The sequence below is a fragment of the Rhamphochromis sp. 'chilingali' genome, assembly GCF_963969265.1.
Source record: "Rhamphochromis sp. 'chilingali' genome assembly, chromosome: 10".
NCBI classification, from domain to species: Eukaryota; Metazoa; Chordata; class Actinopteri; order Cichliformes; family Cichlidae; genus Rhamphochromis; species Rhamphochromis sp. 'chilingali'.
The window spans coordinates 24,988,544-25,131,048 of NC_137937.1; the positions used below are offsets into that span (position 1 = coordinate 24,988,544).

Consider the following 142,505-nt stretch of genomic DNA (forward strand, 5'->3'; position numbering starts at 1 on the left):
GACATACGAGTCAGCAGCACCAGAGTTTGTGCATTAAAACAAATCCTTTTGTTATTTTTGTTTTGAAGACAAAGGGTCCTTCTTGCTTGTGTGTCTGAGTGCATGTGCTGGATCAGCGCAGCAGAGCATGTGCCTGCACCGCGACCACAGGGGGCTGATTTCTGTCTGAGCTCAAGCATTAGTTACACAAGGCACGATTAGACTTACACATCCCCAAATCCAGACATGAGAACTGCCCTCTGCTGGTGCCAATTTCTTCCCATGTCCCTTTGATACATCCTCTGTTGGCTTTTTCAATTAACTTCCTGCCACCTTTAGGAGAGCAATGAGAGTTTATCCTGTATAATCACATTAGGCGAGAGAGCAAAAATACAATGAGGCACTGTATGGCCCCGCTCCCCACACCCAACTCAGTAGTAGAAGGTCACGACTGTCTAATATGCTCTAAATTTTAACTGCTGTTTGAAATGTGTCTTTTTTTTTCTTGTTGAGAGCTCACAACTGGTTATTGAATAATCCCTCAAAAGTAGCTCAGCCTTTTATTGTAGCCGTTCAATCAGCTGAGATGAGCAGACACTGCGGCTTTTGTTGAAATAGCCAGTCGCTTTTATTCTCTTTGTAGGCTGATCTGCCTAGACTCTATTAGTCAGTCTAGGCAGTCTTTTTGTACAATTTGTCAAGCTAATATCCAGTTGATTTAGTCATTTGATTTTGGTCACTGATTGCTGCTTTAAGATCGCTGTTCAACCCCTTTTGAAGTAAGATGAGCTCTCGCACGGAGGAATAAACTGATTTTTTTTTAAAAAGAAGTAGAAGAAGAAACCTGGCTTCTCAGTGCTGAGCAGCAAGCAGCTGTCTCCCCACTCACTGACTAAAACATAAGCTGAAACAAGGCAGTGGCTCCTCCAAGTGGTGCTCTGATTGTTAGTTATGACAGTAAAAGCAGAAAAGATGAGGCTGAACTTGTAAGGAAACAGCGATGCCGACGCCTTTATTTGCCTGACCTTGTCTTGTCCTATATACTAAGGGCAGCCATTTACTGCCATTCATTACATACGTCAGCTAACCAAACCACTGAAGGGCACACACACACAAACAAACACTCACTTATACTCAAAGGCATGCCACTGTAGATTTGCAAACACGCGCCCTTGGAACACAACACACAAATTATAGATGTGTGCTGTCACTTCAGGAGGGATTGTGACAGTCCTTATTCTCTACTTCAAAAATATACACTTTATCTTATGCAAAGCTCCAATTCACTGTCAAGCACGGACGAATGGAAAGCGTCTGTAATAAAGCCATATCTGGCAGAACAGCACAAATTTCCTCTATTCATTATTGCAGCGCTCTGTTGACAGTGATGAAGTCTTTGCGGCAGCTCGAAACAATTCCACAGCAAGTCGACCGTGAAAATACAACAACATTTTACCTGAAATGTAAATTGGCTACCACCCCTCAAGCCTCCTTAAAAATAATTGTCTTATATTCCACCTATTGTCTGACAGACCCAGGCGTGACTCAGACACTACACTGTTTTCTTGTTGTGTAGTGAAATTGAGGTCGTCACACGTGGGAGTATTTCGAAAACAATTCGATATTCAGCTGCGCCGTGACAACAAAGTGCCATCTGATTGAATTTCCTTCAATTTTAGGCAATTCAGACACACGTATTGGATCGCTCACCGCTAAAAAAAAAAAAAAATTGATTGGTGTTATATTTTTAAAAATCGTTGAACGCTTAAAAAAAGACAATACATTTCCGAGATCATCTGAAGACCAACTTTAGAGTCACTGAGATCTTTCCTAAAGCACTAAAATACAACCTGGTTTTATAGCAAAGCATGAAATAGTCATGAAAAAATAATAAATATGTTTTGTTTTTGCACAACTTTGAAATGAATGTAGTTTAATAGCAGGTATACAGGCAGACCCATAATTTAATGGACAGACACACACATACATGTCGCACTGGCTATGAAAAAAGTGACAACTGTTGTGTTTTATCTCAAACGATCACTTTTTCTCACCCTAACCAATTCCTAAACTCTAAACAATGGCTAAACCTTTCCATTACTGATGCAATCACCACCACCACCACGCCCTCCAGATTTCAAATGTGGATGGAAAACCTTGAAAATTAAAGGTGGAAGATTTGTGTCCAGTAAACCGATAAAAAAAGAGTCCATTGATTAGAGCAAACGCAGTGAAAGGATTTAAAAAGTGTGAAGAAGTGCATAGATTTTGAACTTAGAACTACATGTTCATGATTTTTTACAGGTTCTTTCTATTGATACAGACCTCCCCCACTGCTATTCATACTACACCAAATAGTTACTTAATAAAAAAGTAACTATTTGGGCAAGATACTGAACCCTGAGTTACCCCTGATGCACCCATGTGAGTGCAGGAATGCTTGGGTAAAAGTCTCTAGAAGTGCATAAGAAAGTGCTTGGTTTGTAGTAAGAAAGCTCTTTCTATTAAAACAGTAGAAAAGCATTATAAGCATTAGTAGTCCATTTATTTCACAAACTGCCTAAAAGACTTTTATAAACCATGAGTTGGAATATACAGTGTGGAAGGTTATGTGCTGTAAATTTATATAACTTTACAGTTTTAACTGCTGCAGCTGCTGTCAATCTTCCATTTTCACCAAAGACCACCTCTTCAGTTTAAGAAGTCCTTGAATTCATGACAGTTTTCAAACCCTTTGACCTTTCATATCTAACCTATCGCTTCTGGCAACTTCTCCAATTTATCATAGTTAATACAGCACTAATTGTCTCATTAAACCACTCTAATCAGAGGGCTGATCCCCCTCCTCCCCTCATACAGGATTTTGCTCATTAGGTTCAGTTTATCCACTGCACTGCAATTCTTGTGAAAAGAGCAGAAAATGTTCTGGGTCTCAGAGGGGAGCTTTCTAAAGCCTGAGACCATTACCAGGTAAGTGGTGTCTATTGGAAGATAATGCTGAGTAAAACTGCAGAGCTACAGTCAAACAATTTTGGAGACTGTTGGGAACTAATAGGATAGCTTAGAGTCTATTGGCTTGACTTATTTTTTTACGTGTTCCCTATTGCAGGTCCATTAGCTTAATGTAAGCACAATACAAAGCCAGTGGTGTACCCCATTAGTATATCATGTATATGACTTAATAATTGTTTAAAGAAAATTTCCCATTGCTCTCAGCAATTACAGATAATGGTTTAATGGTCTTTTATCAAAACTTGTGAGTGAATGTTCTGATAAATGCACCAGTCACTGAACGGTGCACTTTTGTGCACTTTCACTGCTTGGTTCAGTTTTCATCAGCCTCGCATACAGCCTCAGAGGGCAGCTGTTGTCAGGAATAATGCACAGAGAAAGCCCTTGTGTGCTACTGCCACATGACAGTATTATCTTCCTGTACTGTATTTACAAAATGTTGTATTGTGTTTGCAGGCTGTAAACTTGGATCAAATAAAATGTATCTCATCCTATTTGAGACAAATGTAGCTGGAGATTACAGTATAATACAGTAGAACTCGTTTTTTCTCTCTTTACAAGGTATTGATGATCTCAGGACTGCTGTATTAAAAAGTGAATTGGAGATGCTTTCCTATGCTTTCATCTCCTTGGTTTTTAGTTTTGAGGCCTCCACCTACATAATCAAACTCCTCCACCCCTATTCTCCAAGCCAGGTTCTCAGGGTCTCAGATCAGGGCCTTCTTCTGATTCTCTGTACCCAACTTAAAAGCTCCTTAGCTAAAAAAAAACAACCTTTGGAACAACTGACCACTCCCACTTTGCACCTGTGGCTCATTTGGTCAGTCAGGCATTTGAGCAGTCTTTGTGTTTTGTTTTGTGTTGTTTTGGTTTTCATTGGTGCATCTATAAAACACTTTCTGCTGATAAGCAGCTTTGCTGTTCCATTGCTGCCCCCTTGTCTTCATTTGTTAGTTGCAGTTTACCAGAAACTTCATGATGTATACTTTAAGTGCTGATGTTGTGTTTGTGGCTTGCTTTGCTGACCCCTGGTGGCCAAAATATATACATATGAAATTATGCTGGGCTGATAATGATTTAGTGTCATTAACAGCATAGTATAATATTACATTTATGCAAAAAAAATCATTGCAGATTCTGCATATAAATGTGTATATATTTCTATCTATTTTATTGTCGGATACGTCCTATACTGCAGATGCATGGAAGAAGTGTTTTGCTTTAAACTTCCAGCAGAGGCTCCCAGAGAACCAAGATTTATTTCTTGCCTTCTACTCTGTATAAATTTTAAAATGACAAAACTTAATGATATTATAAGACATGCTGCAAAACAATATGCTTTTGAATACGAAGCAGCGATATATATTCACTATATGCTGCTTCTAGAACAGGTTTTTCTTCTATTTCCGCTAATATCAAATTGCAGAGTTGTAAATATTTGTGGTTTTTCCCTGAGCTGTGATACCCAAAGACAAAGTCTGCTATCCAATGTCCCCCCTAAACACATGGTACTAGCCCTGTTGACATCATCGACCCCAGGCATTAGAAGGCCCTGCAGAGCTGGTGATGAGTCACTCCTGTCGGTCCAGGCCAGTAAAAAGCAGCAGACACACAGTGGTGGGGCTCTATTGCAACTTGCATCTCTTTCATCAGATGTGATTCGATATGCACGCTGATGACCAGCAGGACAAAGAAATGAAGCAAGGTCACGAACCCGCGTCTGCTGGTTTCTTTCCATGTAATGACCCGGCTAGCCTGACAACTCCATGCTTTCACAAGAGCTCGTGGGTAAAATTCTGCAAGCTAAATATGAGAAAGATTTTGGAAGTAGCCTTTCATAATCACATACAGTTGATTTTAAACTTGAACTGCAAGTTGTTGTACTTTAATGTAATTATTTTATTAAGTCATACAATTAACTAGAAGAACCTTTAAATGGATTGTCGGTTATTGTAAACATCACAGTCGACAGTCTTCTTATCAGACGTGTGATACACAAACTGTTCCACACACACATACGCACGAATACACACTTCAGGGGGAAAACAAATGTGTCAAAGCACATTAAAGCATTTCCACCTGAGGCTTTTCATGGTATTTCTCTTGGCTCAGTAGCTTTATCTCGTGCGAATTTCTGCAGTGTTAGTGTTGCACCTTTTCTGCCCCACAATATTTTAACAGGCAATTTTTATTCCAACTGAATGAACACAGCTCTGCCGAGTGCCTAGGCTTGTGGGGGTTTTTTTTTCTATCTGTAGTACAAATGAAAAACTTTTTAAAATATAAAATATTACATTTAGTTGGTAATTTCTTGATTTGATCCTTAATTTAAGCAGTGTTAGTGCTGGTCTTCTGCACACTCCAACGCTTCAGGTCAAAATTGCCATAAAGCAAGCAAACAAGATACAAGTAAACAAAAGTGGCAGACTTTAGAGCATTAGAGTAATATCAGAAATAATGGTGATTGGGCCCCTACAGGCAGACATTTTCACTCAGCTGGGAATGAAATCAGCGTGTGTGGCTGCACTGATGAAAAGGGGTGGTGATAGGGAGCGGAAACTTCTACAATAGAGAGGCCTATTTCATATATCATCTGCAAACAGTGTATTCTGAAGGATTCAATGATGAACTGTTATTGTCCATGTCTGTAGTTCTTATTAAAGATCCTACCACCTGTATAGAGACTGACTATTGTAGTTCCATGTAATGGTTTGGAGATAATCATTGATTTTCAGATGTATACTTGAGCTTATTCAGACAGAATATTTCATTTAGGATTTTTTTTTTCTGTTATGGGTTTTCTAATGTGGGGTGGGGATGGTACATTTTAATACCTTGATAGAAAAACACACAATGGAACAGTGTTAGTCATGGTTTGGTTTCCCCAGAGTCTAGACCTCAACATTATTGACACAGTGTGGATCATCCTGACAGAGCACACAACAAAAAGCACATTCAAGCTTGTTAGAGTTGTAAAAACTCTATTTTTGCCTTATATACTGCAGTTATATACTGAGTTAGCATATGTTTCCATAAGCTGATATACTAAAAGCCTGTATAGATACACTACCTACAATTTTTACACATAATTGTGAGCATTTAAAATTCAAACTATAGTTTTTACCTCGAGTTTGGTGATATGTGTTTCATCATTTGTGTCTGCAGGGAGAAGCCTTGCTCTTCATGTGGTTTACAACAGCTTAGCTTTGAAGGGGAAAGTGCTTTTGTTAGCTAACTAGCTAGCGAGCAAACATTCAGGAATATTTGGAGTTAACTGTGTATCTAGATGCAAGTTAGGCCTACAGGTGATAAATAATACATTAAATGCCTTTAATCCTCAAGTGACCAAGCTATCATAACTGAATGAGGTCATTTTAAATTTCATTTTACACAGGAATACTTTCAATGGCTACATCAGGTTCTGTAGAGCACCCCCGGGCCATGGACTGGTTTGGTACTGGGCTGCGAGAGTTGAGGCTCGGGTGTGAAATTTATAGTTTTCAGGGTTTTTATCGGTTTTTATTGTTATTTTTTTGTTGTGTTTATCGTTAACTCGGTTTCCCTGGGTCTTTTCCCATGTGTAATGAATAAATCTTTTTTTGTACTGGTACTGGTTTTATGGACACCTTAAGGCCAGTCCGTGAAAATATTGTCAGACATAAACCGGTCCGTGGCAAAAAAAAAAAAGGTTGGGGACCGCTGCTGTAGAGAACACTTTGAAAAGCTACAGTACCTAGATAGCTAGATCATTGTGTTACAGCATTTACAATAAACAACAAATAACTAACAGTTGAAATAAAAAGTAAAAGAAAAGTAAACAATTAAGTTAGGTAAAAATAGTAAAAGTAGGACAGTAAGAGTGTAAAAGGAAAATGCCATTGTAGGAAATATTATCACCCCAGCCATCTCTACATGTTAAGTCAGTGCTCATTACTACATAATTTAAGGAAGACAGTGATCCAATCTGCTCCTTTATTTTGTAAGGCTGGGGAGAAACATTTGTTTGCTGATTCTGACCCCATGCAAAAATGGTAAATGGCCTGTATTTGTATAGCGCTTTACTAGTTCCTAAGGACCCCAAAGCGCTTTACACATCCAGTCACACACTGGTGATGGCAAGCTACATGGTGGCCACAGCCACCCTGGGGTGCACTGTCAGAGACGAGGCTGCCGGACACTGGCACCACCGGGCCCTCTGACCACCAGCAGAAGGCAACGGGTGAAGTGTCTCACCCAAGGACACAACGACCGAGACTGTCCAAGCCGGGGCTGGAACCGGCAACCTTCCGATTACAAGGCGAACTCCCAACTCTTGAGCCACAATCGCCCCAGCAGAAATACATTTGGTTATGTTGTCATGCTTTATTGCAATCATATACCCTCAGTTTACATTAAACTGGAAAACCTTTGTTGGCCAACACTGCTTATGACAGCAGCATTTCCCAATATTTAATTAATTTGTTTGTTATTTGGTCCAGTCATAAATTAAACTCTGATGAAATAAAATGCTTTTACAGCTTAACGCTCATATCGAGCAATGACTTTTGTCTAGAGCCAGATGTAACACTAAAAGAAAGTTAAAATATACAACACCTGTAAATCTAATATGATCATTTTTCTTTCTTTATAAGCAATATGAAATTATGCAGCAACAACCCTAATAGATTCTAGCAAGCAAGCTTGCATCTTAGTCTTTACATTGGTTCCCAGTTGATTTTAAAATGCATTTTAAACTTTTCATGCTTAAATACATATGACTAAATGGACTAGCTCACTAACTTATTCTTGTTCATGCTCAAAATTAGATTGAGAACTAGGGGGAGCAGTCTACCACCACACTACTGCAGCTACATTTATCTTACCCTGTGGACTTTTCGGTTTAACCAGGTCTCCTGGGAAGAAAAACTTTAAAATCAGAGTATAGCAGGAAGTCAGTTAAACTTATCTGGACAATTATGTATCAGAAGAGGTTCTTAATCAGTTACAGCTGCTTTTGTGTTAATTATATTAACAACAGGTTCACTAGAGGGGCAACAATGAGACAAACCCCAAAACAGGAATGGGTTTATAGGTTAGGGCCACTGACATTTTTTCCCTCCTCATTTTTTTCCGACTGTTTTTTGCATTTGCCTAGGCTCAGTGTCTCTACTGGTAGCATGACATACGGTGGCCCCTAGAGACAAAGCACGTGCAAACTCCAAAACACTTGCAAACTCCAAAACACTTGCAAACTCCAAAACACATGCAAACTCAAAAACACATGCAAATTCCAAAACACAATGGAGGTGCTCCAGGACGCTAGGGGCAGTGTTGTTGCAAAATAAACGGCAAGTTTGTCTGTATGGGACGGTCTAGTCTCCATCTCGCTTCCCAGGTTGCCTAGCAACCATAATACTAACCGCTGGAAACGTGTCATACAACTTTGTTTGACAGAAATGAAGGAGAACATATTTTGTTAATTTGTTTGTTTGTTTCTACAAGAGCTTTGTGTGATTTGATAAGTATCTGAGGCTGAGACCACAGGACAGTAAAACATGATTTTTGGGCTTCATTTCTGTACTGAACAGTCATTTAAGATTAGTTAGTAAATAACAATTAGCTAATGTTGTTCATGAGACTAAAGTCATATCACTTTGGTAATGTAAATATAATATGGCCAATATTAAAGTTATTATATTAATCATTATTAGCTATTACAGCAGTGAACATGAACTCTGTGCCAAATACTGAGCCTCAGTACAGATTCAAGTTGCAGTTATTTATATGTCTTATCACCTTAAATCTTCACTCAAAGACAAGTGTCTTTGACAGTGTATATATAGGTGTATCATATATAAGAGACAAATGTTGTTCCTTCAGTACGTTGGCATTACTAAATTTGCCGAAAAATATAACGGTGTACAGAAAGAGTTGAGCGCGCACAGGCAGAAATGTTGAGAGCGTAAGCAGCACATTGCGAGCAAGCGCAAGTGCAAATACTGAGCGACAGGGGCTGCTAGCAAACACTGAAATACATTTTTTTTTTTTTTTTTTTTAAATGACATCAGAAACAGCAGTATGCGACATTACGTGATGGCAGAGCTTCAGTTCATCCTTTGTCATTTTTTTTTTTTTTTTTTTTTTTAAATAAATAGGACAGGGGGAATGAATGAGAGAAAGAGGGGGAGAGAAAGAAAGAAAACCAAAGGGGAGAAGAGACGGTGAGAAGGGGGGGGAAGAGAGAGAAAAAAAAAAAAGAACTCCTGGGTCACCTGTATGGAGAAAAAAAAAAAAAACAAACAAAAAAAACAAACAGAGGAGACAGCAAACAACAAAGAGTAACATAATAATAGAGAAAACAAAGCACCATCACAATAAACTAGCTAGTCATAGATATCAGTATTTACTAAATAATAAACGATATTGTGCAGCACGCAAGATAGACAGCGCACAGTGTGCTTTGAGGCAGCAGCCAAGAAAGCTTTAGTCCGCGTCTGTGAATACCCATGTGTGCATACCTGTGTGGATCAGCATGCTTGCATTCCAAAGGTTTCTCCATGTAATGATCTGCTAGGGAGTGTGGGGGGGCCACAGCCCCGTCCTCCAGGGTGTGAAGCGGGTATGGAGGAGATCAAAACTCCAGACATCCAGAGGCCCCCAGAACACAAGAGACCATGGAAGACCAACAGAGGGGCAGCCGCGCCACTGTTCCAGTAAGAGCTGAGGAGAGTCCCAGATGAGGGCTCGCCCAGCAGCCGCGGAGCAGAAGTCAGGGGGAGTTGCAGTGACGCGCCCGTGAGCTCCGCCGGCCCCCAGCTGTGCCTGAGTGACCGAGCCCCAGGCCGAGAGGCCGGGGGCACCCCACCTCCAAAGGGGCCCGAGCGAGCCCCAGGCCCCAGGCCCCGACAAGCGGCCGCCAAGGAGTGAGCCGGTGTGTACCCGGACGCCCACCCCCAGACACAAAGAACCACCAACACACCGACACCTGAGGGAGTCCGCCACCGGCAGGGGAAGTGGTGGTGGGTGGAGATAGGCCTCCAAACCTTGGAGGGCCTGAGGTGTCCCCAGAGAGGTGGCGTCTGATACCCAACCTGACATATAGACACAGACATACAGGCACACACAGACACAAACATCCATTCCCACCCTCATGCTCTCATATGCACTCACTCCACACTCAACCAACGTGGAGACAGACATAAAGAGACGCTGTACACACGATCACACTCCCCAAGCGTACTCTACAAACCGCAAGTGCAAATACTGAGCGACAGGGGCTGCTAGCAAACACTGAAATACATTTTTGCACGCAGCAATGAATTTTGTTCACTCAAATTTAGCTTTTCTTTGCTCAAAATAAATTTCTCCTCAAAATGCAACACTTGCACCTGCAAATTTTTTTTTACGTGCGCTCAATTTTTTTTTTACGTGCGCTCAGAATAGTGGCACAAAAATAACGCCATACTAAAGAGGTAGGACAGGTAGGTAGGATGGCACATCAATACATGCTGTTGCTGTAAGGTTTGCTGTGTCTCCCAGCACAGTCTCAAGAGCATGAACGAGATTCCAGGCAGTTACTCTCGGAGAGCTGGACACGCATGTAGAAGGTCCTTAACTCATCTGTGCAAGGAGGAACAGGATGAGCATTACCAGAGCCCTAGAAGATTATCTCCGGGATACCACTGGTGTTAATGTCTCTGACCAGACAATCAGAAAAAGACTTAATGAGGGCACCCTGAGGGCCTGATGTCCTCTAGTCAGCACTGTGCTCATTGCCTGGCACCAGAGCCCAATTGGAATTTACCATAGATACCAGAATTGCAGGTCCACTCCTGGCAGGTTCACCCTGGGCACATATGACAAATGTGAAAGAGTCTGATGAAGCCGTGAAAACCATTATGCTGCCTGTGACATTATTCAGCATGACTGGTTTGGTAGTGGATCAGTGATGGTCTGGAGAGACATGTCCATGGAGGGATGCACAGACCTCTACAGGCTATACAACGGCACCCTGACTCCCATTAGTTATTGGGGTGAAATCCTTGGACCTGTTCTCAGACCCTACGCTGATGCAGAAGATCCTGGGGTCCTCCTGGTGCACCACAGCACCCAACCTCAATATGCAGGTAGGAGCATACTCGCCTGACCTAAATCCATATAATGCTACCAAGAACGCCGCCAGGCTGCACCTCAGACTGTCCAGAAGGAAGGGATGCCCTAGTCCAGATCTGAGAGAACATCTCCAAGACATCACCTGATGTTGTCAGGCCCTGCATACAAGCATGTGGGGGCCGTACAAACTGCTAAGTACCATTATGAGTTGCTGCAATTAAGTTTTGGCCAAATGGATTAGCCAGCTGCATGATTTCAGGGTGTCTTTAAAGTCAGCCGTCTGTAGGTTTATCATTTTCATTGTTCCTCACACATTACCCAGTCCATATCAGTATAGATATGATATTTTTCCCATTTCGATCCTATGTGTTTTTTGAGTCTTCCTTTAATCTACAAGTTCTCTTCTGCATCTTATTCATGGCACCCCTTGTTGATTTAATCTACCATTATCTAGCATTCTATATCGAACATTATATGCAACAAAACCTTTCATATCAGGAGGAAATATAATCTCTTACAAACTTTACTCCAAGTAATTGCATTCTGTGGTACCATTGTACAAATAAGTGATTCTAATCAGCTGAGCTGTCCTGAACTACATGGTTCAGAAAAATTATGGCTTCTGTATACTGGAGGAGTTTCCTCTCATGGGAACGCTGTGTTAAGGTCACCATGGGTTAATCATAGCAGGCAAACCAATGAGAGCAGCAAAATTCTGCTGCTCTCACTATGATTTCGTGTTTCTGATTTCTTGTCATGTTATGTAAAGAAGACCCACCCTCTGAGGCTTAGTCTAGCCTCGGATTATATCAGGAGAGCCAGAAAGCTGATTACATATCTGTAATCTTATTTTTATAAAAACATTTCCAGTGGCAGAAATACAGAGCAGGGCTCTTTTTTTTCCAACAAACCTCCCGTGATAATCAGATTTGCCAATTTGAAGCAGCACCAAAAACCACGGAGAAATGTTGCCATATTGTCTACGTAATATTCATCAAGAGAAAACATTTGCCATTAATTAACACTGTAAGTCATTTTCGGTGTTTCAAAGTGAAACAGGACAAGAGACTGATCACAATCCCCTGAATTCTCTTTTTAACCATTTAAAAGGGGCATAGCAAGCTAATCGTACAGATACACAAGACCAGAAGAGTTAGAAAAGCTCATTTTCATAGACATGTCATAAACACCTGGCCTGACCTCTGCAGGCATCAAAGAACTATGTGAATACTTTTTGGCACAACTCACTGTTCAAAACTCTGCGACTACATAAGTGACCCACCTTTATGCTATAAGACAACATGTTATGAGATGTGAAATTCATTTAGGTCTCTCTGAGACCTGTGATCCAGCATCCTTAAACGGTCTCATGGCATTAAACCCTGTTCCACCAAATATGGTGGGGAAAGAAAGGAGAGTGGGAGTGAGAAAGCAAAGCATGAGTGACATTTTAGGACAGAAAGCATTTGAACCAAGAGAAAAACTGCCGATAAACAATGTCGTTTTTTACTTTGCATGAGAGTCTGTGTTGTTCGAATAGGAACATTTCATTTTAGTGCAATCTCATATCTGCGTGAGGGACTATTAGAATAAGGATAGGATGAGGATAGATAAGAGTGCGATGATGCATACAGATATCTGTAAATGACGGAGAGTTTTATTGGGGCTTTACTATTGCACTGTGCTAGCAAGACTGTGACTTACTGAGTGATTCCCAACTTGATTAAGAAAGTAAGGACTGTGGTGTTGGCCTGTTCGTGGGTTTCAACTGCATCCGGAGACCTCTATATTATGTTAGCGTTTCTAAATGTCCTGTAGGTGAGGATCTGAGCATGAATCTGTCCAAGGTCTACTCTGTCTCATGTCCAAAATTAGCTGAAATATGCTCCAGCCTCCCGCCACCATAGAGGGAGAAAGAGAGAACAGATTAGTGAAAACCTCCTGTTTTAGCCAGCCGCATGGGAAGAAGAAGTTTCACATGAGTTGATTATCTGTGACAGAGCTGATAGCTGGCATTTTCTGATCCAATTACTCACTCACCAGAGTAAATGAGGGTTAAGTGAGTAGCTTGCTGTATGTTGCATACATGAGTACCACATTGAGTTCCTCGGTACCCTTGCAATAAAAATATGTAACTCAAAACACACTAAGGTAAGTACTGGACTGCCTACACCTACATTACAAGGCGTTTACACGCTGTAAGTAACCCCACTGAAACTTTACAATGTAACCTACGGCTAATGTGCACCTCCCCAAACTATACATCACATTGGCACAGTCTGTAAAACTACTGTGAGTGGCCTGTTCAGTACTGTTGACTCCTCCAGCTACTTTTTCACCACAGATTTATCAATGACAGCATAAAAATCATTGCCTCAATATAAAGGATTTTAATAACAGCCTAGATAAAAGAACTAACAGATATCAGCAAGAGTTCAAAATCAGAATGGGCACGAGACGATATATGAAGATGGCTCTGAAAAAAGCTGATGACAACAAAGGTTGGGGACACAGGCAGAAAATAAAGTCCCAGCTTTTAATCAGTTTGTATCCATATAAAAAAACAGCAGGACACAACCACAAGCTAATTAACATACAATGTATTATAATGCACAAGTATTAATGCTGCCAACAACATCACCCACTTGCCGAGGTCATATATAGATTGTGCAAAGACTTTCATAATCTGACTTGTTGCGGCTGTGGCTTCCTATTACAGTACCACACTCAAATTAATTGAGCTCTCTAAAATAACTATACTGCATACTGCATTGTTAGGTGCTTGATTTTATACACCTGCAGCAATGGAAATGAAAACACCTGATTTCAAAGATTAAGAGGTCTGGCCCAATGCTTTTGTCCGTATAGTTGACACTGAGTTCAGTACAGAGCAGAGAAGTCTACTTTTTCATCTCCAGTAAATATTTTCCAGTGCTCTACAAAGTGAGATCGATTGATCTGAGTGCATAAATCCTTCTTCTGTGCTTCAGCTGGCTAACACATGTCACTAACAAAACAGATAAATGTTTTTTCTCCGTTTAAACTAACAAAAACCCCTGTTGGACAAATCAGCCACCACTTGTGACATCACATCAGATAGATGGATATTAATACACATATTTGCAATGAGCGCGTCAACAGCAACATAAATCAAAAAGCTCAGCCCACTGGATGTCACGATGATGCGAAACAGAAGAAGAAAGCTGTCACATTAACCTTTCACTTCTACGCGGAAACATTCTCCACATGATTAGTGAGGAAAATGCATCATTGTGACGCAAGTTATAGTTCCCAAGAAGCTAATATAACAGGAAGATCCTAGCAATGCGAATGGCCTCAGAGAAATTACAAGATTACTTTCACTGCTGACCCCAGCCTGCTGTATCAACAGGAAGCACTCCCCAGAATAAGGAAAGAGCCTTGGGGGAGAAAGCCTCATTTTCTCTCTGTTTTGTTTAGTTACCCATAAGCCACGCCCAAAGACAAATTATATTCTCATGGATGGTAAGAGTTTTTATGAATGTCAATATTGAACAGTTATAGATGATCTTACATAAGCCTAAAGCAAAGCCATCTGCAGAGCAAACATTTTAACTCAACCATTAAAACGATAAACATGTATAATAAGTACAAATGTAAATACTGGATGAGTGTTTATATGGACAGTTTAAAAGTAGAAACCAGCAAACAACACACACGCAATTTATCTCTGAATTTTTTATAACTTTGCAAAACCTGAAAATCGAACACTCGTGTTATTTCCTGTCACTTTTCTTCTGAAGAGGCAGGCTACTTGAGAGTTCATGAATGCATGGGGCATTATTCCCAAAGTTCCATGGGTGGGAAAATGTTGGATAACAAGTGTTATTGTAGCATACCATGCTGTTAATGCAGGAGAGGCAGAATTCAACGCACCAACCGTATGAACCCAGTGAAAACAGGATTACTCTGTCCTGCAACATGATTGGACTGTTCCCAACACAGTTTGGCGGAGCTTAGCCAGTTTAAATAGACAGCTGTGCTTAGTGAAGACAGTGCTAAATGCTGCAGCAGGATAAGCAAATCGTGGCAAGCAGATATCACTCTGTTCATAACGTCCTGGACCAAGCAGGATTTCTATCAGGGTCATGACCTCACAAATACTCCACAACCAAATGACCAATTATAAACTCGCTAGCCAACTGGCAGGCCATCTCTACTGATAAGCTGCTCATATACCGGTACTAGATATAATTTAGCTGTGGGTGGAGGCTAGTTATCATGAGCTAAAGGGGGTCATTTTGTGTTTTCTTGCCAGACAAAAAAAAGTCAAGTAATCCATTTGCCACCCTTGATGTTTATTCATCCCTTCCTTGTACAAACACTAGCTGTCAAAGGCACTTAACTCCAATTACTCTGTGGGTTGTGCTCACTCCAAGCAGTGCAATCAGTTCTCAGTGAGAAACGATTTGACATGTTACAGTGAAACTCAATCCAGTTGTTTGACTGTGCTGGAGACGTTGTGGTGGGACTGGAACGATCATTAAATGCTGAACGCTCTCGTTTCGCTGTTAATCTTGGACGTGGACTCTCTGTGTATGTGTGTGTCTGTGTGTGACACAGCAACCCAATGTGGAATAACAACAAAAAACGAGTCGAGTCTCAAAGAAAACACTATTCAAGTCTCCAGTAGCACAAAGCCTTTCTGGTCTCCTGGACCAGGAGCAGCATCGCTGTGACCCAGTCCAAACACTGGAAAATGTCAACATTTGTTTACGGAAAGTTTTCCGAGGTTGAGGAAAACAAAGTATTTTGTATTTGTTAAATAAAGCACGGGGATGTGCTGTGAAGGAGATGACCAAAACATAACGAGCACATACCACCACCCTCTAGAGACATTATCAAGCCCATCCAACCCCCACCACCCCCATTATCTCCACAATTAAGTCCCTGGGCAGTTCCCAAATCCCTAGTTGTGTTTCTATAAAAGTAGTTTAAGCTCTTAAACTTTATTTTAAAAAAAAAGAAAAGCCAACAAGCACAATGGCAGGACTTCCAGAGTGACAAAGGGAAAGGGAAGTACAAGTAAGCTGCAGGCCCCAGATGCTTCTCTCTTCTTCTCCTCTCTCGTGTCCCTCAAAGGTCATTCTTCCTGTTTAACGCAGCAAAGTCATCACACACAAAAGCTGCAGAGGCAGAGATCCTCAAGAAATGTCATCTGCTTATGTCTGTGTACATGACTTCAATTAAAGACTAAATCTGCCCTACTGCTGGTCATTACAGTGTGGTTTATTAGTAAGACTTTGTGTTGTGGTTCTTTTGGTGCTTTCCAGCTGTGCTGAATGCTCGTGGGTTTTTTTATTAGCTTCATTGAGGTCGAATGGTGGAGAATCGATCTTCTTGTAAGTTTCTGTCGACACTGTTAAACACGTGTCTGTCTAAGTCTTTACACGCCAAGGGATATCGTTATTACATGTCACATTTGTCCTTGGACTTAATATCAGACAGCGCGCTTTGTACTGGAATCGCTACAAGGTTGCCAAACATCTGGAGTCAGAGAAACACCCTCTGAATAAGCAGCAAACAATTCATGACTCAAAAAGCGTTTATCATGTCACTTTGAAATGGAAAACAGATGTAACATTAATTGCTGAGAGTTTATTTCTTTGCTGGTGATCTCACAACTAAGGCGAGAGATCATGACCTGACTTTAACTATCTGCAAGCTCCGCAAAAAAAAAATGGATAGTCCCAAAATGACTCCTAACATCCAGAGTACACAACAGTTTCCAATAAAAAGGCACTTAAATGCTGTTGGCTTTGCCTGCTTATATGTTCTTGTGCGTGCGTGTCAGCGAGTACGTATGCATATTGCAGTGCTTTTGCTTGAGAGCTTTGGAGGACTTTAGCATGCTCTTACTTCTACTTAGTAGAACAGAAGAAAATAAACACTGCCATTATTACAATAATGAATATGCTTTGGGAAGCAAATGATATAATTTTCCATTAACTCCCACTCATAAACAGCCAAGAATGGCTCAGGGAAGCCTGTGACATTTGACTTTACTGGCACAAACACTGCGGTACTCCGCTATTGCTTGACCCCTGACCCCTCACTTCTGAAAACTCACAAGACTTACATCGCTATTTAACTCAAAGCCTCTCATGCTAATTGAGCCATCTGAGAACAACAAAGTCTGATAAACACTGGAGTTGACATTGTCACTCTAAGTTAAGGTCTTAAGCATCATCACAGCTGTCCACATGCAGTGTGTGCGGACAGTTCGCCAAAACCTGCAGAGACCTTCATTACAAGACTGATACAAAAGACATCAGCAGCAGTGCAGATGCCTCCTGTCCCTGCACACTACACACACAGTGCACTGAGCCAAGCTCATTACTCTGCATTCACACTGAGCAGCAGCAGCACTCATTCAGAAAAGAGACCCAGCCCAACATAACACCAGGGATAAAGAAAGAGGCTCGTAAGATTAAACATTTTCATGTTGGTGGTTTTAATGCAGTCATTGTCTAGTGAGCACAGTTATTCATTATTCATCCTAATCTGACTTGTTCTGATCTCTGCAAAGTGGAAAAGAGCACAAACACTCCTTCATGTAGGTCAGAGTCTAAGCTTGCGGTTTCAGCCACTATCGACGCACTCAGGTGCTGCACAGGTGAAACAATGGGCTTAGTGTGTCACTTGCATCTCGCTGATTAATCCATGAGGAGGTGGAGTGCGGCACTCTACTATATTTGCATAGTAGAGGTCAGGTACAACACAGGGCTCACTGTGTTCAGCACGATAACAACAAGGAGCTTAAACAGACAGGAAGGTATTAAAAATCGCACCACTTAGAAACTACAAAGGAGACAAGAAGTGTCATCATTTCCACAACTTTTAACTGGCTTCACAAATAAGGTGTGCTGAAGAGTCACCGTGACATCACAACAGTGGTCACGGTCATGTCATGAATCACAGTCTCCATCTGTGAGGTGCAACACATAAACAGGTCCACATGTTTGTTAGCTGGTCATCTGGAGCCACATTAAAGCCTCCTGGATCCAATGAAAGTGTAACGCTGTGTGAATATGATCTAACTTTTGAAACTTTTCCTGTGTTCACACAAGCGAGCACACATTATCCCGAGACAAAGCCCAGCTTCTTGTATGGGCTCTAACACACCTGTTTAACAATCTGGCGAGCTGGTTTGACTGGAAATTTGATAATCACGTCTATGGAAATCAAGAGAGCAAAGCATGTGACAGTTTAACATTACTAACTGACACTTTTCACACCCTGTGCATTAACTGAGTCAGTCCACACTGGGAGACAGACTCCCAGGAAACACTGTTTGTTTACCTTCCTCTCCTTCTTTTCCCATTCATAAGGCTGTTGCTGTTATGATAAAGAGATGAAAGATGGGTAACAGGTTATCCTGCAGTGTGTATTATCAATCATATTCTGGAAGGAACAAAGTTTTCTTAAACAAAAAATCTAACAAAAGAAGAAGAAGAAGAAGCAATGACTGTGTTCTTTCTTCCCCCACCCTGAATTTATGTGTGACTGCAGCACAATTTGGAGCAGGCCTATTTATAGCCGACTACCGCCACAACCACCCCGCAGCCTGAAAGTCACACCAGGAGATTTTGGGAGGGGAGTCCTTGAGCTCCTCTGTCAATGCAAAGCATTGCAGTGACAAGTTTGCTGATGAGGTTGGTGACTGTGAAGTCGCACTGCACCGGTCCCTCCCCTAAAGCACAAGCCTGCTTTCTATGCATTCTTCCAACACACCGAATCTAAGTCCAGCGCATGTGCATTTACACATAAACCAACCGCACGCACTTACTTGCACACACATGCAGATGGCTTCTAGTATTTGATTAGCTGTAGTGATGAGCTGGTGATGATGGTGTGAGTGTTTACTATAACCGCTGTCACACTGTATCAGTATTTGCTCTGATGTCATATTACAATCGCACGTGTGTGACTTTAGCTCCACTGCCAAGTCCACAGAAAGATAAGCCACTGTCCTACAGCTACTGTTATCAATACAGAGGAGTGACAGACAGAAAAGGGAGGGCAATGTCAGAACTTACTTTAAATCCTTCTCAGAAAGTTCCAGAAAGAGATTATTTGTCCTCTAATCTTCTGTTTCCTCTCTGAGTCCAAATGAAAGATCAAAAACAAACAAAAGTGTATTGTGTGCATCTCACACACCGCAAGTCCCACTCCACTGCTCACTGATGTTCTCTGGAATAAGGAGGGAACTCTGTTGCCAGCTCCCAGGCTTACAGCCAATCCTGTTAAAGTTCTTTCTGACTCTTGGCCAATGGCGTGCGCCTCATTCTCCGGCCCTCCCCGCCCCCCTCCTCTTCCTCCTGCTGCTGAAGCTTCTCATGATTGTGGACAAACTCATAGTTGTGGAGTATGACAGAGTAAGAGGAATTACTGTAGTATTTACAGTGTGAGCAGCGGTGGGGAAGATTTCCATTACGAAAGAGCGGCGAACAAGTGGACAGATAAAGAAGCCAGAGATTAATTATAGTGGTTGGTTTTAATCTGTCAGGATACTTTTCCCTTTTTTTAAAGGGTGATTTATCAGCATGGATTATTAGTTTAAAATAGCACAATCCTGCTCCGTCTTTTTAAACTTAGCTCAGGCGCTGACATGTTTAATTATTACATGATTGTAATAAAAGAATTATGATGGGGGTTGACGGGTCACTCCATCCTCACGATAGATTATCTGCTTATCTTTTTAGCATCTGTTCACATGAAAATAAGGACTGTGACGCAAACAGCGACAAAGACTGAATCGTGTTTGACATGTTTTACTACATAGCTGCAGTTCTACAGATGATGTGACACCCTATTGCTTCAGTGGCCAGAGGGAATATAGCATGCTCCGAAAGACATGAATTGCAAATGCTCCCAACAACACACGGACAGATATGGCTTGTGTTCCAGGGCCAGTGAGCATCTGCTCTGCTTGTATATCACGGAAGCCTCTCTAGCTATCAGTGGTACTGATAACAACTCACTTGATAACATGCACACTCAGACATCTTTCTTTTTGCTCCCGAGGGGCTGGAGCCATGGTGTTTGGTCAAGAGGGATTCTCCCCTCAGTCAAGAGGTGGAATTAGTCAGGTTGCTTTTACTCCAGCAAGTCTTCGGGCAAAAGCATGAGCAGCAGTAGCAGAGAGTCTTTTTTCGAAGGGTAGATAATAACGATGATATTTGAATCAAACTGCGTTTTCAGCCCGTCTCATCCATCTCAGGCGCAAGATGAAAATACTTTATTTATTTATTTTTCAATTTCTAAAAAAAATGCAATTCCAGGAAAATAATGGAAAAGAGGAAGAAAAAGTAAAATCATAAACAAAATGGTATTACATATGAAAGTCGTGCATATTAATTTATTTTCAAACACAGTCTTTTATTTGAGGTTAAACAGGTTTCACCTTCGAGCCTGTGTTCATAAATGAGGATATGACTTTATTAATGATTAAAAGCTACAGTTTGTTTGATGCCTATTAAGACTCTCTATTGACATATGATCTTTATTTAAGGGATTTAAGTGACTTTGAAGGCGTCGTGGTTGTTGGTAACAGACGGGCTGGATTTAATATTTCAGAAACTGCTTATCTACTTGGATTTTCTCATTCAACCGTCTCTAGAGTTTAGAGAATGATCAGGAAAAAAGAAAAATATATTAGGTGAGTGCCAGGTTTCTGTTGATGCCAGAAGTCAGAGGAGAATGGCCAGACAGCTTTGAGCTGATAGGAACAAATGATAATCCACCTTTGGACACTGAGGATAGTCTATAAGACAGAAGTACAGAACATTTGGAAAGAAAAATGTTGCCCAGTCTGATGAGTCTCAGTTTCTATTGTGACATTTGGAATGTGGGATCAGCATTTGGTGTAAACAACATGAAACATGTCCATCTTTTTATGACCACAGTGCAACCATCTTCTAATGGCTGCTTCCAGCAGGATAACACAGCACAGAGCTCAAATCATCTCAAACTCAAACTGAGTGTTCACTGTACCCAAATGGCCTCCAAGGTGACCAGAACTCAAAATCTGCAACTGTGCAACGCGAACTTGTTTCCAGTACCTTGTTGAATCTGTGGCATGGAGAATTAAAGCAGTTCTGTAGGCAAAAGGGGAGATCAACACATCACTAGCAAGCTGTAAGCAACAAAGTTGCTGATGATACTTTTATTTATCCATACTGTTGAGTAGATATGAACTCGTATTCCTTCTCGTGTTTCTCCATGTTCATATTTCCTCCTATTTCCTTGTTTCTTGCGTTGCTCACCTTTGCCTTCCTTTGTTTAAAATTTGTATTCTGTGTCCCTGTGGTTTTTCCCGCCCAGTATTTTAGTCGTAATTTTCCTGGTTTGTCTCTTGTTATGTTGCATCCTTTGATTTCCTTCCTTTGTGGCCATCTACCCCACCCTTAGCAGGTTCATTGTGTTCAACAGTTATCACCTGTGTCCAATCAGCCGTGTGTGTATAACAGTGTCACTCCCAGTGTCAGTTTATGTATTTTCCCCCCTTTCCTCTGTTTAACCTTCTCAGTGGATTTCTCTTTTGTTATGCCAGTTATGTGAACTGTTTTTTCTTTTTCCTTGTTTCTTAGCTGCAGCTTATTCTGGTGTTTGCATTGCATTTTTTGGTAATACATAAAATCGATGTATTACCTTAAAAGTAAAATTGTCTTTCGGGAGTAACTTTGTGGTAAATATCACAATGGTGGTTCAGTTTTATGACAAGCATGCAAAAAGGCAGGCAGGGATACATGCAGCAGAGCTGGGAAGCCCTCAGAGAACAGCCAGGCATTCAGGTTGGGCTTCAGCAAAGAAAGCAGAGTCCTACTACACAAAGCTGTCTGGCCCCAAGGTTTGTCAAACTCACAGGAGTGGAAGGGTTATGCTAATACTGTGCAAAGGGTGAACATTTTGTTCTTCTTTTGCATTGTGGCATCAAAACATCATACACAGAGTAAACAGCAGGAAATGAACACAAACTTACAAATGCAATTTGTCGGAGGAAAGGGAAATTGTTTTGAGTTTAACCTGTAAAAGCCAAAGAGCGGGAATTCCTTGAAGACATGAGAAAGTGGGAAAAAAGCACCCATTCTCTGCTGCCTCTCCCTGAGCAGACATGACAGGTTTACAAGCACAGAGGAAGCAGCTGACAAACACACACACAGTGTGCCGGACTCCGTCTGCAGAAGCCTTATTGAAAGACAAAACGGCAATCGATAAGTCTGCTTTGGGACGGGTAATACACCGCTGCAGATACATAACTGCATAACATCCCCCTCGCCAAAACGCACCACATTTGTTCCACTGCAGTGAACGGAGAAGTACCGCAAAAGCTGTTGACAGGAACCATCTCTGTGGGGGAAAGGTGCTCTTCATGGTGTGAGTTATGGAGACTCAGTACTGTGTAAAAAATAAAAAATAAAAAGTTCCCAAAGGGACAAACACACGGAGGAAAGTAAAGAAAGTAAGCACTGTGTTCCAGTGTTTTCCTAAAAGCAAGCATGAGATCATTCCATGATTTCAGCTGTCATTTTTCTCCAATTCTTGGACAAAGATGAGTAACAAAGGATCCGGACATAAATAAACGTAGTGTTTGGCTTTGAAGAGACGGCTCATCGCAGCAGATTATCTTTGCGGTGAGTGACGTTAAAAACATAACGTGATTACAAGTTGTCGAAAACCACGTCTTCCTGTAGAGCATCACCTCTGTCAGCTCCGTCAGTTACAAACCTCCCCCCCACCAGGCTTCATTTTTAATGAGCATATCAGTTTGAAAACATTACAAATGAAACCTGTAAAGGTGGGAGCACCTTATATCTGTTATTTAAATTTTGATCAGCCAAATCGTAACTATCTTTGGCCTAAAGGGAGCGTAGGATGATGAGAAAAGAGGGCAGAGAAGATTTTGTTGTAATTAGTAAAAAAAGAAGAAGAAAAAAAACCCAAAACACTAATAACTGACAGAGAACCATCTGCTCTCAGCTGACAGACCCAGCAGTAGACACACAAGCATGCACAAGCACACACATTTGTCCCGGTCACATCACTCAGTTTGATTCACCTTCATTAAACTGCACTGTGCATAAACTTCTCGTGTCACAGAAGTTTATGTCAAAGAGTGGCTTTTTTTTGCCTCATCTCTTCTGTTCATCCTCTTGTTCTTTCTCTAGTCACTCCTCCCCTCCAGCAGCGTCTGTTCTCCCCGATACAGCCACGATTTTTTATTTTTTATTTGTTCATTGTTGTCCTCTGGAAAGTTTCCAAGGTGCTGTCACTCCTGAAGAAGACAGGTTATATGCTTTCCAAACAGTGGTCAGGACTAGTATTAAAAAAACAGACATGCTCAGATCTTGTTGCTGTTCCACATGATGCCTGGAAGCATCCTGATCTGGTGAATTATAGAGCCCACAAAGAAAACAGTTACCATTACTGTCTCTGCCTTTATAAAAGTCTAGTTATTCTCCTGACAGTCACCACCGCAGTGGGCAGGACCACATTGTGTCATCCAAGGTGGCTGTCTCCATCTTTTATGTACATGGATATATCCCCCACAGCCACGCCTGGTGGTTTCAAAAATCCTTCCTCTCAAATCACCTCATGTTCATATGAGGTCAGCTGAATTTATTTGAAACTGGAGAACTTACAGCTTAACATTTCTGAATTGTAGCTGTTTATAAGGTTTTTGGCTACTTCTACGTGACCTTATTTGATGGCTGAACTCACAACAGAGCAAAAAAAGGATACCAACCTTCTTGCAACAAGAAAAAAATCGGTGGTTGCCGGCTGCATTCAATTTTTCCGCAACCTGTCTCCAAACAGATGTGGGTCCAGTTCAGACTGACAGACGTCACTCTCAGACAGATTGCCAAGAAATTGCAATCAGTTGCAATCAGTCTGCACAACGAGTGGACACACCTACTTTGCAGTAGGAGACTTGACTCAACTGGTTGCCAGCTGGTGTTCTGGTTGTATATTTATATATAAAAGCAAGCTTGCTCACCGCCTGTGAGGTTTTGCAGTTAAATCGCTATCCTGCAACATCTATGACACTATTTAGGCAAGAATATCTGAATTTCAGGTTCGGATCTATGAGGTTCTGGCTGGACTCTGAATTTAAGTAGTCAATGTGAATTTCTCTGTATAAGTAGTATCCGTAGTAGCCATTCACCTTTTCACAATTATTTATCTCTTTTGATCACTTAAATAAAAAAATAAAGAGTTATCTTTATCTTTAAGCATTTCTCAGTCGTTTTAGATATCTCTTAATCTTTCTTCTCAAACTTGCTCAGACCCACTTAGTTCTTATATATTTATTTGACTTCATGTTTTCACGTACTCCAACGATGTGCAGAAATCCTGATTAGGATGCTTCTTGGACACCTCTTAGGTGAGGTGTTTCAGGCATGTCAGATTGGGATGAGACCCTGGCACTAACCTGCAATGTGCTGGAGAGATTATGCCTTTCTGCTGCCATGGGAACACCTTGGTATCCACCCAGAATAGCTGGAGGTGGTGGCTGGGGAGAGGGAGGCATCGGTGCCTCTGCTTAGACTGCTGCACCCAGAAAAGATGACCAGGAAAAGTGGTGGAAAATGTTGCATGAATGCATCTTTAAAAAATAATAATGGTTAAACTATTCAGAGTTTGTGTGTCCTCATCAGGACTGTAAGAGCCCAGTAAAGGAAAAACACACTATGCCTTCAAGACAGAAGTAATGCGCTAATCTAATTTCTAAAATCAGTCTTCACAAATATTTTATAACATCGGAACTACTTAGTTAATATGTATTGCTTAGGCCTACTGTACATCAATGTGATTAACAGGGACAGAAATGCTACAAACCGATGGACTGTAATAGCATATTCAACGATCCATTTAAAATGTAATACTATTAAAATAAGTGGCACTGCACAGATGCAATTAGAGCTTCTGGAACTCATATATTAAACCACTGTGGCACAAAAACTGTTGTTGGGAAGAGTGCTTATTTCCATTATCAGGCCTAACTGACAGTTATGTCCGTTTAATTGGGCATATCAGGATTTTGTTTGTTTTATTCCTAATGTTTAAAATGCAGAGACGGCCGTAGGCGACACTATCCGTACATCTGATTCAATTTTTTCCACTTCTGTTGTTCCTCATTAAGAAAATATGAGTATGAGTGTTTCAATGCAACAGTAAACATGACAACACTAATTAAACCAATTAACAATTTGAATTGTTCGTGCATGTATCTTGCAGTGAAAGACGGGAATAACTCACGCTTGATTTATTTTATTTCTTTTTCACATATTTCCAGTGATAAGCCATTTTACATAGTCATCCTCTATCACAGCGTCTCCTACACTGAAACTAGGGAAGGACCTGTGAGGGTGGCTTGGAGACAGACAGGGGTTGTTGGAAATCGTCACAGAGCAGAGCAATCATGCATGGCCTTCCAGCGTCGGTCTGTCCTGCTGCTTTTTCCTCATTTTCTCCATTCAACCGGGTCGTTTCAGCACTCGTATGCCACAGTTTTAAACATATTTGTGGGAAGCACAGCAGACTTTATTTTTTTCCATCCATAGCTTGCTTCTTAAAAATCTGACAGGCTGGATTGAGATACTGAATGAATTCTTTTTGAAGTGCAGCCATAATTTGAGCTGCAGCACATTAATATCTTTTTTTTGGTCAGTTAGCGGAAGAAAAAAAAATCTGTTCCTGTTTTAGAAACACACTTTATAGAACTGAGTCCTTCACCCAGCACAGTTTGTTATCCTGCATGGACTCACACAGAGGCACAAGCAAGGATCTGAGTAAAATGTTAAAAATACAATCTTAAGTCACCCTTTACTTTTTTATTTTTAGCGTCCAAGGAGTTGGACTCTGTTGGATTTTTAAAGCGGTCTTGAGCAATAGTTCCTCAGGCTATTTAATGGTATTTCGAAGTTTTTCTTTGGACATCAGTTGCTTTTACACTTATTTTCAGTCCAGGCTTTGTACCTGACCATTTCAGAGGAATGTTTTTTTTGTTAACACTGACCTATGAACTATTAAATCATTAAAAAGGCACCCAAATCACAGGAGTAACCAGTGTCTACACATAACCTTTGAGTTTAATCTACAGTTTGAAAGGCACCAAGATGATTTTTGGAGAACTATTAGCTGAAAACTTGGCATATCTTTGCACGGTGCGCAGTATGTCTTTAAAACTAAGAGGAAACTAGGCAAGGCAAATTTATTTGTATAGCACAATTCAACAAGGTGATTCAAAGTGCTAGCTAAGTTCAGATGAGAAGTATCTAAATGTCATGCCCTTAAGTAAAGAGAAAAAAAGAGAAAAGAAACCCCAGCAAAGACCAGACACAGGTCCAGGCTGACAGATGCATCTGGCCCTGCAGTTAATTCTACAGTTCACTGACACTTCATCAGAAATGATCGGCGGCAGGATGGCTGTCAAGTCATTTTTAAGGAAGGGAAGCAGAGAAAAGGCTGAAGTGTGACAAATTAAACAAACATGAACTGAAAATGTCCACAGGTTCAAATCGCCATCAGTATGCATGGAGGTCAGGAGAGAAGTACAACATTAAGAGTGCATTTTAGTCAGATGTGATAAATCTTGTCAAAACTGATCAAAAGTACCATAAAAATACTGTCAGATTTTGACCCATTATCTACCAACACCATCTGGAAAGCATCTCATTAGCAATAATTTCATTTTTCAGCATGACAATGAGCTCAAACACCCCATCGGTGCAGTAAAAGAATACCAAGATATAATAAAATCGATCAGATTGTCCTTGAAGTAGTTGAAGTAGTGACAAAAAGCAACCAGCATCCAAAGAAGAGCTTTAAAACCTGGTAAACTGTCTCTGAAAACGACTCCTGGAAATCACAAGAAAGCTTTGAGAGTGCTCAGGCTGAGTAAAAGAGTAAAGGCGGCCAAACCAATTACTGACTTTCAAGCTTATTAGCTTTGTGCAACAGTTTTTGCCTTATTTGTGCCTTTTCTTTGTACCTCTGTCAGTGCGCCCCAGGGTGGCCGTGGCTACAATGTAGCTTGCCATCACCAGTGTGTGAATGGGTGGATGACTGGTTGTGTAAAGCGCTTTGGGGTCCTTAGGGACTAGTAGTGCGCTATACAAATACAGGCCATTTACTTACCATTTTCCATGCATGTAGTAAATGTTTGATGCAAAACAGAAATTATGAGTGTCTCAACTTTACCACTGTATTGTTCAGAGACTTTTAGGAGTGCCTGTCAATCTGTCTGAATTATAAATTTGTGGTGGTCAGTTTTGTAATTAGATTAAAAAGATTTAAAAAACTGTGGAGCAACGAGGCTGTGGAGGAGCTTCGCACGTGTTTGGAGACCACAGACTGGGACACATTGAAGGCTGCTTCTAACAGCTTGGACGAGTTTACGGACACTGTCACCTCCTATATCCACTTCTGTGAGGACAGCATTGTGCCATCACGCACCAGGGTGAGTTATAACAATGACAAACCCTGGTTTACTCCTAAACTCAAAAAGCTGTGGCTGGAAAAGAGAAAGGCGTTCAGAAGCGGAGACAGGGACTGCTACAGAGAGGCCAAGTACAGGTTCACTAAAGAAGTGGACATTGCTAAACATCAGCACTCTGAGAAGATGCAGCAGCAGATCTCAGAGAATGACTCGGCCTCTGTGTGGAAAGGTTTTAGGAATATTACAAACTACAAGCCTAAAACCCCCCACTCCACTGATGACTTGCTCTTAGCCAACACCCTTAACAACTTCTACTGCCGTTTTGACGAGCCATCAGGCAGCCTTCACACCTCCAACGCCCCCAACAATAGAGGCACTTTGGACACTAATTCCCCCACCTCTCCCCCCTCCATAGAGCCATCACCACCTTCAAACACTTCACCTACAACACCCCCCTCCTCACCCCACACAAAAGAGGATTTCACACCACCTCCTCCCACCACAACTCTTCATATTCATGAAGCAGATGTGAGGAAGCAGTTTAAGAACCTGAATGCTCGGAAAGCTCCCGGCCCAGACGGCGTGTCTCCTGCCACCCTCAGACACTGTGCAAACGAGCTGGCCCCAGTGTTTTCTGGCATTTTCAACTCCTCACTGCAGGCATGCCATGTGCCTGCCTGCTTCAAGTCCTCCACCATAATCCCTGTCCCCAAGAAACCTAGGATCACTGGACTAAATGACTACAGACCCGTGGCTCTGACATCTGTGGTCATGAAGTCTTTAGAGCGCCTAGTTCTCTCCCATCTCAGGACCCTCACGGCCCCCCTCCTGGACCCCCTGCAGTTTGCATACAGAGCCAACAGGTCTGTAGATGACGCCATCAACATGGCCCTACACTTCATCCTGCAGCATCTGGACTCCCCAGGAACCTACGCCAGGATCCTGTTTGTGGACTTCAGCTCTGCCTTCAACACCATCCTTCCAGACCATCTCCGAGACAAGCTTTCCCAGATGAATGTGCCTGATCCCATCTGCCGGTGGATCACTGACTTCCTGATGGACAGGAAGCAGCATGTGAGGCTGGGAAAGAATGTCTCGGACTCCCGGACCATCAGCACCGGCTCCCCTCAGGGCTGTGTTCTTTCTCCTCTGCTCTTCTCCCTGTACACCAACTGCTGCACCTCCACCCACCAGTCTGTCAAGCTAATCAAGTTTGCAGATGACACCACCGTTATTGGGCTCATCTCGGACGGGGACGAGTCTGCCTACAGGAGGGAGGTTGAACGTCTGGTGTCCTGGTGCAGCCACAACAACCTGGTGCTGAATGCCCAGAAGACAGTGGAGATTATTGTGGACTTCAGGAAGCACACAGCCCCACTCCCCCCCATCATCCTGACTGACACCCCCATCACCTCTGTGGACTCATTCCGCTTCCTGGGTACCACCATCACCCAGGACCTGAAGTGGGAGCCCACCATCACCTCCGTCATCAAGAAAGCCCAGCAGAGGATGTACTTCCTGAGGCAGCTGAAGAAATTCAACCTGCCAACACGGACGATGATGCAGTTCTACACTGCAATCATCGAGTCCATCCTCACCTCCTCCATCACCGTGTGGTACGCTGGAGCCACTAGCAGGGACAAACAGAGACTGCAGCGTGTTGTGCGCTCTGCTGAGAAGGTGGTTGGCTGCAGACTCCCATCTTTGCAGGACCTGTACACCTCCAGGACACTGCGGCGTGCAGCTCGGATCTCAGCTGACCCTTCTCACCCTGGACACAGTCTGTTTGACCTGCTCCCCTCAGGCAGGAGGCTCCGGTCCATTCGCACCAGAACCTCTCGCCATAAGAACAGTTTCTTCCCCTCTGCTGTTGGACACATGAACAATAACCATATGACTGTTCCCGCCACTAACACATGACCCTACGCTGTGTTCACTGCATCATTCCATGTTTGGCACTGATCACCACCTGCACTCATGTATACATCTTTCAACGTAGCACTTTTAATTCTTATCCCTACTTTTATTTTTTTTTCATGTCTATTTAAGTACTATTTATGACACTATGTTTGCACTGAAGCACCGCAGCAATTTCCTAATGTTGTAAACCTGCTCAACATTTGGCAATAAACCCCTTTCTGATTCTGATTAAAACAAACAGGCCATGAGCAACGTCAGTTAAACAGCACTCCCTGCTGGTGACAACTGCTCATTACAATCTGGTCAAAGCAATTTCACAGTCAGTGTGGAGAGAATCTACACTGGGGTTTGTCCTTAAAACAATGTTTAATAACTGTAAATGCAGTCTTGTCTCGATGGCATCCATCTACCTAATTAAGGCCAACTCGCTCATCTGAAACAGTCAAACGGGACATTAGCCTGTTAATGGCGTTGCATCTATGAAGTTGTCAAAAGTATCAAATATCCAGAGTTGAAATAACAGGCCGAAAGCAAGATTACATTTTCTGAAGTCCATCATTTATTTATATAAATACATATAAAATACAATATAAACATTTCATTTTTTGTTGCATTTTTCTCCATTAATACAAGGCGGGGTCTGGGGAAAAAGCCATTACATATCTGTAAATATTTTGTGTTGTGCATTTGCAAATGGGGAAAAGAATTAAAACAAAACAAACAAACAAACAAAACAAAAAAAAAAAAAAAAAAAACAAGTGTAAATCTTTCCACACAAATCTCAATCCTGTGTCCTCAGTCACCAGAGACGCAGAGTGTTATATTCACTTAAGGTTAAAAGGTCATCATAACATACAAAAACTATTCAAGAATTACATCCAAAAAAAGCTAACTCCAGCTATGTGAAGACCCCGTTAGCTTAACAGAATTTCAACACATGAAGCGTAGCAGTCAAGCAAAGCTGCTCATATCTTCCAACTGAATGGCTAAGTTGTGCATATTGTGCAAGTCTTGTAATAGTCTTAATTTTTGCATTATGTCTCTGCAAGGAAGCAGCAAAAACTCACTAGAGCTCTGCTCTGGATCCTACAAGAACTTAGTCTGCCCTCCCCGGCATGTGTCACAGCAACGGTTCATAGGAGACTCAAGTCAGAAGTGAAAACTGATGCCGTTTAAAGACTGCATTTTCAATGAATGTCTACACCACAAGCAGCAGCTGTGAATCAAGCAGCAAAGGAGTGGACGTGCGCTCTCAAACACCTAAACCCGGTTGTGCTTGCTTGTAGCCCTTTGAACAAAGACCTGAAAAACAGGACGCGTGGCTTCTAAACAGTCGTTCTTTTAGGTAGAGTGAAATAAACAACCCTTGATTTCAGTGCAGTCTTTATATAATAATAAAAAAAGTATATTGAGAAGTAAGATCAAATCTGAATAAAAAGGGTAAAAAAAAGAGAAAAAAAGATCTGTTTTAGAAGCTTTGTGAGGAAGCCAGTATTCCTGTACAGCTCAGGCTCTCACTGGAAGAGCCCTGTAGAGCAGGTGGTCAGTTTCTAAGACTTTATTTTATTAATTTCTTAAGTGTCGACATCTGTGGGAGAACTTTGGCCTTACCTTAAGTAGAAATCAGAAAAGCTAAACCTTTTGGTTTGGTTCAGTAACCTTAAATATAGTTTCGCTTATAATTTAAAGATTGTCTTTTGCAGTTTGTAAGTAAAGGAGTTATCAAAAAATATATATAAAGTCCAGACGAACTGGGTTTGCATCTCAGACTACCACAGTAGTTTCCTTGTTTTACTCAACCCCAAACCCCTGAGAAGCTGCTGCGTCACTCATCCTTGTCATGATTGGCATTTCCATTCATGACGCCGTTGGTGTGGTGCGACCATGTCTGAGCCTGAAGGACCTTTGGCAGTCTCTTGCCCTTGGTGTAGGCATGGTACCAGAAGTTGAGGAAGAGAAACAAGAAAATCAGCCCGTACAGGCCGATGATGTAGACGAAGATTGGGAACTGGTATGGGCAGTCCTTTATGAAGAAATACTGGGAGATGTGGCTGGTCACCATAACAAACTGAATCTACAAAGCAAATAAAGAATATAGTGGTTGACTTATAGTGCCAAAGTTTAACCCAGGTCTTTGTAAAGAAGAGCAAAAATAAATATAAAAAGCCATTTGACATACCAGCTGGATGGTTGTGAGGTACTTCTTCCACCACAGGTACTTCTGGTATTTGGGTCCCATGGCAGTCAGCCCATAGTATGTGTACATGATCACGTGAACGACACAATTTAGCAGGGCGTGGAATGTTCCCAGTCCACCTGTAACAGGGAGTGGATGAGGCATTGCGAAAGAAAATGTCAAGGAGTTCATATACTGTCATGAATGAAGGTTGCTTGTACATCGAAGAAGAGGTGGTGGTTTTTACCTGCAGAAAAGCGGACACCAAACCACCAGGTGAATGGCATGATGGAGTGATGGTAGACATGAAGGAAAGTCACCTGGCTGTTCTTTTTCCTCAGCACAAAGAAAATCTGAAAAGAGACGCAGTGCTTTAAAATAAACTGGGTGAGGCCTGGGTGGATATTACAAAGACATAGGTATGCAACTTCCCCCCCCCCCCCACTTACTGTGTCTAACATCTCAATGAACTTTGAGAAGTAGTAAAGCCAGCACGTTGCTGCCATCTGGAGGAGAAGTGAGAAAACTTTAGCGCCAGACCCACATATGTCAAAACCTTGAACTACTCGTTTGTAATCAGCTCATCTGAACTTAATAGTGACTTACCCTCAGGCCTTGTGGCGAGTCAGAGTAGTCCACCAAGTCGCAGCGGAAGGAATATCCGGTTCCCCATCCTGACATCACAAACTATGACACAAATGGTGGAAGTTTCGGTTACATGAACAAACAAGACAAGCAGGAAAGTTCCATGTATCAGCTTCTCACGTCATTCACTTTCCACCACCTTTTCATTTAAAAACAGATTTTTCATACAAATAGAAACAAAAGCAGTTCTGCTAGTGTACACCACCCAAACCAAACCCTATTCCAGGACATGCAGTTTGAATTTCTAATTCTGCCAAACCATTTCATCCACTTATTTCTCATCTCTTCTTACTTCCTTTTCACCTTCACTGTAACTGAAATCATGCTGCTGAATCGCATGTCTGCAGGTTAATTTCTTGACTTGCATCACCTGCTCCACCCAAACGGCACACCACATGTCTACAATTAAATCTAGCTGCAAATCACAGCTTTCCAAACAGACATGAACACAAACCGCAGCGCGTCTGTGGCTGAACATTCAGTGCAAGTAATTTACAAATTAGAGGTTGTCCTCCATCAACCCAATGCTGTAATGTTTTCCTTCAAGTTTACCTGAATATATCCAATCTCTGGTGTAAAAATAAATTCTGTCACTCAGGTTCATTCATGGCTCATTGGAAAGCAGTGAAACCAAAGTTATGTGGGACCAGAGAAGCATTTGCTGAATACAAAGCATTTTAATAAGGAAATGACACCTGCTGATCTGGTTTAACCTCAAATAACCAGTCCATGAAGGGGAGAAGAAAAAAAAGAAAAAAGAAAAAAGTGTATTTCACAAGAGGGCATGTGTCATAGCAATTTGAAACAATGCAAGACGTTCATTCCCTGTACGGTATGGAGTGCAAAACCTTCCAGGAAAGGATTTCACTTTTAAAATACCCGTCAGCACCAACTGAGGTAAAAAAAAAAAAAAAAAAATAGTATGTGGACTCACCTCATAGCACATGTAGAGTGACAGGGCCACCACGCTGAAATTGTAGACTACAAGAACTCCTTTGAGGTCAAAGGCTTTGCGATTCTCCATGATTCGAGGCCCCAGTGATGTCACAAAGTAAATGTATGCTGTGATGATGATGGTTTGGGGGATAGGAGACGACATGAGCAGCCAATTCTCCGTCCGTGTATCTGCAAAAAAAACATGTAGAGGGGTTTGAAAAAAAATATGCAGACAGAAAACCAAAAGTGATAGCACAGAGTTAGTTTTGGGCAAAGACTCACCTGCATTTTGCATGAACTCATCATAAATCAGCCCAACAGTGGACTTTATGCTTCCAAACTCCATTTTCAGACAAGCTGCTTGTACTTCACCTAGAAGGAGCAGAGGCAAAGGTCACAGTGTCAGTTTAGACTACAAGTTCAGTGGTATTTGGATGAAAAGCAGAGCACAGAAGCAGGCTCGGTGATATTTGTATCTAGCAACTTCAACCCATGTATGTAGGGGCTTTTGAATATGTATGAAGACTTTACTAAACAAAAATAATAAAATAATTGTAAAACAGATATTTTTTTAATTTAAAAAAAAAAAAAAGAGCCATTAATGGTGGCAATTGTTACTACCTCTTGAATGTTTTATACAAAAAGCACAGAGGAGGAACTGGAACGGTTTGTCTAGGGGGAGGGAGAAGGAAAAACAAGTGCAACAGGACTGCTCACTGAGACAAATTCCTCAAGATGCATTATCGCAGGATGAAACTTTAACGCATGTTCAAAATCAAAAATCATGAACCATGTTGCCGTTACAGTTCGGGTTAGGGCACACTGAACTACAGTCAACTACAAAGTCTCAAAGACTGGACTGTTTGAGGGAGGAAAGAAAAAGAAAAAGGCCACTCAGCTATTCTTGGCTGCCCTTCTGAGGCAGACAAAGCGAGAGTGTGATGGGAGTACAATGAGTAGCAGCCCCTCTCTCTCGTCAAAAAACAAGCCACTGTGTGACCAGAATTCATTCAGTAATGAATCAAAACCCAACTTCAACATAGTCCACGTCACACAGACTCTTAGTAGGCTTTGTTGACAGTAATCTACATGCAGATACTGGGCGCTGTTGCTTTTATGACACTGAACCTTATTTAAAAACTGTTCCTGATGAGTGAAAACACCCCATCTATACAATGGATTCAGGACTAGTGCTGAACCAAGTGAAGGTAAGCAGTGAGTGATCAGACAGGTTTTAACCTCTGTGATACTATATAAAGTTTGCCAAAGGGAAATGCTCAATCTGTCATGCAGACAAAGCAGAAGTGAAGCAACTGTAGAGCACAAACCAACAGGTTAGCCTACAGTATTGTTGTAGTTTGTGAAGAAAGAGCAATACATTTGCGAAAGCAACACGTAAAACACATCATCCCTCGTCTGCTGTGGAACCTAACCCTACATGACAGGTTTTCGAGGTGTGTCTACCTGTGTGACACAGGAGCCTAACTGGCTAAAGTGATAAAAGGCATGGCCGTCTGGATTCTCCTCACTAATCAAGACACGGCAAGCCTTGACACGCCAATTAACGTTATAGTCAGAGATGATGATGTGAAAGCTGCTACTCCCATGGCGTGGCTCCTCATTTGTGCAACGTCAACTTCCGCAGGTTACTAAGACAGAAATGTACTTTCAGGTGAGAGGTGGCTACCACCCTCAATTATTAGCTTTTTATAGACCACGAAATAAAATATTTAATATTCATATTATGTGCCACAGAGTGAGCGACAGTACTAAACCCAGACTGGGATTTAGTTGTCAATTAAGAAAAAAACAAAAACTTAAGATGAACTTAGTAGACAGCCACTTCGTTTTAAGCATCACAGCAAGTTTAAAATGTGCTGTATAAAAACGTTCATCAATGTATGGCCTATACTTAACATTCTATATCTATAAGCTGAAGATTTACAGTATCCAGGTGGAAAGTTTAGGTTTTTTCGTCTTTTTTCAGAAAACAAAAGCAGCCATCATGCGTGTCACAGTGACCAGAAATGTTTCAGTAATCACGGGCAGGTTTATGGTCGTTGCGCCGGTGTTTTTACATCCTTCCCGTCTTTGTATTTATACCCCCATTAGAAAGAAAACTCACCAGCCCTCAGCGCCACGGCAGCTGAAACTCAACGACAATCCCCCTTCAACCGCCGAATCGTTGCTATCCAAATTCCCGTTTCCACCTGCAGCCCTCCTACAGGTGTACGCTTCGCTCTCCTGTCACTCGCTAACAGCGCACGCGCTGCTCGCTCCCTTATGCCGGCGAGCCGGAGGCGGGGTTCTGCCTCACGCCACGCCCCCCGCGCTCGCTGATTGGAGCAGTTGTGGTTCAACTGGACCCAGTTTAATTCTTGAGCAATGGCTCATCCGAAGCGACGTGACATTTTTTAACAATGATACATGTCTATCTTGACACGTAATTAATCATTTGTTTCAGTTGGAAAACTGCTAAATTGTAATTTTCCACTATAATCACAATAACAGTGGCATTTCCTCTGATTTTAATAAAGCAGACGGACAATTATCCCTAATGTTTATGACAGTGATGTCTTAAATGTTTATATGTCAATAAAACCAATGTGTAAAACTTGTAGGGGGTGTGTCCAACAAAGGTTTCGCCATCGCTTCTTTACTAAGCCCTGACGGCACAACAAATGCAAATTTTTTTAGTAATGACAACAGGACAATCTGTGTTTTTGAATGCCACCTGGTTACTCCCATGTAAGCAATATGGGTAAAGTCTTTTAAAAATCAGGTGTAGACTGAAACCACACCTTTTTAAATGGCCTGCAGATGTCTAGGTAAAGGTTTCATTTCAATAATGTAAATGTAGTATCAGCATTGTGACAGTAAGTATTTATTCAGCTTCCTTTAACAATAGCAGATACTGCCTAAGACTAAAAGAGACTTACTGAAAATACTAATTAAGGACCATTTTGGTTTTACATGTTTAAATAAAAAATAAAAAAAGTAACAATGATTTATCAAACGTACAAAAACATTTACAAAGTCATACCGTTGTTAACACGTTTAAGTTTTAAGGCTTTTGGAGCATTTGTTTTACAGTAATTGTGAATAATCAGACATTAAATGTTGTCCACATGCTCAAAACAAATCCAGCGTTAGTCTTCATCACTGCTCCACGCATCCTGAAAGGCAGGGTTCACCGAAGACTGGCCAGCAGCACCCTGTGAGAGACCAAAACATTTAACTCAGTTTGCACAATAAAGAAAGCTCACTTCTGTGAAAAGTACATAATATATATGCACATGTCACATGTATGATTATATAACTAAGAAAAAATACAAGTATCTGCAGTTCCCATCAAGTGTGATAGACAACTATGTAAACATTATTTATTAACATGAAGATAACACTGAGGTTTCATAAGTTAAATTCTTCAGATGACACGTGCTTATCTATGATCTCGTTTCTGGAAGGAAAAACAAAAAATCCAGAAAGGTCCAAATCAGAGGACGTTCATTTATAGTAAATGACCACAATTATTGAAGATTAGCTTAAAAACATATATATTTATATATATGAAGATTAAAAGAGGTTTGCAGACTATAATCATTATTGTTTGCACTGGGTATGATGATGTAACATTCATGGCCTTTCTGTACAAAAAACAACCCTACAAAAGCAAAAAGAAGAAAGATCAAATCTGTTATATCATCAAGGGCACTTTATGGAAGCTCTTCTTCACCACTGAAAAACAAGGCAGGTAGAGCCACGACAAAATTTTGAATTATCTCCAAATATTTTGGGTTGTTATGTCAAAATTTCAACTTTTGTCTCAAAGTTGAAACTCTGGAATATCTAAACTGAAATTTTGAAACACTAAAAAATTTTGACTCATGCATAGCAGTTATTATTGTTGTTATTATAATTATATTGTTTTATTTTTTTTCAGTGGTGGAAGCAAAGTTCAACAGCATTTGGATTCCACAATTTTTCAGATTCTTCCATCTACTATTGTTTCCTGTTGTTATGACCTTTACCTTTACTTCATGGTCTGAGTCTTCCTCCACATCTGAGGGACGGAGGACAGGGACCCATGCTAGAATGTTACAGTCTTTACCTCCACTGTACACCTCCTACATACAGCACAAACAACAGGGACAATAATGTACACATCGACCTTTTCAGCAAACCTCAAAGTACTTCCAATGACATCAGTGCGGGGAGAAAACCAGTGTCAACAAGCATAACTGGTACCAAAAGCAAAGTAATGAACACACTTAAAACTGTCCATGTACAACAGGTGATGTCACAGGGGACAGTTTAATGACTGCGGGTCATTATATCATACAGGAAGCATAAAACGTTTTCAGAACAAGGTGTCCCTTCCTGTGACTCTTCAGAGTGACAAGCTGCCAAACTGCATTCTTATAACTGTCAAACACAGAAAATCGATGTCACCGGATGCAGCAACTCCTAATAAGGAGTGCACGGGTTAGACGGCCTTCTCCATTTGTGCCGATACATAATAGGCTGTTTCTCAGCACAAAGGACTGGCTAAATAAACATAACTAGGATTTAAATTAATTAAGGAACACTGGAGTAGAAATACATAACTGAAGTACTAAACAAAAAAACACCATCTTGAATGAAAACAAGCACTGTTTTCACTAAAATATTACACTTAAAATAAAATGAATACAACCTATCTGAAGAATAATCTTGCAATTAATACTTATTTAATAAAAATAGAATATAGTTACTGGAATCACAAAGAATAGGCAGGGAAACCAGTAGCTCTAGATTATTGCATCCACGCTTTCATGTTGTTAAACCAAGTTGTGATCCTACAATCCAAATATCACAAAGAAGTCATTAGTACAGACAGCATTTTCAAGTCTTCCATTGTCCAAGTTTGATGAGCCTGCATGAACTTTGACACATATTACACCTATTCTTATCAATATTATATTGAAACGTATCATATAATCAATAACTGTACATTTATTCTCCCATTTACATGTTTCGTCTCAGGCACAGTGTACAGAAAAGATGACAATAGCCACCATGACTTCACCCATTGATTATGAAGTCCCATTTTGACTTGAGTGGGAGAGTGAATTTATCTGAGAAAGCGACAACGTTGCATGCTAACAAGGAAGTGACTCGTCAGTCACAACATAGGCCTACACTAGAGTGTACACTGCTTTAATAGCACTGTAAAGAGAGGAGAGAACAACTGCACCACCACTGCAAGATAGGAGTATGGTTGTTTTCTTCTGGCAACCAGCGGTGTCACTTCCTGCTTGCCTTAAGAAAAAAGTAATGGGTTCACTTTTTAAGATGCATAATTTTTCTGTATATACAGTCGATGATTCTATCACATTTTGGACTTGTGACACCTGTGAAGTAATCCTGAATCACCTGTTGCCCGTCGGTTAGCACATATGTCCATATACACAGATTTTAACATGACTCATTCACTCATTGCCTCGATTAGGTAATTCATTGAGGCACAAATGAAAGAAAAAGCTTTTGCAACATATCTGGTAGCACTGACGACTAAAGAGTCAAGAATTTATTTAGTCGAAATGGCTGTGATAAAGCACAAATGTCACATGGAACTAACTGCTTCCAATTCTGTCAACACAAGCAGAGCGTTTTACAAGGCAACAGGAAAACAACAGTAAGACAGACTGCACTGTTTTGCTCCTAGATCTGATAAAGCAGAGATAAATGTGATGGCATTAATTTTCACACATGGTAAAGAGGCTATGAGCACAAACCTGAGTTTCACATAAGAAGCACCTGCATTTGCATTTATGGAAGTCAGTATTGACTCTACCCTGTTATCTATCCGCAGGAAGTAACTCATTTGAGAGTACCATGGTGACTGCAGATTACTTACAGGTACTACTGCAGAGCTGATGAAATAAAACAAAAAGATGAGGAACAGAGAGAATCCAGCAGGGTTACTGTAAGCATGCGGGGGACAAACCACTCTTGACTGTGAGGTGATAAATCAGATGGACTCACCTGGTAGTCTGGGTGGAACTCACAACAGTCCACACTGTTATAGTGACCCCTAAGCATGGTGACCAGCTCTCCCGTGTGAAGGGTGTACACTGCAACAGAGCTGCCGCATGGCACAAACACAAACTCTGGGCTGCAGCCACGTGACACTGTGAACTGTAGCCTTTTCCGACTCTCGTTGCAGACCTTCCCATAATTTACCTGAGGGATAACGAGTGAAGGGGCACACGGTTCAGATGACATCCGAATAAAAAGTCCAAACATAAACCTCAGGCATTTTCTGCATAAGGATTAAGCCATTTTTAATCGAATGCCAAGATGTTGCAAAACATTCTGGAAGATTAGAAATTTTCTGCACTTTCATTTGACAAAAAAAACTTCAATTAATTCATGAAAATGAAAATAAGATTATCCAAAGAGCCCATTAAAAGACACTAATATTTAAAGGCTTCTAAAGCTTAACTGTGGACATAAAACTTGGACACAATTCCTTTAAAGGCTTTATATATCATGGCATTTCCAGCAGACTCTTCTGTATTGCTTTTTGGTCTAAATTATTTAACTATTTCATTTATCAGTATAAAACTCACTCATATCGTGAGGCTTTTATAACTGATCGCATTTTATTTCAATTATTTGACACTGTTTTTGTTTGATATCCTTGTTCTTGCAAAAGATGCTAGATTTTTTTTTTTTTTTAAGTGTGTCACTATTTTTCAAGACTTGGTAGAGTTTCCAAAATGAAGACAAACAGAACTTTAAATAGGGCAGCTATGTGAACTTGAAGGCAGAGAATAACTTGTATTTTTCCTATGCATCTGTGAAACAGGCCGAATGAGGTAACACATTCCAAGGCTCGCAAAATTTCTAAATCCCTGGAAGCCCTTCGGGCCGGCACTCTACAGTTTTTGGTAGCCCAAAATAAATTTAAGTAGCCCGAATAAAAAAGGGAGCAATTTTTTTATGTTTTGTTTCCGTTACAATATTATGCTTTAATGTTTAATATTGTAACGGAAACAAAAATTAATCAAAAAATTTTTAAAATACAAATCACAACAACTGTATAAAGATTCCAATCATCAACTCAAATACTTGGTTCTCATTGAACAGAAATTTCTATGAACTTGTAAGAACTGTGTAGAACATGAATCAGTCTGTGTCAGATCCTGAATCTGACATTTCCACTGGAGTCACTGGTAAGTGGAACCAAGATCTAGGACATTTGCTTTTTGAAGTTTGCAAAGACTGCTAAATTTTGCCAAAGGTAGTTCACTCTTTGCAACATAGTACGCTGTTCTAAACAGCTTTTTCAGGACTTCTTCTCGTGCTTGGTTCATTTTTAGTATGTTTTTTGCAATTGCTGTTTGTTCTGGGAAAGATATTGCAGACTGGGAAATAATGCATTCCTTGCATTTCTCATGGGTTCTGATGGGGTCTTTCTTAAAATTACTGGTCCCAGTAACAAAGGCGCTTGTCGACTCAGAAATTGAATGAAACTCACAACACACCTGGCAGAACATCATGTTATTTAGTTCGTCATATTCCAGCCACAGAAATTCTTTTGTCCATGAAACCAAAAAAGCTACGCTTTTTTTTGCCTCATAGTCTGATTTGTCATAACTTTTCCGTTTTGTGGTAAGCTTTTCTTTGGCTGTCCCTTCTTCACCCTGTCTTATTTGGCTGAGCAGAACTAAAATACCGGCTTAAATCCTGCTGCTTTTACACACGCACTCGCATAACGCTCAGCGATTCTCTGCGCAATCAACCTCTCACATGTTTAAGCTTGCTGTGGGAGATTTCACTTGTCATGTTTGAATAGTAAGCTAATGAGTGATAAGACGATGTCAGAGGAATTGGTGTGCAAGTAATCATCACTCACCAATCAGTGCTGCCGCTCTCTACACACAGTTCGCGCAATCGCAAAGTGAAAGCAAAAAACAAGCGCAAATTCAAACGCGATTTCAATATGTCACATATTGACAGTGGCTCATCGATGCCAATGACATAATTACTCAGCTACATTTTCGAAAGAATGCAAAAGCATTGACATATATTTTCCTATGATAGCCCGATGGGCAGGGCTGAGATAGATTTTGGTAGCCCGACTGGAAAAACCTTTTGCGAGCCCTGCATTCCTTTCACATGTCACTCATGTGCAACACAAGTTTTGCATGGAAGCACACTTTTTTTAAGTACCCAATTTTCTGGTATCCATGTTATCTCAGTCTAGACAAAAAAAAAAAAAAAAAGAAAAGAAAAGAAAAAAACAAAAAAAACAATCCGCCTTTTTTATTTTATGCTATTTCTTTGCTCTGATTTCTCTAACTTCTGGGCAAAACTAAAAGCAAAAGTCGAATATTCAATCTTTGAGGCTGTGAGATCTAACACGTAAACCTGGTTTTTACAACCACTAACATTTTCTGATCGTTGGTAACCAGTTAGGGATTGTCAACTTGTTTTACCTGTTTAAAAATCTGATGGCACAAGTTCATTGTTCCTGGCAGATCAATTATTTTGGGTAAAACAGAACAAAAAAGGCAAATTATTCAAAAACAGATTTTTTTCAGAAGTACATTATGTGAATTTTAGTAGCTTATAAAAAACGAACATTTATAATACTTACAATAAGAAAATGTTTAATCTGTTTGTTTGCCTGGGTGCCTGGGTTTCACTATATTGTATTTTGATGCTTCGGCAATATTCTTTTTAGAATTTAAGCATTGAAGCATCTACGAATCTGAATTTTAGTAAAACTAAGTCTGAGTCTCACCGGGATAACGTACACTAAGAAAGCCTGTGAAGTGCGTCTGTTATAAAGCCTGTGTAGCAGCATTCTTGCTCAGGTAGTTCAAGCCCTGAAGAGAAGGCACCATAGTAACCTAACTCACACCCTTCTAGGATTGAAATTCTAAAAATCTGTTAATTCCTTTCATGTTTCTAACTGTTTAAATGGTGTAACTACAACTGGCCAAGAACCAAGAACACTTGTAATAGTCATCAATATTGATTTCATCAATTCTCACACCTATTCTTATCAGTATTATACTGATATAACATATAATCAGATAATCAGCACCCAGCCTGCAGATATACTATTTGTTGTGTTATTTAGCTCACTGATAGGATTTCAGGCTTCATGTATGCGGCCTTTTGTAGCTAAAACTGAGCATAGTATTACTTCTATCAAGCTCAGCTGCAATTTCAACAGCTCAGTTGATATCAGCGTCATCAAAGAACTGCAGGGCAGCACGGTGGTGCAGTCACTGTCTGCAGGAAGGATCTGGGTTCAAATCTACTGACCAGTTTGAGCCTCTGTGTTTGCTGTGTGTGTTCTCTACAGGTACTTGAGCTTCTTCCCACAGTTCAAAAACATGCTAAATTGGTCTGGATGTGCAAGTACATGAATGTCTGTCTCACTATGTTGCTAAGCTGGGACAGGCCTCAGGCCCCTTCATGGCCATAAACTGGATAAGCCCTTAAGGAACTGGTTGGAAGGATATAGTTGTAGGATAGTCCTGACTAGATTATGACTGAGCCTCTGTTCAGCAAAAGACAAACTGGTTTGTTGTAACAACATTACATGAAGTGCTTTTTTACACAGGCTGTGAGGACAAAGCCTTCATACACCTTACCAGTGTATTCTCCCCGGTGGCACTATTCCATAGCCTCATACGGTCATCGGTTCCAGTAGTGAGCAGGTAGAGGCCATCACCAGTGAAGCACAGGCCATTCACTCTGCCGTTATGGGCGGTGTTTACTGGTTAAAGACAGATTAGATATGGTAGCAGTGTATTTGTCACCTAAAGACTTTAAGAAATATTTGTCTTATACAGTGACAATCCATCAATGATAAGTTTTTAGTGTCCATCAAAACCATATGTCTCCCAGAAAAACTGGTTTAATTGTAATCGGCTGTTCTCTGAACTTCTGACCCCCTGGTTTGAATGCAAAGGCACTTCAAACAGGAAAAACAGATACCATTTATGCAGAATGTTGACCTTTTCCCAAGTGAGCCAAACTCAGCACTACCCTGAATATCTTGGAAGTCATTAGACATGACAATTCAGAGGAAAACAAAGCTGTCGTGGTTCATATAAATTAGAAATGTATTTTTAATTTAAAGCATCAGCAATCGGATTGGTTCATGTTGATGCTCTGAGGTCTCCCATCCAAAAGACTTCCGCTGAACTATTTTGGTGACAGGACACACCTCAGCTCCCATTTATCTACTGCATGTAAACTGTATATACAGCACCACTGTACAATAAATACTACATTATGGGGCGAAAGATGGATAAATGGGGTATTGAGGTACTGAACTAGAACTGTTTCTCTGTCAATGACATAATAACACAACAAGATCTCCTTGAAGTCAGCTCCACTCAGGAAAAATGAGACAAAAAATTTAATGAAAAGAAAAATGCCAACAATACCTGCCTCAGAGGAGGCTTTCGACTTGTCTCCATTGTGTTGGTCCAGAGTGAAGAGACTACCTGAAGCACGGCGCACATCCCATACTTTCACCTTGCTGTCTGCACTTAAGAAGGAAAACCAGGGAAATGACTTGTTTACTTTCTATGCTCCCTAAAAATTCAGGTACTTAACAAAAACATGATTTGTGTTTAAATATTCCATTAACAGGATACAAGCTGAGGCTGATGCACTACAGACGAGCTGGTTTGTGTACCCTAGTGTTTGTTTTTAAAGGTCAGTTTTCTGTAGGGAATTAAAACGCTGCTCCATATTAGAATATCATACACGTGTGTGTGTGTGTGTGTGTGTGTGTGTGTGTGTGTGTGTGTGTGTGTGTGTGTGTGTGTGTGTGTGTGTCTCTGTGCCAGTTGTTTTCAAAATCACTTACACTCTTTGGGGACAGAAGCACAGTGATCCCAGTGGGTTAATTAGCAGGTCTAATGTGGCATAAAACAGGTGGGGACAGTATCTACCATATGCTAAACTGGCAGGCCTGCTAGAGCGCCACGGTGCTATCTAGTAGTGTTCTGGTGCCATTATCCTTGATGCAGGGTTGTGATGTAGCCAGATGGCTGGGAAGTGAGATGACAAGAACTGCTGGGAAATTACATAGAGGGGATTGTCCTGTAGCTGGCGTTTCACTTTGATGTGGCTCTGAGGGCAAACTAGGGTAGCCAAGAATGGCAAAGAGAGCTTACCTGGCAGTGGCTAAGATATGCTCGTATCTGGGTGACCACCGCACAGACAGGACCTCTGCTCTGTGACCTGCAATGGCAAATACGTTACTTTCTTTCTTCTGCGTGGGTGGATGAAAAGAACAGAAAGAACAGAGTAAAAGCACTGTGATCAACTAACCCTGAAGAATATGAAGCCGTGAACCCGACTTGAGGTCACACAGTTGGATTTTAGGATTTGTGGTGCCCACTGGAAACACAGAGACACACACATAGTTCAAAGATTAGACTTACAAGGATGATGTAAATAGTGAATAGGGGCACTCCTTCTAAAATGTAAAATCCCCAATTATCGTTATCAATGTGTAAAAGGTGTGTTATCAGGGTAAAAACAGGAATTTGAGGTTCTAAGAGAACGAGTATGATACTGTAAATATTGCTGTTTAGGAACAGATTCCCTTAAAACAGTTTCCCTTGTGTTAGTGTCTTTCTAGAAAAAACCGAAGGTATTGGGGGAGGGGGAGGGGATTCACTCAAAACTAGTTTGACGAGAATCTGTAAAACTTCTAACGAGGAATGAATTGTTTAGGAACCAAAGAAAATAAAAGAGATTGACACTGTGATTGTCTCTGAACTAGAAACAGGTGTGTCAAGGGACTGGTTATGTAAAGGACATAGAACACATTCTCCAGTAGGTATTAACAACCTGTTGGTCCAGCTCAGTGAAACAAGAACACTTCTGCTGACCGAATTATGCACCCCAACCCCACCCCTTCATACATGTAAAGCACTTAGCACCTTGCTTAGCATGACAAAGCAGTGACAGGATAAGTATTGCGATTTTTGTTCAATGAGTTTGAAAACACAATGACAGAAATGCAAGCAGCTAGTGCAGCTTGTTTACTCTGTGTCACTGAGATCAGCAAAAACTCACTGGGATCATGCACGCACCTGCAATGAGACTGTGCTTCCTGGCGATTGGGGACAGGTGGTGACAGTAGACGTTGCCTTCAAACTGAAACACTTCAGCAGGCTGCATAATCAAAGGAGGAGACGGAGAGAAAGAAAAATGTTACTTATGGTAGAAATACAGCAATCTCCATATTTAGACCTGTGTGTATTTGCTTATGTTTGCCTCAGTGACAATCTATAGAAATATACAAGCACAGTTTTAACATTTAACAGTGTTAGAAAGTCACTCTGTGAAGGGAAAGAGCTCCCAGCTTTAAGTAAAAATAAAAGGGCAATGCAGATCAGAGCTCAGAAGGCAGATCGCCTGAGCACCAGTGGCGGTTACAATGCAAATTCTTCAGCAAACATAAAAAGCCTCTCTGTGCTCCATCTGTAAGTGTGCGCCAGCACCCACATGGCCTTAACCACTGGCTGCACACACAGAGGAAGCTCTGTTTGCATAAAAATGCATCCACAATAATGCAAAACACACACTAATGGACAAACAGCCATGAGCAATTAGGAATTTAATAGATGCAACTGTGTGTGTGTGTTTGTGCGAGAGACAGAAACACACAGGTTAAACCGAGTGAAAGGTTGACAGGTTCTTTTCTGTCCCTTCCCTGACCTTTTAAAGCAACTGCGGTGCCAGTGTAACTCTAGCACAGTTCAGAGCCTGCCATATGGGACAATGTGGCATAGAAAGGTAGAAAGCATGAAGCAGAAAATAAGAAAGCGAGGGGAAGAGAAAATGAAAAGAACAAAAGGCGGGGGTGGGGAAGCCATAAATTAGAATTTGATAATGAAATGCAACACACTCTCTGTGAGCTCTACAATAAATCCCACCTTTGTGGAGTTTTAATACAACACTCAGTATTTATTGAGGCTGCACAGAGAGGTGTTGATTTAGCTCTGGTATTACTGAGTTTATGTTGGGTGGCACTGTAACGCTTCCAGTATCTCTATCTTGGTTCATGCCACTTCACACACATTTTGCAGGTGTGCCTGACAAAACTAAGCTAGGTAATAAACTTGTTAGGCATTAAGCCTCTCTGCAACCCCTACTGGCTTTGCAGTGCCAGTACAAGAGCCTTTAGCTGGCAGATGTGTTTAACTGTTCGCTGTCCACAGCTGTTACCTTATGTATAAAAGCATGACTGATTTAGCTTAGGGAAGGCCACAACTCCTTGCAAGACCTCCTCTTGCTCATCTGGCTGACCTTAAACAATCATTTTTCTAACCTCTGCTGTCAGTCTCCATTTCACCTAGTGGCTTGATTACCAGATGATACAGTAGTTGACATGCCTTACCTTTAATGTCTCTGTGTCCCAGACTTTCATGGTCTTGTCAAAGGAACTGGATACAAACATTCCTGTGTCATAAGGATACCACTGGACTGTCTCTACACTAAATTTATGGACATAGCGGCTAGACCTAAAAACAAGAACAAAAAAAATAAAAATAAAACATGGGGTGAAAGCCATGTGTCATGTTTTTGATTTGGGATTGACAAAACCAGATAGCGCAGGATGTTTTCTGTAAGAAATGAGAAAAAACTCTCATGTACAGTTAGTTCTATAAATGTTTGGACGCTGATACAATTTTCACATTTTTGGCTCTTAACTCTGACAGCTGAAACTGAAATAAAATAATCAAGATGAACCTGAAATGCAGACTTTAAACCTTAAACTGAAGCGGATGAATAAAAATACTGAACTGAAGAATTAGAGACATTTTTACACACACAACTAAACAAGTTGCTTAAAACCTGTATCATGGATGGCTGTAGGCTGTCTTTATTTCCTAATCAGTTATGCAGGCAAAAGATGGGAAGTTGACTCCAAGGCTTTCTGTGAAGCCTCAATAGTTTTCAGTGAAAGTGAAGCCAGCCATGCTCATTATGCAAATGAGCATGGCCCTGAGTTTCATGCTCATGACCAGAGCATGAAACTCAGATTAACCTGTTCCAAAATGCAAGAAGAACGTTCTGTAGGTCCAGCATTTGAAGCGTAGAACAACTTCTGCAGTGTGATCCATGGGAATAGATGGTTTCCAATAGCACTGGGTATTGGTGTTTATTGAAGACAGAAGCAGATTGATAAAATTTTGAATGGTATTGCACAGATGTGATTTCTTTTCAGATTTAATCAAATGCAGCAACGCTAAGTCAATGATACTTCACGTTACAGATGCGCAGTTCCCAAAAAACTATTAAAACAAGCTGGAAGTTTATTTATAAGAGTGGTATTCTGTAGTAGCAACGTGAATCCCCTAATCTCAACACAATTAAAGATGCGTTTTATTTGATAAAGACAAAACAACTGTAGACAGCTGTTGTAAAAGCCTGGCAAAACTTCACAAAAGGAAACTATTCTCAAACCCATTCAACACTCATTCGTTTTAGTAAAAAGATTACGCTAATTTATCCAAATCCATTTGAGCTCGTAAAATTATGGGAAGGTATTAAACAACAGCTGTAATTTCTCAGTGGTTAATGGGTGAAGGTCTGCGTTTTGATTGCATCTTGATTATTTAATTTCAGATTTACTGTGGTAGATCTCTTCTAGTTTCTGTGTATATTTTATAGCCAAAACAAAAAGCTGTAGGTAGCTGGGGACAGCACTGTGTGTACAGCCCGCAATAAAATGCTACTCTCTAGTGGATGGAATTAGTAAATGGGCTAACATTTACCTTCCTACTGTGCAGACTGCCTTGCAGCTGTACTGTAGTTTCCCACTGAAGTTCTCCAGGTCATAGATGACGATTACTCCGTCTGCACCTCCAGACAGCATGCTGAACAGCAGAAAAAATGTAATCTGAAATACTTTTTTTTACTTTGTCTTACAAACCTTGTAAAATATACACACATAGATTCAATCATCAGGCTCACCCTCTGAAACCAGACTTCTGCCTTCATATTCACTATACTAACTAACAAAGATTGGGGTTACTTGTTAAAAATATGAATTTCCAGAGCAGTCAAGTCACAGTGCAGGAATGTTTCAATACTATGAATAATTGTTCTTTCATCTAAGGGTTAAATGAGTGTTTAATGTGACGTAAATATACTTACATTGTTATCTTTACTTCTACTTTATTGGGTTTTGCTTTGTTGTCATTGCTTTTATATGTTAATCTGTCTTGCTGAAATAAATTGCCCCTTTGGGATCTTAAGACTTATTTCCTATATTTTTACAGCTGCAAAGGTCTTAAACAGATTAAAAAAACATCAAGCACTTGGGTAATGTTTTTGTATTGTTTTTACTTTATTCTGGTCTGTATTTTGACCATCTTTTGTAATGCCTCTGTAAAGTACTATAGTTCTCGGATTGGTTCTTGTCTTAAAAAGCGCCAAAATAAATTAATTTTACTTACTTACATACTTATCATTGAACCACTGACAGTGATTCTGCAGCATTTCAAAACTATACAGTAGAGATGGACCGATCTGATATTACGTATCGGTCTGATCCTCAATAGTTACCCACAATAATAATAATATGAATAATAATAATAATAAACTCTCAGACCTTTACAGAGAACCCAAGGTTGCTTTACACATAAAGGTTTAAGGTCAAAGCCTCAGTGAGTAGTTGGCATTTCAACTATTTTATGAAAATGTCCAGAGACAGCTTATGGTGGATCTCAAGCGGGATCAGCAGCAGTGAAGGTTGTCCTCCGAAAGATCGCAATGTAGTGTGTGTAGAAATTAAATATTACAACTTTCACAGCCTATGGTTAAGATATTTATCTCTGTGTCAGGACAGCAAGTTATTTAGTCAGATAAATTTTACTTTTCTGCATGATTTTTCCAATAGAGCTTATTTTTTGTTGTTTTTATGCAACATCCCAATCACTGCAATATTGCAAGAATTAACATTCCAAGGGGGGATATTAATGAATTATTTTATGAACCTGTATGGGACATGGGAATGGCACAGTCTGGGTTCAAATCCACTGGCCGAACGGGGGTCTTTCTGTCTGGAGTTTGTATGAAAGAACTGAATAAGTGATTAAGAAAATGGATAGATTAAGCTTTGTTTACTATGTTACTCAGACTTACTATCTTCCCTCAACTGCTTCAATGTCAATGGTATTAATGCCATTTCCATGGATTCGGTCCACATCTCTGTCCGGATTCAACTGCAGACCGAGGACCCTTTGGAAAGAGAGAGATCGCTGGGTTTCTTAAGTGAGTCACACATATTATAATGTAAAAATGTATGAAGGCAAACTGAAACCTAAGTAGTTAACTAACTCTAAAACGTTAGAGATGAATTAACAAACAATGGCCCAGACTAAGGCGCTTAAATCTAGAGTTAGTGTTTCTTTCTTTTGTTAAAATAAATAACTTTTCAGTTTGTGGGAATTTCCAAAACATAATAAGTCTGGCACAGATTCGAGAGTCGTATGTAATACAGCAATGATGCTAACAATAGTTAAGAACTATTTATAAACAAAACCTCATGTATGTGTATTAACTAAGATGCTTGTTATGTTACATAATGTTCATATAGTACCGGTATAATTTCGATTTCATAGTTTTATTAGTCCAAAGCTTGCTGTGGACTTCTTCTTGCTAGTTATGTTTATAAGAGCTTCTCTCTCACCTTCTCGTTGATTCCGCTCGTCTCAGTCTCAGAGGGTCATCCAGACCAGCCCGCCTGGCTGTCAGAAAGCCCAACATAGCTTCAACATGAAGACAACTTCTTTCTGTTTTAACAGTTAGCCAGTATTTAAACCGCGTTACAGTTCAAAAGCTAACATGTTACCCACAATGTAGTGACGTTTTAATCCAAAGTAAGTCTCGGGACGTCCTGTAAAACATTACACGATATGAAATAGAAAAATACCCAACTTAAATACTTCCATCGTGATATTTTTACAATTCATTGCTTATAATTCAAAGAAATTTAAGTGGCCTCTCAAGAATTCAAAACAAGTCGCCGCCATGTTGGATTCTAAAGCATTCAACTACAGATGCGATGATTGGTGGGTCTGATACCGTCACCCAATCACAAACTAGTTTGTTCATTCTGTTCCCAACCCATGAACCCTTGCATAAACGATCACCGTGAGAGGACAAACAGCGGATAGAGCTGCATTAAACTATATTTATATATACATATTCACACACAGGGGCTTTGGGTAACCCTATAAGATGAGCAGGATTGCTGCAATCCTACGGCGTGGCTTCGGAGTAGTACGCGAGCACGTCGGGACCGATCATTTGGGGAACAAATATTACTTAATCCCAGAGCAGAAGACATGGACAGGTAAACTAACATGTGTGCTAACATTAGCATCTACAGCTTTAACTACTGTTTAACTACTGCTTCTTTCACTTTTAAATAGTTATTAATGCTAGTTCAGTGCCAATGCATGTGACATGTCTTCTTTCTCTGTATTGAGTTTTTCATATGCACGTTAGCCTTGTAGTGTCATAAGATTGCCACTAGATGGCGTATTAGTCTTAATAACAACATTGTCGTATTGGATGGAAGATTTAATGCATATAGTGAAGGAGGACCTGCACAAAGATGTGTTGACAGTGGAGGATAGTTACGGATTGGGTGAGATGCAGGCAGATGATTCGCTGTGATGACCCCTGAAGAGAGCAGCTGAAAGAAGCAGAAGAAAAAGAAGACGTCCATGCTGCAGTAACTGCATTTAAGGTTTTTTGGCAGTGAAGTTTTCTGTGATGAGGTTTAAATACCTGGATTAGTTTAAATACCTGCGGTCAACCATGCAAAGCAATGGACAGTGGACAAGACAGGTGAAGAAGGGAATGCAGGCAGGGTGGAGTGGGTGCAGGCACCTGTCAAGGGTTGATTTGTGATAGAAGGATAGCAGCAAGAATGAAAGGAAAGGTTTACAAGATGGTGTAGTGAGATCTCATTTGAGGGGTGGTGTGACAGAGGAGATTACTAGGCAAAGAGTGAAATGGAGGTGACCCCTGAAGGGAGCGGCCGAAAGAAGACATAAAAGAAGACGAGGCAGACAGTGCAGTGAGGTTTTTGGCTGTTCCACTGTTGCAGATGAAATTGTTACTCAACTCTGTGGTGAGGATTTATAAGGTCATATATCCCTTCTGAGACGTGGCAGTTCTACGGTATGTAATGCTCAAGCCAAGCAGTAGAACTGTGTCAGGCCTGTGGGATGCCAGTGGTGTCCTTCACACCCTCTCTGACTGACTTAAAAGGGCAACAACATGCCTTGCGGGTCACAGAGCAGGACCTTTGTCTCCCTTGGACTGATATTGCTTAGAAAACATCAGAGACATCTGGCTTATTGATTCCAAAGGATTTTTCCAGAATCACTGCATGTGAGCAGGATTTGCTCTCCTACACAAGCTTGTGTTTGTCTCCCTCTCTTGGTCCCACATTTTACAGGCTAGATAAAGTTTTTCTTTCACTTGCAGCGGGTGAATAGTCATTACACACCGAGGTGCTGTAAAAACAAAACAAAAAACCCCGAACTGCTTGTTTGTCTGCGTTTTTTTGGTTTGCTGAAGAGGAGCGAATACCTGGCAGGTTGCAAGCCTGCTTTCTTTTTCGACTGAACTTGACTTTGTGCTTCACCTTTTCTCAGCAGTTTGCGGGGAAACCTGCACCCACCTTGTATTTATAATTCATTACAAGGCCGCTTCTCTACCCCTGGCTGTCAGACTATTCAAATGAGACATCACAGCAGCCCATTTTTTGGCACGCTACAGGAAAAAGTGTTCACTGTCCCATCACAATGACTGACAGAGTAGAGAGGCTAGTTGGCTTATAGGAAAACTGGTACCTAGCAGACACCATCATGACTGTCAGACAGGCACGTATACAGTCTCATATATACATTCATAATAAACATAAAGGAATATATGGCAGACACATTTGCTTCCTTTTATTTCTGGCACTCAGCCTGTCCAGCCTTGTGGAACTAAAGCAGATACATTATTCAGTCCATATGTCTCGCTAAAGCGAGCTCTTTTTGATCTTAAACTGATAGGCCAAGAAGGGGCTTTAGGTTCTTTAGGCATGGACCGCAGGGCTTTCCACTGCAGCACATGAGTAGCAGTCGATGCAGGTGAGGCGGTCATCCTCCGGCATTATCTTCACTTCATTTTGTTCACCCCTAGTGCTCCTTCCATCCACCTCTACCTTTATCCATGCTTTCCTGGTTCCATTTTCTACCTCTCTCTCAGTCTGTTATCTTTAGAAATCTGGGGCATAAGCAATCCTGACAGCCAGGGGTGGTCTTTTTTGTGTGCATCTGTCCTATCTGATTTCAACAACTTCTTCTTAGGTTGCCCTTCTTATTTGCGTTCACGTAGCCCTTCCTTCCCTCGCCCCTCCCTTTCATCGCTGCCACTGGATTTTTCCTCCTTTGAAGTATTTCCAGTGAAGATTTCTATTCAAAACACTGGAGTATTTCAGCAGTGAGGAGGGCTAGACCCAGCAGAGAGCTTTCTAACCCCTTCTCCTCAGATGCTGCTCTTCATCAAAATGAAAGAGCCTGGGTCTGAAGCACTTGCCTTGAGAGAGAAAGAGCGAGAGTCTCTGTCTTTATAAAAAAGGTTGGGCTATAAAGGCCTACCGTGTGCTGCTGCTTCATAGAAAGAAATGCGCTATAGGCTGTGGAGGCCCAGCGATTGTTGTCTGTGGCAGAGCTACTAGAGAGCCACTGGCAATCTGGCCATTGGTCTTAGAAGGTCTTTGCTTCGGTGTTGTCTCCACAGAGCTAAATAGAGAATCTATATTCTTTCTTTCTGTGTGCATCTCTCCCCCGGGCCCGGCTCTTCCTCACGCTGCATGGGGCTCCATGTCATGCTGCCCAGATGAAAGCAAAGCATTCTGTGGATGGGCTCATTTGTCTTCGGCAGTGGGCCTGCAGCTTTGACGCCTGCCTTCCCTCCCTTTATTTAGTAAGAGAGGCGCACTGACATTATCGGCCGCTGCAGGCACATTTGAAAATAATTGCCTGTATGATTGCTATTTTTCTTACCTCTTTGAGGAGGTGTAGCCTTTGTCTTGGAATCAATGGCTGCTCAATACTGGACAGGGGAAAGGCAGTTTCCTTTCATGTCTCAGTGAAAAGGATGTATTTTTAGCGCTATTCATTTTCGCAGTGTGTGCCATGCAGTTTTAATCTATTGGTCCTCTACGCTGCACGGAGAATGGAAGAGATTCAGAGGTGCACCACGCTGTTGCAGAGAAAAGATGCATTGACTTGTCGTCCTATCACTATCCCTCTTTCTTTGTCTATTATTTATTTGATTCCCCAGCTCTGTTCTATGAAGTGAAAAACTGAAAAGGCCTCAGTTCTGCTATTTCAGGATGGGCGACTCTGGGGACCGAGGGAGGAGGTGTGCGCTTTTTGCACTGGCGTACGCGTATTTGATTGTGTGTGGATGTCTTTAAGTGAAATGACAGCTACACACTTTGTGTACTATCAGCTTTGTATTTAAAAAAAAAAAAGGAAGAAGAAGAAGATCTGCCATTGTGTGTTTTCTCTCCACTTCATGCCCTAACACACTTAAGACAACAACAGATGGCTGTGTGTCATCAGAGCGTTGATTCAAGCCGCATATTTCCACAGAAAGGAGTCACAGCGGAGAGCGACGAGGGTCCAAATGGCTGTTTATTCTGCCACGACTCATCCCCAGGGTGTGATGAAGGAAGGTCTACCCTAGAGTAGGACACCAAGTCGGCGTTTGCCACAGTGCAGCTACGTCCAGAGACGCCACAGTAAATCACGCTAATTGATGAGCAGCTTTGCAATGCTTGCAGTTTAAATGAAGGTTGTTTAATCATTATAGGCTTTAGCTCATCTTGGTGTATACTGGCAGGGTCCTTCTAGGCATTTTAATGTCTCTAAAAATGGCTGCCAAGTGTGTATTTGTATGTGTATCTGGTTGTACATCATGGAGTGGCTTAACTACTTCATTAAAAAGGCATTTGAAAGGATAGAGGCTGAAAATGAGAGATGGGAACATTTATTTTCTATGGCGGAACATTTCAAGTGGGCCTCCATCCAATATTAGGGGTTTAAGTGGCATTTCGCAGGTCCATTAACCACTGCCTATCTGCAGTAGGACTGTATCTGTAATACATTAAGTCTGAATGTCAGTTGCATTGTTTTCACATCTTCCAAACGGACATCTTGCCAACAGAAGAAAGACAGCAAAATGGATTTAAAGAAATGTTGCCAGATGACCCAGATGTGATTCACATCCAGCACGGTCACAGCTCTGCGCGGTAAGATAGCCAGCGAGGTGTTTTGACACCTCGGGGGTCTTTGTCGGTCAGAAACTCAACCAAGAAGGCTGACAGACAGTCCAGCGCACGAGCAGCCTGCCACTGCTCATTCAATTCAGAATATTTTAATAAAGCAGACAGGCAGAGAGAAATAAGGTGAGGAGTATGGGAGAAAAGATAAGGGCGAGGGAGACTCGCGGAGGGTGGAGAAGAAGGTGGGTAACGGGAAAGTGAGTGACGAAGAACAAAGGGAAAGCTGACATATGGGGTGAAATTATAGAGTGTGGGGAGAATGGAGAGAGTAAAAGTGAAAGAAGGGTATCCTGACAGAAAGAGGGTGAAATGAGTGGGTGGAACAGGCGGGCAGATAGAGGGGGAGAGAGGGGAGGTGGGGATAGGTTAACGCAGAGAAACAGTGGGGGGACTCAAGGTGCAATGGAGGGAAAAGGAAGAGGGCTGGATGGGAGTGATGCGGGTGAATAGAAAGGGGTGGACAGCTTGGTGTATGGACATCACACAGATGGGCCTCTTAGGAGCCGCTGAGGTAGCAAGGGGCTCCATGCCGCTCCACAGCCTTACAAAGGACGCTGACTTCCTGGCTCACTACATTCCTTTTTTATAACCACTGGGCAGGAAGGAAACTTGAATTTGGGTGGTCTTGGGCAGACGGGGCCACGGTATCTCCACTAGCCTTAAGCTTTTAGTTAAAAGTAAAAACACAGGGGAAATCCAAGTATTCCTCTTAAAGCGCTACTACTTCGATATGAGTTGTTCTCCCCTGTTCCTGCAGTGAGGCGCTCCAAGCCTCAGCGGGATCGACGGCAACAGGGACAAACAGAACGAGGGCTGAATGGAACTGAAAGCAGCGGCAGGAAGCCTACTTTAGACCTAAGCTCCTCCTCCCAGCTGAACTGATGCAAAACAGCGACTGGCCTTTTCCCTCTAAACCGCATCCTGCATCACTTGGCTCTGGGCTAATGGGTAACCATGGTTACAGGCCTCGCACATCCCCTCCATCTTTTTTTCCCAGGGAAAGAAATTGGAGTGAGGGAGTTGTGGGGGCTGTCCATATTGTTACCTGCTTGCCCTTGTATCCCTGAAGCTTATCGGATCACTCCATCTTCATAAAGCTGTCCATTACGATGCACGTACTGGTCCCCCATTCCTCTCCAGTAGCACGGAGAGGAATAAACGAAGCTCAAATACTGCTCGCTGCTTCAGGGTGGCTTTTTTTGTTTCTGCACTGAACCAGGCCTAAAAATCTCTGGTTCACCTCCCACAAGCACAAGGAGTGGAAGGAGAAAAAACAAAAAAAACAAGCCTCTTTCTGCTGAGATGTTGTTGCAGTTTTTTTTAAAGTCTGCAGTTTTTTTAAAGTCTGCATTACAATTCAGACCCACAAAGCTGGGGTCAGATGCAGAGAGCTCATTCAGCTGCATCCTGTCTACGTTAAAGGACTCTCATTACCCGGATGTTGCAAATCGAAGTGCGTTCCCTTGACATCCGCGTCTGTAATGAAAAACGGAGTGCGGGAGAAAAGTGTGCAGTGGAGGCGACAGCGCAAGATGCCTGGAATGACATTGTGGAGGTGAAAAACCTCTCAGGTCGCCCTCAGCGGTACTCACCTGGGAGCTGATGTGTGAAGTTGGGTGTGTGCGTGTGTGTGTGTGTTGAAGCAGGTGATGGAGTTTAGCGGGGTGTGTTCGGGGTTCAAAGAGCAGCCCTCGGAGCGCATCATGTCTTATTTTAACGAGTGGGAAGGATTGAAGTGTGGCTGCCACAGCAACCCCCCTCTGTCACCTCCCTTCCTTCTTTCCTTCCTTCCTTTTCCTCTCCCATCCCTCCCCCACAGATTCCACAGCTAGGCTCACAGATGAGTCGCGTTCAGACAGGTGAGATGGCTCATGAATATTTATGCAGTGGGATTTCATTCCTGTTGCCGGTGGCCCCTCCCCTTCTCCAACGCAGCACTGCGTTTGTCCTTCACAGTAAGAGGCAGCGTCCTCGCTCCTGTCCCTCAGGTTAATCTGCCTGCTCTCCAGCCAGTTGTGCGTACGCGCGCGCGTCCGTGGTTGTGCGCATTTGACTGGTAAGTAGGTTTCCCCTAGTGAGTGATGAGAAGGCAGACCTGTCACAAGGGGGCCCACTGAGATGGAGAGCTCCCAACACCCTTCATACCTCACTTTCTCTCTCCCACCGCTCTCTTGCTCTCTCTAAAGGTGGGGGAGTAGGTGTGTGCAAGGCTGAAGTGCGAAGCAGAAAGATGGCTTACACCTGGTCTGATGACTGTATGTGTCAGGAATCCTAAAGTCTGTAGACTCCAGTAAAGCTCACACTAACGATATATAACTGAGATATTTTAGGTACAAACGCAGACGAATATGAATGATATGAAAAGAGATGATTTGTAAATATAGTCATTTTTATTGTTGTTGGCAGTTTGGTTATGATACATTAATTAAAAAGTAAGGCTGTATGCACTAATTGTAGTTCTAATACTGCGTTCTTATATCAGCTGTTGTAGAACTATGACTATGGCCCGTGTCTCTGTGTTTGTGCATGTTTCATTTCATAGCCGTACAAGAACAGCGATTACCTACAGAGGGAGATTCACCATATCAGACTGACACACCTCCACCCAACACGTATGTGATGGGAGGATCGGTCGTGTTTCATAAATATATGTACATACTGTATTTGTTATTTAAATGCGGGGATAAAGGCTGTGGTGGAAGGGCTGCAAAAAGCAACAAGACAAGAGGACAGCCATGTTGGAGTGTGACGGAGAGTAAAGGGGGAGGATGCAACCCAGTGAAGAGCGATGGAGACAGAGAGAGACAAAGTGGGTGCCTCTCTTTATGCTTATTAGCCAGGCATTAGCTGCAGCTAAGCACATTGCTTGTGGGGACTGTAATATAATTGTACCATTTTTGTCTGCTGCCACCCACACCCGATGCAAATATGGATATGATCTGTTCATAATTAGCATACCTGTTAAATGCATTTGTCAGTATTGCCCGGAGAGCACAGCATTTTTGCTTGCTGGCAGTTGTTTTTGTGTGTGTGTGTGTGTGTGGGGGGGGGGGGTTTCGAGGAAAGTATTTCTCAGAAGACATTTTAAGGCATGAATGTAAATAAGTGACAATGTTTTTTTGCACATTGCCGGGCCTATTTTGCAGTTTTGGGGTGTTTAAAGTATGCAGTGTTTTGTCAGACCTGGATACCACTAAAATAAGGCTGCAAAACTGGAGCCTGTGGGGCCCTATAGTGACAATCTAGTGGGAACCAAGGCAGAACCAACGCAATAGTAGCCTAATTAGATGACCTGATTACTATATAGGCTGGATAAAGTATGGAAAGGAATCATCCTCATAAGAAGTAATTACAGAAGGGAACATGGATGAAAAATGCTTTTGTCTTCCCCAAAACGAACTTGAGCGGGACAAATACATTTCAGTGACACAAGTGAAGCAAAAACACAGTCGACACTTTCTTCTTCTTCTTCTCTTTTTTTATTTCCAGGATGTCATCATTTATCCATCCCAGTGCCATAGCTATCTGTTATGGCTGAAGTAAACATTAAGGCCATCAGTCTGCAGTGTGCATGGAGGTGGTTGCCTCCATTTGTCCATGTCCAGTCAGCTGCGGAGAAACTGTGATGGATTCCTGACAGATTGTCTGTGTTTTGGAGCGTGTTGTTTTTCCTTGCCCATCCATTTCTCTCCTTCTAGCCATGTTTGCCATGCATCATCACTCTCCCTCCTTCCACCTCCTCTTTCTTTTGCCTCATCATTTCTCAGAGGGATGGAAGCGATAGGATAGACACCCGGCTACCTGTGAGGAGAAACTATGGAAACACAGCGCTTGTTATTAGTGAACACTGTGTGACGCTCTGTAGCACCACCCAAAGACATACACAACTGGGTCTTTTTTTTTTTTTTTAAATTCTCTTGCTCTCTCTCTCTCTCTTATTCTGCCTATATCACTCTCCGTTGCTCCTGCCACCATCTCCGTGTCATTGTGTGCCAGCCCGACTTGTCTAATCAGCAGATTTGTCCAAAATAATTGGCGGTGGCCTTGCTGCTAGCGAGCGTTGTGCTGTATACAGATAGGGAAAGGAGCACTTAATATTCCACGCAGCTCGTGCCTCTCCTGTTCTCTGTCATATCTGACCTCTTTTGTCTCCCGCTCGGCTTGATGTTGATTTTGGAGGGCATTGTTAGCCGGAGAGCTGTGATTGGAAGAGGTTGTCAGTGAGGAGGGCTGTGGTTGGTTGGTTTAGAGGAAGGCTGATTTGCATAAAGGCTTAGCCCAGATTTAGAGCCACTCAGCAAGATCTGAGGAGAAGGGCCCGAGGGCCGCGAGGTAATCATCCATGGCCTGTCACGGCGCTGTCATCCCTCTGCGTATTTGTGTGTCTGTCTGTATCTGTGCGTCTGCGTGAGCAGGAGACTGAGAGCATTGTGTCTGCGCTTTGTGTTTGTCCTGTTTCGCGTTTTGTATGCATCGTTGTTGGGCGTCTCTATCTCACTCTTGTTTCCTCATGCTGTCTTTTTTTTTTTTTCTTTGCTTTTGTTTTTTTTTCCAGGAAGGATTGTCCGTGCCAAGCGGATAGTAGAAGCAGCCAATGCTAAAGAATATGAATATATGGAAGGCAGCATTCCGATGGAGTGGGACGGTAAGTCTGGGCAGTAGCATCACTGTTACATATTTTAACTATCACTAACATGGATAAATGGCAGTGTTTACAAAAAGAGCTATCCGGGAGAGTTTATTTAAAAGGAAAAAAAAGTGCTGCACAAATAAACTGGAGTGACATATTCATGGTTGCATCTTTTGGGGCCTCAGCTAATCCACTGATTTGTTTTTTTCTTTTCCCCCAAACTGCAAGATGGAGTTGGGGGGCGGGGTTGTGAAAAGGGTATTCATGAGTTTATCAAAGATGCCTTCTGCTAGTGTTATACAACCGTACCATAAAATAGTGTTTCAAATTTCTTACAACTGGATACAAACTGTTCCCTCTGTCTCAGACTGGCTTTATCCACCTTAAACCCCTCATCCTGCTTCGCCCCATCCCTCATGCATTTTCATCAGGATGCAAATAAGAAAGGGATAAAAGAGGCCCAGAATCCCCGTGCTAGCTGGAGGAAGAGTTACAAAATCTCTCTCGCTCTTTCTTGCTGGCTCCCTTTACCCTTCTGTGCTGTGCAGCCAGCTCAGCCAAAATAGAGCTTCTTAAAAAGAAGAAGTGTGTGGGGGGGGACAGACAGACACAGTTCTGCTCGGGAGGAAGAAGAAGGACAGAGGTATTGATGAAGAATGACAGAGTGTGTGCTTTCAAATTCAAAGATCAGAGCAGATCCCCTCTTTCCCCTCTGAGATGCAGAGCCCGATGGCCCTGTTCTGCCTACACTAAAGCAGTATTAGTGTTTTGAGTTTGCCATGTGTATAACTCTGGATGTTTTCCCTATAGAGTGCTAAGTAAAATGAAACAAAACAAACCAAAAAAAAACCCCGCATACAGTCCCCGAGCTAGTTTGGTTACCCGGTAGTTACGCTGAGCTACTGAAGTGCCCCCGAAACTCTGTGATGCTATAGTTGCAGCTTTTAAATATGACTGCAGGTTGTGTTTGTGCAGCATATGTTTGTGTGGGTGTTCTCACTCGTCTTATTTCTGCTCTCTCCTCCTCCTGCTTCTCCTCCAGCTTGGATCCGAGGCAGACGGAAGGAGCCCCCCTCCATCGAGGTACGTCTCCACCCAGCCTCCCCACTGTGCTGATGGTTGGACTCTGGGGGACTGGTTACAAGGGAGGGAAAGAAGCAAAGATGGGAAGGAGAAAGGCTTTGATTTGTTTTATCTTACAGTCTCGAACTGAATCCGGGAACTTTGGGGGACAGGTGTTAAAATAAACAGCAGCTGAAGTGCATTGATGGTGAGGCTGAGAGCAAAATCAGCCTCTGAACAAGGGGCTCACTGACACCATGTCCTAGTTTACTTTCTTTCTCCTTTTTTTTCCAGCAGAAGCCTGCATCTCGCCTTTTTTGTGTTTTATTTCTGGCAGCCTGTGATATGGGAATGGTGAAGGAGTGCAGTTTTTCCCCCTTGTGTACCTCTCACTGGGTTTATTGCTCTTTAAATGTGAGAATGCTGGAAATTATTTGGCCTGTGAAATGTAGGTCTATAGGAAATCCCTTGGAAGGCCAATACCCAGGCACTCTTTCTATCTCTCTGTCCACTCTGCCTGCCAGTAGCCAATGCCATCCCCTGCCTCTACTGCCAGAACATTCTCTTCCAATTTTCTGCCTCGCGTCTGCCCAATAGCTGCCATTGACAGCTGGACAGTGTTGATGTGGCCAAGGCTTCACTCCCCACACATTACCCTACCCCTTGTCACGCTCCCTCTTTTCCCGGTCCAAGCCGACATAAATTGATTGGATTAAATCCTGTCATTAACAGGCTGGAAAAGCAGCTCAGTATGTTTGTCTCCCTCCCCAAAGCAGGGCTTTTTGGCCACAGCTCTCCCCTCTCTTTTCCAGTCCTTCATTTCAGCCAGCACACAACAGCATTATGCCCATTCCTCCCTTCCTTTCTGGCTCCTTGAGCTAGGGCGAGGCTAACATCACTGGACACTAACAGTGGCTCAAGTGGGTAACTATTCCACCAGTGGACTGTGACCAGTTTATAACTGTTTCCATGGAGTGGTTTATATTGCGAATGTCTCCTGTCATGTTAGCTTACCGATGTGTTCCAAGTACTACATTTTTAACCAGGTTTTATTGGACCAATCCAGGTTAACTGAACACGTTTGTTATTCTTCTGTTGAATGCCCTACTTCATACTGGACACGTGCACACATTTGTTCCTGGAAGCTTCCCAGTGCAGCTTAATTTCTCCTTTAACTTTGACTGGTGAGCAGCTGACGCTCTAAGACGAAACAGAGATAGTCGATTAAGGAGTGGAAATTATCACCGCTTGAGTTTTGCAGGAGAGTTTGTAGTTTCCAGCAAGTAGGACATACTCAGATTTTCCTATCTTCACGAAACTGCCAGCTCAAGATTTCCAACACCACAATCAGATAATGTCCAGCTGGGTGGGTGATGCAAATGGATAGAGTGTCAGAGATGTTGCGTGCCCTCGTGATCTCAGGAGCTCATTGTAACTTATTGTTAAGAGGTTCCAAAGAGTGCAGTGTTATACATTCACAAAGCAGAAGTGGTCTATTTTTAATCTTCTCTTTCTCTGTTGAGTTTCACTGAGCTGAAACCTGCAGAAAACACTGCTAGTCAGCTAGTCCTGAAAATGTTGACTGAAGTTAATCTATTTCCTTTATTAAAGCCAGCTTTCCTCTGATTGGTTGCTGCTTGCAAACAAGTAAACGTTAAAAGTGTTTGGGGCTTCTGGGGCTTAAAGAGAGAGCTGTTTGCCTAAACTCACTGCATCCAGGATACCTGCTCTCGCTGACATCATAGAGAGCTGAGAATTAAAAAAAAACTGTAAGAAACAGAGACATAAGTGCAGTCTGAAGTCTGAGCTTGACCCCCAGACTTCAGACTGCTTATCCATATACAAAACCTGGAGCCTCAGCCTCTCTAAAAGCATAATAGGGTAAATTATTATATAATAAATGAATAAGCTTATGACATTTATCTGAGTCCTGGTCAGGGGAATTATTGCTTCTAATTATTATTGTTATAGTCTATATCTAGAAACCACTGATACAAGTATTATTTGAATTATTATTATTATTATTAGTCAGAAATATCCTCATGGGATTTCCATTATTCTGTGACATTTAAAATGGTGTTCAGCTGCACTGTGTGCAGTATTGAAAATGTCTTAGAATTTGACGATGGCTGCAGAAACCCTGAGTATCCACGTATGTTTGTGCATTTTATAGGAGCTGCTGAAGAACCAATCCAACAGGGAGCAGATAAAAACAAAAGCCAAGGAGGTGGAGGAGAAAGATCGGGCTCTGCTGGCTAAAGAGTACAAGGAGGGTCTGGTGGCGACTCCAGCAAGGACTGTGGCCAAGGGCCACGCAGCTGCCACCAGCTTCGACAAGCAAGAATTCAACGAGGAACCAACCAGCACTGCAAACACGTTCCAGCCTGGCTCCTGGATGCCCACTTCCAAGAAAGACTAATCCAATCAACAAAAAGGGGCCCTACAATAAAATTACTTGAGATTTAATATTGGAAATTCCTTCCAGTACAATGTCGTCAACGTCCCCATAAATTTTGGGTGTTTACGTTACCAGGAAAGTGAAATAAGTATAATTATTAAATGTGGTTACATTAAATGAACTATTGTCTCTTTGTTACAGAATATTGATTTGAAGATCACAAATAATAATAATAATGTTGCAGTTTATGGATTTAAAGACATTCTTCTCTCACTTATGTTGACAGTATATGTTGGGCAGACACGGTTCTGTGTAAAGTCTTGAGCTACTCCTGATTTCTTTATTTTGCTGGGAAACTGGGAAATAGATGCAGCAATTTATTTGAAATGTGCAAACCTATAAAAATACAGTAAACTAGGCAAAAAAAGTCGATATTTGGTATTCCTGCCTTTATTCTTCAGAACAGCCTGAACTCTTTTAGGCAGGTTTTCCTTGTAATTTCTACAGGAATACTTCTTGAAGGACATTTAAAGCTCTTCTTTGGATTTTGGCTGCTTTTTGCTCTGTTTTCTGTCCCGATGATCCCACCCTGCTTCAGTAATATTGAGGTTTGGGCTCTGGGGAGACCAATCCATGACTGATAGTGTTCCATTGTGTTTTTTCTATCCACGTATATTTTTTACTGCATTTGAAATGCATTTGGGATGATTTTCATGCTGAATAACGGTATTGCATGGAGGATCATAATCTGATGTTCATAATTCCATCAGTTTTATTAAGATCTCCAACATCAGTGGTTGAAACGCAGCTCCAAACCATGACAGAGCCTGTGCTGTGTTTTGCAGATGGCTGTAGATGTTCACTGTTGTATCTCTCTCCTGACCTCCTCTGTACAATGCTCATGACGATTTAACCCAAAAATGTCAAATTTGCATTCATCACTGAATTTTCAGTCTAGTTCTTGTAGAATAACTCAGCCTTTTCTTCCTGTTTCTCTTTAAGCATAGATTCCTCACAGCCACCCTTCCACTGAGACCATTTATGATGAGACTTTTGCATCTGTGTCAGATCTTTGCTGCATTTTTTTCCCCCATTTCTTAAGGACATAACTTTCAGATACCGATCATCTTCGATAGATAGTTTTGTTTAAGGCTGTCACTTCTTCGTTTGTCCAGATTCTTTAAGGGCAAACTGCTCAGCATGCCAAAATATTCCTATTTGTCACCCTGTTGTTGCAAAAATACTATTTTACACCTCTACAAACCATGTTGTCTTTGGCAGTTTTCATAGATTCTACTACAGAAATGGTAATGATGTATTTTTGTGACAGGCTGCTAGTAATAAAGTGCCTAGAGGTACAATTTGAAATTGTTTTTTTTTTCTTTGTTATGTGTAGACACAACAGTGGTTCATCCCTAAAGTTATAGGAGTCTTTTAATGCTTGGATGATTCATTGTAAAGTTAGTGGTTAGTGGCTTACCAAATTTTTTAAAAATCCTCTGAAATGGTCAAAGATATACTTTTGCTCTTTTTATTGGATACTAAGTAGAGATGGACAGGAAATTGGGGAGAGAGAGAGGGGAAGACTGTTAGCTTAAAACAGTCTTCCTTCTCATGTCTGTCATTCTAAAAGCAGTCATGAGACATCAGTTCTCTGAACGCAGGGAAGTAAAACTAAGAAATAGAAAACAGTTACACTAAACTGCTTTGACTGCCTCTTTATAGGCTCACGAGTACTCAAAGCCAGTCGCCACCCATAAAAATACCAACCCCTGTGGACTTTTGAATGTTTTATTTTACAACACTGAGTCAAAGCGAAGGTTCACTTTCTACTTATAAACAAAAATAAAAAATGTCTAATAAAATGAGCAAAGGTCTGCATCCAAATTAAAAGCATACAGTACATGAAACACGAGTTGTTTAATATGTAATCCTGGTTTACTATTTTTAAATTGATATTTAATAAAGGCACACCTGTTAAATATTACTTTTCACCTTCCTGTACCGCAGATCATGCTGATTTGTTTGATGCTTTTATATTTTAGAACTCCATAATCAACAATAAGACCTTGCACATACAGGAGTATTACCCTTAAATGCACTTGCTGTCACCTTACTGAACATTGCGAGCCTACTTTTTTGAATTTGTGGTAGTGTATTTTATTACCAGCCCTCTGATTCAGTGTTTATGGGTAAATAAGTACACAGCATAATATTAAATCCAAAAAAAGGAAGCTTTCTTACCAACCATGAAAATTTTATTGATCATAAAGTAATCATTTGGATAGCTTGCAAGTTATCAAGCTTAAAAAGTTCCATTATTCTCATTATGTCATCATTTCAGCAAAACGGGGATGCCAACAATGGAATGCAAGGTGTTGCAACAGCTGCACGATATAACAGCAGGTCACTGTATAAAAACGTTATACAGATGACTACTGTGCTGTTGCTGACCAAAGTCCCACTGAGACAAGCTTCCTCAGGGCAGTACTGTCCATCAGCACTGTTAAGTCTGTGGGGCCAGCGTCCCTCCTCCTACCCTGGACATGAGGCATAGTGGCCCTGTGCTGAGAGTAGGTCTGGGAGAAGGAAGGGCACCGTGTCATTGTTTAGAAAAGGAGCCCTGCGAGCGTGATGGTTTGCTCGTCCTTTGCAATGCCCCTATCCTAGCCCTCGCCAGCTCAGTCTTTCTTGGTCCTCTTGGCTTTGGCTATGTTTTCCTGACGTTTCTGCTTCTTCTTCTGTTCGCGGTCACGTGCCTCGATCATCTTGGCCAGCTTCCAGGACAGCAGAGCGCTGGCAATGAAGAGAGGGGTGAGAGCCAGTATGATAGTTGTGAGAAAACCATAGGGGTCTTTGGCAGCCCACTCCACCACATACTCTGCCCATGCTTGCACGTCGATCATCCTGTTCAGGAACGATGAGGCTCAGACCTGAGAAAGATGGCCACGAGAGAAAGCTGTGAATATGTGCGACATGTCATACTCAAAACATATGTGTATATTCAAATATTACAAAAGGGGGAGTATGCTTTATGGACAACTTTCAGAATGAACTTAAAGGAAAGTTAAATATAAAGTTGTTTATAGGTTATAGTCTTAGTTGCTCTTTTATATCATCATATATCTTTGGTTTGTAAACTGTTGGTTCCCCAAAGAGTAACTTGGCAGCATTACAATCAACTCTCAAATCAACACAGATATCATTTCATTTTTCTGAAAGGTAAGATTAACCAATTGTTGTATTAACTAGTAAATACACTGATCAAGGATACCATTATGACCACTAGCAGGTAAAGTGAATAAAACTGATTACATCTTCATCATGGCACGTGTTGTTGGTCGTGATACATTAGGGAATAAATGAACATCGTCTCCTCGTGGTCGATGTGTTAGTAGCAGGTAAAATGGGCGGGTGTTAGGATTTGAGCGAGTTCTTTTTCCAAGGGCCAAACTGTGACAGCTAGACGACCGGGTCAGTTCATCTCCAAAACTGCAGCTCTTGTGAGGAGTTCCTGGTCTGCATTGGTCAGTATCTATCAAAAGTGGTTCAAGGAAGGAACGGTGGTGAACCAGTGGTCGGGAATGTTCTGCTGGGAAACATTGGGTGGATGTTACTTTGGCACCTACCTAAGCATTGTTGCAGACCATGCACACTATTTCATGGTAATGTTATTCTCTGACAGCTGTGGCCTCTTTCAGCAGGATAATGTGCAGTGCCACAAAGCAAAAATGCTGCTTGAAAAATGTAATGAGGAGCACACAAACGAGTTTGAGGTGTTGACTTGGCCTGTGGATTCTCCAGATCTCAGTCCAATCGACCATCTGTTGGATGTGCTGGACAAACAAGTCCAATCCATGCCCCACCTCGCAATTTACGGGACCTAAAAGATCTGTTGTTAACATCTTAATGCCAGATACCACAGCACAGGGGTCTCAACAGGTCAGGACTGTTTTGGCAACAAAAGGGTGCTCAACACAATATTAGGTGGTCATAATGTTATGTCTGATCAGTGTATATCACCTAACAATGTGAGGTACTTTTTAAAATTGTAGCAAGAAAAAAAATCTAGAACTGAATAAATGGAGAGAAACCTGGGAGGTGTTCAAGCAGCAACTGCATTATAACACAAAAACATGTCTCACTCTCCTGTCATATACCAAACACAACCTCCCAGCATCCACCTGCAGGCTCCCAGAGGATGTGTACACACCACACATATTTGCAGGGAGTGATAAGTCTTACCGGATATGACAGCAAGACATTAATGAGTTAAGTAAAGACATTTAAACAGAAATAAAGAGATCCAATGCTGGTGAGACAAATGCAAGTTCTAGAATTAAATATTTCTAACACACTGATAAGGAGGAAAGTCTAATTCTGTTACTTTAGCAATCCTAAGCTTGATATCAGATCAAACTGGAACCATACAGTCTCATGGACCATACAGTCGCTGATCCTCACAAGCATGTCCGATCTTGGTGGAAGAACACCTCACTTACACATTTGTTTAACATAATATTGCCAAAACATCTGAAAGATCCATCTGGACACTGTTGAACTGCTGTCCTCAGATGTTTAAGTACATTTAAAACAAGAACAAACATGTAGAAAAAAGCTTTTACCCAAAAGCTACAACAGCACTAAACACTGCTGAAACCGAACCTTGTAAGATAATTGTTTTGCATGTGTGATATGTGTGTTTTACCTTCTTTTTTATGATTACTTTTAGAAATTTCTGTGTGTATTTATAGACTTTTTTTTTTTTTATAAATAATTACAATGGGAATACTTTCAAGCCTTTTTTCCCAGACCTTTGCACTGCACCCGATTTCGTTGTACATGTGCAATGACAACATTATTATTAGTTTAACTGCGGTCCTTTTACCCAAACACAGTCACTAACTTTGTCCAAGTGCCATGAATAAGAGGACAACAGAGGCGCACTTCTTTCATTGCACACGGACCAGCTGGGCTGTAGTTAGCCCCAAAGGATCATTCAGAGCAAGGAAGTATAGCGAAGTCTTTTTTTTATGTTTGATTACAGTTAAAAACGTCAAATGGACTTAGATGATCTGTTAGATAACTGAAGTTACCCCCAAAGACTTCCGTTCCCACAGTTTTCGTGTATCGTCCCTACGACAGTGAAAAGATTTAGGGCGCCATTCAACAGGAGTCATTTGTAAAGCGCTCCGACCAGCGGTACACAAGCAGCTAATGACCAACGACTAACTAACTAGCTAACCAACTAACCACAGTCTCTAGCTACAACCTTAAGACATCAAGTTATGCGAGCGATTTTAATGTGTATGCATATAGGAACAGATATGCATTTCTTAGACGCGGATGAAACATTTAGTTTCATTTCTACTGCCGCTAGCTAGCCCACCCGTGCATTAAGGCCTGACTTTTCGATACAAGAGCACTTACTCTCGGTTAAACAGTAAAACGACCGTCTAAATGAACGCAACAAACCGCCTAATTTATGTTTTCAAAACAGTTAGTCCTGATAAAACTCAGAGTGGCACAAAATACACCAACTTACCAAAAGGAACGGAGATTTGTGTTTGTATCCGCGATAAACTACCCAGCTCCTCCTTGTTCCGGGAAGTGGAACTGGTGTGGCAATGAGGCATTCAGGTGATATCGGCAAAATGTAAAAATAAGAAAAAAACATTGGTTTTTGTTTGTATTCATGAATTATTCTAAATGTGTAACACTTTCACTAATATTAGATGCCAAATATAAATAAATATCTAAATATAGATAAGATAAATACCCTTCTGTGTTGCATTTGCAGACCGTCAATACCAAAAATGCACCGGTATAACTTATGTAGAACAAGCCAAATCGTTCAAATATAATTCAGAACGTAATTGTAATTCCAGCTTAATATGTTTTTTTTATCTTTACTTAAAAGGGTATGAAATTGTCTGAAATTTGTAATTTTTTCTGTTTCCCCGCTAGAAGTTTTCGAAATTACACTTAATCAGTATTATTTGAATGCACCATGAGTTCTCGCTTGTGGTTGGACATGATGAGATTCCTTGGTTATTGGGATATGTAGTCCTCTGTACCATCAAGCTATAGGAATGACTCTAAAATCTAAATATATTTAATACATTTATTTGCCAGTTGCTCTCAAGAAAATTAAGGAACATTTAGTTTAGATTACCTTATTTATACTCTAGTTGGAGGTTGCCTGTTATGTCCATCAGTATCAAATTGCTCAAAAGAAACACGGAAACGCAGCAGACTATGCAATAAAGACATATAGAACAATTTATAAACATATATATATATATATATATATATATATATATATATATATATATATATATATATATATATATATATATATATATATATATATATAGATATATATATATATATAAAAACACCCAGCACGCCCCTGCGGGCGGTTTATCCTTCAAGCTCGGGTCCTCTACCAGAGGCCTGGGAGCTTGAGGGTCCTGCGCAGTATCTTAGCTGTTCCCAGGACTGCGCTCTTCTGGACAGAGATCTCCGATGTTATTCCCGGGATCTGCTGGAGCCACTCGCCTAGCTTGGGAGTCACCGCACCTAGTGCTCCGATTACCACGGGGACCACCGTTACCTTCACCCTCCACATCCTCTCGAGCTCTTCTCTGAGCCCTTGGTATTTCTCCAGCTTCTCGTGTTCCTTCTTCCTGATATTGCTGTCATAACCCCGGCGGAAGGGGCTACATGAATAGGATGAGGGACCTATGGATATATATATATATATATATATATATATATATATATATATATATATATATATATATATATATATATATATATATATATATATATATATATATATATATATAAATAAAGCTGAAATGTCTGATTGTGTGTGGAGCTGTTCTGTCTGGAGAATAAAGCAAATGATAACTGTGTTAAAATAAAATAGAATAAAAAGGCTTCATTGACCCTCTGAGAAAGATGACTAACATAACAAAGGAGGACCTGCTGGCTTTGTGAACTTCCTGTGGGGAAGTATTGAAACCAAATCAGGTTAGGCCACATCTGCTCCGTCCATACGGCATGGATCACTTTCAGAGCAGTTCAAAGGCCAGCCTTTTAGACTTACTCACAGAGCAATGAGAGGGGCAGCTGGGAACACATGCGGCAGGCAGACACATTGCAAACACACATTCTGGTATACCAGTGTAGTTTTGAGCCAACTTTTATAGACAATTTAGAAAAACATACCCCAACCTGGCAGCTTTTCTTTGTTACTTGCTTATAACAATTAACTTCTGTAGTGGCTCATCATACAGGAAAAACCAGGGGGCAACAGCAGCCACACCCTAACCCCTGATGAGTATTCTACCCCTATAAAATTGGGGGGGGCCCTTTCATGACACACAGACATGGAACTAGCATTATCAACAGACAAGGTGGGGGCCAGTAAAAATGAGTGTACCACAGTTTGTGGTTAACTGGCTACACTAATCCATGTGTCATAAGTGTTTCAAGAAAGAAACACACTAGGGCTGGCTCTCCTATGAGAATTTTCTAGCATTTCTTTTCCTTTTTTTGTTTGGCAGAATGATAGACTGAAATACAGGAAAGAGTAAAAAGAAGATAACGTGATGGCTATGAGAACTTTAAAAAAACACACAAAAGCCTAAAAGTTATACCTATAGCTATCTAGAACTACAGTTGTGGCCGGTGCTGTCTTGGTAATGTGAGGCTTTCAATGACTTCTTTGGACTGTATTTTTTTTCCCAGGGTGGAATAAAAAACAAGAACTGAGTGCATAAGTTTGAAATTATTTAGAATTGTTACTAATCCACACAGGGCCAAACCCCTTAATGGATTAATGCCATTAACATTTTGTGAAATGCCCCTCAACGCCTTCCACAGATGTTTCTGGTAGCTGTTAACAAGCTTCTGGTATAATTCTTTATGGATATCTCACAACTCTTCTTGGAAGAATTTGTAGAGGCCATTCCAGAGTTTGATTTATCTACTCCAAAACCAGTTTTGATTTATTTGGGATCATTGTCCTGTTGGAACACCCAATTCTATGCAAGTTTTAACTGTCCAGCTGGTGATTTGAGGTGAATTTCAAGAATTTGGAAGTTGCACTCCTTAATTACTCTACTCCACTTTGTGCAATGTACTAGTGTCACCTTCAGCATCCCCAGAACATGATGCTACCACCACCATGCTTGGGAGAGTGAATAGGTTTGAAAGCTTCACCTTTACTCTGCCAAACCTACCTTTTGTAATTGTGGCCTAATTGCTCAATCTTTATTTATTCTGACCATCAAACTTTTCTTCGGAAGGTATCTTGCTTTTTCATGTAGGCAGCTGCAAATTTCAGTCTATAGATTTTGGAACAGGGAGTTCTTTCTTTGTCAGTGCATTCGTGGTCCATGGTGATGTAAAACTGGCTTCACTTTGGGCAGTGATGCTGGTATTCCAGCAGTTTCCAGTTCATGGCAGGTTTGAGCCTCGGATGGTTCCTGGGTTGTTTCTGAACATCCTAACAAATTTCCTGCCATCTGAGGGTGGCGGTTTGGGTCTTTCCAGTCCTCGACAAAGTGTTGACATGTCTGAATAATTTGTGCTTATGTACAGTTGTTGGAATTGATGATCTTGGATCATCATTGGATCATCTGCAGTTGTTTAGAAATTCCCCTATGAGACCTTCCCAACTTGTTTAAATTAGATCTTCACTGAGGACCTTGGACTTTCCTATAGTTTTGAGTACTGCTGTGTCAAACAAATCCTTTTGATACAGACAAAGAAAGTCAATAGGGCTTGGAATCGTCAAGTTAAAAGGCACTGTAGAACCTTCAGAACCACTTATTAAAATATTGATGTGAGTGTATGAATATATTTGAACCTGTATGTTTACTTTGACCCTGTGTGGATTAGAGAAAACCCAAAACAAACTGAAACTTGAGCAAACAATTTTTGTCGTTTTGAAGTCTTCAAAGATTCATGCAGTGCAATCATTCCACCCTGGAAAAAAGAAAAGTTCAAAGAAATTGTTAAAAGCCCCAAATTACCACTACATCGGTGCCCAGGATAAAACTTCTACTTCGAACTAGAACTCTAAAAAACACTACCTTGATAGCATCATTGACCCGTATACCTGGTAGTATCTTAAGTTACCGCAACCAAACTTTTGGACTTATTTTCTCAGACTTTATGTATCCAAGCAACAATTATACTGATCTCCAAGTAAAAAATCAATAGAGTCGCCCCTTAAAATAAATAATATAGGCAAAAAGCTTGTCTTTCATGAGTGCATATGATTACTTGTCAATTGGCTGCACCATATAAGAGCTGATGTGACTACAGAGGACAGGCATGTCCACCTTCATATGTTCTTACCCTCTGCGGCCTGACAGCTGAAACCACTTTTGGACTAAAAAGCCGCAAAAACAACGATCAAGTTGTTATTGAAGAAGCTGGAGCCCGGGGTGGTAGCTGAGGCTCCAAAGGAAAAAAAAAGTCAGTTTTCTTGCCCCCTTTTACCCCTGTGGGAAACTGCGAGGCCGCCCCTGGATTAAGTCCCCGCCTTTAAACTCAAATAAGAAGGAAACTTCAAAGGCCGTCGGCCGCCGGGGCTCCACCCTCGCGCTCCCGAAAAGCTTCACAAAGGATTTGCCGACGTTCGGGAATTCCGCCTCCAGTTCCTTTTATAGCGCCACTCGTGCGCTGGCAGCTCTCCAGGATCCCGCCCATCCGGTTACTTTGACAACACAAAGGACTTCACTGAACTCACAAGCTCCGCCCACTTATCCAAATAAGGGCAGTCTCTCCATGTACGGCAAACAATCGGTGCGAGATTGCCCTTTTCTCTTCCTTATCCCGTTTATATGATCGGAGAGGAACTGCGCTTCAGGTTGGAAGCGGTGCGAACATGGCCGAGCGAGTCCAGCAGCCCCCAGCCAAGAGGCTCTGCTGCCGGCCCGGCTACAACCCGGCGTGCAGGCAGGGGCAGCGGGCTGGAGGTGTCCTGTGTGGCGGCGCGGGGTCCGCTCCGGGAGGGTCGGGAAATGGGAAAACGCACAACCCCGAGTCGTTGCTCGATATCGCGGCTCGCAGAGTCGCGGAGAAGTGGCCGTTCCAGAGGGTGGAGGAGCGGTTCGAAAGGATCCCGGAGCCCGTCCAGCGGAGGATCGTATATTGGTCTTTCCCGAGAAGCGAGAAGGAAATCTGTATGTATTCCTCTTTCAACGCTGGAGGAGAGGAAAGTGGAACTAGCGGGGACAATAATGACGAGACCCAGCTGCCTTTCCTACGGGGTGTCACTCTGTTGGAGGGTGGCTGGGTGGACAACGTATTGCAAGTCGGTGAGTGGACCATAGCGTTAGAGTAACGCAGGGAAACAGCATATAACCAACAAAACACCCAACTAGCACGGTTTGCCTTTTCCATTGGAGCCATGCCAGACTTTTAAAGGGCTCGTGTTTGCCTCCCTTAGTCTCGTCTATTATAAACAATGCAGGGTATTTCCACACCAGTCTACCCTATAGCTGTGTGTGAGAGCAGCCTATTTTCAGACAAGCCCGTAATAGTAGCCCACTTCTTCTTGTTTTTACCCACTGAGCTGCGCGCATTGAATGGCCCACAGCCATCCCAATTGGAAGCTTAGCACTTTGTTCCTATTTTTGTGTCTTTCTAGCTCTCCATGCCCCCACCGATGGGTACGCAGACAAAAGCCCCCTATATCTTTTCACCGCTGGCTAAATAGACGATATTTAGAAAGGGTGGGAGGGACGGTGATTTAAAGCCACAGTGCTTCTGTTTTGTTTGCCAAACACCTTTGTGAGACGGACTGAAGTCTTTCTTTCTGCCTTTCCAATATTCACTTAAAGCCCAAGCTATATGCACGGGGTAATGACAAATATGTTTTTTCCCCTTGGCGGCATTATTTTTGGTAAAGCTCGGGGTAATTAGAGGTGCTATAGGCTCAGCAACCCCCTGGCTGGCTGGCTGGCTGCCTTTGCCAGAGCCACAATATTTCACTGCAATCGTCAGTGCAATAGACTCAGCTGTCAATCCGACTCCCCACCCTTGGAAACGGTTCAGGATTCTAATCCCATTACCCTCCCCAGTTCATCTGAATCTTAATGCATTCTGCAAACAAGATTTTATGCATGATCTTCTTCCTCCTCCCTCCCTCCCTATCTCTCTCTCTCTTCCCCCTCCTTGTTCCCTCTTCCTCTCTCACTTCTTGGCTTACTATCCCTCCAAAGAATCTGTGTGGAGATGGCTTCAGCTCTTGTGGGCTCAGAGAATGTGCAGTGCACAATAGTAGCCATGGAGTAGGCAGACAGGAAGGCAGCTCTCCCTCCCTCTCTCTGGCCTGTTTACCAGATTCCCCAGCATTAGTCTCATTTATGGGCTCGGTCATTTGGGGCTTTAGGAAGCAAAGCACTCAGCTTAGGGTTAAATAAAAAGTGTGAGGCGTCAGCGAGGTATATGTAAGCAGTGTGTGTGTGTGCTTTGGGAAATAGTGACAGGCAGGGTAACGAGGTCATTTACTGTGGCCATGCATGTGCTTCTGTCTGCTTTAAAGAGATGGAAAAGTGTGTCAGAGTGTGTGTGTGGGCTTGATAAACACAGAGGGAAATTGCACATGCATCTCTCTCCCTCTGTGTGTGTGTGTGTGTGTGTGTGTGTGTGTGTCTGTGTGTCTGAGTCTGCATGGGCTGTCAGTCTCATCCCGCATGCTCACAGAGAGTGGAGAATGACAGGCGAGTACACAGCAGGAGGAGGGCATGTTATGCTGATTGCAATTTTCACCCCAGAATTTTTTATTTTTTTAAAGCTTGGGAAGATAAAGCCAGGAAGAGAAAATGATAAATAAAAGATGCAATCTACTCCAGGGGACAGGCAGCCACTGGAGGATGAGGGCTTAAAAGCAGGGCAGCGTGGGAGGGAGGAGGCTGTCAGCCACATCACACACCACATGTATTGGCCCATCAAACACATACAGTGGGTCTGGCCTGGAAAACAGTGCAGGGTGGCTGTTAGGGCGTGTATGTGTGCGCACACAAGCGTATATGCATGCATGACTTTGTGTGGCTTCTTGTGTGCAAATGTGTGTGCTGTCAGTGGGATGGGATTCAGTGTTGATGATGAAAGACAGTAGAGCAGTAGAATAGATGCAGAGGTTATTGTGTATGGGGGTTGGGGGGAGCTAATATACTTGAATGGATCTGCTGTCGCTGTATTCCACTCCTTCCCCTCCCATCCCGTCCTCTACCTCCCTCTCTCCCAAGTGAGCAGCTATAAAACTCTCCATATTTACTCCCCTAAGGCCAACTACCAGCCCCCAGTCTCCTGTGATTATTTATCTTTTTCTCAAAGACATTAATCACAAGCCTTTTTCCTTTTTTTTTGGGTCCCTCCATCTCTTTCCATACATCAGTGCTATGGAGAGAATGGATAGGAGGATGGCGCTTAAGGGGAAGAGCAATAGATCGGGTGATATCAAGAAAAAGAGGGGAAGCCTAGAGGGAAAATGTGGGTGGAAAATGCAAAAGAGGAAAGAAGCATTGAAATGGTGATTGCAAGAGAAGGGAGATGCATGAAAGTAAAGAATGAAGTGCGGAAAAAGGGGGAGAGAGTGAGATGGATGGCTCGCTCTCTCTCCCATGCGGGCTCATCTGTTCCAATGCCAGCCTCTGAGATAAATTTTCATATACGAAATTCAGGCGTTATCTTAGCGGTCCACTGCTCCTCGGTTATAGCGGCGTTATAACAACCCGGCTTCGGTATTTTTGCGCTCCTCACTGATGTTCCGGTCAGCCACAGAGCAGGTGTCGGACCACATACCTAACCTTAACCTCTAAAGGCTTCTGTGTGTAATAATACATGAAAAACTGCAAACGAACAGCATTAAATATGCATCTTGCTTTGGAAAGCAGTCCCCCTAACAGCAGCTGTCTGTCATAAAAAATTACATTGTCATGAGGTGATCACAGAAACATCAGTAAATCTCACCAGTGGTGCCAAATTTTGAATCTTTTTTTAGCTTGTCAATCACACTGTACCGTGTGGCAACTGAGCATCATTTACCGGTATAGAAAACTTCTAGACCAGCCTGTTCTGATCACAGCATCTGTTCTCTGGTCCCCTTGTGTAATTTAGACTCAGCGGCTCATCTTCCTGAAAAGGAAGGCTAGTGTTATTGTGCCCCATCCTCTAATTATAGAATTCTAATCCTATGGCTGTAACATGGCATGACAAAGCATGTTTGCACTTCATTACCCTCCTTCCTGTTTTAGTCCTCCAGCATGGGTCAAGTTCATCTCCGCTGCTGTCATTTATTCAAGACTTGTACCTTTCCCTTGAACTCTCATCCCTGTGTTTCTAAACCCTCCCACCCCCCGTCTGCCTCCAGGGCTTTGTACTAAGAGTTAAAAAGGAAAAACCCCATAACTCACCACTGTACACACCACCACCTTCCTATCCTGTTACCGTAAGCCCCCATGTCCCCGAGGAGTGACATACTGATGCCTGGCATATGTCGCTCTCTGCGTCGTCATTAGCATAGTCTACGCGGGACAGCCTGTTTATCCAGCTCCGCTTGTTAGGCTAATTTTTTTTTTTCTTCCACATGAAGCTACATGTCATTTTTATCATCCTTACTGCCCCAAATCTGAGTGATGAGGCGGACACTTTGAGGGCGCTTTAAATTAAACTTGAATGAAAGTAGATACGCCATAACCTGTGGACCATTTTGCTGTGTTTTCCATGGTGGTGTTATCGGACTAAATGGCCTGTAATATTTTGCCTTGGCCCTGCCAAAAATATCACTGAGTGTCCATGGCAGTCATGCCGGTGTAAGTGTGAATGTCATCCTCCCCGACTCCACCTATTCCAGAGATAAACTGTTAGGTGTGTGTGTGTCTGTGGGTATGTTTGCATATATGTGTGTCTTGTCTTTTGCTTCTGCATGCTCATAACTCAGGTTAATTTGTTCACGCTCTGGAGAATCTTAATTAGGTTTCTGCGTCATCTGCTCTCACCAACTCTCCGTTTTCTTCCTTCTTTTAGAAGAAAAATAAAAAATAAGTCATGATGTCAATGAAACAGTGAAATAACAACCAGGCGAACCACCCGCCTGGTTGTTATTTCACCTGTTTTTTGATTGTTTGTTTTTTTTTAAATCTCTTCCTATTTGTCACATGGAGAAAATCATAACACAGACTCTGCTTAAATTGTCTGTGTGGCTCCATTATTGTGCACCATGGGTGTGTTAGTGGAGATGCTGCACAAAAACTTTTATTTAACATTCGGCCAATATGAGACGACAATACAACATACAGAGAACAGCATTTAAACAAAAGGCTTGGTAAAAACAATGAAGGTTTGCACACATTGTTAAGTTATTGCTGGTATGACAATGCCAAAGAGAAATATTTTACAAAGTTGAAGGAACACAAACTTGTTTGTGCAAGAACAGACTCATGGATCCACATCCTTTTTTTTTTTTTTTTTTTTTCCCTATGCACTTCTTTTGAGCTAAGGATTCATAAGGCTTTTTAAAAGAGCTTCTTCGGGGCCCACATCGACAAGCATTCAAACATTCTGTCCACAAAGGTGCAGAATTTAAGATGCGCAACGCAAATCTTGCAGGAGCATGTCGTCTGCGAGACGCTATCGGGCTGAGCGTTAAGGCTGTTTTTGTTGGGTGAGGGCTTATTCTTTTTGTTTGTGTGTGGGCTGTTTCTTTTCATGTGGGTGGATCTGGTTTTATTTTCCTGTTAGGTTAGAGAGTTCCTTTATCTTTTTTACAATGCCCGTCGAGAATGAGCCCACATGCCCACCGCTGAAGACAGGGAGAGCTAGAGAGAGAGACTGAGCATTATTCGAATATTCTGGGAGGCCATACTGCTGTAAAGAGGCAGAAATTGTGATGCCGGACTTAAAGAAATGCTGTCACAATAGAATTCAGAGGCTTTTCAAAATTATTCCCCATGAAGGTTTTGTGCTTTCCTATAAAGCAAAAGTTCTTTTAGAGGATTCTGTGAAAGTCAGGGTTATCAGATGTCTGTAGATCAAGCTTGAAGGTGATAGCGACGAGGGAGCAGTGATCCAGGATCCGGTGCATCAGGTCTACCCCTAGGCATATGACTAACCCTGGGCTTGTATCGTCATGGAAACATGCCTGAGCCTAGAGCTAGTGTAAACATCTGGCTGTCCAAGAGGGAGCGAGAGGGGCAGCAACTGCGTCCATGTGAAGAGAAGTGGAGTCTTTAAAGAGAGCGCTCTCTCTCTCCGTCTGGCTTTGTGTATCTGAGCCTGGGAGAAGGAGATTCCAGGGCCTTGTCTCATTATGTTGGCCGAATGGAAAGAAGATAGGATACCTTTCAGCTGTCGTGTAATGGAAACATGTTAGCTTAGTACCTCCGCGTGTGTGTGTGCGAGTGTGTGCACATGCAAATGCGGCTTTGCAGTCGTTTGGTTAGAGACAACAGATTGTGTTTTGTGTTTATCTTTTGATCTCGCTATTGTTTATTTCATAATATTACTTGATGAGAGATAATGCCTAGATTGGCAAAGCATCCAGGAAAATGACTCTTTTTTTTCTTTTTTTTTTTCTTTTTTTTTTTTTTTTTTGTATGTTTCCAGCTGAGCAGAATATTTTCCATCTAAAGCAAAAGTTGCGTAAGCGTCACAGTAAATCCAAAATGTGTTTGCATGATAATTACTTTAATTCTGCAATAATAAGTTTCAGCTCGATCTCAGTTTCCGCTTTCTATCGCTTGAAAGCAATGTGGGTGGCCTCCTTAAGGATATACCCTATAAAGAAACAATGCCATGCTGCAGCCACTAAGTGATAGATGACCACTGGTTCCTCTGCTAGCTGTGCCTCGATCCCATCATGTCAGAATTTTCCAGAAGGTCCCTAATGCTTGTCACAGCCTTAGCTCCAAACTCTAACCAACCCCGTTCCCAGATGTGCCTTTAGATAGATTTTTCCCACCACAGACCATAACTTCCTGTAGCCAGCCATGTTCCATCTCCTAAACTTGGCTTTAACTGTCCCCTGCTCCTCCCATTTCCAATGCCTATACCTGTAGACAGTCCTGTCATTTCAAGCTCGGACTAATGTCTGTGTGCCCTGTTTCCAGTCTTTCTACCTGACTGGAGCCAGCCTCTGTCTCATTCTCAGTCCCAGACATAGCCGTTTCCTCCCTACCCCTCTTAAATGAACGTTCCCAGTTCCAACCATAGCTTCACTATATCTGCCACACTGCCAGACCTATCGCAAGTAGACCAAAGACCTCTTTTCAAAATGACCCTGCACACTAATAGAAGCATATATTCAGAGATGCTCAGCGTTTAAGATCAGCGTGTGTTGGTGCTTGTTAAAATAAACCAGCTAAAGTAATAAAGTTCCAGCATGAGCTCTGTAACGTCTGCCCCAGTCCCTGTTCCAGCTTGACTTGTCTCCTGTCCCAGACTGTGGCTGCTGTGTGTGCGTCAGCACAGCTCCTCGGCTGGCTGACTCTGTCTAGGAATCCAGTCCTTCCTCCACACAGCTCCTGCCCCTCTCTTCTCTGTCAGCAGAGGGAATGAAGCACAGGGAGCAGGCGATAGAAAGGGTACTAAATCCACAATGACAAGGCCCTATTAAAAGACGTTTTTTCTATTTCATTTAATGACTTTTATTACCAGCCACCCCTCTCACTTCGATTTGGCAATAATAACAACAGGGGAATGCAGCACTCAGCGTTATCCTATCTGATTCTCCCTTTCACTTTTTTTTTCTTTTTAATGAATTCCACTTTGCACCAATGTGCTGCTGAAATAAGCACAAAAGCAGTCCAAGTCTGCGCTTACTGCAGCGGAGAGCTAAATGTGTATATATTTATTGTGGATGGATGCCTGTCTTTGTGCCTTGCATGCATGCTTGCATGTACATCTGTAGTAAAGACTTTGCACACGTCTTCACTGTTACCACAATCCAAAGCTTCTCCATGTGGTTTGGTCAACAGCTGTTGTCACCTCAGAAGCCAAACGTTTTGCGGTTTTGTGTGTGTCTGTGTGCGTACATAATCACTGTGTGCTTTGCTCAGAAAGTAGAAAGCTACCTGCCGTGGTCCAATATTAAGAACAATTACTTTGGTCTATCCTAAACAAATACACAGCATAATGATAATAATAATAATAACACAAACTTTCCCTTGTAGTGAGTGTATAATTCTTGTATCATGTTCGTCTATATCAAACGAACAGCCCAGGGCTTTCTAATAAGAAGGCAGTCAAGGCCATAAAGATTTGGACTTGGACTTTAACTCGGGTGGATCTGCCTTGTAAAGCTACTTCTGAGACACAGCTCGCCCAAATTCCTGCACAGCTTATAAGTAAAGGCAGGATTCTTTCAGTCTATTTAACTTTGTGTGAATAGGCGAATGTACGTGTGTGACTTTGTGTGTTAATGGCTCGCTGAGCGTGTTTATGGCTGTGTGTGTCAGGCTGAATAAAGGTGAGGCATGTTAATGATAAGAGGGTGGATGACATTCCCGTCTGTCATCATTCCCACCCTATCTCGTTTCCACTCTTGCATGTACACACACACACACACACACACACACACACACACACACACACACACACACACACACACACACACACACACACACACACACACACACATTTACCTCACAGTGCCGGGGTGCCGGTGACTAGGCGCCTTTGAATAAACAACAGCAGAGGATGAGGGTTTACCTGCCACTGACCCCTGTTGCTCGCACACATACATACTGATAGAGGTGTTCACTCATTGACTGGTCCCTCCCCCATCACTAAGCTGGCCCAGTGTTGACCTCTTCATCTGATCTCCAGGGATTTACCGAAGTCAAAGGTCAATCTGGTCAGACTGTCCCTCCAGTGGCTGACTGCCTTCCTTGAAAGACAGGCCCCTGCTCGCATTATTGTTTTCCAATAAGTAGCACCTGACCAAAGGAAAAGGCTGCTTGCTTGATTGAATGTGTGCATGCGTCTTTACACGTCCCAATAAGCAATTTCTCACCCGAGAGAACGGTCCAGGAGGAGACAAAGAGTATGCCCACTTTTGTTGTCCCTTTTGTGGAACAATCGGGAATCTGAGCCAGATTGAGACGAGGGGGGTTATCCCCTTCTCTCTTCTTGCCTGGCAGGCTCAAGTGCCGTGTGAGCTATGTAGAGGAGGAGGCTTTGAGAGTGCAAGGTGCCTCTGGCTGTGCCTGGTCCAACGATGTCGTGGCGGTGTGGCATGTGAGACATGCATTCATTGCTTTGTGGCAGAGCAGGGCTGAATAGAGCTGGAAAGGCTCTCCAGGCATGAGAGACAGAGAGACAAAGAAAGAGAATGAGAGAGATTCAGAGGGAAGGAGTAGAAGGCTTTCAAATGACTATGGAATTTAGTTTGCCCTTCTAAAGAGGTTTTTTTCTTTCTTTCTTTTCTCTCACTTCTATGCTCTTTTTTTTTGTTTTGTTTTTTTGCTTGCTTAGTTTTTTTTTTCATATTTCATTCCTGTTTTCCTTGTTCTTGCCAACCTGTTTTCTTGGTCTTACCATACCTCCATACTTGCACTCCCTCTCTGTGCTTCTAAGCTCCCATTGTCTCTGTTTCTCTACTTCCTGATTTTCAAGTTTCAATTCCCAAGCCAGGCTAAAGACACCCATATTGTATTTTACACGGCTCCTGTCTAGATACAGCATGTTTCCATCAAGCTTCCTGTGTCTAAAGTCCCAAAAGAAGGCTAACAAGCTTTCTAATTCCTCCTCTCTGTGCTTTGCTAGAACTACCAGTCTGTGTCCAGGTCTCAGGGGCAGTCGCTCTTTCTACATTCACAAGCTCTCTGTTTACTACAGGATTTATGAGAGAAACAAGACTTGGCCTACTTGCTGTGACGTGTATTTGTCTGAAGTTTTTAAATGATCCTCAATCTGATGTTGTTGTTTTTTTAGGCATTGCAGACCATCCTGGAACCTTTTTAGGTCGACACTGATGAATTACACTTGTTTATTGCCCTGATCACAACACTTCTGCCAGGCCACAAACATAAACCTAACTAAAAATCCTGACTGATCGGCTGATCTGAATGCTAGCCCACAATAGCAGATAAACTTCTACACATCAAAATGGCAAATGTCATACACGGTGTGCTGTTTAAGATGCTTTACACAACCCACAGTGACTTCTGCAGGCATCTGCAAGCTGCTTTGCAACCCGCCTCCACTGCAGTTCCTCTTTTCACTGCTGTTTCTCAATCAAATCTGCTGTGATGATGCCTGCTCTGTTCTCTGCTGGGGGTTTTGCTGCTTCTCTCCCCTCTTCCCACTTTCCATGTCTGAACATGAAATGGGATGCAGGTTCCCAAGCAGAGCGAAATGTGGAAATAATAATCTTATTTTGACTGAAACCGGTCTATGCCTGTCCCACGCTCTGCTCGTTGAACGGCATGGGTATAGTGTGGGTGAAGTATTGACGCTAGCATTATTGCCTGGCATTGTTGAGGATGATTGTATGCCATTGTGTGTCACTGCCAACCTGTCTGTCTGCATTCTAGCTGAGACTGGCTTGCTGCTAGCAGGCTAGCTGTCCCTCCTGGGTGGCTACATCACCTCATCCTATACCCTCCTCACAGCCAGTGACAGCCCAGCCCAGGGAGACATAGGTAATGGTCCTCTCTGATGTACACCCCGACTCAATTGAACTGGATGGCAGACACACGCCTAAAATAACAAAAGGAGGGGAGCGAAAGAGAGGGGGTGGAAAGGAGAGAAGGGGAGGGAAGGAGCGAAGCGATCGATAAAGCAGGGACACATTGCCTAATAAAGATTTATTCCTTTCCCCCCCCCCCTCGCCATCCGCCTTGGCAGGGCAGACGAGGAGGGGGGGAGGAGAGAATGTGATTAGTGGACTTCTTCTCCCAGGGTGCTTCTGATAGCATGTGTGTATGCGTGCATGGCGGTGCACTTGGCCCCATGCGTTGTGTGTATTTTTGCATCTCGGTGTGTTTATCGCATGTGTTTGTCTCTCTCCCAAGAGCAATAGGGGTTAAAAACGGTCTCTGTCGTTTGTTCTGCCAGCAGCGGCACTAGCAGCTGCAGCTGTGTCCCTGCCTCTCTCTTCCTGTCAGCTAATATTTAGTTAATCTTTGGTCTGGGACCTACGGGACTGGCCGGAGCTCCTGGTGCCCCATCCATCTCGCACTGATCTATATTCCACGCTGGATCCCTGTGCCATTAACCACTACCAAGGGGAGGAGAGCAGGGGATGGAGCGGCGCAGAGGTAGAACTAAGAGGAAAGGGCAGATGGGTGGAGGTAGAGCTGTAGAGAGACAAGAGAGTGATGGAGAGGAAGCGATAGAGGGAGGAGGAGGAGGGGTAGCTGTCTACCGTATCAGCGCTAAATAAGAGGGAAAAGACAGGCAAGGAGGTGGGTCAGCTATTCCATACATGGCAGAAATTGCTCCTAATAATTTAGGGGAAAGTGCAGCAAAAGAAATATGCACAGATTTATTTATTTATTTTGAACTCTGCAGCTCCATTTATTTCCTGCTTTATTGGATGCCGTCCCGATTTAAGTCTTTCATATAGAGGAGCAGGTGGAATTACTTCAATCTGACAATAAACAACAGAGAGGTAGAGTGTTTCCACAAGGAGGTGTGAAAGGTTGAGGAGGAAAAGGCCGACGTGGGTGGTGGAGGAGGATGGGCAAAAAAGAGAGAGGCAGAGGCGTGGGAGTGAGCGATCCATATGCAGTGAGTGGGCCACTTCATTGATATGCATTGTGTAGTTATGAGGGGGTCCACCTGTGAAGGCTCCAAGTGCTGAGTCACTCAGTAACGCACAGACTAAATGCTTTTATCCCAGACGCCTCGTCCATCTGAATGGAATATAATGGGCCGTAAAGTGCTTTGCTAGCAGCGGCTGCTTGCCCCATGGCAAACCCTTGCCCCTCGCTCTCACTCATCCTTCTCCAAATCTAATTTCGCCACTTTCATGGAAACAAAGTGTGCTTAGCTTTAATTACATTGTTGTTTTTTCTATATATTTTTGTTCTTCTTTCCATCTTTCCATGTTGTTCCTCCTGCAGTGCTTTTCTGGCAGCAACACTGAGCTTTCTCTCTCTCCCCGCTACAGCCCTTCTGTCCACACTCCCTGCATATCTTCCCCCTACAGTTAAGTGTGATCCCTCTGCTGCTGCCGCTGCCGATGCTGTGTGTCTGCGTGTGTGTATTTTGTGTGTGGGGCACCTGTTTGGGATCTCGGTGTGTGTTCAGGGTCACGCCTGCAGGTCGTGCGTAATGAATAGCAGAGCTGTTGGCGAAGCACAACTGGTCGGGGAAGGAGGTGGCCAGAGAATAGCTCACCAGTGACGGAAGGAGAGGAGGAGGATGGACGGATAGATGGAGGGAGGGAGGAAGGAAAGAAAGAAAGGGATGATGGAGCGAGAGGACCAGTAAGGGAGGAAGTGAAGAGTGGTTGCGAAGCCAGTGAGCCTTAACCACCTTCTGTCAGTCTGTCTGGTCTTGGTGCTGTTTTCTCTCTCCTCGGAATCTAATGGCTTTTCCACTGTCCTCTTTCCAAACCTCCACACCTCCCCTCCTCACCCCCTTCTCTCTACTCTTACCTCTCTCTCTCTCTCTCTCTCTCTCTCTCTCCCCCCCTCCCCCTCCCTCCCTCCATTTTTTTTCTTTCTAATTCCTCTCCATCTCTCACTTTCCCAGTTAAAATTCTCCAACGAAGTCCCTGTCTTCCCTTGCTACCTCCCCTCCCTCACTCTCCCTATGTACTTCCAGCTGCTGGCCAGGGGAACAGCTGACTAAATCTAAAGCTGGGGCCCCTGGCTCTGGCTCTGGCTCTGGCTCTGGCTCTGGCTCTGGCCCCAGCTCCAGCTCCAGCTCTGCCATAGCCTCCTCCTATTCTCAGCCCCCCTTTTCCCTTCCTCCAGCTCTCCCTCTTCTCTCTGGCCTCTAGCCCTGGCTCCTCTCTCAGCAGCCCCAGCTCAGCCCTGGCCCTGCCTCTGAACCTGGGCTCCAGTTTTGCCTGACTCTCAGTGGTTCCTTCCAACCATCCCCCTCCATCCCACTTTGGAGCTGAAAAGCCTCAAAACCCTTCGCTCTCTCTCTCTTTCTCTCTGTTTTGCCTATAAGCCTTCTGTTTTGCTTTCTCTTTTTCGTGTGGGTGTGTGTGTGTGTGTGTGTGTGTTGGCTTTTTTGTTTTGTTTTTTTTAATTGTGTATTTCTTGCTACTTCATTTGCTCACCCTCCTCCCTGCTCTGACAGGCTGTAGCTGGGCCCCTGGTACTGTCCCAACATATCTGGACTGAGGCCTCATCCAGGTTGGCTGCAGTTCAGTTCTCTGGCTCCTTTGCCCAGCATCCATTGCCAGGCATCTTCCTCTCTCTGGCTATAACGTTAGTCACTGTAACTCAATGTGGCTCGCTTTACTCCAAGCCACACTCGGCTTGTACATTCGGTTGTTTCTGGCTTAACACTTTCCGTGAAGCTCTCAGACTCGTCGCGTGTCTCCTCCGTCTCCTCGACTCCAGTTTCCGTGCGTGTCTTTAAGTTGTGTAGACGGGCTCTGGCTCAGGCAACGGCACAGACACACACGGCAGGCGCATGGAAGCATGCGTCGTGCGAGAGTGTGAAGCATATGACACATGATTGGCAGTAGGGGGAGGATGGGGAAAAGCAGCGAAAGGGGAAGTGGGCCTTGTCACAATTCTAGACAAGCCGAGGGCTCAAGTTTGATCGCTGCCCAGGGAAAGGGAGCCTTTGTTCACTCCCCCCGCCCACCTCCTCCCTAACCTCTGAGGCTGTCAGAGCGAAGGGTGCAGGCTTGTGTGATTAGGTGCAGGCACAGGTTCCATCATCACTCTTTTGAACAGACATTGCCCACAGAAGACACACGCCAATACGCTTCTTCCTTCTTGACACAGAGCAATTCTGAAAGGGCGACTGTAGGGACTGACAGGGTAAAGTTCAGAGAGCAGCCTGCAGCTACACTGGGATACACATTCCCTTTGAGTGGAAGTGGGCCAGTGAAGCCCAGGCAGGAAGAAAAATAGTCTCTCCTGTGGAAAAACTTGCCGTTCTTTGCTTATTATTCAACCCATTCCTGTCTGTCTAATGCCCACAGCAGTCTCTCCCCCCCCCCCTCCTCTCTTGTTGCATTTGTTGTCGGCTTTTGTTGTTATGTTTTAATTTTGTATGTATGCGTGGAGAGTGATTTGCTGGGTGGGGGTGGAGGGGTGGGAGAGCAGCAAAAGTTTCCTTTGGAGTCACGTTTTCTCTTGCTGACTGACAGACGCGGGATGATGAAAGCGAATCGCAAAGTGCCACAGACATCAAAGGTTCCTGTCTTCCCTCACTTATTGGCATCAGTGCACAACAACCCGGCGTGGATTCCTCAAAACAGGGAGGGAAGCAGGGGCGGGTGGGGCGTGGAAGGAGCTGCAAGACGTGGAGGCATATGACAAAAGAAACTACCGTCCAAACAGCTTGAGGGGGCAGAGTCAGGAGGTGGGGCCGCTAAATAATCAAACCTAAGCGCTGTAACTGAATCGGACTGCTTTTCAAGAGCATTTTCAATCAAAACGGGCTTTTGATGTGCACTGATTCTGATACCAGCAATGTTTGAATAGAGAAATAGTGACAGGCTTGAAGTTATGAAGAACTCTGCTTTGGGCCCTCACTTTGAGGCTGCTTTCTTTTTTTGGTGTGCATGTATTTTTTTGTATGGACCAGTGCAACAGTAATTAACTGAGTGTTAAAGCTGAGATGAAGTAAGCCGCTTGGTTCTGCTCTCCTAACCTTATAGACCCCCGCCCCACCAACCCCTCTTCTGTGTCTGTCTCTCACTCCCTCCCTTTTATCCTTTCTCTTGTTCAGGATGGCACCCATTGACTGCCTCTGACCTAATTTGGGCAAATTTCACTGACCTACTTCATGGGTGAATGCTGACTTGCCCACGGGAGGTGATTCTCTCACACACATGCACACATAATCTTTTCTATCCTTACGGTTAACATGCAGGCCCCTCGATGCCCCGTACAGTGGATGTGGTGGCGGGCAAGTGACCCCCCCTCAGCTCACCCCCTCGTTCCCCAATCAAACCCCCTTCTATCCTCTCCTCCTTCTGGCATCCCAAATGAACATAATGAGGATATCAAAGTGTGAGCGCATAGTAAAATATAAACAAAGCTGTTGGCCTCTGTTTGATGTGGTCTCAGAGGTGACATAGCGCTTCACTTCACTAGTCTCTGAAGAGATGTAATCAGCATAATTGGGTAAGGATACGATTATTCTTCTGTCATTTATGAAAATGCTAATTTGAGGTAATTCGATCAAATAATCTGGAGGTACTTTGGGTGTACTGGCAATCACAGTAATTCATTTTTTAAAGTTTAAAACGATACAGACTATGTGCATGTTGAGCAACCTGAGAATTAGTCTGTTAATGTGCTAAAAATGAATTCAAGCATCATTGCATTCCTCTGGCAGATTAATTCCCAGTCAACTGGACGAGGTCCTCTGGAGGGTTTTGGAAAGGGTGTTGTCATTCTTGGATTAGTTTCCCCCCCCCCCCCCCCCCCCCCTTTTTTTTTTTTTTTTCTTTTTTAATGTGAGGATGATTAGTAATAGACTTCTCTGCCTACAGGCCTTCACAAGGACATGATGGTTAGAATGAAGTCTAGCTTGAAACTGTGTTTCGGTCACGCTTGTTTTAGTATTCTTTGTAATATTTTGTGCAACCGGTGTTTTGTGTGTTTGACAAAGAAGATACTTGTGTTCATATTTTTATTGTCTGCATATTTTGCACTGTGTGTGTGTGTGCTTGCCCCCTGAATGTACATGCATATAGACCCAACACCGGACAGACACACATTGTCATGGCAACGCACACGGATGTCAACAAAAGAGGCTCCAGGGTGAATATTGTCCCCCCTCTTGTCCAGCAGGGTGCAATTTATCTCAATGTAGCCATGAAAGGCAGCTATTTACATGAAACCAGAGCTGTTTCTGGGAAATAAGGGTCTCTCTGAAGGTTTTGATGTCAGCTGCCTGCTTTTAGTCCAAGAATGGAAACCTTAACCATCCAGAGAGAGAGCAAGCGAGCGAGAGAGGGGAGAGGAGAGGAGTGAGTTGTAAACCTACCGAGAGAGATCTCAGTTCCCCCATGTGTTTCAGGTCCTCACCCTGAAAAGTCTCTCATCCTTTCCCCTTCGACTTGCTTTCTGAAGGCCGAGCGTAGCGTGTGATTTCAGATGCTTACAGTTTGCACAGAGTAAATCTGACTCTCTCCCACCCCCCCACCCCCCTTTGCTTTATAGCTTATCCTTAAGAGAGTGGTGCTAACATCAACGTCAATATTTACAGGAATAGCCCGCAGGCAAGCGAATCGACCACCTCGATTCAGCAGAGACATCAACCTTTCTCGTGCTCCCCCTCCTTCCTGCCCGTTCTCTTCTTTCCCTCACTTGTCTTCATCCCAGCTATTCCCGTTCTCTGCAACAGCCCGTCGATCAAGGCGCCAGGTGGCTGAGTTATTTGTCTTTGGGTTGCCTTTGTTTTGTGTGTGTGTGTGTGTGTGTGTGTGCACAAGGTGCGTCCTGTATGCGCAGGATCTTTGACAGGGCCACGGCTTTGACACAGGCTCAGCTACTGTTTGAGAGATGCTGGATGACGCGTGTCAAGCGATATTAAATGTGAGAGAACCTCCCCTCCTTTCTTCCTCCATCCCATCCCCCACACCCCGAACCCCCACTCTGCCCATCCTGCCACCGTGGACTGTGTCTGCTGTGGTTAGTGTGAGCTATGACACTTTCCACTGGGTCTTTTTTTTTTTGTTTGTCTTTTTAGGGAGGGGGGTAGGCGGCACATCTGATGCATGAAGCCTCACATCACTTCGGGTATAGAGTGGAGAGAAGGTCAGCAGATACACAGAGGAATAGATGCAGTGCACAGACACCTTACCTGTGTCAGGTTTTTCCCTTTTTAATGGTCAAACTGATTATTGTGCAAGCTACATATTTTTCAGTTATGGTGTTTGAAAACTGCTGCTGTAGCTGTTGCACAGTTTTGTCTTATCTGGGGTGTCGCTGATGAAGCCAGGTCACTTTCCAATAGACTGCCCACCTGTTTAATTGTTCCATGTAGATTTGTTTATTTTCTTTGTGCAGGGAGACGATAAATAACTTTTTTGTACATTTCACTGTGGCACTAACACACATGTGCACCTGCTTCCATCTCTGCCAGGTAAGGCAGAAGCACAAGTAGCATGCCAGCAGGCCTGATGCTCTAACAGGACGCTCCGAGATGGGGGGGTGCCGGCAGAGGCAGCTTTATGGCAGGATGTAGCACGCGCCGGCGAACAGAGAACAGCCAGTGTGACCTCAGTGACTCCAGGAAAGAAGGGGTTAAAAAAAGCCAGCATGGCTACATTGGCTGCGTTACGCAAACTGGCGGCTGGCTGGAGCTGAAAGGGGAAGTGCTGAGCTCAGAGGAACACTGGCTCAGAGCCATCGCTCCCTCCTCTGAACCCCCCACCCGCCATCCTCCCCCTCCTCCCCGCTACAGCTGAGTGCTCCCCATGCTTCCCACCGCCAGGCGTGGTGATGTGTGTTTGTGTGTCTGTGGGCCTGTGCTGGAATGCAGCTTCCCCCTCGGCTGGGGCCTGTGTGTGTGTGCGCACGTGTTCGTGTCTGTCTGGAATGATGCCTCTCCTTGTCTATAGTGTGACGTCAGTACACACACAGCAGGTCAGCTTAGGGCTAGGCAACATTCTGCGTGTGTGTGTGTGTGTGTGTGTGTGTGTGTGTGTGTGTGTGTGTGTGTGTCATGGGAGGGGGAACAGGGGAGGAGTCAGTTATTGGAGAGAGAAAAAGGAAAGAGGAGGGGCTGTTTGTGAGCAGAAGGAGGTTGACTGCAGAGAGTCACTGAAGCCAGTATGCGTGCATGCATGAAGGAATCATGAGTGTGTGTCAAGGGGTGGGGTTTTGTGTGTGTGTGTGTGTGTGAGAGAGTGTGTCGGGTGACTTTCCAAATGAAATGGGAAGGGTAAAGAGAGTAAGGTTATTTCCTGGCGTGGAGAAGTGAACCTAAAAACACGCACATAACCCACGCATGTGCACTCGCAGTCATGCTGCAGTTTTCAGTCCAGTGCCATTAGTGCCCAGCTATTTTCATATGCAAATAAATTCTGTTCACTTTCAGCAGCATTAACTTTCACAGTGGCTTTTTGTCTGTGCGCTGTGCTGCATTTACAGAATCTTTTTTATTTAAACCACACTTGCTCTTTTTTTTTCTTTTTTTTTTCTATTATCGATTTTAATATTTGAGCTTTAGTGGCTCGACAAACTTCTAAAAGCTGCATTATCGCCAAAGGATTTCTGGGTCAAAGTTCAGATTAAGTGAACGAAACGCATCTACAATCTATTTTGCATGTCAGTCTGGGAGTTTCTGCATGCAGATTTTGCATAAAAGCTGAAAAACACACTTTTCAATAATCCCCATTTATTCCTTTTACTTTGTCTACTGAACAGACCAGCTCATTTTGAACAAGGCTAGTGCTTTACTGTCTCAACTTACTCTATAGGTTTCCCACCAGAAAGTTACTCAAGTGCTGTAGTAGCAAACAATGGCTTTTCAATGGATCCCTTTACCTTCATCTATAGCTTGCGTGGGTCTTCTGGGACAGACTTCTGCTAATTACACGCATTCATTTCCAGCCATCTGTAATTTCATTCACACTAATGAACCTTGCACATGGATTGGGATAATGTATAGTTAATTTACAGATGGGAGACAGAATTAGCAGGCTGCTAACTTATCAAGTGACAGAAATTTGTTGGATACCAACTAAAGGAACAGTTCACCCAATACCACACAGGTGAAATTACACCTAATAGTAATTTTAGACTTAAGCGTTAAATACTTAAATACAACTAACATAGCACGTTTTGTTAGACCCCAATTTTAGTTTGTCACAGTCACACAGGTCTGAATGCCAGCCATGTTCACCGGGCAATTACTGGTTGTAAGGAAAAAATGTAGATTTCCCTAACCAGTTGGTGAGTGATTGCAGGATGTTGATGGTAGTCACTATGAAACTGATTACTAAAATCCTAGTCACCCTGGCCTAGAGACTGGTCAGTGACCTCCTGGCAACCACAGGTCATTAGGGATAAATATGTATTTCCTGACCAGGTTGTTTGTAGTCAGAAGATGAAATTGGTTGCAAAGAAGTGTACAGTTATGATTGCTTTGATTATAAGCAGTTTGCTTCAGTTGCCCATTTTTGGAACGGGAGACACTAACTCGACTGCAAACACTTGCCATCGAGTCTTCATGCAGTAGTGAAACTGAGAAGTGCAACACAAACCGGAAATTGAAAATGCTTGCCTCAAAGGAAAATTTGTGGCTTTTGAAATGTGTTAGCTGCAACTTTTGTGCTCAGTACACACTGTAGATGATCTGCTCGTCAGCTATAGGTTTGCAGCTGACTGCTGGTCACTTGCCTCCATTCCAGGCTCTGGTCGCCTAAGCAGCCTTCTAATATATTTACTATCTGATCATATGTCAGTCGGCTGTATTCTTCTTATAAGTGATTATTTCAGTCGTTTGCATGGAATTTCAACAATGTTTATGCTGCTCATTTCCCATCACTTGAAGTCGTGGGATGTCATTCACTTTTTATGCTTTCTGGTCTGACTGAAGGCAAAGAACGCCTCAGGATGCCAACAACTAGTGTTCTCCTAGTGGCCCATCATAAGCCCAGATAAACTGGAGGATTGTGTCACATAAAATCTGTGCCAAATCGATATGTGGATCCATCCACTGTGGGAAGTAGCTGAAAGTATTTGCAGTCAAGCTGGCATCCCTCATGCAAAATACTGGTGACCTTTCAGGGAGGTTTTTCAATCTCAACTGGTGGTTCTCAGATGGCCAATCAGTCTCTAGGCCTGTGTGACTGAGGCCTAATAAACTTTTACAGACTTTTATGTATCTTTTTATATAGAGTCATGCTAGCTGGTTATCCCTGTTCCCCAACATTTTCTAATGAATATCCCTTAAACTGTTTTTTTTTTTGTTTTGTTTTTTTTTCCTCTTGTCTCAAGCCCGTCCATGACGAGAGGCTTCACTGTCTTCTTATACTGGTCATTTTCTTGAACACCAACCTTTGGGATCCGTCAGCAGAGCAGTAACACCATCTCTGTCTGACAGGCCCAATCCAGCAAAATTAGAATCCATTTTGAAAGTGATAGTTAGAAAATTGCAAGTCATTCCTGATGTACCGCGTGGCAACGAAGTGGCAGCAGCCCAGTAGTCGACTGTCATTTCAACCGCCAGCTGATGACAACTCCAATCACCCACACATCCGTCAGCGTGCGCGCACACTCGCACGTAGACACAAACACACAGACATACACGTATACTTTCCCTCCCGTCCCTATGATTAACATTCAGATTTTGCTGTCAGATTCTCAAACGGAAGTAAATGCATTGAAATTCATAGAATATCTCAGAACATTAATTTATGCTTATGTGTGTCTTGTCAGGATAAGCATTCGGACTGGGAGCTTGTGTGTGTGTGTGTGTGTTTGTGTACAAATATGCATGTGTAAATGTGTGGGTGATGAAAACACACCCGGGGAGGAAAAATACTTTTTTTTTTTTTTTTTTTTTTTGGTGCACCAGTGGGTTTAAGGCATGAATATGGCTGCCCCTGGAGCTCAGTTGTGTTATTCAAGCCTGTCCCATACCTAGGACACACACACACACACACACACACACACACACACACACGCACACACGCACGCACGCCTGGAGCAAGGTCTCCTGCAGAATAGCTCTGATGTCTGTTTATAGTCTCTGTATGGGTTCTTCCTTATAGGACCACACACGCATGCACTTATTGTTACTCACACAGACCTACCCTTTTAGATGCTGCATAGCCTTGTGTACGTCTTTGTAACCTTATTAATTGGGCCAGTTCAAGGAGCTGCGACGAAGGAAATGCTCCTTTAGCTGTGGGTGGGATGGCGTGTTAGAGGGTGGGGGTTGTTCATCAGTTTATGTCCCTTTTCTAGCCTTGTAGCAGTTCAGATCTCCTTTCAGCAGGGCCTCTCAGTTTAGTCCGACCAAATGGATTGGATTCCAGGCCAATAGCCTTTTCTCTGTTAGGTTTAAGCAGGCTATCTTTGGTCAACATAAAATAGGATCCCATGTTAAAGCTCACACTGCTGCAGGTGGTCCCCTCTGGATCAGAGAAGCTCTAGCAGGGCAGAGTCGGATTTAGGTGTTGCTCTCTCTCTGTCTACAGCCCACGAGGTAATTTGATTAATGTGCAAGGCTAAAGTGAATCTGTGCAGGCGACTGGGCCTTAAATATTTGCTCTGGCTGTTTCTCCCTCTTTGCCTTTGTTAACTTGCTTTCATACCGGCCCATTTGTTTAATCTTGGTTCTTTTTATTTTTTTTTGGTTTTGTTTGTTGTCTTTTGTTTTTTCATTCAAATGCATCATTTTTTCAGAATAAATCACACACACTTCAGAATAAATCACACACACACACACACACACACACACACACACACACACACACACACACACACACACACACACACACACACACACACACACACACACACAGAAAGGATGAGTGCTGTCTGAACTGCAGGGTGCCATATTAGATTTAGGTGACAGTCACTCATGGACCAATTCAGCCAATAAACTTAATGACCTTCCCACTGCTGGGCCTGAATTTTCTCCATTGACTTGGAATCTTAATTTGATTGCGGAAATATATGTATGTTGCTCAATCTAATTTAGTTCACTGATTTTGGAACACTGGGCACTTTTGTGCTTAGCGAAGCAAACCCCCTCTCCCCACCAACTGCCTTCATGTGGGAAGCTAAATCCTGTTTCATAGGGAGCATATAAAGGTGGCATTCTTCCGTCACAGCAGACGTACGTTGAAGGGGCTGCAGGTCTTAGCCCAGGTCTTTCCTCCCTGAAATAAGAGCACAAATCTGGCATTTCAGGGGGGCCCTTGTTTTTGGAATAAGCAGAAGTGGTCATAGCTGGTCAAGACGTCACATACTGGCTAATCTGCACTTACACAATTTGAGAATGAAAGATCGAAGTGCAATATGAAAGAATGCTTTGATGTGGGTCACCCAAAGAGTGTGGGTGGTCCACAGACATTTTTGGATATCTATCTGTCTGTCTGTTTAGCTGTCTAGCAAGCTAGCTAGCTTTACACACACACACACACACACACACACACACACACACACACACACACACACACACACACACACACACACACACACACTCATTCTCACTCACTCTTTCACACACTGTCATTGCCTGCTTCCTCTGTGTTTTGGGCCAAGTGTGATTTCACCAGGGCGGTCAGAAGGGGTTTCTAGGGCAACCTCACAGAGGCCTTGTTCTAAAAATGGCCGCCATGGTTACTTTGAAAGCCAACACTGGCCTCTTGAACATGCACAGAAAAGAGCCCTGAGTACCACTTGGGGAGGAAAGCTGGGTGGACTGGGTGAGGGGGAAACCAGGCTCTTTAATAGCTAGCACATGAGACATTGAAGGTTTCATACCCACCCAACCAGGAGTCAGGGGAGGTGTGTTTGTGTGTGTGTGTGTGTGTGTGTGCTAGTGCGTGTATCTAAACAGTAATATCCCTGTACTCAGCGCTTGGCTAAATTAAAAGGGCATTTTTGGCGTGGGGGGCAGGTTTTGGTGCCCAGACGATTGGACGGGGAAAGGCGAAACTCATTACCTACCCATCTGTCAGAGAGTGAGAGAGAAAGAGCTGTGGGAATGTGGATGGATGAAAAGGGCTTGGAAGGGGAGAGAGTGAGAATGCCTATTAAAGCAAGGGAAACACAACAGAATTTAGCTTTTTAAATACGCAAGTCTTTTATCGCTGTTCAGTGTTTTATACTCCATGTGTTCTGAATCCAAAAAGTATCCCTGTTCATTTTCTCTATGAGAAAGAAAAATAGTTTTGGTTTTTAAAGTGCAGCTGGTTTTACAACCGTGTGTGTGTGTGTGTGTGTGTGTGTGTGTGTGTGTGTGTGTGTGTGCAATTGTATCAAAGGTTCATTTTTTTTGGGCTCTCTAAGCCCCACATGTTTTTGATGTTCTCTCTTTCTCCCCCCCTCTGTGGACCAGGGGCCACTCTCGAAACACAAGCTTGACATCCTCATTTGTATGTTTTTTTTTTTTTTTTTTTTTGTTTGTTTTTTTTACAGCTTAATAAGCTAGCTTTCTGCTCTACAACCAGGTGCACCATGTCAGCGTTTTTGTCTAGTTTAAGATTGTCTCAGTGCTGGAGTCTCCCACAGCTGGAGACATATAGGCTTTGATCACTGCAGATGCGAGTGGCTGCCATATTTGATCCACACTCAATCTACTGTGGATATTGTTAACAAACATGTGTTTCCTCTGCCAGCTGGCTTTCAGAATGGAAACGCATATCTCCATGGCAGTGTTGTGCAGTGTTAGGTTTTTGCAGCCAGCATTTCTTAGTTTGCAGATAATGCTAAGCGAAAGGGTAAATATCATAATTCATTGCTCTTTCTGTTTTACAAACTCCAATTACATTCATGCTGATAGAGCTTTTTGAATGTTGTATTGATAGATTTATATTAGGCATCCGTCTCATAAAACCGATAGCAACTATTCTCATCCAAGGGAACAAGCATTAAATGGACACAAATGCTCAACTAATCCAAAAGGGGGGGGAATTCAAAGCAATTTAAGAATGGAGGGGCCTGAAGAGGCTTGAGAAGAAAAGTTAACTGCTAACTGAAGTTAATGGATGTGAAGCAGAAAACAGACAGTCAAAATAAATAGGAACACATAGTTTATTCACAGTTTAGATAAACACGTGAAGTGGTTATCTAAAGTTTACTCAAAGTAAAGCTAGAAGTTAAGTTTGTTAACTAAAAATATAGATAAAGAAATAAAATTGTTAGTTAAGCAACAATAATTTAAATTGGCTTGTAATTTAAATTGTTAGCTAACTGTTAAAATGATTATTTTCACTATTTCAACTGTTAAACTATAACTAAACCGTTTAAAGTGGTTTAAAATGATTACCCAAATGCATGCCTTGTAAGTGAAATTGTTAGCTAACTGTTAAAACAAATAAAAGTCAAAGTATGCTATGCTAAGTATGCTATTCAATGCTAAATTAATAAAAAGTTTGAAATTAATAGTTTAAAAAATTGGTTGAAATTGAAATTGTTTCCTTAATGTATTAACAGCTTAAATATTGAGAAAAGTATCCACAGTTTGTTAGCTAATTGTTAACTAAAAATAATGAATAAACATTTAAATTAGCTCAGTAAAATTTTAAATGAAGACTCTGAAATGAGAAGCTAATGGTATGGCTTGCTACTGAAATATTTAGCCAGATGTATTGATTAACAGTTGAAATGGTGAGATAAAAGTGAAATAAACAAACTAAAATGTCTGGATAAAATGAATTAAGAGTTTTAAATGACTAGCTGAAAGCATACCATGTCATTAAAATAGTAACTATTGAAAGGATATAAATGTATAAATAAATGCTTGAAATTGTTGGCTAAAAAGAAGGAATAAACCAATGAAAGTGGTCACCAAGTATGAAATGCTAGTAGATGCAGGACTAACTAAAACTTGTTGGCAAAAACTGTAAGACAACAGCTATTGACAGCCTTGTGATATGCAAGATATTTAAATGAAGTTTCCAACTATGCTTTTCTAGAAGCTGCTTTAGGGACAATGCTGACATTTCACATTATCACTATTTTAGTCACCCGCTTTCTTATTCCACTCATTGAGGACAAAGAAAGAAGGGTGTCTATTTTGACCTCTGTTTAGCTTTCCTGAATAATCCTCCACTCATTTCCATCTATATCCTATAAAATATTCAACTCCTGCCCCTCCCTTCATACCAAATATAGAGCCCCAGAAAACACTTTGATATATGCGTTAATACATGCTTGATATCACATCTATGTACGCGCTCGGTCCTTTGATAAACATATTAAACATATGTATGTCTTTGCATGGTCCACATGAATTTCAGAGTTCTCTCTTGAGCGCATAAATGCATTCATAAGCTACTCCTGGCCTCTGCTAACCACTCCCATTATTAATAAATGCATGATCGCACGCTGTGCCTCAATATGTGTGTGTGTGTGCCCATATGTGTGTCTCTTTCATATGCTCATAAGTGTGTGTTTTAGGCCACTGCTGGGAACCCCCACCTGGTTCATTCATATGTATTCTCGAATAATGACTAGCCACGCCTCTGGATGGTGCAGTCAGGACAAGATCAAACATTATATTCAAATGAGAGCCTGTATAATTCATACTGGAAAAGTCAAGCACGCTGCTCACTTCCTTATCTCTTTCTCAATTCCTTTTGCCGTGGATCAGCAGTTTCCTGCATCTAGATTTCTGTCAGGCCCTTCTACTCTCACTCACAGTAATGGTAGTAGACTGCAGCTGGTCCTGATCATACTGATAAGAGAACATGGGGCCTTTGGCAGGTGACTGCGGCCGAGTGAGTCTGTTTAACATAACTCCATCCTAAGTTTATTCATTCTTGTAGACAATGTGCACAGTAGTGTCATTTATTAAAGAGCACACTTGGTGAACTAGCTGCTGTAGTACAAAACGTCTTGTTGCCTCTGTGTGTCTGTAGATCTGTAAACCAAGCAGCAACCTTCTTGACTAAAAACTCAATCCAATGCAGAAGCTTCAAACGCTGTACTACCTCATGTGGCTACCTTAGACTAGCCCCTTTTACTCAAGCAAACCACAGTGAGAAGCATTATCCACAAATAGAGAAAACTTGGAATAGTGGTGAACCTATCCAAGAATGGCCATAATGAGCTCTAAGAGTGCATCGATGATTCATCGAGGAGGTCACAAAAGAACCCAGCGTATGATCTAAAGAACTGCAGGCCTTACTTGTCTCAGTTAAGGTCAGCTTTCATGATTCAGCAATACTAACAGTTGTGGTCATTTGTATATTCTTAAATCTGGCTCAAAAGTAACACAGTATTTCATAAAAAGAACAACATACCAACAGTCAAACATGGTGGTGGTAGTGTCATAGTCTGGGACTACAGGACCTGGACCATCTCCAGCTGAGATCTATTAGCATCACCCTAAACAGACCTTTCATGCTTAAAAACCCTCCAAAGTAAACCAATTCTACAAAGAAGAGTGTAAGCACCGTTAACTAGTGGCTGATGGTGGTTATGTCCCTGTATTATATAAGACGTTGCTTAGTTGTCTGCTGTTTCTGTAGCTTGGCTTGTTGTTTTAGTTGCAAAGACAAATGGAAAACAATGAAGGATTTAACAAAAACGTTCCTAAAACAAAGCACGTTCTCTTTTGTTTCTAACATTTTCAGGCTTCCACCTGAGCGGCACAGTGACGGACCCCGCCACCCCCTCGTCACCGGAGCTCGTTTGCAGCGTCAGCGTGAGCTTTGATCGTTGCAAGATCACGGCGGTAACGTGCACTTGTGGAAACAAGGACATCTTCTATTGCGCCCATGTAGTGGCGCTGTCGCTTTACAGAGTACGGAAACCGGAACAGGTCAAGCTGCACCTGCCCATCTCGGAAACCCTCTTCCAGATGAGCAGAGACCAGCTGCAGAAGTTCGTCCAGTATCTGATATCAGTCCACCACACTGAGGTTCTGCCTACTGCGCAGAAACTGGCAGACGAGATTCTGTCACAGAACTCTGAGATCAATCAGGTCCACGGTGAGGAAACCTGTGTGTTAGTGTCTTTGTGAGGTAATGGGCATGTTTAAGATCGCATGTGGGTTTTAACAGCCTCTACGTGCGCACGTATTGACTGCGAGGCGAAGGTGAAGTGTGGCGAGATCAATGTTACTCATTAATAAGAGCCAGACGGCAAGCAGAGATTCTGTGGCTGCAATCAACACTATAGAGCTCTTCTTTACCTCTGAGAGAGAGAGAGAGATATAACAATGCAGAGATACAGATCAAGAGGTTACTAGACAGATTTGTTTATCTCTTGTTATCAATGCTGTACTTACTGCTTACCCAGAAGAGGTAAGCAGCAAGTACAAATAGAAGGGCAAACAACTCGGGAAGAGAAACCAAGGAAACCAAGAAGCACAAAAAGGCATAAAAGAGTCTGGATGCGTTTTTTTTTTTTTTTTTTGTCTGTGTGTGTTGCTGCTTTGTAACTGGAGAAGTGATGAAGGAAGCAAAAAAGAAGTTATGGGGAGGTGTCTAAAAATAACGGGACACAGGAAACAGACTTGAGCAAAGGAAACTGAGGAGGGCCAAAAAAAGAAGACGGAGAACAGAAGAGACAGTCTTTTGAGAATGAAGAGACCTGTCAATGAGCCATCGATAGCTCTAGAAATGTAAACTAACTCTTGCTAGCAGAGTTACTCCTGTTCAGGTTCTCAGTTTGAGCGTCTCCTCAGCGAGTCTTCGGAAAGACATCTTTAAAACTCAATTTGTTATTGCATGCTTTTAACAAAAATCTATCTCAGTGAAACCAGTTAATTTGCTTAATCGGTAATGCAGTTTAATTATTGAGGGCGGCACTGAAATAATGACGTTATGTTATATTAAAATTAGTTTTATTAAAATGCAATGGTGGCAAGTTTGTCTATTGTTAAGATCAAATAGCTAAATGGCTTTGCTGATGTGTGCTTGGTAATGTTATAGAAACAAAACACCACATTGCTGCCTGAAGTACGAGTAGTGCACTTGCAGGTTGCTGTAGTCATAGGACATAAAGGTGTAGAAAGATGAGTTACATTGTCAGTCTTTTTTTTTTTTTTTTAAATTTCGTGGCTATTTATGGAGATATTTTTGATCTTTTTCTTAAAAGGAAGGGCAAATGAACTTGGAAAGAGATGTTTTTTTGGGGTTTTTTTTGTAGACTTAGCTTTTAACTGTGTTTGCTAAGATCAAAGTGCACTGTTTTTGTGCTTTTCATGAACAAAATTAAACTGACTTTCATCTCATTCCCTGGAATATAAAATCTGCACGGGGTTTTATTTGACAAATATATATTCACAAATGTCCTATACCAAAAATGCCATAGTATTAATTAGGATAAGAGATAATGAGGGGAAAAAATGTTATGGCCTTATGCACATTTAAGATTTGAAGTGTGTGTGTGTGTGTGTGTAGGGGCCCCGGACCCCACAGCGGGAGCTAGTGTGGATGATGAGAACTGCTGGCACCTGGATGAGGAGCAGGTTCAGGAGCAGGTCAAGCTCTTCCTGTCCCAGGGAGGATACCACGGCTCGGGCAAGCAGCTCAACCTGCTCTTCAGCAAGGTCAAGACCCAGGAACACTCCCACATACACGTACAAAACACACCAGCTCTCATACAGTACATACCAGCCCTGCCAGTCACGGACACGTTCACGTTGCTCTTTTGTCTTTCTCACAAGAACAAACAGCTACTTTGAATAAATATTTTCTCCATAATGTTAGCGCACTTTTATAAGAAGCAGGAGTAAAAACAACATAATACAGAGAGCACATACACTGAACGTCATGCTGGAGCTAATTGCAGGAGGGACAGACACTGTAAGATGAAGAAAGAGAGAGGTATCGGAAGGCGAAAGCTCGTGCTGTATGCTCCTTTATACCCGTGATTAAATGATTACATGAGAGACGTGCCGTTCGCTCCGTTACCTGGTATTACAGTGGCAGAGCTAGACCAGCATTAATGCGCTGTGTGCTATGTAAAGACTGCAAGCCAAGGCCATTATCATCCAGTCCGCCTGGCTTTTAGAATATCTCTCGGCTTCATGCTCTTTGTTGCCTGTTATATTCATTTCAGTGCGCGCGCACGCCCACTAACAGCCGCGTATATGCTTACACAGACGTGCACGCCCACATCGAGAGTCACGTACGCACTTGCGCTTACGCAGAGCTCCCCTTAAATCTAAAACACACATCCACTGCATTTGAACTTTTGAATCTACTGCAAGTGTCCATGCGTGTGTGTGTGCGTGAGTGTTGTCTCCGCACATGTTGCAAAGTTGAAATTGACTGTTTTTTGTTTTTCTGGTGTTTCACTGAAAAATCCCCTCCCCTGTCTTTAAAGAAGTAGCAAATCAGATTAATATTTGATATTCCTGCACACCCAAGAGTGTTAATGCCTCCTAGAAGAAGTTGCTGACCACCATAGTTTACAATAAACCAGTCCCTCTTGTGATTAGCGCTTCTCACGAAAAGTGAAGTAGAGAAGAGAAAACTATCGCTGCTGTTTATGCACAAAGAAACATGTTTACTTTTTTCTTCTAGTAACTGATTTTATTGAAGTTGGATTCTCATTCTTTTTAATTTTTTTAATGATGCCATATTGTATGTAATGTAATGAATGGATTTTCTTTGTGACATCTAGTTTTGCAGAATATTAAAACCCCTAAGTGAAATCGGAGAACTATTTAGAAAACATAAATGATTATTCCGTTTCTGTGTCAAGAACTGGATTTAAAAAGCACAGTAAGTATTTAAAACAGCGTTTTAAGGAAACAAAACACGACGAGAATGAGAGGAATTTTGTCATGCGACCATTAAACCTGATTTGACCGTTGACAAGTGCAGTAAGCTGCAAGATTAAAATATAAATGTTTGCTGCCACTGTATTTACCTCTATCACCAAGATCAACAGATTACACACAGTAGATATGAAAACATGCCCGGCCATCTTTAAATGTGCTACATGTGTTTTGCGCCATCCCGAGGCATAAAAGTTGTGTTCTTCATTGATTTAAGCCTGCGTACGTGCCATGAATATTTCAGCGCGCACACGATGTTAGAACAACGTGCCGCTCGTGTTATCGCTGCTCTTTGTTCCTCAGCTGCTGTAAACTACATGTGTGCGCGGGCCTGTCCCTCTTGTGTCCTCCTCTAGGTGAGGGAGATGCTGAAGATGCGTGACTCCAACGGAGCGAGGATGTTAACACTGATCACAGAACAGTTCATGGCAGACCCTCGGCTGGCGCTGTGGAGACAGCAGGGCACCACCATGACCGACAAGTACAGACAGCTCTGGGATGAGCTGGGTGAGAGCGAGAAACACACTGCACACGCACATACTGTCCTATAAATGTGCACACACCTCTTTGCCTAGACGGATTTAGCAAAAATCGACACAAAGGTGTTGTTTTTTTTTTGTTTTTGTCCCGCACACACTTGTCACTGACAGCCCAGTCACTTTCTCACTGTGACTGGTGGTGTATAAAAGTGTCTTTGTGAATTACAAGCTATTTAATGCATCGTGCTGAAACCCTAAATGTTATAACCTCTGCAGTGTTTTCAGACTCATCTCATTACATATTAAGCTGATGTGACAGAGTGCCGCTCGCCGTGCTCTCGCTCGGCTTGATACATCCTGTAGTTCTCCTGACAGACGTGCTGTACCTACAGCAAAGCACATCCTCACAAGCCGCAAAACCAGCAGGCTCATCACCAGGACAGCAGCCGTGTTGTCTCCGCGTCTTTGTTGTTCTTTCTCTAATGCCTTGGTTGCTGCTGTTGTTGTTGTTTTTGTTGTTGATGATGATGTTCGTTTTCTCCCTTTGGTCTTGTTCTGCACTTTGCGAGGACAGCGCAGTGATCTCATCTGTTTCAATCCCACGTATTTTTGGAAGTGTGTGTGTGTGTGCACGGTCTCTTTGAAGTCCACACTTCAAAACCTTCTTCCCAAGTCCTTATCACTCCCCCTGATGTGTGGTAAATGCTGCCTCTTGGCGCCGCTCTCTTTTTCCCTCTCTCTCTCTCGCTCTCTCTCCCCCTCGCTCCCTCTTTTGTCTTGCTCCTCTTTGAGTTGCAGCTACTCCTCTCCTCCAGACACAAAGCCTTGCCTCATTCACTTGTCCTCACCCGTGTCTTCTCGTCCACATCATCCGCGCCCCCATTTCATTTTCTCCACTCACCCCCTCCTTTTTACACTTTCTCTCTTTTCTCCGCCGTGTTTTCTTCTCCCTTCTTATTCTGTCTATGTCCTTGCCTTCGTCCTTCCTCCCAAACTCTGTCTGCACACATATGCATCTGTAGAATACAGTCACACACAGTCTCTCTCTCTCTCTCACTCACACACACACACACACACACACACACACACACACACACACACACACAATGTGAGTGTATACATATCTCTTGGAGTCTGGAGAGTAAAATCCCCGATTGTGCTTGTATCCCCAGAGACATAGCCACTTTTCATATTCTGTTTGTTCCAATTTACTCTAAAATGATGTGTGTGCAGTCAGCGTTGCCTCGGGACTAGTCAAGTTCTCTGTTTTCACAGAGTTTTGTATTCCAGTACAAGATGGCGGCAGCACGTAAAATGTGCTCCTAAAAGAACAAGAAACAGTGTTAGGGTGTAAAAACAGCCCCGAGCTTTCAATCTCACATGATATCTGTATTAAAGGTATTTTAAATCTCAAAAGACACACTTTATGGCTTTTGTATGACTCATTGCTTACATCACTGTTACAAACTGAGAAGTATGGCAGGTAACTGAAGTGTGTGTTTGTGTGTGTGTCCAGGTGCCCTGTGGATGTGCATCGTACTGAACCCCCACTGTAAACCGGAGCAGAAGTCATCATGGCTGCGCCAGCTGCGCAGATGGAACAGTGTGGATGTTTGCCCCTGGGAGGACGGTAACCACGGCAACGAGCTGCCCAACCTCACCCACTCACTGCCTCAGGGCGCCCATGGCAACCAAGGTAAGACATCGACAGGTTTTGTATGTCTGTCAATAACGTATTTATTGGTCGTGACACGTGTCTGGCAGTTGTAGCAGGTGAGAGGTGAGTCTCGTCACAGCTGTGGCACCTCCAAGATCTGTTGTGCAGGAATGAATAGCGAGCAACCAAAGAACTGTTTTGGCAAATTTCTTTCCCATAAATTTAGTCCATTCACGGTGGTGCTGTTAGCAACATCACCTGGTCCAAGGTTTGAGTCCAACCTTTGTGTGTTCTCTCCGTGTCTATGTGGCCTCTCTCTGTTCCCATAGTTCAGAAACATGGGGATGGGGCTAGGTTGCTGATTGCTGATTGGCCATAGGTGTGAATATGAGTGCGACTGGATGTCTACCTCTGTATGTTTGCCCGGCGGCCAGCTAATTAATTTTGTTGACCAATAATTACCTTCATTTTTTGTGTAATTCAGACAATAATTACATAGAAATCAAAGCACAAGGACAGAAGATATGCTGAAACACATTGACGAGATCCAATAAGAACTAATTAATTTGTTCAGAAAGGCAGGAATGTGATCTGTGGTGCAGTGAGGTTAGGTGCACACAATTGATCTGTCCATGAGAAACGGTTCTCTGTTTTTCATGAAAAGACAAAATGTCAAAACTTGGAAGGAAGAGAAAAGTAGGCATATGAACACATTCCACATTAGATGTTAAGGCAAATAAGACGCTTTGTTAAATCGTGTGGAGCAACTCTCACTGGTAAAACCACGACAAAAGTCTACACTTTATTTTTTTTACTGAATCATCTCAAGTTTGCTGTCAAAATGAACACGGCCTTGCCTCTCGCCCCTCCGTGACCCTGATTCGGACAAGGAGAAGAAGATGCTTTCTTTTAACGATCGATTCAAAAATGAACAAGAAAAAAGAAAATTTTTTTTTTTTTTTTTAAATCATGATGTCAGCAGAGAAGTTCAATTTCATATTGGTGTGACTCATATTCGGTTTATTTAAAATGAATTAAAAATTGTAAATCAAAGAATTGTTGCCTCACTGTGAAAGGGCTCAGGAGCTTTGGCTACAGGGTGGGCGTATGTGTGTGTTCGCTTATCAGTCTGTCTCTATCCAGTATTTGTCCTAAAAGATAATTTTACACAGGCAGCAATTCCAAGCTAAAAGAGCCACGCATGTGCTGGAGATGAAACAACAGATTTCCATTTTTTTTTTCTTTTCCTGTTTGTTTTCATACACATTTTATTTTCTTACAAGATGGACAAAGCAAAAGAAACAGAGAAAAACCGCGTCGACGATAAATCTCAACTCAACAACGAGAAGTACAATTCCATACATTAACCCAACAACTGCAAAAACACAATAATTTTCCTGCCCCACATAATTGCTGTGTGAATCCGGTCTGCTGGAGTCGAGAGGAGGCCGCTTAGATTGCTGTTTGCTTTCCGGCTTTAAAACACCACAGCAGATTTTCTGTGGTACACAAGCCAGATCAAGCTGCCAATCTTCCGAGTGATGGTTTTTTGTTTTTTTTGGGGCGGAGCAATTATGCTTATGTCAAAAAATTAAGCTATTGAAATGCTAGGGCTGTCTTTTAAGACAAAAAGAAGTCCACAAATTATCGAGCGTTTGGCTGTTATCCATCTTTTTCTCACCTCACCTTTCCTTCTCCTTCAGAGATGCGCCCCCACAGGACTGTGTTCACACGGGCCATCGAGGCCTGCGACCTGCACTGGCAGGACCGACACCTCCAGCACATCATTGCCAGTGACCTCTACGCCAACTACTGTTACCATGACAACCAGGAGGGTTCTCTCTTCGACTCACGTGGTTGGCCCTTATGGCACGGTGAGTGTGTGTGTGGAGGTGTGTGTGTGTGTGTGTGTGTGTGGAGGTGTGAGTGAGCACGTGCCAGAAAAGTTATTTATACAGAGTGAGCCGAACTGAGATTGTCCAGGAGGTGAGAGAAAAACGCTGGTTTTAAAACTTCTGTCTTTCCCTCAGAGCATGTCCCAACAGCCTGCGCCAGGGTGGACGCCCTGCGTTCCCACGGTTACCCGAGAGAAGCCCTCCGTCTGGCCATCGCCGTGGTCAATACGTTACGAAGGCAACAGCAGAGGCAACTGGAGCACTTTCGTAGGCACAAGAAAGGTGAAACTAAATTGCGGTATTCAAGCCTTATTTATTTTTTTATTCTCAGAATCCAATTTGGCAGCAAACCATTCTTGGAAACTCACTAATTACCTACAAACAACACCAGCTCACTGTGATATCATATATAATGCCTAATAATCTCAAAGGAAAATTTAAAAAGGAACAAGCCAGAAATGCTTTCAGTTCCTGTGAATCCTTTTGCCTCCGTAAAGTGTAACTTCTAAACATCTAATTACTCTTGCCAAACTTCAGAGTAGATGAGCTCTTCATGCAAGGTACTGAAAAATAACAAATACTCATGCCATTGCTGAGATATGGTCTGTATTGATTTTTGGTAGTTTATGGGGCCTATCGCTGCTGTTTCTTAATCAGGTATGGATGACAGCTCTGTGCATATTAGTTTTCATACCCTTGCGCATTTCACTTTAAGGGGTGGAAGAATTAAGATGAGGTCTTGCTGGGATAGACAGTGGTTATTTGTGTGTATATGTGTTAATATGCTGTTCAGCTTGCAGAGGCTAATGATGTGCATTATTACTTTAAGATGTTGTCAGTTTTTGCACTGAGACGTGTCCCCGTTTGCTTTGTCCTTTTCTAGAGTTGCTCCATAAAGGCCACACTTCCATAACCAACATGGAGGGCTGGGTGGGGCATCCCCTGGATCCCATTGGCACCCTGTTCAGCACCCTAACAGAGTCAGGACGAGTGGGCGAGGAGGGCTCTAACACCTGCTTAGACCTCTCAGGTACTGCTGGTTTATGGAAACTGGCCTCTTAAATAGCTACAAAAAAAACCCCACACACATCAAAATGCGACTTTATCGTATTCTTTATTCATCCCACACCCTTTTACAAAGTGATTCATGTGTCTGTCTTTATGTATCTACATGGAAAAATCAGCTACTACACACAAACAAGTCATGAAAATACAGATGTTTTTGTGTAATTTAGCACAGATGTTTGTTCTAATTCTATAGGACTGATTTTTAACATGAGATAGGAAATTTATACTCTCCATGTATATTTCTATCTCATCGATTATAGTGGAGTAATTTTTAGTCTATACAAAGCATAGTTTAAGTGTAGCTTCACCTTCACTCTCTTTGTCTTATTCTTCACCATGTTTTTCAAATTCTCCTCGTCTACTCTCTGCGATTGCTCCGTCCCTCGGTGCGTCTCCTGCTTACAGAAATAGCCCACTCCTCTGAGGAAGAGCAGCGAACAGAGGAATGCTCCTAAGGGGTCGATCTTTATTTTGGGTGGTCACTGGATTAAGACCTGCACTGTGTGACGAACACAGTGTGTTTTTCACAGGAGACGGACTCCTCTATTGTTCAGCGCCTCAGAGAATTACACAAACGTTCCCAGCCAGTTTATGCTGACTCATTTCTTCTCATCTGCCTCTTTGTCTTCTCCTTTTCCCTCTTCATAGATTGCTCCAGCGTTGTAAGCCGAGCGGACCTCCAGCGGATGCCCGTGCAACGATTGCTGGGGGACGGCGAATCGTACGTGGCGCTGGCCGTGGAGACCGCTCTGATCGGCCTAGGCCAGCAGCGGGTGATGCCCGATGGGCTGTATGCTCAAGAAAAGGTGTGTCGCAATGAAGAGCAGCTCTTGGCCAAGCTGCAGGAAGTGGAACTGGACGACTCCCTGGTCAAAATCTTCCGTAAACAGGCCGTCTTCTTGCTGGAGGGTAAGAGAGATAACAGAATATATTCCAACTATACTTTTGTTTTGGTTTGGTTTTTTTAAATTTACATTTAAATGGTTGCTCCCAACGTGGTCAAGTGGGTGTGTGCTCCTCCTGTCCACATGATAAAGTGTGCTGAGGCAGCACTGAACTCCAGCATGCTGTATGGGTGAATGAGAGATAAAGTCTAAAGCTCTTTTCATAAGTGTAACCTGTTTACAATTTACTTTTTTTCACCATATTTCCCTATAGCTCTCTTTCTCTATATATATAATATCTATATATTTAAATCTATCTATATATAGGCACACCTCCTCCCTGTTCTTCCTCTACCTCCCACACACCAAGAGCCTACACATTCCTGCTAAAACAGGAAAAACACTTTTGACTCTGTCTCGCTATTTATTATCCTTTCATTTTGTGGTGCAAATAGAGGCTGAGCTGCCCTGGGCCAGACCAAAATGAGCTCTTTACACAGTAACACCAGGGGTATTGTGTCAGCACACATATATGCGTGCACGCACACCAGTGTGTACATTCACAGGAGTGGAGCTAGAGCAGAATGGGGTTTGGTTATGGGAAAACGAGAAGGAGGAAGAGGAGGAGGAGGGGTGCGGTGGTGGCTCATCCCTGAGGGCCCAGCCCAGTCAAACTCTACTCCAATCCCCACCCAAACCCCAACCCTGCCTCATCCCTGGCGCGACCACCCACCTCTGGCTCCGTTACTAATAGAGCACCGGGCTCCGAGGCCTCTGTGGGTCCCTGGAGACTGCAGCCGCGCCACTGTGTGATGTGGTCTGTGGCTTAGAAGCCTGTTGGGGTTTAAAATAACCCACCAGAGATGAGGGGGGAAGCACAGGAAGAGGGGGAGGGAAGGAAAAGTGTGAGGCCAAGGCTGCACACACGGCCATATGGTTTTTGACGTCAAAGTTTGTTTTAATGCCGCGTGGCTTCACTGCTTCCTGGCTACGAGGGACAGACCAGATAAATCACTCGTCAGTGTGCAACAGGAAAATAATGACTTAATGTGCAGCAATACCAGAATGTGTTAATTGTATGGTATATATTATAAAATATAATAACTTGAGGACACACTTCTTCCTCCTGTGTGTTCCATAGCTAAAAAGGACCCACTTTTCTCGGTGTGTTTATATTGTTTTCTTGTGCTTTTTGTCACAGCTGGTCCGTACTCTGGCCTCGGAGAGATCGTCCACAGAGAAAGTGTCCCCATGCACACCTTCGCCCGCTATCTCTTCACCTCTCTCCTACCTCACGACGCTGAACTGGCGTACAAAATTGCACTGAGAGCCATGCGGTAGGTCTCCTGTGTTTGTGTGGGCTTGTTTCCGTAATCATGTCAAAACCTTGTAAATCAGATTTTTACCAGCTGTGACAGCAGGTCTCGCTTTGTTTTCACTTTGTGCGTCTGCGTGTGTGCGTGCATGTGTGTGTGTGTGTGTGTGTGTGTCTCCGTCTGTGCCATGTCATCATGGCAGAATGTGATCCTGGGCACCTTCTTTAACTATTACCAAAGCTTGGCAGGTGTTTATATGTCTGTCTGTGGATGGGTTTTGTCAACATGATGGTGTCATAAACATGCAAGGGACAGCTATGAAACTTTACAGGTGTAGTTAAGGTGACTATTGAGGAGAAGGCTCTAGATGTAGAGAGGCCCTGTTTGGACTCTCAAATAAAACTTTTTTGAGCTTTGGAGATTTCCTATGAAGTAATGAGTAAAACAATCAGAGATGGAGCAGTGCCCCACGCTCTAATAGGAGCTGTTGTGGGAGAGAAAAACTGGTGATCGTGAAGCAGTAGCATCCATGTTAGCATCCATGGCCACAAAGTTTTAAGTTACCACTCAGTGATGATCCTGAGTGTGTTTTACAGATTTCTGAAAAACAAATGAGCTTACCTGTGCAGCACACTAATATGTGAACAGCTGAATATTGGTATGCACGCCCCAACCCACTATATGATGTATCCTCGCATCCTGTATAACCATAAAATATTTACGTGCGGCTTATAAATGGTAAAATGGACTGATGCTCATGTAACACTTTTCTACTCTGCGGACTCAAAGCACTTTTTACTACAAGCCACTCTTATCCATTCACACACACACCCATACAGCGCTCTATTCTAAGCACTGTCTGACGATCACACACACTGGTGGGGAAATTACGGTTCAGCTGTGGTAGTGCATTGGCGTTGGCTGCCCGTCTACCTGCAGAGAGCATCTGTTGTCAGATGGGGGCAGTGTCAAAAATATGTGGCGTAACTGCTCTGTGGGATACTCTTATTTGTGCTGTTGTTGGTCCGTCAGTCTGAAGCTGTAACGTGCGATTTGGTGTTCACTAACCTCCCCGAGGATATGACGATGCAAACTGCATGAGCCAGCGATTCACCAACCTTCTGATTCATAGACGACCTAGTCACCCTCGCTTAAAATCTGAGTGAGGATTGAAGCGATTTGAGTTTAAGTTTAAGATCCCTCCTATTTGTGCAAGCTTGTCTTCAAGCTTTAAAGCTTGTAATGTCTGCAGCTCAGTGTGCGTCTGTGTTTTGAAGGGAATTCCACGCTGTTTGCTGGCCTGTGCGTTGTCCGTGTGATCTCTCTATATTAAGCTCCTGTGTGTATTCATCTGTGGACAATGTGGACATGTGTATGTACGTTAATCAGTCTGCGCTGCTGTGTTTTGATGTTGTGACTAGTGGGAGCTGGATCAGTGAATATTAATTACATTAATGAGAGTATAATTAGTGTGGCTGTAATGAGGAGGATTCACACACGCACACACTTATGCACACACACGCACACACAAACACATGCATATGCCGAGCCAACGGGGAGAGGACACAGAGGAGGAAGATGTTTGTTATGTTTCTACAAACCTAAGCCTTGCGAAGTCCATCACTGTAAAACTAGCAAATGATTTGTGAACGACTAAAAATGAAGCGATTCTTGTTCTTCTTTTTAACTTTTTCGGGTTCTCGTGATGTGTCACAGTTGGCCGAACGGAGAACTAAAAGACAAGAAGCGCATCCCTTGCACCTTTCTACAGTTAACCATTTAGAGGCGTCAGGATGTAAATAACACACTTACAAAACCAAAACGAGATGGTTTGGATTTCTCAGTGTGGTTTCAAGGTTGCAAATCCAGCTGGTGTGTCCCTTCCATTCCCTCTAAACCCAAGTCCCAAGCCTGTTTTCCCTGAGTCAGCCACTCCCTTCCCTCCCTTGCTACTTCCCGTCACCTTTTTTTTTTTTTTTTTTTTTTGTTTCCTTCTCCTCCGCTCCTCCATCCTCACTCCTTTGGCGTGAATGCGTCGATTTAGAATAATACGGCCACTTATGGGTGCTCCTGGGAGCCAGGGGTGTCTACTCAGCACATAATGAATGTGTGTAATGTAGCGTAGTGTAATGTGATAGCATATACCTTCCCGCTCCCACGGGACGGTGGACAGTTAAATATAGAGGAGGAGGTAAAGTAACCAGGGCTATTTTAATGGACCTATTATAACACTATCATTGATACAAGGAGAGAGAAAGAAAGTCTAGCTCTCTCTCTCTCGCTCTCTTGTACACACACACTCTCTCTCACACACTTTTTTTTTTCTTTCTACTTGCATTCTCGATTTTTCTCCTCTGTCACAGTTGCTCTTAAAACGGCTTTTTTGCAAATGAGAGGAAGTCAGACTGCCTCCATGTGTGCATGCATATCCATGAGAGTATTTTAAAGTGCCTGGGAGTTTATGTGTCTTGGATGAGGTTAATTAAAGTGTGTAAGAGCAGCATATGCCGTGCAATGGCTCGACGTTAGCGGCCAACACAAAAACAGAGAAGCTGCCTACTAGTTCAGGGGCTGCCCAGAATTTGACTGCAGCCACAGAGGAAGAAGAGGAAGAAGAAAGAGAAGAAGAAGCTCACTGCCTCTCCAGAGACGGTGCTTATCTCAACTCTTTTGGAAGCCAAAGAAACAAATCCCAGTCGCCTGTTATCATATGTGATTTCCATATGAGATATGAGCCTTCCAATGCTAATGACTCTGGATCTTCGCTGTAATCCACAACCTTTGATCCTCTGCATAATCCATAATCTTTGAATATAAAGTACTCTATATCACGATTGCCGTCTGAGGATAAGATGAGACTGATACATCACCAGTGCACACAGGTAGCAGCCATCATTTCAGTCGGGACCACTTTATTCCAAAGACGATTATTATTTCCAGACGGGGGGGAAGGAGAAAGACCTGTGGTGCACAACACAGCAGGCATTGGTGATATGACATCGTCAGACGTGGCATGATAAGGACGAGCTGGGATCAAGGCGGGCTGCAAAGCGGCTTGCATGAGCAACAGTTGACAGAACGTTAGAGCAGTTTAAATTGTATACCCTATATGAGATTCTGTTAGCGCTGTGTGATAATGCAAATTTTGGTATAGAGCTGATAACAAGTGAATACATGGCCAGTATTACCGATACTATTACCGATACTTTAAACCTATAAAGCACTGATCATGACTGTGACCTGGAATGTAAATGTGCCTATGGATATTTGGTTAGATCCGCCTACCTCTAGATGTTTCAGTAGGACACACAGAAGCGTATCAGCTGATGTCGTGTGACATTGAGATCTACTGTTAACAGCTAATGTGCCTTACCCAATGCTTTGGTGGCTTTTTTCTTTAGTCTGCATAGTAAAACCCCTATCTAGTCTCTCTTTTTTTCTTTTTTTTTTTACATGACTTTCAGATTAAGATGCTGGGAATCATTGATGTGGGACATGTAAACAGCGCAATACTATCGTGCTGGTCCCAGTGAAAGAAATAGACGTAAACCACACTGCCAAAAGAAATACTAGTAATGTAATGGGTTGATTTCCCTTTGAAATATAATGTTTTATACAATACAATTTTACTATCAGTCAGTGAAATCTTTAAGTCTGTCCCTTGTTGCCTTCTACCTCTGCATATAATAGTTTACTGTCTGTCCACACAAAGCTATAAAGAATCACCACTACACAAACTCTCACACACGTACAGGCAGTGTATTTGCAATCACTTTGCTCATGCACATGTGTTTATTGTATTGTATGAAATTTATTGAACAATATAAAGAAACATGCTCATCTGTGAGTTGCAGAAAATCCAAGTGCACGGAAATAAACAAACCTCTCGAGAATGATATTTTAAACACAGATTTTCATGTGACTGCGACAGTGATGACTTTAATGTAGAACATGTTCCTCAAAAAGCATCACTCAAAGCAAATGTCGTTTTTAGCATCCTAGGCTCCTGACGGCTAAAATATCTGCTCATCTCGTTCATGTATGACTTCATCCCTGCTGCCAGGTGTTCTGCAGGTTTTATCCCACAGGAGTTTGTGTATGGTCTTCCACCGGATGTGTCACTTAGCTGATAGATGTGCGCTTGATAAATTCTGGAAGTGAAGGGTGTTTACAGTCAAAGGGGGAACAGAGAAAGAGGTAAAGAGGTCAGTAGTCATGGTGATGCAGACCAGAAACCCAAAGGGCCTCAGGATTTAGGTAAAACCTGCACGCACTGCTTTTTATCATTGTATCCTTGCAGCTTTTCTGCAAAGTGTTACGCATTTCATTCTTCTTACATGGGCACGTGAATGTGTGACCCTAAACGCTGGTTTACCCATCACTGCCTCGTCACAGGCTCCTCTTCTGTAATCTGTTGCCAGCTGCCTCCACGTTGACTGTATTGCATATTTCTGCCCCTTTCAGATGTGACAGCGTGCTACAGTGCCGCAGGAGACATTTGACACCAGAGCGACAAACCCTTCTCACTGACCCTCACAGGAATTGATTGCCTCTTACCGATCACTCTGTTTCTTTTTAGATAATATATTTATACGCAATTACTTCAAACCATGGCAAACCTGTAAAGAACCGTTTGTTACAGTTTTTTATTATACTGTAAGCACACAGTAAATTGGTGTTGGATTTAGATGTGCAGCATTTTGCACTAATTATATTAGCTGGCTGGGATTAAACTGTACTTGTGGTTGGATTGAATACTTTGGAGAAGTTCATGAGGGTTCATTTACCTCTCCTACATTGAGGTATTCTTCAGCAAATCCAGGTCCTTAAGCACCCATCCGATGCAAGTACTCGGCTCTCTGGTGAACACCAAACAAAAGCAGGAATGTTGATGAGGCCTCCATCTTTATCCAAGGCATTTTTTTTTTTTTTTTTTTGCTTTGCTTTGCTGCACCCCAGGAATCTTCCAGAAGGTCCCAGTGTGGCAAAAGCTTTTAGCAGCTCTTAAGCTTTGTGTGGAATGAATCCGGCTGTTGCTAGGGCTTCCAAACATCTCCATTTTGCACCAAGTGTCAGCGTTCACACTTGCGTGCATCTCAACTGGGTTTTTGACACCTTCTGTCTCTGAGAAACGAGCTCCGCCGGTGCCCTCTTGGGCGAAACGGAGCGAAGACGAGGCTGTTTTTGTACATGCCTTTACTCGGGTGGCAGCGGTATCACATGCACCTTGCTCTGAAATTGAAACTGGCATTTAGCATTACATTGCTTTTACTGGGCTGCTTTGATGTGTTTTCAAAAGGGCAGGTGTGTGTGTGTGTGTGTGTGTGTGTGTGTGTATCTGATCTTGTGTGTGCGCGCGTGCGTGTGTATGCTCTGGGTTTTTTCATTGATGTGTGTTGGTATTTGTTTGATGTGTGTCCAGCCTTACGGGGCTAGAAGGTGAATTCCTTAATTTCCCCATGGACTCAATTAGCTTTGTGATTGGCTGAGAGAAGGCCAGGTTGCGCTGTCTTCTGAAGGAAAGAAGACCTTTGAAACTGAGGTGGGAGGGAAGAGAAGTGAAGCAGAATAGGAGATGAGCCGGCCACAGTGGTAACTGTGTTGTGCTCGTGGCTCTTGTGAAGACTTGGCCCTGTCAGTATTATTATAATGAGAGACAGAAACTAGTGAAGCTCCTCCATCCACTAGCAGGTGTTGCACGGCTCTGACTTCATTATGACCAATTAGAGTGAAGAAAATACTAATTATACCATGGTTTCTAGGTGATTAAATACTAGGTTGAAAGTAAATTGCTGGGAGAGGCTAACTGTAATCCCCCTGTGTCGACTGAAGTCATTTTGATTTTGAAGTGACTTTCAGGCATTCATAATGAAGCCCTTTTTTTTCTCTCAGTACAGTATTCTGTTTGCTTGTTACAGTATGGAGGAAAAAAGGGGTTTCATTGATGATGATTCACGGACCTTTGTTGTCTAATTTCTCTTCACTCTTGTAGTTCTTTAATTTAGTGTTTTTGAGTTTAATATTCTTAATTAACTGAAATACACTTAGTTCTCCAGACTTCTTGAAGGACATTCCAAGCTCCTCTTTGGATGTTGGCTGTCTTTTGGTCCGTTTTCTGTCAAGATGATCCTACACTGTTTCAGTAAAGGTCCGGGCTCTGGGGAGGTCAGTCCATGACTGATAGTTTCCCATTGTTTGTTTTTCATTCCATGCATGCTGTTATTGCATTGGCAGCGTGTTTGGGATCATCGTCATGCTGAAAAGTAAAGCTGTTGTCAGTTACAGGCTTTCCAGATGGTATTGCATGGAGGATTAAAACCTGATGGTACTTTTCTATGTTCATAATTTCACCATTTTTGATAAGATCCCCAGCACCACTGGCTGAAATGCAGCCCCAAATCATGACAGAGCCTCGTACATGTTTTACGGATGGCTGTAGACACTGTTGTCCTCCATATATACCATTAATGATTTGAAACTCATCGCTCTATAAAACCTGTTGCCACTGATTTTTCAGTCCACTTCTTCTTCCACTTCTTCTCCCTGTTTCCTTTCCTTAAGACTTGCTTCTTGACTGGGTGACTGCCCAAAACCCACCTCTGGGTCTCGTGTCAGTGATGATAGTGTTCATCTACTGCTTCTTCCATTGTTCTCCACTTGTCTGGTTTCCTCATCATTTTTAAAGGCATACTGTACTCCTTTGACACTTTTTTTTTTGCAAATTATTTTGTTGCTACAAAAATACTGCTCTTTGCTTAGTTTCCTCTAAATATATTCAGGTATAAGGATGGACTAAATCTGAGTGAAAAAGCAGCCAGTGTCCAAAGAAAAACTTGGAGACCTGGAGAAATATTGCTCAAGACCACTTTAGAAAAGTCTGGCTTCTTGAAAGCAAACTATAAAGAAATAAGGGGTGGCTCAAGACTCAAGACTCTACTTAATATTTATGTATTTAATTGAAGTACATAATTCTCCACAGAATATCTTTAATAATTGTGCTGTGGGTCTGTTTCTCCGTCAGGTTGCCGGTGTTGGAGTCGACGGCATCATCCGGTGACCTGTCGCGACCTCACCACATCGTGTCCGTAGTGCCCAACCGCTACCCGCGCTGGTTCACCCTGAGCCACATAGAGTCCCAGCAGTGTGAGCTGGCCTCTACCATGCTCACTGCTGCCAAAGGTGCACAGATATTTGCACAATTACAGATCCCGCCATTAACTTTCCTAATGTTGACGTACTATTAGTAACACAACACATGCGTTTGCATGTATACAGGTAGGGGTAGCAGTAATTTCTGTGCAATTATAAACTATTTCTGTGTTTGTACCACAGGCGACAGTCGCAGGCTGGAGACGGTCCTGGAGTCCATCCAGAAAAACATTCACTCCTCGTCTCACATCTTCAAACTGGCGCAGGACGCGTTTAAGATTGCCACGCTCATGGACAGCCTGCCTGATATAACACTTCTCAAAGTCTCTCTGGAGTTAGGACTGCAGGTATGCTTTTTTTTTTTTTTTTTTTTTTTTTAAGTGTACTTCTGTGAATTTATTTTCACCTTTTAGTGGAAGTCAGGTTGTAAATTTCCATGGCACACCTTTGTTTAAAAAAAAAAAGCCTAATAATACATCCACATGTGTATGTGAAGGTAATATTCTACTTATACCAAGCCGCTGTTCACTTGTATCTTTGAGTAGAGATATATTGGATCATTTTCTTACAAGAAAAGCTTGTAGCTCTGGAGGATGACATTAACCCTGTACATCACAAGGGTTTAGTTATCTTGGGTCAGTAAAAGGATTTTACCCTGATGTTCATGAAACAGAATTTGACATTATTGTCTTGGAATACAAGAAGATTACCTGGAAACGGCATTTACACTATAGGGTGCTCTTAATCCTGTAAAATAGCTCCATTATATGACGAGTGTAGAGGAATCAGAAAAGATATTGTAACAGATCTGTATCTGTGGATCCTTTGGTTTCCTGAATATTTAATTCTAGATGGAACAGCACTGCAATGCTATTTTCTAAGGGGCCTTTATTTTGTGCACCTCAGGGAGGAGAATGAGCTTTTGAGAGGTGATGCTTGGTAAATGTCACAATATTGTTCATTATGTTTTTTCACCTTATTCGCCTTTGCAGACTTTAATAAATTATTTATAGATTTACCTTGGATTATATATTTGTAAAGGTATTCACTTTGATGGTTTTCCTGTGGGCCTTTCCCCCCAAGGCTGTTGCAAAATGTACCACAGTCTTTTCCGCCACAGTTCTAGTGCGTCGTTGAAGTTACAGTTGAACTGGTTACAGGAATATTTATAATACTCTTCAGCGGTAATGGTAGATATAGCTCATCTTCCCTGTGCATTTTAATGCTTTACATGTCTGATCAGTAACTCACCTTTCATTCCCTCCTGCTCCATCATTTTTCACCTTCCTCAGGTGATGAGAATAACTCTGTCCACATTAAACTGGAGGAGGAGAGAGATGGTTCGCTGGTTAGTCACATGTGCCACTGAAGTTGGTAAGCCACGCTCTCCGCTTAAATTGGTGTTTTTCAGCTGTTTTAAGGATTATTATTAGCTTCTGCTCTATATCTCTCTTCACATCTATTCATGCCTCGATGTGTGCCCCAGGTGTGTACGCACTGGATAGCATCATGCAGAGCTGGTTCACCCTCTTCACCCCCACGGAAGCCACCAGTATCGTGGCCACCACTGTCATGTCCAACAGCACTATCGTCCGCCTGCACCTGGACTGCCACCAGCAGGAGAACCTGGCTTCATCTGCTCGCACCCTCGCCCTACAGTGTGCCATGAAGGACCCCCAGAACTGCGCCCTCTCCGCTCTCACGCTCTGCGAAAAGGACCACATTGCCTTTGAGACAGCCTACCAGATTGTACTGGACGCGGCGGCGACAGGAATGAGCTACACGCAGCTGTTCACTATTGCGCGCTACATGGAACACCGTGGGTATCCAATGAGAGCGTACAAGCTGGCGACGTTAGCGATGGCCCACCTGAACCTCAGTTACAACCAGGACACGCACCCGGCCATCAACGATGTGCTGTGGGCCTGCGCGCTCAGCCACTCGCTGGGGAAGAACGAGCTAGCGGCCGTAATCCCCCTGGTGGTCAAGAGCGTCAAGTGCGCCACTGTGCTGTCTGACATTTTGCGGCGGTGCACGCTGACCACGCCGGGCATGGTGTCGGCGCTGCACAGCCGCAGGAATTCTGGGAAGCTGATGTCGCTGGACAAAGCGCCGCTCAGGCAGCTGCTGGACGCAACCATTGGGGCCTACATCAACACCACACACTCACGGCTCACGCACATCAGCCCGCGCCACTATAGCGAGTTCATCGAGTTCCTGGGGAAGGCCCGGGAGACTTTCATGATGGCTCACGACGGACACATTCAGTTCACCCAATTCATAGACAACCTGAAACAGATCTACAAGGGCAAAAAGAAACTAATGATGCTAGTGAGGGAGAGGTTCGGCTGAGGGCGAGGCCGAAGGGGAGGTGGTGAAAAAGCCCGCCCCTCCCCGCCCTCCTCCCACTCTAGTACTTTTCTATTAACTTGAGTCTGCCTTTTGAACTTCTTTTTGGACTGATTAAAAATAGACAAGTAAAAAAAAGAGGGATGCGACTTGTAGAATGAAGCAAAAAAGAGAAAGGAAAAGATGACAAAAAAATCAACAGAGCCACACGCGGTATTATTGTTCTTGCTGTTGTTATTGTCATAAACATTATTACTATTATTATTATTAATAATAATATTATTACTACTATGTGTACAGAAGTGTTTTTATTTTTCAGAAGAGAGGAAATTTGTCACATTGTGAATGTTGTGTGTATTTCTCTACATGTGTGCGAGACGAAAACGAAAGCGAAACGGCTTTTTTTTCCTTTACGTTCCTTTCCGTTCCTCTAATGATTTAAAGCATCTCTCCCCCCCCCCCCCCCCCCCCCCCCTCCCCTCCCGTTTCAGTGTATATTGAGTTACATGTTGTCAAGTGGCTGAAGCCCTTCTACAATGGCGCTCATGTTAAAAAAGAAAAAAAAAGAGGAAAAAAACACAACAAAAAAAAAAAGAAAACTTGGTATCCTCAAAGAGAAACTAAGGCTTTAAAAAAACACACTCAAAACACACAGAGCACCTCCCTCTGTCCACGCCCTCACCGGCGGGCGCTGGCCAGCACTGCACAGCTTAGCTCGGCTCGGCACAGCTTGGGTTAGCACTGAAAGAAAAGCTGCCATCAGCATTTTCTCCAGACACAGCAGCAGTAGCAGCAGAAGCAGCAGCACTGGAGCAGCCATTAGTTTTCTCTGGGTTCCAGGCATTAGTTTCATTATACACAACAATGCTCTCAGCTAACTTGTGTTGTTGATATTGTTATAATCTCACCCACCTCCATAATGAGTACCTGTTCCAGACAGAAGACCGTAATGCAGGCGCTATAGACAAAGATAATGAGTATTCTTGTTATAGCTTCAACTACTTCAAGCTGAAGCAGAACCCCAGAGGCAGACGACTACCTCATGATACGGTATTGAACTGCTCCCAGATATATTTTTTCTTCTTTTTTTATTTGCTATCGTGATTGTTATCGTCTATGATAGCTGACAGTGTTAATTAAACAGGGGGATTCATCAGTGAGACCGAGGTTATGAGGAAGCTTCAGATTCCCGCTAAGTGTTTCTGCCCTTGGCTCTGCTGTACGTCATTGCTCTGGCATCGGTACTTGCACCCCCCTCTCCAAAAAGCTTCAACACACACGCGCGCACACACACACACACACACACACACACACACACACACACACACACACACACACACACACACACACACACACACACACACACACACACAACATGTGTCAGTATATCAGTCCACTCTCATCTATATACAGCCGCCATCATCGTGGTGTTTTCCGACTCGGCCAGTGTCACCTCCCTCTGTGCATGTGAATCATAGAAATTAGACTTTCTACTGTTATAGTTGATTGTGTGGAACCTTCAGTAATTGTCAGCCAGAACGTTCTCAGGGATTTCTCTACACAGGAAGAAACAACAACAAAAAAAGGCGGAACATACGAACAACTGAACTTCGAGGAGAAAAAGAAAGAAAGGAGAAAAAAAAAGACAAAAACACGACACAACATGAGCGAGCATTTATTGTACTCTGTATATATGCCATAGTATATGTCTGAATATGGAGGATCTGAAAGTATATGTTAACTAATTTATACAGAGTATTCTATGTAATGTGAAATACTTGAAGCCGCTGTAGTTTGCTCTCTCTCCCTCTCTCGCTCTTCATCTCTTTCTCCCTTTTTGCCCTTTTTTTTCTTTTCTTTTTTTGAGGGTGTGGGCTTTCCTCCCTCCCCTCCACTCTTTTGTAAAAAAACAACAACAACAAAACAGAACATATCAGAAGGACTCGACTGACCTTGTTGACAGCTTTTTGGACTCGCATGTGTTCACGCACGAGACGCTGGATCCTGTCAGAAATGTTGTTCCGCTGAGTGACGTGTAGAATGGGAAGAGAGGCAGACTACTCCACGCCAGTGGCGGATAAATGTTTAAAAACACGATACGTGATTTCATACTTAGTTATGCATGTAAGCTGTTGTAGTAGCCTAGATTTCCATGGGATCCTATTGGAAAAATACTATAATGTGCTTTATACAGGAGCTAATTGGCGAACAGAGCGTGTATTATGTGTCCAGCCTTACAGTCGTACATTTAAAAGGACATATTTTGCTGAGAACCTGCCTCATGTTCCAGTAATATATAATAACCGCGCAAGTAACTTATTAGTCATCAAACTCGACAATTCTGCACATGGACAAATGAGTGTCCTCAGCTCTCTCCTTCATTCCCTGCAGATTTTCCAGTGTCTCCACTGCAAAGTTCAAGCTGTCCCATCATTACCTGCCTTTTTACCTTCTCTCTCTCTCTCTCTCTCCTTCTTCTTCTCTTTTTTTTTTAATATCTCATTTTCTCTGCGTCTTTTTTCTATCTTGTGTTGATTAAAGATAAAAGCAGCCTTTTCTCTTGCCTTGTCTTAACGCTTTAAAGTAACCAAACAGAAGATCTATCTAACAACCAAACGCGTTCTAAGAGGGGAGAGACAACCAACCTTGGTCCCAGCTTTAGTGTCCTTAATTAGTAAGTGAATGGCTGTGTAACTGATGCTTTAACAAAGCAATTCCTCACGTGTGTTTGGTGGAAAAGTTGTCCAGTGTCTCTTGTTCTCTTCAGAAACAATTTCCTCTGAGTCTTTCTAGCTGTTTGTTTTATTTTATTTTAATTTTCTTGTTTTTTTTGTTTGTTTGTTTTTTGTTGATTTTGTTCGTGTAGGAATGTTCTGCTCTCCCATTTTATTTATTACAATGACCCATGTATACATGCTTATGAAATTAAGATTTGATACACCGATATCAATTTATTTATGTAACTAAATCACTGTTTTATAATCTTGTTAATGAGTCAATAATTGATTCTTTTGTTTTTTGTTTTTTTTGTTTTAATAAAAGTTAGTTTTTTGAAATGTATATTTATTTCCTCTCAAAGTTGATTTTTTTTTTTCTTTTATACTTACACCCTGCCAAAAACGGGAAGCATTTCTTTTATCTATTTATTTAATTTTTTATATGTTTTACAGCTGCACTTTTGTCTGAGAAGGTCTGTCGTAGATCATTATGTGACGCGGTCCCTGAGCATGACGGCGCGCGCTGCTCGGCGTATCGGCGAGAGACGATCAGTCAGGACGGTTCAGATCTCCATCAAACGGCGATGTCAGAAAAAGGCAGAGAGGGATCACTCTCGCTGGCAGCAGCTTTCACGCTGTCATCCCGGGCGAGCTGACGAAGAATGTGAAATGTATCAATTGATATTCCCATGGTCTTTGTAGCTTCTGTCAGGCAGCCAGGCTCAGCCAACCACAATAACCTGTTTACATGTATCCAACACTGACAGTGGTGCCACAGAATGACTAAATCAGTGTATGCAGTTTGTCAAGTATGTGCGTTTGTGCAGGCATGTTTTGGTGTGTGCTGCTCCTTGTTTGCGTGCCTCTGCGTGCCTGCATGTATTTTAATGTGCATATGTGTGCACGTGTGTGTGTGTGTGTGTGTTAAGGTCTTTAGGGAGCGGATGGGAACAGGTGGTAGCTCCAGACTACAGGAGCTCCTGACAGCAGTAAGGTCCCCAGACTCCCAGCCCCTCATTAAACATTGACACAAAAACACTGCAACTGTCTGTGTGTGAACAGTAATGAAGCGCAGACGGCTACACTGGTATACACACTGCAACTTAGCACAGCACGAGCTTGCAGTCCGCATGTGTGTGTGTGTGTGTTTGTGTGTGTGTTGTCCATCTGTGTGCGCTCATTAATGAGGTGCATTTGTCTGTAGAGGTGTCCACTTAGATATTGAGGAATTCGTCTGGTTCGCCAACAAAAGCACCGGTCTGCTGTCAGAGGCCAGACAGCACTGTCCATTTGTTATCTTATGGATGCCATCCTGTGAGAAATGGTGTGTGCGCTGAAGGAAAAACGCACTCATGCAAGTGTGTACACATGCGAGGAAGAATACACTTGCTTGCATGCGTTTGTAGGAGATACACGCTTCCTGTGTGCCTGACCTGTGCTCGGGTCCCTGCTCAGTTTCAGCTGGTAATGACGTCCCTTGGGTGTAGCACGTTACAGCAGCCTCCTCCAGTCTGTCTCACTGTATACTTCTAATGACATCATGATCACACGCTGGCCCCTTTTATGCCAAAAGCCCTCTTCCTCACCATCAACATCAAAAATCCCATCTAGGGTATTAATTCTGTCTTTCTCCCCCTCTCTCTCTCACACACATCACGACTTCACAACACATCAAGACTTTGACAAGGCCGTGGCTTTTTTTTTTTTGTCAGATGGTAAATTCAATATGCTTTATATTTTCACCTATAGAAAGTCAAACCTCAACTGTTTCTGAGTTTTAAATGTGCTGTGCAAGACAGCTTATAGTTGCGGGCGATCGCTGCCAAGCAAAAAATTGTACACTTTATATTGAAGTCGTAACCTGCAGACAAGGATGCTTCTGTACAGCTTCCCAGTAGAGAACACTGACAGCAGCATGTTACACCATGAGTTGCTCATAAATCATCCCGGTCTTGTAGGAAAAAGTTTCTTACCTGTTGTCCAGCAGACAAGTGACAAAATAAAGGGAAAACCATGAACAACCTCCAGTTGTCCCTTTAGATGAGGGGTGGGCAATTCATTTTTCCAACAGGCCACATAAAAACCTGGGCTGCACCAATAAGACATACATTCATATTTAATACAACTGGCTCTATTCCACAGTGTGTCTCTTGCCCTGTCTTCCTCCGCTCACCCCCAACAGTCATTGTAGATGTTCAATTGTTGTTTTTTGTTTTTATTTTACTGTAGCGCCTTGTCTTACAATATAAACCATGTTGAGGTGACTGCTGTTTGGTGCTATATAAATACAGCTGAATTAAAGTAAATTGAATTAGGTTCAGTGTATTGGTGCACACTCCACACAACAGTCCCAGTTTCTCATGTCCTTTGGGAAAATGAATTACTCCCTCCTGCTTTAGAGTTAACAGTCACTGCAAATTATTGCAAAGTTTTTCTGGGCAATCACATATTTCCTATGATTAATTATTTGCGTTCTGATCTGAGTACATCTATCCAAAAAGCACGAAAGTTTCAATGCTTGTATGGTTTCCGTTTTAATGAGTTTGATAACAGTTTTATAGGCTTTTCAGTTGTATCGCAACCCAACTGAGCACCTATGGGACGATTTTAGAACCAGCTGTTTAAACAGCTTTTTCAACCACTGTCTGTTTTCTTAGTTCTTATCCAATTCATGCTCACAGGTCGCTCCAGTTGTCATAGACCTGGACAGGTTACCCTTTAACCTAGCACCCATGGCTTTGGACCTTGGGAGTGAGCCAAAACGCATAAAGGCCCTAGCCTGGATTTGAATCCAGAAACTTCTTGTTGTGAGACACCAATGCTAGCCACTGTAGCACTGTGCCACCTTACGAAAAGCCTAGAGAACCACTTCAAAAGTACACTAAAGCATCTCTAATGGCACGTGTTGGGCAGCTCAAAACGAAGTTATTTTCCTTTGATTGTTTTTGTCTGCTTCCACTTGTCTTTGCACTAGGATGATGTCGGAGTAAATGTGCAGTCATATTCGTTGTGTTCCCACTAGTGCTGTCAGCGTTAATCTCGTTGAAATGACGTTAACGCCACAACACAGCAAATCTCCGTTAACGAGCTACCGCGGATCGCACCGTGGTGGGGCTGGACGGCCAACACGTTAACGAGCAAACTGCGCTAACACACTAGTTCCCACCAATTGAGCATTGCGTGGCACATCCAACATACTGTTTTACTTTTGTCCATAACGCGCCATAACGCACCTTCAGGGTCATACGTCACATGAAAACCAAAATAGTTCCAAACGCCAGATCTGAATGAGGGTGGGGGAGGCTCAATTTGCCATGTTGCAACGACAGCTTAACTTCTCTCTCGCTAGCTTGCCCTGCGCTCAGTGAATCTGCGTTCGACTACTCCGGCTAGGCTGCACTGTCGAGCGCAGATCCACTGAGCGTTCAACACAGACAGCATCGTCAGAAGAAAAGTTGATAAAATAAATTAAAAATTTTGTATTGTTCGATACATATGCGTACCGAACCGAAAGCACTGTATCGAACGGTTCAATATCGATACGAGTATCGTTGCACCCCTACTTTATGTCTATATCTTTTACGTGGAATTTTCACATATGTTTGAGTGCACTGTTTAGATGTTGAAAAGATACTGTGATATTATTAGGTTTAACAGGCATTGCTTTGTTTTTTTCCATTGGCCTCACATTTTATCCTTGCAGGCACATAGTTGACTTTTGTGGATCACAGAAATGTTTTATCGTTTACAATTGCAGATGGCTCTGAACACTGTAAGACCCTTGTGAACAGGAGTTGCAGCAGCTTCAAAAACCTTCATTGCTCTGGCAACAAAACCCACAATTCAACTCACAGAACTCTTCCAGGATCTAAAAGTGACCCGCAAAAGCAATGGCTGGATGTTTCTTACTGAAATGTTTCTTGATCTTTGATTTTTCTTACATTTTATTGGCTTTTCGATGCTTATTAGCATTATTGGAAAACTGAGCTTCACACCCATCCAGCCCTTGAAAGACTGCAAGTCACCTAAAGTTATGCAAAAAAACAAGTCTTTATTATCTTTATTTGCTTGTATATCTGTGACTTAAAGCACATTCTTGCAGAAGAATATATGAAAATGCTTTTAGACCCCCAGAATTTGATCCTTGTATCTTTAATATCTCTGCAAATAGCACGCTTTTTGTGATCTTTTCAGCACTTCCAGCATCTGTCTAGGAAAAGCTCACAGGCTGAGCATTTACAGTATATGAGAGTGCATTCTGTATTCCTACTTACTACGTTATTCTGCACAGGGTCTGGGGCCTTTGTGGTGCACTGAGCTTGCCATCATTACAGGAGTACAAAAAGAGGATCACAGACATGTGTTCTTCAGCACAGCCTTCAGCATCGGCCGCGCTACCACAGGGACTGACTTCCTTTCCTCCTCTTCTTACAGAAGGCCGTTGGATTTTGATCTCCTCTCTCCCCCTCCATCGGCCCCGAGGCATCTGATTAAATGCTAATTAAAGCCGTTAGCGCTGCTATCACCGCTGCTAACTCCTCTCTCTCTGTCACAGAGATTAATGTCCCTCGTTCATCATCCCACCTCTCCCAGCCTGAGTACCTGCCCGGCTCGCAAAACCTGATCAAGTCATCAGCCACCACCTCCCCCCCCAAAACCCCCTCTCATCCACCACCCCTCTCCCATCGCGCAAAGATGGACGAGGGGTTTAAATTTTAATTTGAAAATTGCCCTCAATTACTTCTGTGCCGACCACTTGCCGGAGCTTCTCATGTGGTTGAGTGGGAAGGGGTTACAGCAGTGGGTCAGCGGCCATGATGAGCGATAAGGGGACATTAATAAGAAAGGCAGAGGTTCATTTAAAAGCAGAAAGGACAGTGGGAGCAGCTTTCTCATTATTTAACTCCCCCAGCTTTATTTAAAGGACTTTATTTAAGGATACCAAGTTAATGTGTCCTCCAGGACAGACGGTTAAAGCGCCTGACAGAGTGAGAAAGTTACAGCCATAACTTACACCCTGAGCACACACTGCGGTGCCATCTTTTTTACCTCTTTTGACATTCCCGCCGTTTTCAGGCAGAACGGAACGAGCCTCTGAGGGACATAAAATGTTAGAACAAAGTTACACACATCATTTAATTTTATTCTTTCACAATTTCTGGCCCACAAATGTTTTATTGGTTCCAATATCGGTAATCATTATAAGCTATTGGAATATATTGAGCTATGTATAACAAGTCAGCCAAATGTCATTTGAACTACCACCAGATTGGGGGAAGCTGTGCCCTGGAATATGCAACTGCTCTGCAGGGCCTCATCTGGTGTTTGTTTTATCCTTATGATTTTTACTGAATTGCACTTCATGACTCACGAATGATAAACTTTCCCAGCACCTAAGAGCAAACATGTTGCTGTTAAGGTAGCTTTTTGGGAAGACGTCAGGATATTGAAACAAAATGTCACACTGATAACAAAAAACAACAATGTTCCTACCTGGCAGCCAAAGCAACACAAATAAGCCAAAAGTGCTGTCATCCAGCGATTTCCAAAGACAATTAACAAATATACAGAGATTTATGCACCTGTGCCCCAGCTGTTAGCACACCAGGAATACTTTTCCTTAATTTCTCACAGTTTTTTCCAACGCTCTGCCGGATGCCTGTCCAAAAGGCTCTAAATCTCCGTGAAAGTGTTTATAACATCACAGCGATTGCCGGGAAATGGGGGGAAACCCACTTGACTTCTCTTTTCCTCTTCATATATATTTCACTGACATAAGACACACATGTAAGAGGACACCATGCTCACAAAGCATGTGAATTGGATATTCCGTGGTACCACAATGGGGGGAAAAAATGTGCAGACTTTGATAAAGATGCCAAGGGGAAAGAATCTGAGCCACATTCTTTTGGGCTTGCAGGAAAAAAATCCTCAGAGCCAAAGAGAGTTTCAGCTTCTAGGTAATGTGACATTTAATAGGATGTGCAACACGCTCGGAGGATCTGGGGTTGCGCGCTGAGAGAGTGAACAACTCCACATAAAGGTGAGGCAGGCTTTACAGGAAGAGATAGCTTTAACATTTCACTGGTGCTTGATTAAAAGCCTAAATGAGTAACAGCATAATGTTCCCACTCCTTCCATCATCCGTTCATTCCTGCTTCTTCATCTTCATTTTTTCCCCCCCCTATCCAGCAGCGGCAGGCACCATGTGTCCGGCGAATGGGAACAAAGAAAGGGGAAGAGAGACAGAGAAAAAGAAGGATGGAGCGACAGGAAGAGGAGAGAATTAGAGCATATATCAAGGCCGTTTTCTCTGACATTTGTGCTCTCGGTGTGGAGAGGCACTATGAATATCAATATGAACCCATGGAGAGGAAACACTTTTTTTTTTTAACTTCTCACTGGGCCATTCATGCACACAAGAAATCTATTCAAGTCAGTGTAATGGCCAGTCTCTGAGCCTGTGCACAGTTGTGTGAACAGCGCTGCCTCGCCTCTACATTTTTCCCTCTCATGAGTGTGGCCAGGCTTGTATTACTGAAAAACACTTTACGTCAAGTGCAACTGTGGTGAACACTACAGTATGTAAATCAGACTGGATTAAATGCTTGCATGAGTTGAGCCTGACAACACCAATCAGCAACACCTACCTACCAACAGCTTTCTCTGTATAGTTTTTTGTGTGTGTGTGTGTTTTCACACAGCCTCTCTTCTCCTCTCGGTTCTTAGAGATATAGAGTCAAAGGGATGCAAATCTACCCACTTCCTTCCTCCCCTCCCCCACCTGCAAACATAGATAGCCCCAGGCCAGTTCCAGACCTTTCTATATGCAGAACCAGTGACAGGAGTTACACACTATTCTCCCCCCTGTAAGTTCCCTCAGTAACAAGCTGCGAGCCATGCTCTCTCTCTCTGGGCTGCATGTATGAAGCTGTGTGATTGGTTTGGTATGGTAACAATATGGGAATAGTGCGATGCCCACGCCCCCACCTTCTGCCTTTTTTGCATGTGAAGCCTTTCCCTGCTCGCAGTCGTGCATGCATGAGTGTGTGTGTGCATATGTGTGTGTGTGTGAATGTGGACTGCTGGATCCAAGCTTATTACTTTAAGTTGTCTCCAGCCCCAGCGCTAATCCCTGTCTACTTCAGGGAGGGATAACAATAATACAACAAGATCCAGAGGTACTAATGAAATCCTATCAGGTTCCTGAATGTCAGAGAGGGGGCGGGGCGGGGGGGGGGGGGACTGAGAGTGTATGAGGTATTGATTGAATAGAGACCAAAGCAAGAGAAAGATAAAGGGGGAAGTGAAGAGGAAGAGAAAGGCAAGGAAGCGTAGTTGGTGAAAAGTAAGTGAATAAACAGAGGAGTTCAAAAATAAAATAAATTAGAGGCAGACTGAAAGGAAGACGAGGGGAGAGGAAAGCAAAGATTTTTAGAGTAGATGCAAAAGTTGGGTGCAGTTGTCGACAGAATGTTTTCTCCTCGGTGACTGAGCAGGCAGCAGCTAAAGTGCATCAGCCCTGACTTGAATAGGTTTCAGACCTAGACCAATTCTCCCTCTGCGTCCCCGCCAGACCCACCATTCGCCCCTGGGATTGAATTAGGCCTGCCCCATTATACAGTTGCCATGGGGACTCTGACACCTCCGCTGACGAAGTGAGAGCCACGCAAGGCTGAGTTGCTGATCAGAAAGTGTGTGTGTATGTACGTGTGTGTCATTTGTGACCGTACAAATGTCTTTATGTTTGTTACTGATATGTGTACCTATTCTCTCCTACGTGTTTGTCGCTATAGAAGTAGCTGAAATAACTGAGGGCTTTTCTATACATCCAAAAGAGGGAGAACTGATTATGCCTCTAAACATCAGCACAATGGATTTAAAAGAAATTATTTTACATGTGATTAAAACTTTTAGCTTAAATATTGCAATAACGTTTTTAGGAGGCGCAGCCTGTTTTCTCTTTCAAAGCAAAAGAAGTGATGAAATTATATCTAGTAGCTGTCAATGGGAACTTTCAATATGTGTTCAAAGGAGTTGTTAATGAACGGAGAAGATGTCCGTGATCACAAAGCTGAAAACACACCGGATAATACAGTCTGGTGTATTACTATAATACACTGGCACTCTGACACGATCAGGAGTTCAGCATTAAAACGTAGACAAAACATACATCCTGAAGGTTTGTGCCTATATCAGATACTATGACCTTATTAGGATGCCTAGCAGCCAGCAACCTGAATTAAAAATATTCTAGAGATAGTACATAAAAATCATTTTTATGTACTATCTCTACATAAAAAATAAATAATAAAATTGCATGGAAAATTCTCTCTTTCTTTATACTTTATTTTTAAACAGTACGTTGTACTGTGTTTTTACTGACTTTTTCATTTTACAGCGTTGCTCTTCACCTACACCACTTTATAAACAAACAGTCTAACTAAGCTAATAATACACAGACAGATGTACCAAGCCCACTTAGTAAGCAATCACAGCGTGGGTTGGAAAACGTTGGAAACGTTGGAAAACGTCAATGAACTTTTGAACTGAGAAAACCCATTGGGGCTTACCCAGATGGCATGTATAGAATTATTTCAAAGCTGACATGCTAATGTCAAGAAGTTACTTTAAATGCTAAAGAGGTACCAGGTTTGAGTAACATTTGATATGTTTAAGGCCCAAATAACCCTGTAAAAGATACTGTATAGCTATCTGTATAAAGCACTTTCATCACAACCGTCAATGCCATGTTAAATCCAGACTAATCACAATGCTATTTAATTTTAATGAGGAAATCAGGTCTTACACCAGCAATTTAAGCCTGGCTAAAAGATTAGGCTTGACTTTTCTTTTTTCATTCAGCTGTATAACGTTTAGCTATTGTCATAATTTACACTTAAAAATGTCAGCTACTCAGTAGAATAGAATCTAGACGTACTCAATTATTTTTTAACGAGCACTCAATCTGAGTCAGCACGTGCATATAAAAAGTAGGTACTTACATAGTACTTCCAGTGTCATTTTTCCTTATTTCTGATATACCCTGTAGGTGCCCATTATATTTAGAATATTAGAACATGTTATTTTTCATTTCCACTGAAATATAATGTTGTTCTGCTGTCCTGTCAATTATTTATAAACTCATTTGATGTCAAACATAGTCTAGAAGTTCAGATAAATTTGATGAATTAGTAAAATGCAAGATTAATGACAAGCCCAGTTATGGGCTGAGCAACACAGGACTCTAATCATCTTAACAGAGATATTGTAGGGGAGACCGGGGATAGTTGTAACATTTTTGACATTTCTGTCTGTAAATTGAAGCTCTTTTAAGGTAGTGGATTCAAAATGTAATGCAAAGTATTTACATGTCTCTGCTATTAAATAGTGCAGCTATTTTCTCTGCAGCACAATTACCCATTGCATGGTATGGTCTCAAACACGAAGAGTGAAATGTTACAATTAACCCCATAGTCTGGGTTAGTTGTAACATATCCTGGGGTAAAATGTAACACAATGAAAAAAGGGTACTAACAAAACATTAACATGTAATCTTTGTTTATTCAACACATGAATGCACTTACATCCATTTATGTAGCTATGTGCAGAAATCTAGCTTTTGAACATATTCCAACCCCCCCCCCCCCCCCCCCCCCCCCCCCAAAAAAAAGACAAGTTATGGAATTTTCTGCAACTGAATATTTCATTAATTTTGGTTGGTCTTCCTTGAGTTTGGCCTCATTGGATCAGTGGGCATTATAACCTACAACTCTTGCACCAATTTTGAATATAACAATGAAGCTGAAAAAATGTAGTTGTTCACCAGCATCGCAATTCCATTACTTTTTATCATGGCTTACCTTTGTGTGGTTTGCAAAGTGCTTCAGAAAGATGAGGAAATCTGTTTCTTGCACCCATCTTGATTTATTTCCACTACCAGTACTTCCTACTGGTCCATCTCTGACACAGTGGTCTGCATAATGTATGTGTGGGAACACAAACAGTGGAGGAATTGTGTTGCCAATGGCATTAACTGCATATACAAATGCGACCAGTGAACCTCTCTCTGCTGATGTCGTTGCCCCAACTTGTTTAATATAAGTTAAAGTAATAGTGTGGTAAGTTTTAACATCTGCATTATTGTTACAACTAACCCAGACTGTTGCTGTTACAACTGACCCAGACTCCTATAGCCACGAACTAGCTAACATTACAGCCAACGGCTAAAACATTAGCACTAAAGACCTACGCAGAATATATCCCCATAGACATACAAATAACACAATTTAAGTTTGATGAGTTTAACTGCAAAGCAGATAATGTTATTAGAAATTGAAATAAAGTAGAAAAACGTACTTTTTGGCATACAAATTACTTTTTTTCATGTTAAATTGTCTGTGTTTGACAAAATGTGCTGATTTTTCACATGTGATAGCAGAACTGAGTTGGGCATGCACAGGATGAGTCACATCATTTGAAACTTAGCCCTGATTGGAGAAATTGGAAGTGTTACAACTGACCCACGTTACAACTATCCCCGGTCTCCCCTACAGTCTGAGCCTGGATTTTAGAGCACTGTGGTTCTTTTTACATCTAAGAAGGGTCAAATACACCAGAAAGATCTTTGCCTTGAGCTATTACAGCAACTGTACAAGAGGTTTCTCATTTAGGTCTGACATTTTCAGGTTATTAAAGTGAGAGTTGGTGGCTTTTCTTCAAAAAACGCTTTATAAAGTTTAAATATCTAATGTTTTCAAGAAAGATATATTATTATTCATGTTGACTTTGGAGGATGTAAGTTCAATGTTCACTTTGCTTTTACCTCAATTTTGGTCTCCACCAAACTCTTCTCATCTGACTTTTTTTTTTTTTGCCGTATTCTCTACTAACATCAAACTTTGTATGGCTGTTATTTGGTTTTGGAAAGGTAATGCACCATCTTCTAGAATTAAATCTTTTAATATCATTCAATTTGCAACTGAATCCACAAAGTAAATTTAGCTGTATGAACTCTCACCTTTACATATTAGTATACTAATATGTAAATATGTATTAGTATACTAATATGTATACTAATATGTAAAGATTGCAGAGTGCAGTGAACTTTATTCTGTTTTCTTATCCTGGCAATGGTGGCTGCTGTAGGACAAACAACTCTTGCTTCTATTCGTCTGGAGTGAGGAGTCCAGTACGATTTGATGAGTTAATTTCTGACCAGTGAAAACGATACTGAGGAGAATTATTCAGGATAACCTGAACGTTTTGCTTTTGTTATTTGCTATTGTCAGTTGGTGTTAGCCTCTGTTAGCTATTGTTAGTCTGTTAGCCAGCACTAGTGAAACTTTCCTTGAAATGGGTCAGACATTGTTGGACTTGGACATTTCACAAATAAACTCTCATACAATACAGTATGAGAAGGCCATCGGACTGTTTATCAGACTGTAGGACACTCAAGGTTAAGATTAGATGGCATAAGTTAGCTTATAACCAGCTGTTGATGTTTAGCTAGCTCGTTGTCAGCAGTTTGAAGACTGGAGGGTTGCATGTCTAATCTGTTGATAATAAGTAACTGCAATGAGTACCATTAATAAATAAGCATGTTTATGCACATTGTCACATATCACAGCTGTGACTTCAGCTCAGGAGATGAGGTGTGAGGTGAGGAGGAAGAGGATGGTATTTCTTTGGTGACGGGGATCCCTTCTGAGATCATAAAACACAGGTACGATCCTTTTTATCTGGAATCTGAAAAGTAAAGGTGCAAGTAAAACAACTCTTTTCTAATGTTTTTAATGATTTTAAATGTCTGAAATAAAGATGAATTAATTAAAATATTCACTGAAAGCATACCACTTGAATTTTCAGGGAAAGATTGGATTTTGGTTGCAGAACCTTAGACTAATAATGTCTTTTTGTTGCCTGACCTTAACAACAGACTGCAGGGGAGATGTATATCTGCCATTCACCACCATATTCCTGCAAATCATTAAGAGCAGCAAGTGATTCAGAATTTTGTTATGCCCCATTTTAACAAAACAATAAATTGAACAATGATTAAAAAAACATAAAAAAATAAAAACCCCATCAGAACTGAAGGGATGGGAAACACAGATTTGAATGAATACTGACTCAATGTTTATTGCTGTGAGTGACCTCTACCACTTTTTGTGATCTTTTTGTACTTTTTTTGGATCTATTTTTCATATGAAATGATTGATTTCCACAGCTTTACAAATCAGATCTTTGCTTGCTGTTTATATTTACGAGAGAAATGTTGCAAGTCTTTATGAGAATGCAGATATTCCTGTGACAAAAAGGGTCAGTGAAAGATTAATGCGTTTTTTGTTTAGTTGCAGTAAATAAAGAGGTGAGACATAACAAATTAATGGGCATATATTTATATTTCCAGCTTTTTCTAAGTCCCTGTGGCTTGCAGTCTTTAGTTTTCTTTTAGGAACATTTTGTAGGTTAGCTAGGAACTGATCATAAATTTCAGCATAGTTTCACTGTATCTAAATATATTCCTGAATTTATTCATTTCTCTAATTTAACTTGTCTCCCCTGAGAGAGCCGGCGTTCAAGAGATCTCAGTTATCCACTTATTGCAACCTCACTGCACAAACACCAAAACAAACAGTTGGATGGGTACTGAAAGCGGATACCTTGTCTGTCTCCTCACATTGGAATTTTGTCACCAACACAGTTCTAATGGATGGCCAGAGAAAGGATGCCACCCACAGCACCATCTGGCTAATGCCCCGTCCTCGGCTTATGAATTACGCTAAATTGTGCCCAAGAGAGAGAAGCCACATGTTCATTATGAAAGCTGCAGGGGTATTAGAGATCCCCTGAGTCGCGCCAAACGAGCTGCATGTCACAGGATGGTGTGACACACAACATGGTGCCATGAAGGGGGGGGGGGAAGACACAACCTTCTCCGGATTTAATAGGATGCATTCATCAGGCAACCTTGACTGGACTCTGACAGGGTTCGTTTTCTTTTGTTTCAACAATGATTCACTGTTCAGTCACAGCTGAATACATACAGTATGGCCAGGTTGTTTGGGAAGTACACTGATGGATACGACTACCAGCACCTGGGAACACCTGCGCCTGATGTGACAAGCTAGTATCATGAAATGGCGAATGAATAACAAGCCAGTTTTTCCACGTTATTGGTAGCATTTTGGGTTTTGACATGTCATTTGTAGTCCCAGCTGACTGTATTCATTCAGCTCTGTGCAAAGAAAACAACAAATACTATCACATATGGATACTATCACTCAAATTAACCAATCATTTAACCTTAATGTTTCCATGATTTGTAGTCATTCTAAAGATATTAAAAGATGCTCACAAGCCCACAATGTAAAAAGTCTGCTTGGGCTATTTTAAGTACAGCTAATGGACCAGCCAATGAAAAGTGTCCCAGCCCTCTACTAGAAATATAGCACAGATATTTTTCCTATCTCTGTTTGGCTATATTTGGCATAGAAAGAGGTTGAGTGCAGGTGAGGATCAGGGTTTGGGACTTTGTTGTCATTGTTAGGACAACTAACATGCAAAAAGGCCATGGTCAAAGTAACGTGGACTATCAGCTTGAAAAGGTAATGAACATTGGCTTTTGATGTTAAGGTCCTGTGTTTTATCCACTCGCCCATCCACACCACAGTCTTCCATGTAGACCATATGGTTTTACAATCCCATTCTTTTTAATCATAAGTACTATGGCTACTTTAGGGCAGTGGTCCCCAACCCCTGGGCCTCGGACCAGTACCGGTCCGTGAGTCGTTTGGTACCGGGCCGCGAGAGTTGAGGCTCAGGTGTGAAATGTATAGTTTTCGGGGTTTTTATCTGTTTTCAGCGTTATTTTGTTATCGTTTTTATCGTTAATTCGGTTTTCCTGGGTCTTTTCACGTGTGTTATGAATAAATATTCTTTTTTTCGGTACCGGTACTGCTTTTATTTTGTTGTATTTATCCGCGACACTTTAAAGGCCGGTCCGTGAAAATATTGTTGGGCATAAACCGGTCCGTGGCGCAAAAAAGGTTGGGGACCGCTGCTTTAGGGCACTGTTACAGTGAAGTGTAGCCTTACCACTGGTTGTAATGAGAGGCTTGATCAAAAAACCATTTGGTTAGTTTTTTTTTTTTTTTAATGAAATAAAGGTCTCCATTTGAAGCATGGTAGCCATTTTGAAGGAAAATGCCTGCACCAGCAGCCACTATTAGGTGTCTTTATCTGTGTCTAGACCATCATGAGACCAGGCTTACAGCATCTGTCAGTCCCTGCAAAAACTCCCTGGGTACCATAAAAGACCGGGCCCCCTCGCTAAAAGAACTGAGGCTAGAGAACCCAGTGGGGACCCATCGGACGGTATGGAGAGAAATAAAATTATCTGCTGTGGGTTTTTTTCTCCTTCTTTCATTCCGCCACAGTGTATGCCATGCATTGCCATGAAGGCAGATGGGGGAGGTGGAGGTGGAAATAAAACATGCATGAGTCGCCTGCAGCCCAGGAAAATAATTACTGTCATTTAGCAGACATGTAGAGGAGAGCAGCGCAGCCCAGTCTGCCCACAATATACCACCACACTCCCTGCATACCGATGAACTGGAGGCAAAACAGAGAGGGGTAGGGATGCACTGGCTGGGAGAGGGTTAGGAGACTGTAATAGATGCTATGGCTTACTTTTGGGGATGTTTTCATAAGTCGTTCATAGACGACAGAATCCTCACAAACTGTTGCAATCAATCGAAAAATAAAAAGAAAGAGACTTTCTTTTTTCTTTCTCTGCACTCACAGGAGCTCCAACATTGCTTGACACATTATTGAGCACTGTTCTGTCTCCAGTAGTCCCGAATGACACAAGATGTACAATATATTTCTCTAAAGATCAGAGGAAAAGATTTGACCTCCGTGTCTTGGCTGAGGCTAAATCAAGCAGTCCTTCTCTCTCATTTAGCCTGTCACTCATCTCTTTTCTCCCCCCCTCCTCTATTTTCTCCACATCTGTCTATCTCCTTCCTGTCTTTTCCTCCTTCCCTTCCACTTGCCTGGAGTCAGACCACAGCACAAATTTATAGGAGGTGGAGGGATGCCAGTGGAGGTCAAATGCGTGAGCAGCTTCCCGTCTGCCTCCCCTATCATTCTTTATGGCTGATCTATCGTGGCGGAGCCTTCATTACCCTGAATTATACGCTACGATTATTACCTCTCCCCCCGGCCTATGCAGGACGGCCCTGGCCTTATCATCTTCTTGGCTTACCCAGGAGGAACGTAATATAGGGAACCCTGGATATATAGCGCAACATCTGCCTCCAACATGACTCCACTGCGAATCTTTGAACTTTAGATCTCTACATTCACAGTATGTGATGTATGTGGTGTGCGACTGGGCTCACTGGGTTTATTTGTGGAGAGCTATAATGGGCTGCAGAGACACATTGCCTGCTGCGGGTGTGGGATGCCATGCTGTATATATTCTGTAGGTTTAATTACTGATCACCACATAACTTTAAATAAGAGGATATTCCTTCTGATGCTAAAGTGGAAACCCACCTCCTGTTGTTCCGAGTCCTTTGACTGACTTAGACCGCATGCTCTTCAAAAGATACACAGCACCTCAATTGTAACTATCTGCAATGTAGTATTTGGGCGTGCAGCCTGCATTTTGTAGAGCATTTTCCCAAGAAGCAGCAGCTTCCACATACTTATTTTCCTTCCATCTGGTTTTGATGTTTAGGGGAAAATGCAGCAATGACCCAGCTGCAAAGAAATCATGGTACTAAACTAAATGCTCACTCTCATTGAGTTTGCAAATGACAAAATCCTGGAATTTTGCACTGTATAAAACACTTAGTTTGGACTCCTGTTGATATTGTTCCTCTCCTCACCAACAGTGTCACTGCAGATGTTTAGTACCAAAACTTAGTTGCCAGTGTGAAGCTCGATAATCTGAGAAATCAGCAGGGTGTTCAGATAGCAGCAGTCTTGATATACTCCACTTTTTCACAAGTCATTTTCGAGTGGGCGCGCTGAGAGAACCTGTGCTGAATCTTGGTGTAAATATCAGTGCAGGCACAGAGGGGGGTAACAGACAAGGACTGGATGACACATACACTGCAGCACACTTCATCATCTAGGCTGCAAATCAGAAGTATTTCTCAGGGGTTTTGCAAAAGTTTTGCCTTACAGATATCTTTCTGTAATATCAGAGACAGAGAAACAAATTCTTCTGCTCTAGTGAAACCTCTGTGGATGCAAATGCACACCAGGCGGAGCCAGAAGTAGAGTTACAAGCCCAATTCTGAAAATGTTGAGATGCTGGGTAAAATATAGATAAAAATAGAACGCAGTGATTTGCAAATGTCATAAACTCTTATTTAGAACACTGAAAACATCAAGTGTTTAAACTGGGAGATTTTCATGAAAAATATTAACTCATTTTAAGTGTGATGGCAGCAACTCATTATAGGAAAGTTAGGACCAGACTGGAAAAGTAAGTTGTACTAAAATTAAGCAGGTATAATAAGAGCAAGAGTTTCTCAGAAGTAAAAATGGTTCAGAGGTTCACCAATCAGCAAAAAATGGTGTAACACCTTCTACAAATTGCAAAGAGTTTGAATATCTCATCATCTACAGTAAATAAAAGATTCAGAGAATCTGGAGAAATCTCTGTGTGACCTCGGCCTTGCATATTTTAGCAAGACAAAGCTGTAATATTAATGCTGCATCTAGTTTAATAGAATGGCTTTTTTGGTAGAAGAATCCAGGTGTTGAACTAGAGTGCCTACAGACCAGAACTAACCAAGAAATCGCAGGACTATATTAGACAAACATGAGGCATTGCAGCTGCCTCCTCAGTTCCCAGATGTTTACAGACTATTGTTAAAAGTTGAGGAAATGCCAAACAGTGGTAAACATGGCCCTCTATTCAGATTTTACACAGCATCCCAACTTTTTCTGAATTGTGTTATCCAGCTGGAAATGTGTCATTTGGCTTGAAGCTGCAGACATAATCAGATCTGTAATAGCATTACACATCAAAGTCGCAAACAATCTTGTGTTTCAACCATTAGGTTCTTTCCATTTATGAGAATAAATTGGTATTAGTGCAGTTTAAGAGAACTGCAAGAGAAAGCCCCCAAATGGCCATAAATTTGAATGAATAATATTGTATTGCTTCAGCAGGTTTCTAATTTTGCCAGATGTTGTGGGTCGAGTTTATAAAGTTAATGTATGTCATATAAATAGCCATCATATTACGCTATGAAAGGCAGCAAACTATAAAAACAGTAAAAAAAATCCTAAAAAACAAAACAAAACAGGAGGATGAAAATATTTGCTTTTTCTTCAAACTTAACTGTGTATCTAAAGTGTACTTTTTCTGTACCAGAAACATCCAATACCTATTAAAAGCAAACTGATTCACTCACCATGGAGCTGGACAGATTGGTTTGGTGGATCTTTGTACTGGTAGTCTAATAAATCAAAGACCAGCACTGGTTGTGGTCCTCTGCTGCTGTAGCTCATCTGCTTCAAGGTTTGATGAGTTTTACATTCAGAGATGCTCTTCTGCATAGCTTTTAACGAGTGGTTATTTGAGTTACTGTTGCCTTCTTGTCAGTTGTCAGGTTTTTCTCGATAAACCTTAGAGATGGCTGTGTAGGAAAATCCAACTCACTTGGATCACCTCTCTTCCTCTACCATCCTCAGGTCGTCTTAACTGTGTCTGCATGGCTAACTTGCTGCCCTGTGACTGGCTATTTTTCTTAATCAGCAGCTGTACAGGTCTACCTAATAAAGTGTCAGCTAATTCCATGTGAAAATGTATTATTTGCTCATCTTGGAAAACAAAATCTTAAAACTAAAGGATATTTTTTTTGTAAGAGATTACTGAACCAGTGTTAAAGATTTTAATAGGAACCGCAGGGATCAGTTGAACAGAGGAGTCGGAGAAGCCAGAAAGTACAGAGAGTTGGACATTGCTGGCTTCAGTCTTTTCGGAAAACTTGTTGACAGCAAGAAATAATAACACCAGACCTGATCTTTGAAGGGGTCCTCCAGCAAATACTGCTATAAAGTTTTGTAATCTCACCAGAGACAGATAATAAAACAGAATGGTCAAAATCAATACGGCAGAGATGAAGATCTCCAAACTTTTAGTCAGTAGTATGAGTCATGCTTCAAAACAGCTGGCCCAGCAATTCCCATCGTGCAACTCAGTAACATGTTTCATCAGGCCCTTCCTGTCTACAGTGTATATCTTTGAGCCTCCACACATCAAGCTTCTAAAGCATACATCAAGACATAATCTTTCAGACCTTAGAAACTCTTTACCGAGCAGCTGTTTTCTGTGGCTGAGAAGCCACAGAAGTGAACCAAGTGAACTGACAAACATGTATGAAATCCAAGCATGCTGCCAAATAAGAGCGTCTTTATTGGACTCATCTGCAAGACTGGATTACATTCAGGGACCAAATGTTTTTGCCAGTAACAGAGACGTAAATGTACACATTTTGAAATTTATGTAAAAGGATTTGGTTACAGCAAAAAAGAAATACTAATTAAAGGCCTGCAATCTGATGCACACAGTCTCATGGATAAAGGTCTTGACATTCACATCACATTTTTTGTTTTATAAATAGGATACATTGCAATAATATAATCTTTAGGAGACTGTACTGGGATTGGAAAAGTGGCCCATAAAATAAAATACAGATACCTGAAAACTGATATAGTTACACCACAAACGTAGAGTTTTTTGTTTTTGTGTGAATGGCATTTATTGTATTGCACTACTTTCTTGTAGCTTACAAGGCAGAAAGCCAGCACGTACAAAGCCATCAGCTCCACCGATGGGCACAATTACAGAACTTGTTGTGTTATATCATGTCCTAAGTGTAAGTACAGACTCAACAGGGGGTGGTAGACAAGATCTGGATGCCACACACACACACACATATACAGAAACACACACTTCTCACCTCCCAGCATGCTGCTATATCGGGCAGTCAGGCAGGGAGTCAGGGAGCAGTAACAGGGCTATTAGGACTCTCAGGGACCCTATCGATCTCCTCATTGATCCCCTCCTGCCTTGGCTGGTTCAGACTACTGTGCGGGTTTATACGGTTACTCCAGGAAAGAGCAGTGAAACACTACAGGTTAAGAGCACAGTGTAACAGCTGAGGACCGACATTAAAAGAGAAGCAAAAGAGTCACTTAAAAAGCTTCAAACCTTCCTCTCCTCCCTTCCTACCTTTTTTTACTTCCCCCTTTCCCCCCACTTTTTGTCCTATTTTCTTAAGAAGAAGCTTTTAGCTCACTTTTTCCTTTCGTGCATCTTCTACAGGATAAAATTACATCATCCCTAAAGAGTGAAGTGCATGGTTTCACAGTGTAAAGACGTTAACTTTGCGCTGAGATTTATAATCTGTGACAAAATAGCAAAGAAATTTAGCCACAATCCTCAGTGTGATAGAGCATCAACATGGTTATTGAAAACAGGCAGGCTGGAGCCTTCATCCTGCTTCAAGCTGGGTCATATTAAAGTTACATATGTGACTAAAGGAATAAGACATACATTTGCTCCACATGACGAACCCATCAGATTTGTTTTTGTAGATGAAAGGGATTTTTTTATGTATTTATTTCAAACCTTTCTTTATCCTGAGATTACCAAGCAGAGCTGCGGGGATTTCACTCTGTAGCCACAGGCTCTGGTAATAGAGAATAATACAGCAGTGCCCCCAGTGGGCTTGTTGTGGTACTGGTCTACAACAAACTGTCAATCTCGTACACACCTTTTTTTGTGTATGCATAAACTACCCTCTTGTATTTCAAGAGGGTCATCAAAACAGTCTTATTATTGATAATAACATTATTGATTGAGCGAATAACTGTATAAAAAGCGCAGTTGTGTACTGCTGAGTGTGCAGCGTGACCCTGATTAATGACAGGGGATGGCAGGTCCTCATCAGAGTCCATCTGATTAATAACCGGCCCTTCAGTCCTTCCCTCACAACTAATGGCTCTCTGTCTCGCTGTCTATTATTATCACTCAATAATGAGATCTAAAAGAAGGTGTGTGTGCTTGTGTGTGTGTGTGTGTGTGTGTGTGTCTGTGTGTGTGAGAGAGAGGTTTATCAGATATTTGCATATCTAAAATCTCTTGATGTGATGAAACGTAACTATATTTATTTACTCTGTATTTGACAAACTTTACTACTCAGTTCAGTTCTTCGTTATACCACCACTCTGCTAAAATGAGAAACATGCAGTACATTTAACTGCATCAGAGTGCAGAAAAAGAGAAAAGAGAGCACTGAAGGAAAATATCAACAGTGGGAATTCTAGTATGTGACCAAAAAGGTGAGGAGGGAAGAAACAACAAAAACAGAGGCTTCAGTATAGGGTTGGAAAGGATCACTGAATTTCCTGATAAGTATGAAAATGATATAACTTAGTTCCCTTGACCTTTGAAGTCATCAGATCAAATAATATCACATCAGTGTCCGTCCTCTCCACCTATAGGAGTATAGGTGGAGAGGACGGACACTGATGTGATATTATTTGATCTGCATCAAAAAGATTATCTTTTTGAGGAATTTTGTTGCAGCTCCACAAATGACTACTAAAGGTCTTCTGAATAAATTTTGTTTTAGGATTAACCTTCATTCAATTACTGTTCTGAAAGTATATTATAAATGATAAGTACTGTAGGCTTTCTTTAAATGTGGGTGAACTGAATGTTTACAGTCATGTGAAAGAGATAGCTGCGTATACGACTGTAAGTTAATGGTACAGGGATCAATGATAACTGAATGTGTGAAAAGCTACTGTAGTTACCATGGAACCGCCATAATATGACAACAGATAATATCAGCTAATCAGTTAATGATAGGGGCCCTTGCAACAAAACAGCTGTTACGCTGTGTTGGTGTTATTGTGCTGTGAAAAAGCATTTGCCCCCTGCCTGATTTTTTAGTTTTAAATAAATACAAAATGCAGCTTTTAAATGGTGATCTATTTTTTTAAGGGGAAGACTTTAAGAAAAACGTATTGTGGACTGACGAGACAAAAGCTTAACTTTTTGGAAGGTTTGAGTCCCGTTACATCTGACGTTAAACTAACACAGCGTTTCATAAAAACAACATCATGCCAACAGTAGAAAACATGGTGGGGGTAGTGTGACGGACTGAGCCTGCTTTGCTGCTTGAGGATGACTTTCTATAGTTGATGGAACCATGAATTCTGCTCCCTACCAGAAAATCCCGAAAGACCAATGGACAATGATCTGAAACCCAGATCGGACATTCGTGCTCGAAAACCCTCCAATGTGGCTGAATTAAAACAATTCTGCAAAGAAGAGTGGGCCAAAAATCCTCCACAGTGATCTGAAAGACTCATTGCCAGTTATCACAAACACTTGATTGCAGTTCTTGCTGTCATGGTTAGCATGATCAGTTTTCCCATGGTGGTGAGCATTGTTTTTTCCATAATAAATGAAATCATCATTTAAAAACTGTGTAATGTATTTACTCGGGTTATTTTTTCTAAATGTGAGGAATAGGGGGAAAAAACTAACTAGGAAATCAGAAAGAGAGCAAATACCTGTTCGTGTCACTGTACACACACAGAAGAAGAAAGTTGG

The 142,505-nt window shown here is 42.4% G+C and overlaps 6 protein-coding genes and 1 long non-coding RNA gene across 9 annotated transcripts in view; 2 read left to right on the forward strand and 5 right to left on the reverse strand.

The window, feature by feature from the left end:
* pde4d (phosphodiesterase 4D, cAMP-specific) overlaps positions 1-19,298 on the reverse strand; it is a 209,862-nt gene extending 190,564 nt beyond the window's left edge. The window contains exon 1 of the mRNA XM_080892995.1: positions 19,161-19,298. The gene's annotated coding sequence lies outside the window, so the exon portion shown is untranslated. The remainder of the gene's footprint in view (positions 1-19,160) is intronic.
* A 10,723-nt stretch (positions 19,299-30,021) lies between these two features.
* Positions 30,022-35,516, reverse strand: elovl7a (ELOVL fatty acid elongase 7a). Its single transcript, XM_080893282.1, has 8 exons — positions 35,368-35,516; positions 33,525-33,614; positions 33,241-33,431; positions 32,268-32,348; positions 32,111-32,167; positions 31,909-32,014; positions 31,665-31,801; positions 30,022-31,559 (listed from the first exon to the last, which is right to left on the reverse strand). The coding sequence occupies exons 2-8, from the start codon at positions 33,586-33,588 to the stop codon at positions 31,311-31,313; spliced, it is 885 nt and encodes a 294-aa protein (XP_080749408.1). The 5' UTR covers positions 33,589-33,614; positions 35,368-35,516; the 3' UTR covers positions 30,022-31,310.
* A 594-nt stretch (positions 35,517-36,110) lies between these two features.
* ercc8 (excision repair cross-complementation group 8) lies at positions 36,111-50,327 on the reverse strand. Of its 2 annotated transcripts, none has more exons than XM_080893921.1 (12): positions 49,975-50,327; positions 49,428-49,523; positions 48,056-48,157; positions 46,675-46,798; positions 45,365-45,446; positions 44,595-44,663; positions 44,438-44,504; positions 43,700-43,803; positions 42,899-43,023; positions 39,270-39,467; positions 37,274-37,369; positions 36,111-36,457 (listed from the first exon to the last, which is right to left on the reverse strand). In XM_080893921.1, exons 1-12 carry the CDS (start codon positions 50,049-50,051, stop codon positions 36,392-36,394), a joined length of 1,206 nt encoding a protein of 401 aa, XP_080750047.1. In that variant the 5' UTR covers positions 50,052-50,327; the 3' UTR covers positions 36,111-36,391. The 2 variants fall into 2 exon arrangements, with proteins under 2 accessions (XP_080750047.1, XP_080750048.1); XM_080893922.1 differs by lacking the exon at positions 49,975-50,327 and adding an exon at positions 49,280-49,345 and having other exon boundaries at positions 49,428-49,510.
* Positions 50,328-50,386: 59 nt separating this feature from the next.
* On the forward strand, positions 50,387-64,736 carry ndufaf2 (NADH:ubiquinone oxidoreductase complex assembly factor 2). 2 transcript variants are annotated; one of them, XM_080893923.1, is made up of 5 exons: positions 50,387-50,640; positions 57,332-57,451; positions 59,198-59,287; positions 60,315-60,355; positions 62,508-64,736. In XM_080893923.1, exons 1-5 carry the CDS (start codon positions 50,526-50,528, stop codon positions 62,751-62,753), a joined length of 612 nt encoding a protein of 203 aa, XP_080750049.1. In that variant the 5' UTR covers positions 50,387-50,525; the 3' UTR covers positions 62,754-64,736. The 2 variants fall into 2 exon arrangements, with proteins under 2 accessions (XP_080750049.1, XP_080750050.1); XM_080893924.1 differs by lacking the exon at positions 57,332-57,451 and having other exon boundaries at positions 62,508-64,684.
* Positions 57,460-72,209, reverse strand: LOC308404082. The gene is made up of 3 exons (XR_013973058.1): positions 72,108-72,209; positions 60,273-60,406; positions 57,460-58,456 (listed from the first exon to the last, which is right to left on the reverse strand). It is a non-coding gene; the product is annotated as an uncharacterized lncRNA (long non-coding RNA).
* Positions 65,057-68,362, reverse strand: smim15 (small integral membrane protein 15). The gene is made up of 2 exons (XM_080893925.1): positions 68,278-68,362; positions 65,057-65,665 (listed from the first exon to the last, which is right to left on the reverse strand). The coding sequence occupies exon 2, from the start codon at positions 65,636-65,638 to the stop codon at positions 65,414-65,416; it is 225 nt and encodes a 74-aa protein (XP_080750051.1). The 5' UTR covers positions 65,639-65,665; positions 68,278-68,362; the 3' UTR covers positions 65,057-65,413.
* A 430-nt stretch (positions 72,210-72,639) lies between the features above and the next one.
* Positions 72,640-119,784, forward strand: LOC308404078 (zinc finger SWIM domain-containing protein 6-like; the record flags this gene model as incomplete). Its single annotated transcript, XM_080893920.1, has 14 exons — positions 72,640-73,072; positions 98,176-98,532; positions 99,949-100,097; positions 101,690-101,840; positions 103,329-103,508; positions 105,173-105,343; positions 105,500-105,646; positions 106,248-106,394; positions 107,081-107,341; positions 108,518-108,653; positions 115,654-115,811; positions 115,965-116,128; positions 117,074-117,155; positions 117,268-119,784. 14 exons carry the CDS (start codon positions 72,640-72,642, stop codon positions 118,131-118,133), a joined length of 3,402 nt encoding a protein of 1,133 aa, XP_080750046.1. The 3' UTR covers positions 118,134-119,784.
* Between the last annotated feature and the right edge of the window lie 22,721 nt (positions 119,785-142,505).

Excerpts from the sequence above, each read along its gene's own strand:
- elovl7a (XM_080893282.1), bottom strand. The coding sequence starts at position 33,588 with ATGGAGTTTGGAAGCATAAAGTCCACTGTTGGGCTGATTTATGATGAG. Across the intron at positions 32,349-33,240 it reads CACTCTACATGTGCTATGAG|TTTGTGATGTCAGGATGGGG; the intron begins GTGAGTCCACAT and ends TTTGTGTCATAG. Across the intron at positions 32,015-32,110 it reads TCATTGAGATGTTAGACACA|ATTTTCTTTGTGCTGAGGAA; the intron begins GTAAGTGGGGGG and ends GTCTCTTTTCAG.
- ercc8 (XM_080893921.1), bottom strand. The coding sequence starts at position 50,051 with ATGTTGGGCTTTCTGACAGCCAGGCGGGCTGGTCTGGATGACCCTCTG. Across the intron at positions 37,370-39,269 it reads AGTTCCACCCAGACTACCAG|GAGGTGTACAGTGGAGGTAA; the intron begins GTGAGTCCATCT and ends TGCTGTATGTAG. Across the intron at positions 36,458-37,273 it reads ACTCAGACCATGAAGTAAAG|GGTGCTGCTGGCCAGTCTTC; the intron begins GTAAAGGTCATA and ends GGTCTCTCACAG.
- ndufaf2 (XM_080893923.1), top strand. The coding sequence starts at position 50,526 with ATGAGCAGGATTGCTGCAATCCTACGGCGTGGCTTCGGAGTAGTACGC. Across the intron at positions 50,641-57,331 it reads AGAGCAGAAGACATGGACAG|GCTGTGGTGGAAGGGCTGCA; the intron begins GTAAACTAACAT and ends GCGGGGATAAAG. Across the intron at positions 59,288-60,314 it reads CATTCCGATGGAGTGGGACG|CTTGGATCCGAGGCAGACGG; the intron begins GTAAGTCTGGGC and ends CTTCTCCTCCAG.
- smim15 (XM_080893925.1), bottom strand. The coding sequence starts at position 65,638 with ATGATCGACGTGCAAGCATGGGCAGAGTATGTGGTGGAGTGGGCTGCC.